Source organism: Lepidochelys kempii, chromosome 10 (genome assembly GCF_965140265.1).
Source record: "Lepidochelys kempii isolate rLepKem1 chromosome 10, rLepKem1.hap2, whole genome shotgun sequence".
NCBI lineage: Eukaryota > Metazoa > Chordata > Testudines > Cheloniidae > Lepidochelys > Lepidochelys kempii.
The window spans coordinates 47,438,007-47,555,441 of record NC_133265.1 but is presented as its reverse complement, the minus strand read 5'-3'; the positions used below and the strand labels follow the sequence as shown (position 1 = coordinate 47,555,441).

The following is a 117,435-nucleotide window of genomic DNA, read 5'->3' as shown; positions in this document are numbered from 1 at the left end:
CACCACAATGGGTGCTCAGTATAAGACCTGGCTTGGATTCGGGGGGGTGGGGGGGGGGCTGGTTTCATAGATAGTTGACCCAAAATCCTGGTTAGGATTGTGAAGTAGATTTCCCCAGAACATTACAGATACAACCTAACAGGATCGGATATGGCATATGTCCTCACACAAGGAGCATATGGCTCATGCAGCAGGAATCAAGTCTCATACGGTTCAGCTTGCCCATGCCCAGGCTGCAATGTGATGACTGGCTGAGACCCGAGAAGGGATGATGTGACACAGAGATTGAGAGAGGCAGAGAGAGTGACCTTGTTGTATCATATGCTTTGACTTTCCGAATGGCTCCAGAACAGGGTCACCTCGGATGAAAGAAAATAGACTGCATGTGGCAGACAAAATCTCAGGTTACTCTGCGCTCCTTACTTTCTCCCCACCCCAGCTCTCCGTTATTAATATGGTTCCTCTTCCCTGTCCCCTCTCTCTTCCTGGTCCTCCTTATTTTAACCAGTATGTTTGCCTGGAGCCATGCCACCTTGTGTGGGACTGTCAGTGCTCAGAGACTAAGCAGAATTGGGCCAGATCAGTATTTGGATGACGCAGCATAAGGAGCGTTCAGGGGCTGCAGGGAATGGTGTTGGTGAACCAGCAGGTGGCACTCTCTCCCCTGAGCCAATGAACCTATGTGGTGTCAAGGGGCACTTTGTCAGGCAGGCTTAGGTCGGACATACTCCCCAAGGTTCCGACCTCTTGTCATCATGAGGCAGGGCATGGCACTGTCTGTAAGAGTATAGGCTTACGTATAGTTATTATATATGTTTGTGTGCTGTAGAGGTGTTAGCCTCAGTGCCCTGAGCAAATGCTTTCTAAGGAGTTTGCATTCCACAGCTTCATCTGGATACACTTCCTCCCCTGAAGCTCTTACCTTGTGGTGCTGAATGCTATCAAGCAACCGCTGCCTTCCTGGTTCTGGGTGGGGGAGTCACCCTGAGATGCCCCCTCACCAAGGTATCATGAGATTTACTTAATGGGTTTTATCGACTGCCACCTTTATTCCTTGTCCAGCTTCAACTGTTCAGCTCCTTTACCCTTTAGTTCATCCAAGTCCCACATCCTCTTCCTCAGTGACTTCATCCCACTCTTCTGCTACCTCTAACTTCCCTTCCCTGACCTCCTCATTGGTCCTCAGCTCTAGACTGATGGCACCACTCACTTCTCTGGTCTTTCTTGTTCTCCCATGCTTTCACAGAGCTCTCTCTCTCACAGAACTCCCTTCCTGTGATCAACACCTCACCTCATTTACCAAATTCACTCCCACCTGCCTGGTGCAAGCCCACAATGCTTCTTGTCTCTCCTACCAATTTATATTCCTGACAGAGCTCCCTCTGTAACATCCTTCCACTCCTTTACTTCCACCTTCAACTCTAGTCTCTTTTCTGGCCTTGCCTCCTCTCCCCTGTTGCTCCATTCTGGCCATCCCACCAATCTCTAGCCCTGTCTCATCACTCTGCTTCCTCTGCTCCTGTTCCTGAAATGCTGAGACTCTCTGGAGAAAATCGAGGCACCACTTCAACTTCGACCACCCCCACCTCATTCTCTTCATCCATCTTCTGTGCTATGCAGCTCTTCTTCTCCCCCAAACTGATTCCTGTGGCTACAGTTCTGGACATCTCTTCCCCACCTTTGACTCTCTCAGCAAATCCTTCTCTCCCCAAGAATATCACCAGCTTTGAAGTGGAAATCAGCACCATTGTCAGGAACTTTCACTCTCTCCTACCTAGTACCCCTTCTTCCTTTGCTCAAGTCTCCACTCTGAGGGGCCTCTCCTTCTTTTGAGGGCCAACCTTTCACCCTGCCCCCTTGACCACATCTCCTGGGGTCTGATGGCCCTGCTCCCTCCCTCACCTAGTGTTCCTTGTCCTTAGCCATCAACAGGCTATGGCTGCCCTTAGCCTCAAAAATCTCCCTATAGCCTCAACCGCCCCTCCAGTTACTGGCCCATCTCCTTCCTTCTTTCCCCCAGACTTCTAGAATGTGCCTCTGCTCTCACTGCCTCCATTAAAAGAAAAGGAGGACTTGTGGCACCTTAGAGACTAACCAATTTATTTGAGCATGAGAACATGGCTCCTGGTCTTGCAGCATCCTTCCTTTCCCTCTTTCAAGTCTCCCCTCTGAACATACTTCTTCCATGAAGCCTGTCAGTGTCAATCCACTACCCAGGGAGTCATGTTATGTATCTGTATTAAAAAATCCCACTGCCTTGCTATGCAATGCATCTGCCTTCTACTCAGCCAGACCTTTCTGTATCTGCATGGTTGTCTGTTGCTTCTCTATTCAGTGGTAAGCTCTTCCATGCCCGCATGGAGCTGAGTACCTCCACTCAAAAGTAATGATAAGCAATGGGAGTTCAGAAAACGCTTTGAGATCTTCATGAGGAGAAAAGGTGCTTAGATACTACAGCGATGGGTACTATGGAAAAACCTATGACAGACGGATCAAAGTATTATTGTTTTTGATTACTCTGCCTCATTGTTTCCTCCCACCTTCTCTTATTCACTCACTCTCTCATACTTCTCCATTATTTATTACTCTTTCTCCATTCTCTCTCCTTTCATCTCACCTCTCCTCTTTTTCCAATGTATTTCTAATTAATCTGTCTCTGATTTTCTTCCCTCCGATGTCAGTCTGTCTTTCCCATCTCCTCCCCATCCACCCACAGCCCCCATCCTCTTCTCCAGCTCATCTGCATCCCATCTCCCACTCTCTGTTCTTTATGCATGAGCTAATTTCCGCTATTCCTTCACATGGGCTAAACGATCCACTCTGTTGTCCTCCAACAAATAAGCTGACAGGGTAATGAATGGCTTTGGATGGTAATTAGTGATGGAGTTGCTAATAATGAAATTCATTTACATTTTAAGCACTGCACAGAGAGAGAGAGAGAGAGAGAGAGGAAGTAGGACCCTGTCATTAACACCCCCTGACATCCCTTGCCTTGGGGGGAGCTCCCTACCAATCAATTTTAGTGATGCGTAAACTGTTTAACATGATTGCACCTCATCTTCCCCATTTAGGAGGCTGTAATAAGCAGAGTTTGTTAAGCAGCAATTAGACAATAAATGCTGCCTTGGATTTAAATACCCAATCAGTGCAGCACTGTGGAGGCAGGCTCCATAGAAACACATAGCGATTTCAGGATGCATCCAACCACTGGAGAAGAGGTGCCTAATTCTGCACTGGACCATCAAGCCCTTGACTGGCTGCTTTGCTTAGCATCATGTCAGGCATTAGCAGGCATAAATATTAATATGGAGACAAATGCTGAACACCCACAACTGCCACTGATTTCAAAAGTGGGGAGTCAGCATACAGCATCCCTTGGGATCTGGTCCATATGGCATGGACTGGATTGGGACATATAGCTATAGCCCTATGCCACTGTGAGGCATTGTGCATGATGCCATTCAGAACTCAGGGAGAACATGCATGCTACACCACCTTTGGAGAAGGGGTTACATCCACTCCCCTCTGCACTCAGTCAGCTCCACTGGCCGATTCAGAAGGGTTGGGATGATTATTTGTATTGGTCCAGCCCTCCCCCCAAGCACCATGAATTGCCATTGTTCCCAGCTCAAGTGCAGAAATGGTGCGATGGGTAGAGAGAGATAATCTGGTCCCGATACATATGTGGGGCCAGATCTTCAGCTGGGGTAAATGAGTAGAGCCCCCTTGACTTCAGCACAGATAAACCCATGAGAAAATCTCTACAGCAGGCAGTCTCTCTCTGCTCCTGATCCTGTATCAACCAGGGCACAGCTTGATTCTCAAGACTCTTGAGAGATGCACAGCATTGTGCTGAAGCAATATGCATTTCTGGAGCTGTTTAATGTCTTATCAAGATTTGTCATCTTCTGTGCCCGCCATAAAGTTTATGTATTGAGTTAATGAGAGCTGCCTCTGCCTTCCCGGCCCTTTATTCTGTGTCAATACATTCCATGAACAGTTGCCAAACTCCTTCCCATTTGTTTTCCTAGGCTTTTAGCCTGAAGATGCATCTTTTTAAAAGAAGCAATTTGTGTGAGAAGCTTAATTCATCCCAGCCTGACTGAGAAAGGAGCAGAGCCGCTTTGTGCCTTACTTGAGAATTTCACGAACATTCATCAGACATGAGGGAGAAAAACAACATTGTTTTTCATCATACGAATGAGGAATTCATGTTTTAAAAGTAGCTACTGTGCAGGATCACTACAGCGTGGCACTCGACAGGGACATTGGAGATCTGGTTCCGTTCCCAGTTCTGCTACATACTGCCTGCATGACCTTGGCCAAGTCAATTAGTCTCTCTGTGCCTCAGTTCCCCACCTGTACAATGGGGACAATTTGTCTTTTGTCTGTATTGCCTACTTAGACTGAGATGCAGATTCTGTCCCTAACTGGGTGTATATGCAACCCATAGTACAATGGGGCTCTGATCTCTCCTGGGGTACCTGGGTGCTACCTTTATACAAATCACATCATTAAGGGCAAATCTTTAAGACAGTGGCACTAGCCCAATTCTACTCAGCAGGATGGAGCGGAATTTGGATCCACTCCCCTTGCAATGTGAGGAACCCAACATGAGGACTCACTGGGCAGGAGAGAACAGGATAGAATGTGGGGCATCTACAACTGTACAGATTCACTAGCCATCCCTTAGCTAGTACATGCCATCTGTAGATCTCAAAGCCATTTACTAGGTATTATTAACTCTATTTTACAGATGGGGAATTAGAGAGACAGAGAATTAGCCATGGTCATACAACAGATCAGTCGGAAAGTGGACTACAGCTCTCTGATTCCCACTCTAGTGCACTGTCCTCCAGATCACACAGCCTCACGGGAAGGTGCCCCTCACTTCTCCCACCACTGTGGAGAGCAGCCAACAAGCAATTCTGTTCCCACTCCACACTCTTGTGGGGGAAGATTCCCTCCGCCTGCAGCACTGTGGGAAGCCCATGTCCTCAGGCACAGGTTCCAGGTTTTGGCCATAATATTTTAACAGGTCAAAGACTCAACTGCAAGAATCTTATCTGAAGGACACTATCAGTCCAGGTTTCCCAGACACTCACTGAATGTGGACTGGTCTTTGGGGTGGATTGGATCTGAACACCACTTGTAACTGCACAACTGGGTTTCATCCAGGCTCCTGCTGACATGAGATCAGGTAGATTTTTAGTTCAGATGAAAATAAGCCATGGGTCTCGAGAGGCAGAGCAGACTCAAGTGAAAGCCAATACTCAGGATGTCTTTTCATCTCACAATTCTGCATCTCAGCTCTGCGACGCAGTGGAGAGAACCGCACATGCATTAGGGACTATTCCATAGGGGGAAGTGAATTTAGTGTGAGGAAAGGTGCCAGTTTTGGAGGCTGAAGTCTCTCTTTAGCCATGGCAATGGTACAGAACAGGCAGCATCAGTGCAAACTTCTGCATAGACCTGGAGAGGCTGGAAGAGGATCTGAGGGGAATCCAGTCCCCATTGCCGATTCAGATCTTGGAGTTCCTAACACATGGTCTCATTCATTTCCATAGATGTGCCCAAAGTATTTGCAGGCACCTCCATGTGCCCATGCAGCAAGGCAATTAGTCACCCAGTGTGCATGCAAAATCTACGTCTGGGACTTTCAAAAAAAACCTAAGGGAGTTAGGCTCGTAATTCCCCCTGAAATTCCATAGAAGTTTGGAACTGAACTCGCATGGCTTCTTTGCAAATCCATGGCTAGGTGTTTGCAAAGATTGCTGGGCTAGGTAAGGAAACCAGCTGAATATTTGTCCCTTAGCATTAGATCTGTGCTGGGGACACCTGTCCGTGAGATTTTGCACACAGACCGCTAAGAGCTGACATCAACTGGTGTAAGCTACAAGGGAATCTCCTCCTACCTTCTATGCAGTCAGTGCCACTTGGTGTTTAGGATGGTCCTTTACTCAACCCTGGCATTGGGCTGGATTTCCTAATAGCAAATGCACATGTGTTTGACTAGGATATGACCAATTGGCTTTGCCAAGGGACACTCACATGCCATGCGACCTCCATCACTGGGGCGGTTAATCACAGCATAGAGGTGAGCCTGCCTGCCCTTGGCAGAGCACAGTGAGACAGCTGGGGAGGTCCTGAGGCATGGCTGGCTAGCTAAGCACCTGGCTGCACAGACAGGATAATTATTTGCTTAATTGGGTGCCCAGGCCCACTTGTGCTGCTTGCAAAGGGAGATCATTGTGATTTATTTGAGAGCTCATTTACATCTTGTTTCTTGCTTGGCTCCAATGAGAGCTCAACCCCCCCACTGGATCAGGCCCTCACTCTGCATGTAGGGTACCCATGGCAAGGGTGGCATTGGTATTCGTGGGCCCTGTTGCTTGGGGAGACAATCAGAACCCTTAATGCACATGATCCCAAATAACTGCTTGCCTCATTCCTGGCACTGACTTTCCAGGAGCCTTCCCACATCCCCTGGGAGTCAGCAGGGGATCACCAGCTGGATCTTCACTCCTCTCTGTCGTGAAGTGTTGGGAAAGGAGCCAATGGGCCAGAGAGCTTGCTGCTCTCCTCCCCCATGTCTGGGTAGAGGAGCTAGCAGTCCATGGGGGCTCTTTCCTCCTCCTCCTCCTCCTCTCTTCTGAGGACCCATGAGTCTGAACCCTCCCAGCCAGAGGCTTTCCCTCTCTCCTCTAAAGGGCAGGGAAGATTCACCCTGGGGATCTTCCCTCCCTTTCCACATCACATGGTCAGGAGGAGGGGAGTAGCCTGATCACTCCCAGGCAGATCTGGGCTCCTCTGTCACAGTCAGTAAAGACTGGAGCTCCATTCTCTCTTGCATTTAGCACAGGGAAGAGGGAAGTAGGCAAAAGCCACCTTTGTGCTCTCCATTGTGCCAGGGCAGGCTGGGTTGTCCGCCCTATCCCTCAGATGTAAGTCAGAGCAACCTTAGAATTGCTCTAACTTATGCCTGCCCAGTGCTGGGGCTGGGAGTGCTCCGGCCATTCCGCCTGCCCAGAGCTCGGGCTGGGGGTGTTCTGGCTACGCCACCAGCCCAGTGCTGAGGCTGGGGCTGGCAGCTTGGGCGGGGGTTCTGGCCGGCCGGGGGTCAGGCCAGGCGACGTGGACTGGGGTGGCTGAGGCATGCTGGCTGGGGGGTTGGGCCAGGCGGCAGAGTCCAGGGAGGCTGGGGCCATGCTGCCTGGTGCTCCGGGGCCAGGAGAGACTGGGGGTGCTAGCCTGGGGCAGGCCACAATGGGGTTTGGGCTCCCTTGGGCACTGAAGGGGTGGGGCCTCCCCAAACCAGGGGTTCACCCACCACCCATGCATGTGGGTGCCAGTGGGCGCAGCAATGCTAATTCTGCTTGCAGAGCGCTGGGAGCCTCACGCCACCTCCCACTGGATATTTATCCTTGCCTTCCCGGCGAGGTTGCTTTTCCTCCTTCCTGATGTCTCTTTTATTGTGTTCATTCACTCCGTCTTTTAGGCAGCGGAATGAGGACATCACCAAATGGCAGGCTCTCCATCCCTCATCGCTACTCGGTGGGAAAGCATTACTGTCAATGCACAGAGGGGCCATTCCCTCCTGGGAAGAGATCGAGGGTAATATGGTCCTCATGCTCATTTATTGCAGGGCTCGTACACACTGCCCCACCGCTGGACTCAGACACTGACCTAGGCAGCCCACTCACCTGATCTCACTTCCTCCCAAGAGACCCTAGGCAGGGATGGGCCAACACATCTCCTGGAGTGAGCAGAGGATTCAGTCCCTGTGTTCATGCACCATGCTGCTCTGAATTTATCCTGACCCATCTCCTCCCAGAGGGGCATGGCTGGAACTCTATGTTCAGTCAGTCCGGAGTTCATTTGGCTGCAGCATTGGACCAGCAGGACTCCAGGGCACTATGGGCATTCACCTACTGCTCTAACTCTGTATCCTCAGTACCCCATCCCTCTAGCCCCTTTCAGACTCCCCTCGATGACAGGAGAGCTGTTTCCATGTTTACTCATTTTCTCTCCACGTTGCTCCAGCCAGGGCCTAGCTCAGCCCTAGCATTCATCCTCCGGTTTCTAGGAAAGGGGCAATTGAGACTAGGAGGTCTAGGCTGAGTTGTCCCCAAATACTCTGCTCCGGCAGCTGAAGAGGGAGATTGAATCATGCTAAAAGCCTTATAATCTACATGGGGATGAAATGTCCTATGCTGATCCGGGGGCAGGGTCTCCCTGAACATCTCACAGCAGATTCCCCATTGACCTGGGGTCAGGGATTGAGGTACAGGGCTCCCTGCAACCATCACAGGAGACTCCCTGTGACAAACTGGAAATTTCCTGTAATATTTGTATCTCAGTTTCCCCATATGCTGCATTGTTACCCTCTGGGTGCAAAAGAACTGTTTGCTCTCAGGGCACGGTAAAAGGCATAGGTATGAATGCCACCTGGTTGTCTGAGTCAGGATGGGTCATTCAAAAGGACTGGCTGAGAGCGATGGATTTCAATGGAGAATCTGAGAAGACAATGGAAAACTCAGTCACCAGGACATTTTAAGGAAGGGCCACTGAGATCTGTGCCCCTTGTGGAGGTGCACGGTGTGGGAGCTGACCCAGCCAGGCAGGGAGAGGCACGAGCAGCAGCAGCTGCCTGTACTTTGCTGACATTTGCAGTTAGCAGTTAATGTCCTTGAGCTGGAGAAATCGCCCATGGGAAGGGGCCAGTTTCTCTTTAAGGGGGCAGGACTCCAGAAGCATCATGAAGAGAAAGAGTACCGTTCCCTCTCCCTCCCCACAGCTGCTCCTGGACTAGGGAAAAGTCAGACTCTCCTTTTGCCAGAGACTGAGGGAAGTGCAGCTGGGGGATGAAGCAGAGGGCTCCGGGCTGGGCTGGGAGGCTGATCAGGAGTGTGGGGAGAGGGAGGAGGAGAGCAGGAGGGGGAGGAGGAGGAGGAGAGGAGGAGGATCTGCTAATTACACAAAACAGCTCTGGGGGCTGCTGAAGTCCAGAATGAAGCAAAGAGCAGCAGAAGCGAGTGCTGCAGTGGGAGCAGAGGAGGCACCGGCAGGAATTCCCACCCGGGGAGAATTCTGCAGCTCCATCCCTTCTGGGGACTGATTCTCCGGCACAGCCAGGAGGGGACTATCTGGGCTTGACAGAAAGTCCTTCACCTGGGGAGGGAGAGCGCTGAGTAGCCAGTCAGAAGAGGCAGAATCATGGAAGAGCAGCACTAAATTGGTCCCCTTTCTCTGCTGACCTGGACCAAAGGGAGTTTGTAGCCAAGGATAGTCTCTGGGATGGATGCTGGCGTTTAGACATCTGATCTGACTCATTTTCCCTCCAGGAAGGGCAAGCGATGGCTGCCAAAGGGGTGGAATCCACACCCATGCCCCCCGTAGCCCAGTCCAGGATGGAGAACTTCAGGAAGGTCAAGACATCGGAGCAGGATAGCCCACTGCCCTTCCCTGACCTGCCCCCTGGCGTGGTGGAGATGAAAGTGAAGGAGGGCAGTAAGATCAGGAATTTGATGGGCTTTGCTATGGCCAGGATGGAGCTGAAGGGTACCCGGCAGATAGTCTTCAGTGGCTGTGGCCGGGCAGTCACCAAGACCATCACCTGTGTGGAGATCATGAAGAGGAAGCTGGGGGGTCTCCACCAGGTCACCAAGGTGCGTTACAAGACCCTGCTGGAGGTCTGGGAGAACAAGGACCCCCAGCCTGATGGCCAAGTGGAGAACCTCACTGTCCACAAGAATGTGCCCTCCATCTGTATCCTATTGTCCAAGGACCCCCTGGACCCCAATGAGATGGGCTACCAACCTCCGGAGCCCAGGGATGGGCTGTGGGCTGAAGAGGGGGGAATAGAGGAAGATGGACTCAGTTCACCCCCACAAGGGGTGAAGAGACCTTTGGCACTTCCGCACGGGGAGCTGGCTAACAAGAAAATGCAGGTACAGGTACCGGAGAGTCAAAAGGGCTTGGGGACTATGGACTACATGCTGGACTATCATCACTGACTCACTCCCACCCCCCAGAGAAATAACCTAAGCCATATGTAGTGTACATAGAAAGGAGATTATATATTGAAGAAACTCTAAATTTTTAGATGCTTTGTAATCAATAAAGGGACGATGAAGCCAGTGTCTTGTTTGGTCATGAGTCCTGATGATCTCGCGTGTTGCGTAGCTTTCCCCACAAAGACTCTGATTCGTAGATGCTGCTGCTCCCCTTCACTTCCCCAGCCCTCCACCCTCTGCTGCTCTTAGGGCTGGGGGCAGTGATCAGCTCTGTTCTCAAGCTGCAGGGAGCTGGCTAATTAGAAGGAACGTGATGAGAGACATCAATCCAGTGGTGGGAGCAGTAATGCACCAGGAGCAGCTCATTTGCATGTGGAAGCATGGGGTGGTTGTCATATATTGGGTGGGTACAAGGTTTTGCATACAGTCATGGGTGCCATGGGTAAAGAACAGGTTTCCTGCCCAGAGAAACTTGCAAACTGAAAGGCAAAAGAGGGCAGGGTCTGACAGAATATGCTCTAGGATGTGGCACTGTGTGACCACTGAGGCTGGAAAGGGTTAAAGCCCAATGATCATATTAGCTGATGCTGAGGTGAGAGGAGGGTCCTGCTGGGGCTGCTGACCTCAGGTTGTGTGTGTGTATCTATCTGCACATCCATTTCCTGATCCCTCTCCAGGGAAATGGAAATGTAATAATTTTAATCTAATATCCCTACAGGCCATAAAGGTGCAATTTGATCTGGGGGAGCTCTGAAGCGCTAACTGACTGTCAGTAGCACAGCACGCAATCTCCTGCAAAGGCTTCTCCATTTCAATAACTGCTAATTCAACTTGGGTATGTAATGCTCAAGATCCAGGAAAATCCACAGTGCCAAAACTTTTTTTCCCTCACCTAGGCTGGGAGCTCCTGATGCTGAACCTGTGCTTTTGTGTGTGCAGGAATTTTGAGAGGTTTTTAAATCGTTCCTCAACCTCTTCCCCTCCACCTCCCCGGCCCAGCCCCTCCATACTAAATAATACCCTCTTGCTGCAAAGGCTGCAGTCTCCCCAGCCCTGAGAGTTCCTGCCTCTGCTAAAGTGTTCTGCTTCTTTCTCCTCCCATGTGTGTGTAAAGTGAGCAACTCTCTCTTCCCCTGACACTGAGATGGTGTTTATCAGCCACTGTTCATAACACAAGGCCCACTCTGTGCCTTCAGTGAATGTTTGTATTTCTGTCGGGAGCACAGAGGATGGAGGTAGGGAAGAATTAATTGATTCTGAGTGTGATTGCTTATATCTATAAGTGTCCGGCTGCTGTGGAACGCAGCCGTTTCTTCTTTAGCTACAGGGTGTGTCTCAATCCATAGACAGGAACTCCAGGCTTGGAGAGCTCATGTGTCTCAGATGATTGAGAATGTATGTCTAACAGACCCATTGCTCTTGTCAGTGGGACAAAGAAAACCCTCAGGAAAGGAAATAGGTGTAACTGGTCTGTTTCTAACCACAAGTGGAATGACTTGTTTGAGTCTCAGTGCCCTGACTAATTGGTGACAAAGCTCACAACTGAGATGTGCAGGTTGTCCCAGGTGGTGGCCCAGACAGGAAACTGAAATTGCGGGGACTTAATATGAAGACCAGACTCTTCTCCCACTCGAGCTGAGCGGGAGTTCCTCCATCATAGGCATTTCTGAAGCATTGTGGCTAAAGACCTGCAATGAATAAACATGTAACTCAGATCTTCCCTGACCCTGGGAAGTGAACAGTAGTTGAGGGCATTCGGTACCTTGAAAGATTGGTCCCTAACATCAGGAGATGTGGGCCTTCTACATCCAGGGTGGAGTCCATTGGCAAAGCACTGTGGACACCTAACATCGGTGTCTAGAGACTGAACGGCTCCCAAGCTGGGGAAGGTGAGGAGCAGTGAGAGGAAGCCCAGGAAAACATGGATGTGGAGACAGTTCCTGTCCTGGGAGGGAATGTTCTTCAGAGTCCAGCATGGGGGGCTTTGTAGGTGGGACTATGTGGAGGTGCTGCACCTAATGCTACAGGAAAGAATCAAACAATCCAGAGTGGGTGTTGTAGGGAATACAAAAGCTGTTAGTCACGACTCCTTTATGCACAATGTCTGGGGGTTGTCAGATCCACCAGGAGATGCCTGAGACATCAGGAAAGATGGTTTGCTTGAAGCTTGTTGGAGTAACACCTTCATAACTGGAGCTGCTTCAATTACAGACGGAGAGGAGCTGTCAGGGTTATTAATGGAGGGCTCAGCAACTCATGGCTCTGTGATTCATTTTGAATAAAACACACAAACAAGCAGATGGGTTGTTTTCTCCTCTCACCATTTATTGAGTACCAAGCTCTCCATTTTCCATAAGCTGTGAGCCACAGGGCATTGATGCATCTGAAACCACTGTGTCGTCTTCCTCTCTAGTGTGTATTTTTCAGTAATTATTTTATTTTGTCCTCTGTGGTTTTGGACTCTGCTCTGAAGTAGCTGAAGCCGAGCTATCCTATGCATTCCATTCTTGGGAACCTCACACAAAAGCTAGTATACAAGGGCTACGTATTATCATGGTTTTTATCTTGTGAAGATCTTTCAGCTTTTCAAGAAAAGGACTGATTCTACCTTGAGCAAGAAGGAAAGGAAGATGGCTTAAGTAATACAGGGCTGATCTGAAGGTCTATGGTTCAAACCCTCCCACTGATCCAATGTGGGTGAATGCTATGGTTGTATGTGATGGAATTGTGGTCGAGCCAAGCAGTGTGACATAATGGCTGGGGCCCTAGCCTAAGGCTCTGGAGACCTGGGTGCTGTTCCTGGCTCTGCCACTGACCTGTGTGACCTTGGCAAGTCACTTCCCCTGTCTGTGCCTCATTTTCCCCTCCCACCCTTTGTCTATCTCTTGCTATGTGTTTGTATGGCATCTACTGCAATGGGGCCTTGGTCAGGGCCTCTAGTACAGCAATACCAATGATTATAAAGGGTCTGATTCTGCTCTCAGTGTTTTTTACACTTTTCCAGAGGAGCTATTTATACCAGTGTGAGAGGAAAACCGAGCTGATGAGAGTCTCTCATCAAAATCTTGGTCCAAGTTCTCTGCTGTTGTTAATGGTTGCAGCTCCCCTGACTTCAATGGAGTTTTACCCATTTATACCAGCAGAGAACTTTGCCCTTTGTTCTTATTCATACTAACTACCCTGGAGCTGATTCTGCTCTCACACTGACTTTACACCTGTGTAATTCTATTGGCTGCCATGGGCTCACTCCTGATTTACACTGTTATAAATGAAAGCAGCAATGGGCCCATTATTGTCATAAACACAAATAATTCCTGACAGCAGTATGGCTCAGCCTCCAAACTGGGAGGAAATGATCCTACAGCCTGGAAAACTGAGGAGAGCTCTCTGGTTCTGTCTTAGATAGGTGAGCAAGCACATCTAACCCATCTATCTGTCCAATGATCATCACTGTGACATCTGAGCTTGTTAGAGAGTTAGTAAATCCACTGGGTGATCCAGTCCTGTCCCTTTCACGTCTTAAATTTAACCTGTAAAAGAAACAAAGATTGGGCTTCTGTCTTTTTGATTAGAAGTTCTGAAAGATTTTTTAAAAAAATAATAATCTGTTTTTACTTTAGAAAATCAGGTCTTATCTACCTTGGAAGTTTCTGAAGAATTAGTGAAACTATGCCATACACAGGAGACTGAACAATTGGGATGGGGAGGAATTTTTCATCAGACTGTTCTGTTTTATTAATCTAATTTCAATGCTCAATGAACACTTTGGAGAAAGTACATCTTTGTTAAAACTCTTCAACTAAGCCAGTGGCTCTTTCCAGATTACTGTTCCCCTTTCAGGAGTCTGATCTGTCTTGCGTACTCCCAAGTTTCACCTCACTTAACAACTACTTGCTTACAAAATCAGACATAAAAATACAAAGGTATCACAGCACATTATCACTGAAAAAGTGCTTACTTTCTCATTTTTACCATATGATTATAAAATAAATCAACTGGAATATAAATGTACTTACATTTCAGTGTATAATATGTAGAGAAGTATAAACAAGTCATCGTCTGCATGAAATTTTAGTTTGTACTGACTTCGCTAGTGCTTGTTATGTAGCCTGTTGTAAAACTAGGCAAATATCTAGATGAGTTCATGGACCCCCTGGAAGACCCTGCTTACCCCAAGAGGTACACGTACCCCTGGTTGAGAACCACTAAGCTAAGCTGCTGAGTGCCTGTAAGCACATGTGAATCTCCCAAGAAGTCCTCCCACAAAACCAGGGAAGAGGGGGCTTGACATTCCTGATATTTCTGAGGTGAAAAAAAAAGGAAATAAAAAAAAAACTAATTTTTTTGTGGTCATCTTTATCCATCATACTACTGTGACAGTCTCAAAGTAGGGATGGGGGAGCTTGAAAATAGAGGAGAGTCTTTCCTATTGAGGGGGCTTGATCTCCCAGTTTGGGTTGAAGAGGTTTTTCATGGAGAGAGAGTGACCTCAGATGTTTCTGTCTAGGACGCTCAGTCCTTAAAGGCACAGTCCCCAATACCAAAGTTTTCTCTCCCCTCACTAGTCCTGCTGTCTCTGCGGTATGGGGTGAGATGGCCACCACCAGCCACACCACACAATCTCTGCTCCAACAGCGCCAGACAGTCCAAGGTGCTTCCTACATGTCTTGGTCCAAGTCTGCACTAGAGACGATTTGCCCATATAGCTATTTGGCAGAACCATCTAGTGTAGATGCAACGTATGCTGGCAAAAAATGCTTTTGCCGGCATAGCTTATCCTGGTTTGGCAAGCGAAATAAGCTATAGTGGCAAAAGCACTTTTTAGCAGGTATAACTGCATCTATACTAGGGCTTTTGCAAGTATTGAAATGTCATTTAAAAAAAACCCCACCCCTAACCGATGCGATTATACCAGCAAAAGGTTCCAGTGTAGATTTGGCCTTGCTTGGCTCTGTGTTCTGTATGCACTTGTGGGTATGCACTGTGGTACATTTCCATGTGTTGTCTGGCTGTGTTGTGAATTCCATTGGAGCAAGTTACACCAAAAGTTACAAGTGGCTAGTTCACTTTTGGTATGGAAAAGTGGGTGTGGCTTTCCCAACAGGAGGTGTGGCCAGGGCTACATCCTGAACTCGACATGTTCCCTGTATTTGCATAGGACAGATATACATTTCTCCTTCTGCCCCTCTTTGTATCTAATTCTGCTGCTAATGAGAGGTTATTGCGCTTCGGGGGACGATGTATTTGCTGAATGGGCTGATGCCAAATTGAAATAGCCCATTCTAGTGATATGCATGTCATATTGATAATATATATTGACTTATTTCTAATCCAGATCAAGACCCTGTTGTGCTAGACACTGTTCAACACATAGGAAGAAACAGCCTCTGCCCCATGGAGCTTACAATCTGTTGGCAATATGGTCCTGCTAGAACCCCTCCACATTAGGTCATAAGCTCTTTGGTGTTCAGGTTAATGTCATTGAATGGAGGAGCTCTGGTTTCCAGCTGATTGACTTTGAATAGGCCTAGGTGCTTGTGATGGGAGATAAATCTTGTTAGCTTAACTCTGCAGCAGACGTTACTGGTTGTACAAAACAATCCGCTGTTTTCCAACTTCAGCATTTGTGAGACCGCTGTTCTGGAGCTAATAGGTATGCGTGGCTACGGCCGGATTGAAATGGGAAGCGCTAATAGATAAAGCATGCAGCGCTCTCTCTCTCCACGTAGGGCTTGATTTTCAGAGGGGACAAATATCGTCAGCACCCAGGGACTTCAATTTGAGATGTGGCTGCTCAGCACTTCCAAATATCAGGCCCCTACTGTACAGAGTGTACAGCACTCGCTCTTCTTATCCCCTTCAGACTGACCTTTCTCACAAGTTATCCTCTCTGCCGGGATTCAGCACCACAGTCCCACCCTCATATTGCCTGTGTGAATGCTCCTGCTGAAACACCTGCTGGCTCCCATGCCTGCTCCCTTGACACAGCAAGAGGGATCTCCCGTTTGACATGATTGCTTTGTTATAGGCAAACAGCTGCATACTGAGTCTCCAGGAGTCATAAATGAGGCTACTTTTACTACATTTGAATAAACGTCACCTTTTCCTTCTATGAAACATCTGCCTCGCCCTATTGGAAATTCTTAGTGAGATGACAGGTGCAATTTACTCTTTTCTAGCTTTGTTCCTCTTCTGCCCTGCTCACGTTTTTATTGTAAAGGGAAAATCTGGTCTCGTGTATTTTAAACGTTGAGTGTTTCCCTTTGTTTGGGGTTCACGATTTTTCATTCCTGTGTCTGTGTGTTTGTTTTGTGACTTTGTCATGTGGGGTTTGTATGTGGAGTGTTTGTGTTTGCTTAATGTTTTTAAAAGGCATCTGTGTGTATCATGAGGTATCTCTTACCGGCAGGCAGCCAAAACTTAGGGCATTTCTAAGCAACCCATGGTGCCCTCTGCTTCAGTACCTGACTGTTATCTCTGCCAGGCAATAATGAATGTGAATAATCCCTAACAGGCGACACCCCTCTGCAAGACGCATAGCACACGGGCATCAGGACATATGCTCATACCTATTCGGGGCAGCTATTTCTTTTGGAACTTTCAGGACCAGATCCTAAGGTGGTGTAAATCAGCATAGCCCCATTGACTTCAGCAGAGCAGCGCTGATTTACATCAGCTGAGGATCTGGCCCTCAGTGTGTTGATCAGTGTGAGGTAAACACCATCTCAGCATCCCCTTGAATAAGGCAGGACGGTCTTTGGTTAAGGCCCTGGACTCAGGAGATGTGGTTCAGTTCCTGACTCAGCCACAGATTTTCCTGGGTGACTTCAGGCAAGTCACTGATCCTCCCTCCCTCATAGGTCGTTGGCTAACTCTAAAGAAGATAGCGCTACTGCAACTTTAAATTAGATTGTGATCAGAGAGCAACATACCTCTTTCCATTCTTCCCTTCTCCAAGCCTGGGTTCCAATCACACTATACTTTGAGGGGGATCCAGACTCTACCAAGAAGGAGCACATGGATAATTATTCCATTTAACAAATGGGAAACTGAGGCACAAAGGTATTAAGTGATGTGGCCAAGGCTATACATTGAATTAGTGGCAGAGGCAGGATTAGAACTCAGGAGTTCCTAATGCCCAGGTTGGTATGCATGCTGCCTCTTTGGAGAGCTGCTGGATGTGTTGTTACGCAGCACAAGAAGCTCCTCACTAACATCAGAATAAATCAAACTGTCACTTGTTCTGTATTACTGAGCTGCTCAGCCTCTTGTTCTTCACTGGGGTTCAGAGCAAAGGAGATGGTATCAGATTCAGATGTCTCCTGCGAGCTGCTCTTACATCTTGCCAAGTGCCCAAGTGGAACCTAACTCTGCAGCATCAGGCCAGAAATACTGAGGTACAGCAGTGCCAGGCTGGTGCCAAAGTACAAAAGGGCATGAACATTTATATGGCAGGCAAGGTTACAGTGAGGATGCAGTAGGACTCAATTCATTGTTGGGCAGTCTAGGGTCAGAGATGATGCAGAGCAGGCAGGTGTATGAGTTCAGTCGGACACAATTCCTCTCTGGGTATGGCAGGATCACTCGGAGGGAGAGGTGCAGGCAATACAGAAATGGATCAACTTCCTGTTCCAATTCCAGGCAGCTCTTGCTCCCCAGTCAGGCAGATATGACAGTGCCCCAACTTTTCCAATTGCTCCCCCCACTCTGAAACGAGGCCGGGAAGGGGCTCAAAACCCACAGTTTTTAACAGTAAAAAGCCAAGGTGCCAATTGAAAAAGGAGAAATGAGGGGGCTTGAGGTACTCATCAGAACCAAAACTTCCAGGGGAACCAGGACTAGTACGGAACAGGAGATGGAGGATCGAAAAAATGGAACCTTCATCCGCAAATGAGCTTGAAGCAGCAAAACCGCCTCAGGGAACATGTGCTGCTTGGCCAATTTCTCTTCAGAGTTAAAAAAAGCAATCTCTCAGATGCCAGTCTGCCTCCTGCTTTCCCGCCCTGTTCAGCTTGTCGTCTGGAACTGCCGCTCCAGCAGCTTTTGCTTTACGTTTCATTGGTGGACCTCAAATCTCTCCCTCAGGACAGGAAAAGCGGTGGCAGCTGGGACATCAGCTGTCAGGGCCTGGTGGGGAAAGAGGGCCAAAGCCACGGCATCTCTCAGGCTGGGTGAAGCTCATGAGGGTCAGTGCTTTGGTATGTGCTCAACTGGTTGAATGTTCAGCCCAAGCCTCTCAAAACCTCTCCTTCCTGAGGATCTTATGGGAAGAGACTTTCTCACGTGGCCTCTACCCAGCTAGAAACTAGAGGGGGGGGGGGGTGGACCCACTAATCAAAACTCAGTTCAGACTCTCAGAGTGATGGTTCTAAGGGGTTCTTGTCTGATCAGACCCAGTTGCAGAGCTACTCAGGAACATGTGCCTCTGAAAGACAGTGTGCAAACCACCTCTGAGCCCCATCTGGTGCTCCCCCTACAGGGATAATCGCCTACACTTGATTCCTCCCCTTTTTGCCCTGTGCCAGTCGCATCTCTGTTTGTTCTCTGTGTTTAATTTTATTTTAAAATCTCTTTATTGTCTTGTCTGTTTATGGCCAGATTAAATTAAAACAGAAGTCAACAGGAAGAGTCTATTTATTTGAATGGGCATTGAATTACACTGTAAGCTCTTTGGGTCACTGACTCTCTCGTGCATTTGTACAGTGCCTAGCACAATGGGACCATTATCTCACTTGAGCCCTGTGGATGCTACTGTAATACAAATTAAAGTAATAATTAATGTACACCAGCCAACCCCTTTGGCAGGAGGCTTGATAAATAACATTATTGTCATTGGGCAAAATGTTCAAATGCACATTAGGGATTTAGGAGCCCATGTACCATTGAAAAAATCAATGAGCTTTAGGCTCCCAAGTCACTTATGTGCTTTTCAGAATTTTTCCCATTATCCTGATAAACTCAAATTAATAAAATTCTAGCCACTCTCCAACAAAATAAAAAAATGGTGGTCATCTCATCTCTGACTGTACAGAGATTATTAATTCCTTGTGCCATGTAATTCTCTTTATCATAGAATCATAGAAGATTAGGGTTGGAAGAGACCTCAGGAGGTCATCTAGTTCAACCCCCTGCTCAAAGCAGGACCAACACCATCTAAATCATCCCAGCCAGGGCTTTGTCAAGCCGGGACTTATTTCTATCTAAAAGAATTACCTATCTAGTGTTCTCTCTGCATCAAGGTCAAGTCTGAGAAATTATTGTAGACCTAGAGAAAATCCCCATTCTGATGATTTATGGCTTAACATCCAGGTTCTAATAGACAAGGCGGAGATCATATCCACCCAGGCATTCAACCTCCACAACCCCACATTCTAAAAGCTACAGGGACTCTCTGATGGGAAACTAAAAATGTCTACATAGCCATCTGCCTCTCTTTTCAATAATCCAGACTGCCCTGTGTGTCCAAGATCATCTGCAGTCATGTGAGGGACAGGAGGGTGGTGTGTGTAAAAAAGGGGTAAATAACTCTTACCCATTCAGTCTGCACCCTCTCTATATCATTTCCCAGTTTAAAGCAGCAGGGAGACATGTCACTTTTCCAGCTTGCCACTAGGGGATAGCAGTGCCCTAGAAAGATGAAATGTCCGATCTTTCTGAATCCCAGGCTGACCCATGTTCAGTGCTAGCAGGTCTTGAAATTGTCCAACTGCTGGCAGTGGGTGAACTCAAAGAGATCCAAGCACTGCATTCTCTCCAGGGAAATGGAAAAATCACCTGGAATGATTATGACTGCCATGAGGAGTAAGATCCTGGTCTTGCTCTCACTGAAGGCAACAGAAAACCATGCATGGGCTTTGATGCAATCTCAAAGGAAAAAAAAGCTTAAAACGAGCTAGCTGTGATTTTGAGCCTGGGCCTTTCAGATCAGGCTCTCTTGTGAAGACTCAGGGATCTGTTCTCTGAAGAGTCGGGGATGTGTTCTAGCCCTGTTGAGCAAGCATTACTGTTCATGTTCCCAATGCCACCGTGTGGGGAAGATCCTTTAAAAGAGACATGAAGTCGTAAATCCATGCAAATCATTTAGGAATCACTATTTTTTTTTCTGTCTGAAGTTGATTTAGTGCTGGCAAACGATACTGGATCAACAGCCCTAGAGACTGGGACACAGCATGGATCCCAGGAGTGCTAGCTTTCCCCATACTGCCCCACCCATGTACTTCCACCCTATTCTGGAGTGGGAGTTCATTCTCCCGAGCCCATTCACTGGAGAGACTAGCACTGTGTACCTGCCCATGAGCAACTGGACTAGGACCATCAATCTCATTTCACATCAAAAAGGCATCAGATGGTCACAACTTTTGGTCGCTCCCCACCTGGTCTGGCTTTGAGCCAGCAGCTCCATGTCCCCAGTAAACAATCCTCTAATCAGTCAGCCTCCGCTCATGGTCCTGCACTTACACAGCATCCCAAAGAGCATAACAAACTGATGCATGCACCTCTGGAGGTGAAACAACACTCAGTAATGCGACACAGCTGCAGCAGCATTACACAAAAGCTTAGGACAGGAAGGGAAGAAGGCAAAGAGAGCTGTCAAACCAGCAGCCACAGCAGGAGCTCAGATCAGAGAGACACTTCTCGGCCATGATGTAGAGGGGCCCTGATCCTATTTTAGGCACTCACATGGGCCCCATGACCCTAATATCTGAGCACCTCCCAATCTTTAATGTATTCATCCTCACAACATCCCTGAGAAGCAGGGAAGAGCTATTCCCTATTCTACAACTGAGGAATTGAGGCACAGATCCACAAAGGTATTTAGGATCCTAACTTCCTCTGAAACCAATGGGGGGCAAGGTGGGGGAGGTAATATCTTTTATTGGACCAACTTCTGTTGGTGAGAGAGACAAGCTTCCGAGCCACACAGAGCTCTTTTTTAGATCAGGACTACAACTACGCTGTATACGCTGTAATGAACGGAAGTTGAGGAGCTTTGAGGCCTAAGAGACTTAGGAATCAGTGGAAGTTTGGAGCCTAAATAGCTTTGTGGTTCTGGGACTAAGTAACTTGCCCAAGTCACGTGCAGTGTGTGGTGGGGCACAGGACCTCCTGAGTCCTACGTAGACCACGTTGAAATACTAGTGCGATACTAGTCAGTGCTCATGGCCTACCGGCACATGGTGTGACACCCAAGTTGCCCAAGAGCTCTGCTTGGGGAAACTGGGGTGTCTGGACAGAAGGCCTCAATTTGCTGTGCTCCTAGCTGCCCTTACTTGCACCAGTTGTAGACACATTCCCTACTGGCCTTCCCGTCCCCCACCTGGCACTGAATTTCCCTCTAGCTGGCGAGCCAGAGGAACGATAGGGAGGTGTGTGGAGTGGGGAAGGTCATCCATGGACTCGTGGGCATGGCAACAATTGGGGCTCAACTGAACAGCTTTGCAGAGGACCCGAGACTGACTGAAACCAGCCCTCAGAATAGTGGCCAAGAATTTAGTGACTGTGGATACCTCAATATTGGGGGGGCCCAGCCTGAGGTGCCTTACAAGGGTCTGATATTCAGAGGGTGGGTGCTCAGCACCTTCTGAAACTAGGCCCCTTTCAAGTGTCTCTGGTTGGAAGCCCCACAACCCAAGGCACTCCAAAGCACTAGCCACTTCTGAAAATCTTGGCCACTGCATCCAACTGACCCAGCAGAGGAACGTGAGACAGGCATAGTGCAATGAACTGAGTTGGAATTCAGCCAGGACTCTGGGATGGCGAGCCCTACCCTTGCAATATGTGCCCTGGGATCTCTCAGAGCTGCTTAGGAGCAAGACTTAGGCTTTGCAGTCTCACCCAAAAGGCAGCTGTCAGGAAATATTTAAATAAGCCTTCAACTGGTCTCTCGTCCGGAACAGGGACTATTGGAGCTGACGTGGCAGGCCAGCCCTAATAACCGGTGATGGATGGATAGATGATGAAGGAGCACGGTATGGGGGCGAGAAAATGCATTTGCTGCTCTTGGATTCAGCCACATGCTCTCTGCCAAACATATTAGAACAAGAAGAGGCCCTGAGAGGCGCCAATGGATATTGGGTTTGTTTTCCGCCCTGGCTCATTGTGATGCATGGGCAATGTCGGCCACGACTGAGACTTAGCTGTTCAGACAGCTCTCGGTTGCTGTTTTTCAGCCTCATGTACAGAGATTGGAGGGGATGAACCTCCGCTCGCTCCAACATCAGCACTCGCGCGCTTGCTGCAGTTACAGTAGCCGCCGATCTCTGTCTTGCAGGATTACAGGGCAGCTCACAAGGGCTGAATACAAAAGGGAGTCAAAGATGCCGCAAGCTCTCAGTCTTTTCACCCCCATCCTCTCCCCTCTGCTGCCAGCCCTGAATGGCTTTTTCCTATCAGTGTCTGCAGGCAGCCAAATGTATTAACTCTCTCCGTAAGCCCTGAGCCTGCAGCAAGAGAGAAATCCCTTCAGCTCTGCCTCGCTGTCTCTGTATCGCTCCGTTATCTCTCTGCCTCTCCCCTGGCTTCCAGTCCAGCTATGTTCTGCAGCACAGCTGCTGCTAGGAAAAGATGTCAGAGATCTGGAAGGGGGTACGCAGAGGCAACAGTCACATTGCACAGAAGGAAGGAAACCTTTTCTTTTCAGCTCTCCTTTTGTTTTGCTCTGGTTCTGCAGGGCTCGCTTTGAATCTCGGCTGCAGTAATGGGGGAGATGAAATGACTATGGAAGGAGAAGGAAGAGAAACAGGGAGCGAGGGAGACAAGGGGCTGTACCAGAGGGAGGATGCAGGAAATGGTTTTGTTTTAGGATGACCTCCTTATCTCTTAGGAGACAGCTGCTTCTCAGGGCCAGAGGCAGTCGCTTATCTGCCTGTGGCACAGATTGATTCATTGATTCATTCGCTTATCTGGCGCCTGTGTAATTGAATATTAATTTCTGATTGTTATTTTTTGCTCTTATCTTTGCCCTTTTGTCATATTCCAGGCTGTGGGGAGGAAGAGGAGTTGGGATGGAGGGTGGGGAAATAGACCAGGACACAGGGATGAACGTGCCCAGCCTAGATGAGACAGAATGCTTTGCAACTGTGGATGTAATGAGTTTGTTGGGGCACAGGCCAATAATGCAGACTGGAGGTGATTCTTTGCAAGGGGAGTTGAACTAATCCCTCATTTGGTTTCACAGCTTTATAGAGTTTAAAGCCTGAAGGGACCATTAGATCAAACTAGTCTGACCTCCTGTATATCACAGATCATTACATTTCATCCAGCTACTCCTGTACTGAGCCTAATAACTTGTGTTTGGCTAAAGCAGATCTTCCAACAAGGCATCCACTCTGGTTGGAGACATCAAGAGCTGGAGAACCCACCATTCCCCTTGGCAGTTTGTTCCAGTGGTTAATCACCCTCCCTGTTAAAAAGTCATGCCTTATTTCCAGAGTCTAATATCACTTCAGTCGCTGGATTGCTGCTCTCCTGTCTCTTTATACATCAATGGGTTTAGATGCTGGATTTTCAGCCCTGGTGACTGAAATCCTCAGTGCACAGCCCAGGTACAGAAGGGGAAGTAGCAGGCCAACCTTCTGCACTGTGCATCCTGATGTGGAGGGAGCATCCACAGGGACTGAGGGACTGAGAGCTCAGTCCAGTGTCCACAACCCATTCAATCTTTAGCGTCTCTGCTGAGAGCAAACAGCAGCTGTAGCTATATGAGCTGGGACAACAGTTAAACCTCCTGCTTCAGGGCATCAGCAGATGGGCTCGGAAAGCAATTTCCCCCACGGTGGAATGATTGTAGAGGTTTATAGTGATGTGTACTGCAGGGGTTTACACCTTCCTCTGAAGCATCTGGCATTATCCAGCACTAACTGGTCCATTGGTCTGATCCAGTATAGTAGTTCCGATGGTCTTACATCTGCTAACGTGTGCATGTACTCTGCAATGGGGATAGTGGCTTTTGTGATATGGACACTCATCCATTAGGAACAGAAGTGACACCACCACCTCCTTTCATGTAGACAGTGGCCAGCTAGGAAAGATTTTTGGTGACTTTCACCCTCAGTTTGGTAACCTAGAGTTCAAAGGCTCTTCAGTCCATTTCCAATCCCACAAGCCAGGCTCTGCCCCTGCTTTCCTTTGACTGTGTATCATCTTGGCCAGGGCATATTATGCAGCAATCATAAAATCAGGAGTGGCTTGGCTTTGATCCTCTGACAACTATCACTCTGCGTTCACTGCAGGAGACAGAGTGGACCTTGAACCCAGCAACACCCATCCAGGGCTACACTGTAAAGTTTCTAATCCTTCCTCAATTGAGTTTGGTCCAAATTCTCATAGCTCTGCAGAGATTCTAACCTCATCAGTTCCTCTCTTGGCATTCCTTGTAGGAGAGCACTCAGTGCCACCCGTCCCTGAGAGACAGGCATTTGGGGTTGTTCTTTTGTCAATTATGGTACGTACCTCAGCTATAGGAAGGAGATTTATCTCTGTATTTGTACCTGGTTCCAGCAGGCTCAAGAGGCTCTCCCCTGGTTCCTTTCTAGTGAACCACCACCACTTCTCTCCCTCTATTGTAACTCTCTTTGGCCATCACCAATTCTGGGCTCCCACTCCAGACTGGAGGGTGACACTTCTAAGGATGACACCAGGGCTATTCCGTGGATCAGCTAGCAGGAGACACTTGGAGCCTAACTCTCCTCTCACACCAATTTCACACTGCTGAAGCTCCACTGACTTCAGGGTAGTTACTTTCTAATTCCCCTCTGTAACACCAAGCCCCTTGCTTTGCAGATGCTTGCTACTCACACCTTGCCATAGTGAGAGTTCCAACTCCATGAGCAAGAGTCCTGAAGTTTTATCTGCTCTGCGACATGCAGCAGCATGAACTGAGCTGCTAAATCATCCCACCAGCTTGTCCTCCTCGACCTCCTAGAAGAATGATTTTCAGTTAGTGCTTGGCAAACAGTTCAGACAAAAAATCAGCCCCTGCTTGAGCCAGTCTTGTTGGAGTTCAGCAGATTAAATCCAAAGATGATGATACTAGTGATATTTGGCACTTCCATAGCACCATGCATGCAAGCGGAATAAATTGTGGCCACTTACATGAAAAGACACGGTTGCCAGGGAGGATCGAATCCTGGAACTTCTGCAATAAAAGCACAAGCTGTTCTGCGAAATAAGTTCCCTGGTAGCAAGTAGCAGGTCGTGGAGTCTCTGGGTTCAGCCACTAGAGGGAGACATAATCACAAGCACTAAACTAGTGCTTTACAAGAGGCTCTGAAAATGACATAGGAGGGTAGGTATCAACCTCTCTGTGCAACCATTTGTCCATCTGTAAAACGAGGTCAAGTGATTTACTGAAGATGAACCGCAAGTCTGTGGGAGAGCTGGGGACAGAACCCTGTTGTTCTTGACTCTCAATCCCCGATCTTAACCATTAGGCATATAAGGGCCTGATTCTCTTTTATATCACACTGGCAATGTCATGGGACTTAAAGTACTGGCACGCACATGTATGTATGTGTGTGCAGGCGCATCACTGACCTTTATTGGAGGAAACCAAAACTGCTCGACTGTGTGTCATAGTCCCTGTGTTGCTAACACCCAAGGGAGATTCTCCTTTCGCTCAATTGAAAGGGATCTGCAATTTCAAAGCAGGACAGTGTTGGTTCTTAATAATAATTTATATCCAGTCTAAGGCCACTTTCCATTGCCAGAGTGGTGTAAAGGGGCATAAATATACATGAGTCAGCCCTATATGTGTTTAAAGAAATAAAGAAAGATCACAATTCTTAATGAGCTATTAATGTCAGCTCCAGTGCTAACCTGAGTGTTTTGTATTTGGGTGAAAGATTTCTGCCTCAGGGTCCAACCTAGCTTCTTCTGTATCACTCACAAAGCAACATGCTTGAGAGAGTTCAGATATATCAGTATACTGGAACATATTCATGGCCACACAGGAACCTCATGGCTATCGCTATGCTGACATCACGGCCATTCAGAGGTATACAGAAGCAGTGAAAATTAGTGCCAAGACCTTCCTGCTCTGAAATTACAGACCCTTCTACTTGAGCAAAAGGAGAAACCCACTTATGTGTTAGCAGTACAGGGCCTATGATACACAGATGACTGAGCAGTTCTGGTTCCATTGATAAGGGTTAAGTTCATTACCATATAATAACCCACCTGCCCACTCTGCCTACCATTTCCCACCACAAATAATGATACAAAATCCTCATTCTTCTTCCCCAGAAAGTGACAGAAACTATAGGATCTCAAAACCCCTCCCTGCTTTTCATTACTCTCTGTTGAACTACCGGGAAGATGGAGCTGAACTGATTGATGGGTTTAATTTGTGCTGGATGGTGCTGTTCTGACACCAACAAGAGAAATGACGGATGCTTTTCCACTGAACGAGTGGAGTCTGTCGGCAAAGTTGGGACACTTGGGAAGACAAGCTGTGTGAAGTTCCATCTAGATGGTCAAGGAGAAGTGAAGGGGGAGAGAGGGAAAGAAGGGAAACACGGTGCAAAAAAGGAGTGGATTGGTGTAACAATGAAAAGCAACCAAGAAGAAAAAAACCCACGTGAGGTGTAGGCCTGTGAAATCACAAGTCAGAAGCTAGAGGAGAGATCGTTGCCAGATCAACAACCCCACCCCTACCTGCTGCTGCTCAGGCTTTCAAAATGCAGTGATTAGCACTGGTAAGAGCAAGGACCAATCTGTGGTTCTGGACTGAAGATTTTTGCTTCTTCCTGATCAGTTTCACGTGCTCTTGGCCTTATGGCTCTCGGTTTTCTTGGGCAGCAGCATGGCCTGGATGTTGGGCAGGACACTCCCTTGAACAATCGTCACTTTCCCAAGCAGTTTGTTGAGCTCCTTGTCGTTAGGATAGCGAGCTGCAGATGGCAGGGAATGATTCTGGTTTTCTTGTTGTCCCGAGCAGCTTTGCCGGCTAACTCGAGAATCTCAGTGGTCAGATACTCCAGCACCGTGGCCATATACACCGGGGCTCTAGTCCCCACCTGCTCAGCATAATTACCTTTGCGGAGCAAGCGGTGCACTCAACTCACCGGGAACTGCAACCCAGCCCACGAGAAGCGAGATTTCGCCTTAGCCCTTGCTTTACCTCCTTGTTTTCCTCGGCCTGACATTGTAAATCATGAGCCAAAAACTCCTACGCTTTGTTGCTGAGCACACTTCTCACCCCAGCTCTGCCAGTGCATCTCAGGCTCCTTTTGGTCTTATATATTTGTAGAAGCTGTGTGAGAATTACAGCAGGACAGGGATACCAGTCCCTCTGCCTGCAAGCTCCTCCAGTTCAATCAGCTCCTTCCCCCCTCCCCTGTGCCCCCTGGATCAGATCAATTACCTTTCCTAGCCGCTCTCACAGTGTCTTGTGCTTTCTCCCAGTACTGAAGAATGCTTCCTTTTCTCAGCCTCATGTGCTGCTCCCATGGTCCCAAAGACACTTGCACTTCTCTTCTAGCGCACACCTCAGCCTAACAACCTCGGAGTCCTCTTGCCTGCACAGCTCGCTGTTGATGCAAGGTAGCAGCCTCTGTCCAGCACCAGCCCTGGCATGGCAATGCTTGCAAGTGACGAGCACGTTCTGGAAGAAGGTGAAGTTGCACCTATCTGGGGAAGTGCTAAGGTGTCCTCCCATAACTGCTACACCCCTCTGCCCACTGCAGTGCCCTCGTATCGGCAAATGGGCCAATAGGGGCTGAGGTGGGGGAATTCTCTGGCCCTTCTATGGGCTATGCTCATCACCTGTGAGTATAAGCAACTTGTTGTGGGGCTCTCCCACTAGGAACACCCGCAGCAGACAGAGGACCCCAATAGCCACCAGTTCCACATCTCTGAACCTGCTCCCAGTGGCTATTCTTTCTAGGAGAGGGAGGCCCAAATCCTTTCATGTTGAGCACTACGACATTCTCTGGCAGTCCACAAGCTATTTGGCTTATGCTTATTCCTTGCCATCTTAGCCATGACACTTAATTTTGTCATGTGGCTTGGAGAGGCAATGCCACTAAAGCATCGTTGTGCCTTCATAAGTCTAGCCCTGCCTAAGTCTTTCCCAAACAGGGATTCTCAGCCATGCCAAATTATTTGGAGGTTTTTGGAGGAAAGGGCAGCATAGGCTATAATTAAACAGGGCCCAGATCAACCAGAATCTTAGGAAATTTAAATAAAAATCAGGCCCTTCCTATACATCTTGTCTACTTTGTTCAAATCTCATAGAGACTCTTCTGCCCATTTCCCCACTGGTTTTGGATAGGCTCTTGGGCCCTAATTCTGCCAAATAATGGGCACAAATATGGAAATCAGTGGGACTTGTGTCCAACTAACTGATAGCAGAATTGGGCCTTTGTTTTCTCACTCTCCCTGCTGTGTCGAGACCTCTCAGATTGCCAAGCCCAGATTTCAAAGATCTGTCTGGCCATCTGTCCCGTGTTCACTGCCACAGAAGCTGAATGCCGACATTAAGGACTGTGCCCACATATCTATTCAGGGGACACCATCACAGGGCCCAATCACATCAGCCACATTATCAGAGGCTCGTTCACCGGCACATCTACCAATGTGATATATGCCATCATGTGCCAGCAATGCCCCTCTGCCATGTACATTGGTCAAACTGGACAGTCTCTATGTAAAAGAATAAATGGACACAAATCAGATGTCAAGAATTATAACATTCATAAACTAGTCGGAGAACACTTCAATCTCTCTGGTCACGCGATTACAGACATGAAAGTTGCGATATTACAACAGAAAAACTTCAAAACCAGAGTCCAGCGAGAAACTGCTGAATTGGAATTAATTTGCAAATTGGATACAATTAATTTAGGCTTGAATAGAGACTGGGAGTGGCTAAGTCATTATGCAAGGTAACCTATTTCCCCTTGTTTTTTCCTACCCCCTTCCTCATGATTCTATGATTCCCCCCCCCCCTTCCTGTTAAACCCTGGATTTGTGCTGGAAATGGCCCACCTTGATTATCATACACATTGTAAGGAGAGTGATCACTTTAGATAAGCTATTACCAGCAGGAGAGTGGGGTGGGGGGAGAAAACCTTTTGAAGTGATAAACACCTATTTTTTCATGGTCTGTGTGTATAAAAACATCCTCACTGCATTTTCCACTTTTATGCATCCAATGAAGTGAGCTGTAGCTCACGGAAGCTTATGCTCAAATAAATTGGTTAGTCTCTAAGGTGCCACAAGTACTCCTTTTCTTTTTGCGAATACAGACTAACACGGCTGCTACTCTGAAACTTGTCATTAAGGATCTTGTCTTATATCAGGAAAGCTCCTCGCAAGCAGGAAAACATCCTCTAAGTCATTTCTCCTCAATATTTGCTTAATGTTTTAAATGAGTTTTAATTAATTTTATATGCAGGTTTATATGTATGTTTCCAACACTAGAGCCTGGGGATTTCAAATTCTTCACTATATTGGCTGTGTACCAAGGATTCTCTGCATTAGGAAACAGTTTGTTTGTTTTTAAATACTATAACCCAAAACAAACAAAAAAAAATTTAAAAATAGCCTGCAGGCATCTGGCTACATAATAGGATGACCAGATGTCCTGATTTTACAGGGACAGTGCCGGTATTCGGGGCTTTGTCTTATGCACCTGTTATCTGCCCCCCTGTCCTGATTTATCACACTTGCTATCTGGTCACCCTACTGCACAGCGTCTTAAGGGGCTCAGTGTATTATGTTCATCTTAACACTTGAAGCTGCTGCTAATAGTAACAGTTAGCACCTTGATCCTGCAAACTGCTCTATGTAGGGCAGACCCCCTGTGCTTATGCAGAGCAGTGTACAGGGACGGTTCTTTATGTAGCCTTTTCTTGGCTAGATCCTGGCCCATACAGTCCCTCTGCACCAGCCTTATAGCTGCCCAAAGGAGCTAGCTCTACATCAGCCCCTTTACACTGTCCCCAGCATAGGAGGCTTGTTAGATGCAGGGGGCGGGGGGGTCAGAGCATGTTGTGCTCTGACAGTTCCAAACCAACAGCTCCTAGGGGCTTCATTACAGGCTGGTGTAACTTTGAGTAGCCTAGAGACTGCAGCGACTTTCATCCAGAGCCAGACTGGCTCTCAGTCAGTCCCAGGAGCCATGGGGGGAAGGAAAGGTGTCATGAAGCTCTCTCTTCCCTTGCCCCACGCTCAGGTGTACCGAATGTTGCTCTGTGTATTGAGCCCTCTATTTCCAAAGCACATAAACACCAGTCACCGGAGGTACGCATTATCATCAATTTATCATAGATGGGGAAACTGACACCCAGAGACTGGCCCAAAGTTACAGTGATTCAATAGCATGGTTAGGATGAAAACTCAAGAATTTACACGACTTTGTCTCCTAAGGTTACACTGCCTCTCCTCGGGCCATATTCAAAACCCACTGAAGTCAGTGTGAGCCTTTGCAGCCACTCCAGCTTTGGATCTGGCCCATAGTCACTACCACACCAATGTCACAAGCCCATTCACTTGGAAAAGTTATTTTTAAAAAAATTCATCTCAAAGTGTGTATTGACAAATGATTTATTTACATGGGGTCTGAGAGGCTCAGGAGCTTTGTAATGAGATACAGAGCCTGATTCAGCTCCCGAAACTTAGGGTCCAGGTCATCAGGTGGCGTAAATCAGCACACAGGAGAAGCTCAGAGTTCCGAACATCTTGGGAATGGAGGTTGTTCGTAACTCTGAAATGTTGGTAACTCTTGAACGAAACGTTATGGTGGTTCTTTCAAAAGTTTACAGCGGAACATTGACTTAATGCAGCTTTGAAATTTACTACACAGAAGAAAAATGCTGCTTTTAACCATCTTAATTTAAATGAAACAAGCACAGAAGCAGTTTCTTTACTGTGTCAAATCTTTTTTTTTAAACTTTCCCTTTTGTTTTGAAGTAGTTTACATTTAACACAGTGCTGTGCTGTATTAGCTTCTTTTTGTCTCTGCTGCTGTCTGACTGTGTACTTCCGGTTCCAAATGAGGTATGTGGTTGACTGGTCAGCTTGTAACTCTCCTGTTTGTAACTCTGAGGTTGTACTGTATTTCTGTTGAGTTTAATGGAGCTACTCTGAGCCTTACACTCACACCATCCAAAGATCTGTTTTTTAAAAAGCCTAACTCTATCCCTACAAAGATAAGAATAACTATTCTGAATCACATCAGTGATCCTACCGACTCCAATATCCTGTCTCCCATAGTGGCCGATATCCGTTGGGTGGTTTCTTTCTTTTTCCATGAAGGGAGTTAGGCGCCTACATACATTTTGAGAATCTGGGCTGAAACCGATAGCTTTGGAAATTTAAATCCTCTATCTAGAGAACAGTGGCAGTGCAACCTTTCCCCACCAATATGCTTTAACTCTAACCTAGAAGGGCCATACTGGGGGTGAGGATAGCTCATTTTAAATCACTGCTGAACCTTTGAGCTCTGCAGAAACTGCTGACAGAGGCCAATTATTGTTCACAGTAATTTTGTTCTTGTGGCTTGGACACCTGCTTGCTAGAAAGTGAAGGAAAGCTGTCAAGTGGTTTCCCTGAAAGATATAAACCAAGTGGTAATCTTTTCTGTCACAACATGCAAAGTGCCTTCAAAATGGTGACCTATAGGTGAAAAGCATCATCTCTGTTTAGCAATTCCTTCGGCCATCCTGTCTCCTCGTGTATGTTAGCACTATTGCTATATTTGAGGTTACAATTCTACTTCCATTTTAACCCTATTTTCACCCAATCTATTTTCTGAAGAAACAGTTTCAAAATTAATACTATTCATACAAACGTGGGAACCAAATCCTCTTTATTCCTCCAGCAAGTATGTAGTACAGCATCTCTGCAAGGGAATCAGACACCAGGATGATGGGTGCAGTATGCAAACCTGAATAGTTTGATATTATTACCAAAAAAAACCATACAAAAATCATGAAATTAGGAAGATGTGCACTTAACCTCCCTACTCAATCTCATTGTTTCTGTTCTCATTTTGCTTTCTGAAGGATGTCTGTTTAGGCCCTGCCTACAAAGACGTACACATATACAAAGCACATGAGCAGTCCCACCAAGATCTCACAACCTTAAAGTTAAGCATATGCATAAATCTTTACAGAATCAGAGTCTTCAGTTATCAGTGGTTTGAGGTGGAGGCCTTGGCATAATTATGATATATTTTATGCAAGATGGCTCATGTAAGATATCATTGGAAAGGTTATAATTTACTGAATGTTATTATCCAACCTGTATACATGTATCATTTCTCTATCTAAAGTTAGGAATATTGACAATTGTGTATGTATTTGGGAGACACCCACCAGAGAACAGGTCATCAGCTTTGATGGGTCATTAGGAAGAAACAATAAGATTTCCAGGATACTAATCTCTCTCCTTCCTGAAAGGTGTCCTGGGATTTAGCTGTGACACTACTAGGACAGGTTTCAGAGTAGCAGCCCTGTTAATCTGTATCCGCAAAAAGAAAAGGAGTACTTGTGGCAGCTTAGAGACTAACCAATTTATTTGAGCATAAGCTTTCATGAGCTACAGCTCACTTCATCGTATGCATTCAGTGGAAAAAACAGTGGGGAGATTTATATACACAGAGAACATGAAACAATGGGTGTTACCATACACACTGTAACCAGTTTTTGAAAAACCAGTTGAAGAACACTTCAATCTCTTTGGTAATTCGATTACAGACCAAAGTTAAGCATATGCCACTAAAAGTGGCAATTCTTCAACAAAAAGCCTTCAAAAACAGACTCCAAGGAGAAACTGCTGAATTGGAATTAATTTGCAAACTGGATACAATTAACTAAGGCTTGAATAAAGACTGAGAGTGGATGGGTCATTACACAAAGTAACATTACATGTTTATTCCATACCCGCCCCCACCCACTATTCCTCAGTTCTTGTCAACTGCTGGAAATGGCCCACCTTGATTATCACTACAAAAGGTTCCCTCCCTCCCCCTCTCCCTCCCCTGCCCCTTGCTGGTAATAGCTTCACCTTACCTGATCACTCTCCTTACAGTGTGTATGGTAACACCCATTGTTTCATGTTCTCTGTGTATATAAATCTCCCCACTGTATTTTCCACTGAATGCATCCGATGAAGTGAGCTGTAGCTCACGAAAGCTTATGCTCAAATAAATTTGCTAGTCTCTAAGGTGCCACAAGTCCTCCTTTTCTTTTTACTACTAGGTCAGATGGTCCTGTCACCTGGTACTAAACACTATCTTGGACTTCTAGTAATTTTCCACTAAAAGGAAGGGGAAGTCAAGACTGGTGAACAAAAGATCCCCGCCTTATGTAAACTTTATTTAAGGCTGGGGAGGGAAGGCAAACAGGACTTTCCTCCATTGTCTTCCTGCCCAAGAAGAAAGACTGCTGACAATACCTGAAGGGACAAAGGAACTGAACTGTGGGAGAGGCAAGGGCTGAGTCCAGACTGTTGTGAGTGGCTTTGGCTACACTTGCACGTTATACCGCAATAAAGCCTCCCAGAGCACTCTGACTCCCTGGCTGGAGTGCTCCTGGTACTCCACCTCCCTGAGAGGATTAACTGCTGTTGCGCATTGGCTGAGAGGCTCCATCTCCAGTGTAAACGGGGAGTAACGTTATTACACCCTGATTGACCTCCAGAAACTCCCCATAATTCTTTTAACTGAAGCATCCTCTCTTGTTTTGTTGTGAACTCCGGATGGGGAAGTATGTTTCAAAGCTCCATTGGGGGAGCTGCTTATCAAAAAAGCAAACACAGCTACTGTTTGCTTTGAATGAATGAGAGGCAGGCAGGGGGGCTCCGTTTGGAGTGCCCACAGCTAATCTTTGCTTGAAGAGGGGGGTCGGGGGTTGGGGTCCGTTTTGGCAAGCAGCTGCTTATCTTGTCTATGAGAAAAAAAAGAAACAGCTGCCATTTGCTTTCAGTAAGTGAGAGAGAGGCAGAGGGGGGTCTGTACTTACAAGACAGCATGCTGACACACTCTCAGCACCCCAAAAAAACCCTCTCTCCCCCCCATTTGAAAAGCACGTTGCAGCCACTTGAATGCTGGGATAGCTGCCCATAATGCACCGCTCCCAATGCAGCTGCAAATGCTGCCACGACAGTACGCTGGCAGCTGTCAGTGTGGACAGACTGCAGCACTTTCCCTACTCAGCTGTAGGAAGGCGGGTTTAACTCACAGCGCTGTACATCTGTAAGTGTAGCCAAAGCTTCACTAGCACTGTCAAAGTGCTGTGGATGTGTAGTCATGGCACCAACGCGCTGTAATAAAACACCTCCATAAGGGGAGTAGCTCCCAGTGCTGGGAACACGGCTCCCACCGCGGGTGCACTATGTACACTGCCACCTTACAGCGTTGAAACTGACAGCACGCAGGGTGGGTGTTTTTCACACAGAGAAAGTTGCAGCACTGTAAAGTGGCAGCGTAGACAAGGCCTAAGACAGGAATCATAGAATATCAGGGTTGGAAGGGACCTCAGGAGGTCATCTAGTCCAACCCCCTGCTCAAAGCAGGACCAATCCCCAATTTTTGCCCCAGTTCCCTAAATGGCCCCCTCAAGGATTGAACTCACAACCCTGGGTTTAGCAGGCCAATGCTCAAACCATTGAGCTATCCCTCCCCCCAAAGTCCTCCCCCCAGGAGTCTACTCTGTAAAGAGAAATAAAACTCTAAGCTACAGAAACTTTAGAACTTGCCTAAAGCAACATTTAGGGTGAGGAAATTACTTCTTGAAACCAGTCTCTTTAAGATCTTAAGCTCAGTATGTGTTTTCTTTTATTTGCTTGGTAATCTGCTTTGTTCTGTTTGCTATCCCTTAAAATCAACCTTTTATAGTTAATAAACTTGTTTGTGTTTATTATTAAACACAGTTTGTGCAATTTATAAGGGGGGGAGCAAGAAGTTGTGTATCTCTCTATACACATTGAGGGAGAGGGCAAATTTTTATGAGCTTGTGCTGTGCAGATCTTTCTATACAGCACAAGATATTATTTTGGGTGCACTCTCCAGAAGGGCGCTGCACTTGAGTGCTGGGTGATTTCCTAGCCGAGTCCTCTCACAGAGAGCTGTTTGCAGACTCTCTGTATTTCTACAGCTGTGCGGCCCTACCTGTATGTGTGTGTGTGCGCTGCCAAAGGCCGGAGAGCCTAATTCAGCAAGACAGGGAGGGGGAGCCTAGGCTAGTAGAGCAGGCAGGTTCAGTTAAATCCCAATACATCCCGCGGCACCCCCGGGAAAGGGGGGGTCCAACCCATCACACCCACCTCCCACTGAACTCATTGGGAGTTAGGAGCCTAAATACCTCTGTGGCGTTAGATACCACCCGCTAGCCCCCACGTGCCAGGAACAGGCTTTCTCCTAGGGAGGACGCACCCCAAGGGAGAAGCCCAGTCCCCCCCTTTTCTTGGCTTGGGGGAGCAGCGCCCCCCGCCTGTCCTGGGGGAGCAACTTCAAGCCCCCCTCCTGTTCCGATCTGCCCCCGCTCTGAGGCAGGATGGGGGGGCAAGGGGAGGGCGGGAGCCTGTCCTACTCACCCCCCCGGCCCTCTGCGATCCGCAGCGATCGCTCCCCGCCGGCCTCCCCTCAAAATGGCCGCCCGCGCCCCTCCTCCCCTCCGCTCTGCAGGGCCCCGCCCCCTTGCGGCTCCCCGCCGTCACGTGGCGGGGGCGGTTTGTCCGCCCGGCGACGCCGTAGCCGCTGCCCCGCCCCTTGCCCTCGGTCCAGGCGCGTGGTGGTGGCCTCTGAGCGCGGCCGGCGAGAGGAAGCCTCGCGCCCCGGTTGTCCCGTCCCGCTCCGCTATGTTGGGAGCCGCCCTGCTCCTTCGCCGCTGCACCGCTGCCGGCCTCCGTGGCCTGGCCCGGGGGGCCCGACAGCCGCCCGGCGCCGCCGCCGGTGAGTGAATGAGCGAGCGAGCGAGCGGGCGGCGCCTTCTTCCCTCTTCTCCTCTCGGCGCTGGCCCCGGGCCGCTGGAGCCCGGCCACACGGGTGCCCCCTGCCCGGTCCTGCCCCGGCCCCCTCAGCTCCGCAGTCCCGCGCCGCGGGGGAGCGCGGGGGCGCCCAGTTCCGGGAGCGCCCAGCGGCGGGCCCCGGGACGGGGGGGCGGCGGCGGCCCGGCGGCGCCGTGTCCTTGTGGTGACCTGCGGTGTCACTCGAGGACTGGCTGCACCTGTGGCCTAGTGCGCGCCGCTCGGGCCCTGCCCAGCGCCTGTGGCAGCCCGGTCCCCCCCGCGGCTCGGCCCCCGCGCCGCCCCGTGGCATGAGTGGGGAGGGGGGCCCGGGCTAATTCACCGCCCTGCCCTGTCAAGGTTATCGCTTAAAGGTCGAGCCTCCGGTGCCTGTGCCGGGGTCCCCCGCGTGCCGGAGCGGGAGCCGCGCCCGCCAAGGAGCGCTGGGGATGGCTGCATCCGTGGCCGCCACGGGAAGGTGACATTGAGCTGGCTGAAGGGGAGAGGGAGGTGAAGCCTGCACGGGCACCTGTGCTGGCTTCCCTGTAAGGGAGAGGAGGTAGTGTGGGCCTGATTCTGGCTCCCCAATCATCCCGATGGGGAGCGGGTCTCTCTTTCGGGAGGGGCAGCAAAGGGGGTCCAGCCCAGCCGGCCTATTTCGCAATGCCGCTACCTCTGTCTCTATTGCCAGTTTCGCTTCCTCTTTCATGCTTCAGAGTAGCAGCCGTGTTAGTCTGTATCCGCAAAAAGAAAAGGAGGACTTGTGGCACCTTAGAGACTAACCAATTTATTAGAGTATGAGCTTTCGTGTAGCTCACGAAAGCTCATACTCTAATAAATTGGTTAGTCTCTAAGGTGCCACAAGTCCTCCTTTTCTTTTTGCTTTGAAGATAGTTGGCACCACTTGCAGCCACTGTATGGGCCTTTCTATAACAAAGCTAACCTGTCTGTGGCATGCAAATCTTGCTTTGTGTAAACCAGCCTAGTTTGTTCTCCCAGTTTTATGAAAAATATATATTTTGGTTAATCTCACATGCCTTGCAACCAAAGGGAAAACAAATCTTGAGTACAAGAACAAGTGTTAAGGTTTACTAATCCTCAGATTAGTAGCCCAGTGACATGTCTGTACAGCAGTGGTTCTCAACCAGGGGTACACAGAGATCTTGCAGGGGGTACATCAATACGTCTAGATATTTGCCTAGTCTTACAACAGGCTACGTAAAATGCACTAGCAAAGTAGTTCCAAACTAAAATTTCATACAGTGACTTGTTTATATGGCTGTATATACTATACACTGAAATGTAAAGTATAATATTTATATTTCAATTGATTTATAATATGGGAAGAATGAGAAAGGAAGCAATTTTTCAGTAATAGTATGCTGTGGCACTTTATTTTTATGTCTGATTTTGTAAGTAAATTGTTTAAGTCAGGCGAAACTTGAGGGTATACAGGACAAATCAGACTCCTGAAAGGGGTACAGCAATCTGGAAAGGTTGAGAGCCATGCTGTACAGGATACTGTGAGATCTGCTAAAGAGCATATTGTGCTCTTGTCTGAAATGACTAGGGCTATTGGTTGCAAAAATGTACCACTTGCAAATTCAAATCTGTGTCTACAGTAAACTTACAATCTATCCCAGGAATGACTCCTGATTTATCTTTGCTTTTTCAAAAAGAAAATGAAAGTGGACTGAGGAAGTTGATATTGCTGCATCCCTGTTTCTAGGAAACCACTTGAACACTTCAGAATATAAACAGCCAGACTACCCTTAAATCATAAGTTTGAAAAGAATACTTATGTAAAATTTGTTGCTGTATCTTCCTCCTTTTCTTCCTGGTCTTCAATTCTGTATCTTGATGTGCACTCTGCTCATCAAGGTTAAGCTTTCTCTGATTGCTTTCAAACACCTATGTTTAAATCTCTGACCTAGGCCTGGTCTGCACTAGAAAATTAGGTTGGCATAACTATGTAGGTCAGGGGTGTGAAAAATCCACACCCCTCCAAGTGATTTGGTTAAAACAACCTAAGTCACTGTGTAGAAAGCACTAGGTCAATGACAGGTTTCAGAGTAGCAGCCGTGTTAGTCTGTATCCACAAAAAGAATGACATAATTCTTCCATCTATCTAGCTGCTGCCTCTTGAGGAGGTGGATTACCTATGCAGACAGGAGAATCCCTCCCATTGGGGTAGGTAGTGTCTATGCAAGCATTGCTGAGACGCAGCTGTGCCACTGTAACATCTTGAGTGCAAACAAGCCCCTCGTCTCCCTTCTCCTACACCTCTTCTGGTTCCTCGTCTTTGGTATTCCATCAGTGCTAACCTTCTTACACCCTTTCACAAAAGTCTGTGTGCTGCCCTCTCTGCTACCCTATATGCTTGAAATGTCTTTTCATGCTTCCAATTCTCCATCCTTACCTCATTCAAATCACTCCTAAGACCCACTTTTGCAGAATCACCTCCACAAAAATGTTTCATGCTTTTAAAAAAATTATGCCCCCAAGATGCATTTGTCTAAACTGAGTAACTGTATAAGAATATCTGTAAACTTGTATTTTCTTCCTCCTACTTCCTGGTGCGTGCTTCATTCCTGTATAATTTTGTCAAGTGCATCGCTAGATTGTAAGTTCTCTGGCACAGAGACCTGTCTCTTGTTTTTTGTGAAATGCCTAGCTAGCACACTTGAGTATGGTGTACAATGTCCTGTCTTGGATATTTGGGCTGTCTCCATAATCATACAGTTTTGGGCCTCCTGAAGGTGGGAGGTGTCCTGATTTTCTTCTTGTGACTGTGGATTCCTTTCAAGACTGCCTTTTTAGCCTTCAGAGCCTTGGATTTTGCCTCTTAGCAGGGACAGCCTCCTTCTTTGCCTGTCTTCTGTCTCTGGGCATGTCTTTACTCAAACTTAACTTTTTTAAAATCGCTTTAAATGGTCTTTTTTAAAAAAAAAAAACCTCCACTTCCTCTCCCCTTCCCCCAGCACTCTTCTGACCTTGTCTTTTTTCTACCAATCTATTTTACTTTTGCTTTTGTTGTGTCCCTGTCATCCTCTGGAGGCAGCTGAGTGCAAGTCTGGTTTGACCACCAAATAGAGATGGAGTATGTTGGATAATAGGGGTAACAGTGAATTTGAGGTTGTCTCCTTCTAAATGTGGGTATGTTGACACATCTTCATCACAGTATTATTTTAGTATGTATATCACATTCCAGCTTGATCTAAATATTTTATAAATGTCTGTCAACATTTTGGAATATCTCCTATAAAAGGCAGGTGGTAAGTATTCTCCACTTTTACCTATGACTGGACAAGGTGTTTGGAAGCTGTAACTTGCCCAAGGTCTTGAAGCAAGTCAGCAGTAGAGTTAGGAATATATCCTGGAAGCTTTGAGTTCTAGCTCCTGGCTCTTAATATTTAAGTGCGCAAGTATCTATTTCTAAAAGATGGCCCATAACATATATTTTGTAAACATGCAGTTTTAAAAACTAAAACCAATGGACATATTTTTATGGCACTTCTTAAAAAAACTTTGTTTAATCTTCAGTAATTGCAACTCAAAACACAGGCAGTAAGAATCTGAAAGTGAAAATGACTTAACTGACTTCTATATAGGTTGTAATATTAGAGCAACTTCCAGTAATGCATTAAGCAATATGGCTGTTTGTTGTATTTGTTCTGCCATCTTTTCCCTTGGAGAATTGTGTGCAGTAGACTGTTGTATGCTGGAATTTTTTATAATACATATGTTGCTATATATGTCAGAAAAATCAAAGTCAAAGAAATGCGCCTTTTGCTTATAGTGGAAGGTGGTGAAGATTATGATGGTGTCCCTAGGCTCTGTTTGCCAGAAGCTGGGAATGGGCAACAGGGCATGGATCACTTGATAATTTCATGTTCTGTTCATTCCCTCTGGGGCACCTGGCATTGGCCACTGTCGGAAGACAGGATACCGGGCTAGATGGACCTTTGGTCTGACCCAGTATGATGGTCCTTAGTTCCTCTGAGAGCTCATTCCACAGTCTTGGGTTGATGCCTGAGAAAACTCTCCAATACTTCCATTTTCCAACTTGAGATTTTGGGGGAGGGGAGAGGAAAAGCAAATTGTTTTTTTAAAATTTACACTTTTAATCTTAAATTTAGTATGCCCACATATAAGGAACATTGTTTGAAATATGATCAAGTTGACAGCATCCTTTTAACATAAGTAGCCATCATTATAGAGGTATACTACATTTAAAGCATAAAAAATCAAGAATATGCCAAGTGAGGGTCTGATCTAGGTAAACCAGTTGCCTGATTATTGCAAAGTGGTTCAGAATACCCTTCATTTCTCTTTTCTCCCAGATCCCTGGAATACTTGGATGCCTGGAAGGTGAAGGGTTGTCAGTAATTCCAGTCAAATTTAATGAGTTTCATTTGACTTCCAATTAGCTACAATGCAGCAGTATACCTGAGGGAGTTCATTGTCCATCCTACTAGGAAGGCATTATAATAATGTGGAGAGTTGTATCTTTTTAAGAGAACTCTATTTGATTTCTAAATCAGTAATTCGTAATCTCCATTTTGAATGATGCAATAATCTGTTACATTTTGGGGAGCATTGACCACCTTGTGAAAGCTTTGTTCAAATGATGTACTGAATCAATATCTGGCAAGAATGTGTTGCACTCAGGTCATTCTGTTAAACATAACTTTAGTCTGACTCAGCGTATATATGTATTGGAGAGAATGATGTTTAGGAGAACATTCTTTTGTATTTCGCAATTTTTTTGTAATTAGGATACACTGTCTTAAGTCGTGTGTTTTTAGGAAAATTGTTTGCTTCATGCTTAATGGTAAATTAAATTTCCTAGTGTCACTTCAAGCTAGGGGAAAAAAAGGCTAGTCAGCATGAATAAACCAAAGTCTAGCATAGTAGTCCTTAACATGCATTAAACATTTATGAAGTGCTGTAAATGCAGATAGCACTTTACAAAACATAGAATAAGACATGCCCTCTCCCCAGAGATCTTAATAAAACTTTGGTCAATATGAACAAAATGTGTTGCATCTAAGTTAGAAAGGAACAAGTCTTAACTTCTTTCCCCTTTCTCCTAGACTCTTGTCTTCAGGGTTGGCAATTAGTGCTATGCTCCTGAGTGCAATTACTCTTTCAACAGTGCCAATCATAGAGTGAAATTGATGGGTCTTAGTCATTATCTTCTGTGGGTGGAGCAGCTGGGGAAGCACTTACTCTTGAGAGTATTCAGAGCAGCAGCAGTGTTAGTCTGTATTCGCAAAAAGAAAAGGAGTACTTGTTGCACCTTAGAGACTAACCAATTTATCTGAGCATAAGCTTTCGTGAGCTACAGCTCACTTCATCGGATGCATTCGGATGAAGTGAGCTGTAGCTCACGAAAGCTTATGCTCAAATAAATTGGTTAGTCTCTAAGGTGCCACAAGTACTCCTTGTCTTCTTGAGAGTATGGATCTAACTGAGGTTTTGCACAGCAGCTAATCCCATAGCTGTTAGTTGCTGTTGGCAAAGGCTACTTGTTCTCCCTTGCTTAGTGTTCGGAAAGCCTCTTGTGATAAAGAACAGTATTAGGAGAGGAAACTAGATTACAACCATATTAATTGAATTCATCTTAGAATCCAGCCCACTTTTATTTTATTACATTTAAATAACAGTTTTTAAGAAACTGTCAGATACTCAAGTTTCAGTGTAAACTTAGTGCTGGATGACAACCCCAAAGACTGAAGTTCTGTGCCGACTCACTGCATAGCTGTAGTAATGATAATGTAAGTTTCCCCTGCAAGGCTTCACTATTCTGTTCTCGGGGTAAGAGTAGTTCTGCCTCGATGATGCCCTTGGAGACAGCAAAGGTGTGTTTTTGGGGACTGGATATTTGTACACAAAGGCACTTTACACAGGCCACTGAACAGCCATTAATTGAAAGTTAGCTTTCATCCACTATTGAACCTGGTTACCCAGACTTGTGTGTATCGTGCTACTCCTTCCTCTGAGTCATCCAACAGTTCTATGAACTCAGTGTTTCTTACTGTTAGAAATAGGATTTAGAAACTAGGAAACATTTCCCCCCCTTAGATTACAAAACCAACTATTTAACAATTGTAGAGCTTACATGGGGAAATCATTCCAGAATAAAGTAGGGTGTAAACATGAAGCACAATAGCTATTCTGCAATAACTGCCTGGGTGGATGCTCTTATTCTGAAGTAAGTGCCTACATAGGGAGCTAGTGTGGAATAGCTATTCTGGTCAATTTCCACATGTAGACAAGCCCTTAAGAGGCAGGAACAGTTGAATTCACTTTCTCCTCTCCCACCATTTCATTTGGAGCAAAAATTGACATAGTGTTAGCTTGCAAATATCCTTGTGAAGTTGTCATAAATGATGACAGTGTTGCCAGCTAGATACTGTAAATAGAGCTTCCTTAACTCTGACTTTCATTTTTGACTGGTTTGCTCTGCAGCAAAGGAGCAAAAGTACTGCAGTGGTCTGTCTTTTTCTATTTGGGGACCTGGAAGCCTTTTTTAAAATGAGTTGTTCAACAGATTCTAACAGTTTCAAGGTGATCACTTTTATTAAGTATAAACTAGTGCTTTTTTGAGAGCTGGTATAACTACATTTTTGAATCCAGTTTGTAAACATTTTGTAGATTTTTCTCTTTCAAAGAAAGAGCAAACACTTGCTTGAAAGGCCTTTACTTGGACCATCTTACCGTAGAGCACATCACTGGGACTTTAAATGTACTGAATTAGTTTATGTACTTGCTGCATCCTGACTAAGGTTATGTCTACACAGTGAAGAAAAACGCACGGCTGGCCCATGCCAGTTGACTCAGGCTGCGGGGCTGTTCCATTGCTGTGTAGACTGGAGATCGAGCTCTGGGATCCTCCCACCCAGCATAATCTTAGAGCCCAAGCCCGGAAGTCTACACAGCCCTGCGAGCTCAAGTCAGCTTGCATGGGCCAGCTGTGGGTGTCTAGTTGCTGTGTAGACATAATGACTTCATAGCTGCAGTCTCTTGGACCTAAGTTTTTGAATTAAGTTTCCTCTGTTTTCACTTCAATCCTTTCCTATTCCTTCGTCACACAGCTGTGTTGCCTGCTCGTTGCTACTCTCATGGGACACAAGAGTCAGATGAAGAATTTGATGCTCGCTGGGTGACGTACTTCAACAAACCAGATATTGATGCCTGGGAGCTGAGGAAAGGTATGTTAAAAGGGCAGGAAGGAATGTCTGATATTGAAATACTTGTGGCTATGGTAATATGGGGAAACCTAAACTGCTTTGAAATATTATGACCACTGAACGTTACTACTATGTCAGAAAGTAAAAGCTTATGCTATAGCAGGGCAGATGTGCTGTGCTGTAGGGGGGAGCTCAGAAATTGTCCTAAAATTCACTTCCATAATACTGAACAGTACGGTCTGTGTATGTTTTCTAAACTACCTTGAATGACACAAACTACTACACTTACTGTAATATTAGACATTTGTGAAGGAGTTAAAAGAACCCAGGAAACTCCAACGTAGTCATCTTAACTTACTTAGTGCTAACCAAGGGCATAGGTGATGGGGTCTTGCCTTTTCTAGGTGGTAGACACCTGAGATTAGGGAGTGGGGTTACTTGTGTAGTCCAAGTGCAATCAGTGTGACTTGCTGCTTCATTGTGATTGCTTTGTATCAGCACTCTTAAGATGGTCAGTGATGTAGTACAGTGGCTTTCAAACTTTTTTTCTGGTTAACCAGTTGAAGAAAATTGATGCCTGCGACCCAGTGGGGCTGGGGATGAGGGGTTTGGGGTGTGGGAGGGGCTCAGGGCTGGGGTGCGGGGGTGAGGGCTATGGGGTGGCGCCGGGAATGAGGGGGTAGGGGATCTGGGCTGGGGGTTTGGGATGCAGGAAGGGGTTGGGGCATGGACTTACCTCTGGCAGCTCCCAGTGCAGGAGCTGGTTAGGGCTCTAGGCTGGGGGTGCAGGCTCTGGGCTGGGGCCAGGGATGAGGGGCTTGGGGTTCAGGAATGGGTTGTGGCACAGACTTACTTCTAGCAGCTCCTGGTCAGTGGCGCAGCTAGGGTGCAGAGGCAGGCTTATAGCATGTACAAAGTGAGTCTAATAAACATTATGCTAGTGCAGAAAGGCTTTACTTTCTTGCATCTTCATGGCAAACTCTTGAGATGACGGAGGAGGATTACTGTGTAGCCCAAGTGAAATATCTGCTTAGATTTCAACACATTAACTACAGTCTTACACTGGGATTTTAAAGAATCTGATTAAATTTGAGATTTTTTTTTTCAGTAGCTGATAATTAAGTCACTTGAGTAAAAATTGATTTTTTGGGAAAAGTAATTGAGTTCAGCTGTTGCTTAACGAATGTGAGTAACTACACAAATGGAATAACCTTTGGAGGTTGACTATATAGCTTAAGAGTGGCCATTACTTACTGGAAACCTGTATAATAGCTCTTCTAGTTGACCTGAGCCTTTGGTCTGAGCCCTGAAGTTTTTTTTATAATGTCAACTGTTGTGGAACCTAAAACTAAGCTCATAAACTTGTGCTTCTAAACCTGCAGAGAGTTGAATGCAAGAGCGAAAGATAAGGAATCGCGCTCTTTGTTTAGAAGTTTAAAATGGAAAGAAGTGGAACAGAGACATGGACAAAATTTTTTTCCTTCAATGCATTTGTATGAGTGTGCTTGGTTAAATGTGATGGTTCTGTAACTGACAGCAGAATGGCATGTCAAGGTATGTAGTCTGACTTTTTAGGAGCATGGATGAAACTGGGGCTCAGTGGCTTAATGAAACCTATCTTTTCTGTTAAAGCTTTTGTAGATAATGAGATCACATGACTAGCATCAAACTACAATGGCAAGGAGACCCCCCCCCCCGCTGAACTTTGAAAAACTCTCTCACAACAGGTTCTAACCCTCCTTTTACCACTTACATAATGAGAGTTTCTCAGGCTGTCTTTCTTATCTTCTCATTCTGACAGGCATGAACACTCTGGTGGGCTACGATCTGGTGCCAGAACCAAAAATCATCGATGCTGCTTTGAGAGCATGCAGACGGTTAAATGACTTTGCTACTGCGGTCCGCATCCTAGAAGTTGTAAAGGTCAGTATAGTGGTGACTTGGGGTATGCTGGAAATGCTGCTGCTTGTGCCTTCATGCTGCTGAAAGGGTTTTAAAATAGAGATGAGTCTCCTAGCTTCTCATGTTGCATTTTCACCCACTTAAGCAGGGGAAACCCCCAGTTTTCTGATGGTACTGGAACTAGTAATTAGACTAAGGTCGCATGGTCAAAATCAGTTTTAAATTGTTGCTGTTTAAATACCAACAGAAAATCCCTCCTGTACAGGATCACAAGTGTAAATGCACTGGATACTGCTGTACTTCTTCCTTCCCCCCTCTTGACCCTCCTCTTTAGAGGAGAACAGAATAAAGAGGTGAGCCTTTGCAACCCACACTGGAAAGTATGAGAAAAGGAACATGTCCCCTCTTCTTCACCAGGCAAACTTGTAGGAGAATTGTGTGCTAATGGGGCCTGACTTTCAGAAGTGTTTATGCTGGACATATCTTGTAAGGGAGACCAAATTGAGACCTTGCCTATCACCAAATCATCCGAGACATACACATGAATATAAAGAGCACAGCTGTGAAAGTCAAACAGCTCTGTACAACTGTAGCATTTTTTCAGGGAATTTAACAAAGATGACCACATGCTAAACTTATCGTCTCTCTTTTCTCTGTGCCATGTCTTTTTTGCTCTCCTCCTCTTCCCTCTATGCCAGGATGACCGGCCACTGAGATGATTCTTTAAAATATTTCCTTTGGGGAAATGTAAGGAATCAGATTGGTTTATAACCCCCCTCCCAAACTACTTCTCCCCTAAAACCCTGTTTGAAAGACTTTTGTGGAGGTGACTTCTCGTTAACCCCTGAACAGACATGAAACTAAAATTTTATGTTTTATAAACTGACCCTTTCTTTGGACTTGTTTAGATATTAGTATATCTCTTACTCTTTTTTGCCAAAACAATCAACAGGCATCCCTCAAACCAGTCTGTAGAGCATGTAGAGGTGTGTGGAGAGCCAGCTGTTCACCTAGTGCTGTTTTTCCTTGTTTTCAGTTTGAATATTTCATTACAGATAGACTGGGAGGGGGTTTGCTGAAGCACTCGGCTTTGGCCTAACTCTGCTTCCATTGAAGTTAGTGGAAGTTCTGTGCTGTTCAAAATCCCAGCCCACCCATTTATTTTTCATGTAAGCAACTGCTGTGGTTTGTTAGGCAATGAGGTAGCCTGCATGATAGTGAATGGGGGAGGGTAGTCCACATAACTGTGGTTGGGTTGGAAGAAGTCCACATTATGAACACTCAAAAAACTCTACAGTAAATGAATGAATTTAGCTACTACCTCTTCGTACTATACTCCAGCCAGATAAGTACAGACTGTGGTTAGCAGATTTCAGTGTAGATATTCTGTGGAAGGCTCAGCTGATTTACTGTTCTTAAGCAGTGGTATAATGTTACCTTTCCATCTAATTGGGGACAAACTATTTTATCATTAGCAATAAGTGGATCAAACTGTAGATCCTGTTGTGAGTACATGATTCTCAGACACAGACATAGTCTGGCGTACAGTGCAACATTGATTTTTTTTTTTTGGCCATCTCTTTGCTTTTGAATTAATTTTTCTCCTCTTCTGATTAGGACAAGGCAGGCCCTCACAAGGAAATCTATCCTTATGTTATCCAGGAACTTAGACCAACTTTGAATGAATTGGGAATCTCCACTCCAGAGGAACTGGGCCTAGACAAAGCATAAACATAATTGGTAAGGGGGACTACGCAGCCTAAAACTCCTTTTAAGGGTATATAGTAGACTTCCTTGGATATAAGGAACTCCTAAAGAGAAGGGAGGTGGAATGCATGTTTCATGGGTAAGACTTTTGGGACTTGCATTACCTGGCAATGTGAAACAATTCAGTAGTGTCTACAGTAAGGCTATGCTCAGTGAAGAGTTCAAAGTTCTCTTTTTAGTTATATATGCAGAATGAGGGTGTCTCGAGTCCAATTCCTAATTGTAATGTGTTCTGTGAAAAGAAACCAAAGGGGCTGTGGGTGAGAGACTGGTGTTGCAGACTAATCTGAGCATGGTTTAGTAAGTGGAGAGAGGCTTTTGGAACAGAAATCATTGTAACGTTCAGTTACTGAAATATTTGCCCCAGAGTCTCTAATGCATCCTAAAAATGAAAGGAGGTTAAAATTGAGGCAGATGTCTTTTTAAAGCCAAGGAGCCTAGACTCCATTCCTAAATGGAAAACTTTAGATGGTGCCTCTAATAAAAGTAAGAGGGCCTATCAAATGCATTTGTCCAAATACAGCAAGAAGACAGAAGATATATGGAGAGAAACATTTTCACGTGTTGACAGTTTTGATCACCTAGCTGTAGTACTACTAAAAACTAACAATGTGTTTCTGCTGCTTGAGGGGGGTCAGGGGAAGAGGCAATATTCAGTGTTCTAGATGTTTGCTTGATTGTCACAATTACTAGTCTTTAAAGAATCCTCATTTATTTTCAGTGTTGCAGCTTTGAGTCTGTTGCCTTGATTATAAGCTGTTACCATACTTGCTCAGAAGTATATCTGACTTTTGCTATCCCAGCAGTCTTTCCAAGAAGCTCTTTCCTTCCATATGGAAGGATCATCCCATATGAAACTATGCTAATCTTTACTTTAATGTCTCAGTTTATCCAACCCTTTTAAACAGAAGATAGAACAGGACACTAGTGGTTCCCTATGTTGGGAAGTGGTCGCATTGCTGGCAACATCTGTCCACAATAGTGAAGCTGCTAATGTAGAAGGGATAAATCTTCTGCACCTTTCACAAAGTGTGATCTGGCTCCACACAGTGCTGAAGGGGACAGTGCTATTTTCAGCTGTTTAAAAAGCACAGCACTGGCACAGGGGACCCCTTGCTTACAACATAGTCAACAGGTCAGTTTCATAGTGTAGCTAGGGTTAGGTGCTCTGTGGGCAAAACTCCTGTTGGCTTCAGTAGTTTCAAGTGCAGGATCAAGTCCTACTTATTAAGGCTTAAAATCCTTGGTGGGAGGTAGGGCAGGGGAAAGTATTTTCAGTGCTGTAAAGATGATGGATCTGTTTTTATGGTTAAACTTCAAAGCTGGTATCTTCCTCAGATTCAAATATGACATGAATGGGAATCTAAATCCTGTTTTAAAGTAGTAAGTTGACCATTGTCTAACATTAGCTAATGCTTATGTTGCTATATCACTGGCTGACAGCTTATACCAAAAGGCCCTCAGCTGGCCAGTGGGTATCTAACACAATAGCAAGTAAGCTGCAGGCACTGAATGTAAATGTTGATTATTATGTAGACAAGAGTGAAGCATAACAGGACTTTCAGTGATGATGCAACTAATGCATGTCAATTTGTTTATTAGAAATGGACTTCACTCTCGGAAAATAGTGGGTAATACAGAAGAGTTCTTAAGATTAGATATATGTAACCTTAAAGCAGCTCAGACTTTGCATTTTCACCCATTTTAACAACTTCAACAAATTGGCTTGTTTAAAGGGGTAAAAACTGAGTTTCTAACTTTTTTTTTTAATGCCCTGGGTGGAGTGGTAATACTGGGTCACTGGTGCTGGTACTGCTCTTCTGAAGAATTTGACTGTTAAACCTGGCAATGTGTTGATTGAGTGATGGGAAGAACACCATATGGTCTGAAACTACCTGAGACCACCTAAAATGGTGTGGAAGTATTGGCTTGCTTAAAGTAATTTTTTTAAATTAATCCCTTATCTGTTCTCTTCCAGATGGGCTGCACGTGCATTTTATTAATGCTCCCTGATTGTACACAGTCGCCTGGAGACACAAATGTTAAATATTACCTTATTTGAAATAACTTCCTTCTTTATTGAGTCCCAGTGTATGTAATGTGAAGTTGGACCTAATAAAGGAGAAATGGGTTTGAACTGAGCTTGGTCCTTGTTACCTCTGTGGTGATATTGGAGAGAAAAAACAAAAAATGAAATTTCCCAAGAGCAAAGTAAGTAGCAAAAATACACTTTGGATAGAGCCAACTTGCTATTAACTGTATAACCCACTCTGAATTCATCCAGCAACAATGCTGGTTTCCAAGGCCAGCTGCAGAGTTCCTAGATGGGATGTTATATTCACATCATGTGAAGTTTACTAGAATTCTAAGGATAAAAGTACTGTCAGTTGGCTTCTTTGAACTACCTAGCAATGTAGATTAATGCAATGAGGCATGGGAGGCTTTTGCTTGGTTTCGCTGTACCCCAGAATGTAATTTAAGCAATCAGTTGTGTGCTTGCTTGACCACTGGCTGACCCAAGTCTGTTGTATGTGACTTATGCTTACACACTAATGCTTGAACTTCAGTAAATCAGGGCTTCTTTTCTCCCATAGAGGACATACATGGCATTAAATGTTTTTAAGGACATCCGTTTTAACCTGCTGAGTTTTATTTTTTAACATAAAATGCTAATTGTAAGCTCTTCAGGGCAGGAATCCCATCTTTGCGTTTGCTAGGTATTCTACAAAGTAGAGGTCCCGATCCTGACCAGGACTTTGTGGTGATATGGCAATACAGATAGTGCCACTTATCTGTTTTTCCTCTCTTTAGGGATCTTTATTTCCCTCTCCTCCCCACCTCCCAAAAAACAATCAATATAAAACTGTTCCCTGATGACCTCACCTGCTGCTCTGCCAGGCATGGAATCTTTCAGAGGGCCTGAGGCAATGACATGTGCATCATGAATCTGACTTGGAGTACAGTCCAAACACCAAAAGGTGTCTAATATGAAAAAGGAGTGTGCAAACATTCTAGAACTGTTCACTGGGGAGATTGCGACATCTGCCTCTGTATAATATGATCAATACCTCAATCATACTCTCTTTGCCACTGCACAGGGATGTTAGCCCTGTCCACATGAAGGAGAGAGTAACTGTAGCCAGCAGCTGCTCACAGGCAATCCTAGCCAGATTAGAATTGGGCAGCAAAAACAGACTGATAAGGGAAGCTAAACAGCAAGAATATTTAATACCACACCTTATATTTATTGTTGGGTTCTTGGAATGAACCACGCCAGTTCAAACAGTTTTTCTTTTCGAACAGTGCTGAGATAACACTGACTTCAGAAGTGTAGGAGAGAAGAGGAGCAGTTACAGCTGAGTAGCTACTTCCTCTGTATTCTCTGTAAATCTATAGCAAAACTGAAAAAGTAACCTGAAGATATTAACAGAATTTATCCTTTCATAAATCATCTTTTGACCCCAGGCTTTTACAGTTAAAAAAGGCAATGAACAAGATTAGCCTAATCAAAGTGTAGGCTTGTTCAAAGCATTTCACATACGCTTGGTAACTACGTGACCAAATCAGTGTAGTCTTTGCCAGAAGACGTGTCCAGAGGGAAATCTTCATGAGGGAACGAACCAAACTTATTAAAACACTACGGATTTGATCAGATGAGTTTATTTTGGACTCTTTCTGCTGACCCTCTCACTATAGAAAAATGGTGTAGTAGTCACTGTCTGTCTTGGTCACTATTTAAAAATAAGACTCAGGGGGTCACTGTCCACTTTTCACCTGGAAGTCCATCCTCTGCTGAATTGCTGTCTGTCAAGAGAGCAGCAGAAGCTTCCTGAAGAGCACAAGCAGCAATAGTAGCGGTCTAAAGATGTATAGCAGTAGGTAAGGTGCCCCCAGGTGTTGTACTCTTGGATGTGTAGATGGAGAAATAGCCCCTTCTTCCAAACTCAAACATAAAGGGAGACCTCTGCACCACTCTAGCACTTTAGTGAAGACAAGCCCTTAGACCTTTGCAAAGAAGTTTAGTTTATCAAACCAAGCCCATGCTGGCCAATAGTGAAGTGCTAATTAATCAATGCTAGTTCCCCAATCTGCTCAGATTTTTCTGACAAATCACCTAGTTTTCTCAGCTCAGGTGCCTTGCTTTTAATTCTATCCAATTCTTTGTACACTGTTTGGAGTGTAAGGCCTTTAGGTAAGGGACCTTAGGGGTGATTTTCATGGACAACTGACAATTAAATGCTTAACTGTCATTTGTGCCTTTGAAAGTCTGCCCTCTTGTTTCCAAAGGCTCTGTATGAATAAGCCTTGCCCAATGAATTCAGTGCTCAGTGTATTTGGAGAGTGGGCATGAATGGCAAACCTAACCCCCCATTAAGGCTCTTAACTGTAAAAGGAACAGGACTGATAAAGGAAGACAATGAAAATTAGTCCTCCCTTTGACATTCCTGGGGTCTCAAGTTTCTTACTAGTAGCTATTTGTATTCTCATTACTGACCTCCAACTCCACCTTTTTGGAATTATTAGTATGGGGGGAAATAAGCTTAATACACAAGTTTCCACTGCTAGAAGCAGCTCAGATGTTATGATGAAAAATCGTTTTTGATAATTTCAGGGGGTTCTCTAATGAGTTTGTTCACAAAACTTACACTATTGGCTGTAGCCTCATCTAGGAAGAGTCTAAAACTATCATGCTGTCCGAAACCCCATACTCATCCTGTCTGTCGCTAGATGATATTGCGTCTCATTTCTTGTGAACATTAAATTCAGATGTCTTTTTTTTCTTAAAGCACCAAACCACACATCTCTGGTTGTTCATTCTTTAGGACTCTCGGAACAGAAATATGAACAGCTTTACTGCTAACAGCTTTACTGGTTATAAGCTAGCTTTACTAAGATTGAGTTCCTGGGTTGGCAGAGTTCATGTGGCTGGCCACTTGAGGTCCCATTGAAGGGCCAGTTCTATCTGAGTCAATTGCATCAAAAGCATTTCAAGACCAACAATCCTTCAGAGTGGGAATACTACCTTATTAATAAGACAATCTCATTGGGTTAAGAAAAAGCTTAGCTCTCGCAAATTCCACTGGTCCAAGCAAATGACCTCCACTGTCTTCTATGCCAGTAACCAATCGTGATTACTTACCTATACTTTTTACTATATCTATGAAGTCCTAAAGAGAGAAGTCACATTACGTATGCTCTTGCAACTGGCTGGGAGGAAAGCTGGAGATTTTTCTTCTCTCTGTAAAAAAAAAAATACTATGAACTGTAGAAGGCTTGTAATGGGACTGGCTTGAAGTAACATACCTGAAATGCAAGTCACTGATTTCAATCATATTCTGGTTTTGAGAGAATAATGAAAAGCTCTGTATTGTTGGGAAATGTGAACATACCAGTAACCAATCAGCCAGAGTACCCATCATGATACTCTGGGAAATATTTCATCAGACTTCACCTGTGACCCTTTCAGCTCTGGTTCAGGGTAGTCTATTTTCCAGTGAGACATCAAATAAGAAGGTTTCAGTGCCACATTATGTCATTGGAGAACTTGTGTGGTTGGATCCTACAAGTGCATGGAAAGGGATACCCTTTTTAGTCCCCTCCCCAAAAGAGACACCCCAGGGACAAGTTGGGGAGTTCATTTGGACCACCTGCAAATTCAAGGAAATTGTTCCCTGGATGACATGGGGTTACACATGAACATCCTCGAGCTCAGAGCCATCAGACCGTCCTCTATGGTGTTCCTACTTGTCCTCCAGAATTGAGTAGTGAAAATCTTCGCAGACAACATGACAGCTGTGCTCTCCCTGAACAGGGTGGGGGGGGTGTGTGCCCACTTCTTGCCCTTCTGCCTGGAGATCATTATATTCTGGACTTGGCCCCATCAGAATGGGGCGACCCTGATGGCCTTTCATCTCCTGAGAGTCAGCAACAACTTAGGAGAATTCCTGAGCAGGCAATCTGTGACCAATCACAAATGATCCTTGCATAGATTCATCACGGGCCTGATATTTCATTGTTGCTGATTCCCTGTAATAGACTTCTTTGCTATGGACAGGATCTGCTCCCTGCAGATCCAGGAAATCCTGACACAGAGCAGGAAAACATCTACCAGGAGAATGTATTCATCTAAATAGAAGAGATTCTCGATATTGGCAGCCCAATGTGGTTTGGACCCAGCCCAGGTCTTGATACTAAAGATCCTCAACTACTTACTACACTTAAAACAGGCTGGTCTTTCATTCAGTGCTATTAATGTCCACCCTGCAGCAGTCTTAGCTTGCCATCTGCCTGTACAGTTGTTTGGTCATCTCTTACCCCATGGTATTGAAGTTTTTCAAAGGGCTATTACACACCCACTTGGGACCTCCTAAGGCTCACGGAGCTTCTGTTCAAACCTCTCTCAGCCTGTCCCTTACTGCACCTCACTCTACAGTCTGTTTCTGGTAGCTGTCACTTCAACCAGAAGGGTGAGTAAGCTGCAGGCTCTTATGGCTAAATCCCCATGTGACATTCCATAGGGACAAGATGGTGCAAAGATATTACCCGAAGTTCATTCCTAAGTTGGTCTCAGATTTTCATACACACGAGTCAACCCACTGTTTTCTTCCCAAAGCCATGCTCTGTTCTGGGTGAAAAGAAATTACACACACTATATGTAGTCAGGATTTTGCTTTATTATATTGTCAGGACCAAGCCATTTAGGCTGTAGCCCTGTCCATAACCAGAGCTGGGTGTTCTAAAGCTCAAGCGCTCTCTTCACAAGGAAGGGTCACGATGGATAACGTTGTTATGGGTTGGATCCCTTAGGAAGTCACCTGATGTACTGAGATACTACTGACTCTACGTGTTCTGCCTACATGAGCCCCCTTTTACCTGTCTTGCTGAGCCAGGCTCTTAAAACTTCCTCTAACACATACACAGGCAGGGCCACACTCCCAGCTTCAGATTAGCTCTGGGAAGACTCAGCTTAAGGGACTTTCTCTAGCACTCAGATGTCCACCTCCCTTGGAGTACAGACCCAAAGATATATTCACCGCTTCCCTCAGTGTGGAAGAGGGTATGTACAATTTCTAGCCTCCCACCCCCCCAGTTAGATATCACATAAACTGGGTTATATTATAAATCAGAAATAAATTTATTAACTATAACAGGTGTATTTTAAGTAGTTAAGGAGGTAGCAGACAGAACAAGGCAGATTACTAAGAAAATAAAACAAGCCTGCAAACTCAGCTTAATACACTAAAGAAACTGGTTTCATGTGTGTTCTCACCCTAAATGTGGTTCTAATAATCATCTTCACAGGCCAAATGCCCTTCCAGCCTGGGTCCAGTTCTTTCCAACGTTCAATCTTAGTTGATTCCAGCAGTCATCTTGGGTGCAGTAGTAGGGGAGACCTCGAGACCAGAATTACCTCACTCCCCTCCCTTAAATAGGATTTGCATAAGGCGGGAGTCCTTTGTTTCCTAGTTTGACCACTTCCCCCTTCCCCCCCCCCATTCCCTTACAGTGGAAAGTTACAAGAAGTCCTGGGTAATGTTTTAGTATCAGGTGACAAGATCACCTGACTCTGTAGGGCCCTTGTAGCCATTCTTCACAAGTTGACCCACATGTTCACAGGAAGACTAAGCTCTTTTACAGTCCATTGTCCTTGTTGATGGGCCATCTGCCCTGACTGGCTTTTCCATTGTTGTACCTGAAGTGTTGGCAAGGGGCGTTACCCAAAGTAGCATAGTTGAAATACAGATAAATTCCTAGTCAATATTTCTAACTTCAGATACAGATGCAGAAATGATACAGGCATACAAATTGGTTATCACATTCAGTAAATCATAACCATTCCAATGCTATCTCACATGAGCCATTTTGCATAAAGTATATCTTATGTAATTCATATAAGCATATTTTCATAAAGAATATGGAATGATGTCACAAATGTATCTCACTGTGCTATCAGCTGGCCATTGTACCTTTCCTACAGAACATCAAGGCTTACTCCACTGGGTCACAAGCAACATCCTCCATCTGCTCCAGAAAAGCACCAGATGGGAGATCTAATCAGCGATGATGTAGAGTAACCTGCTGACCTACGCCAAGTGCTGTACCTTGAACTTCGTGGCTACGTCAGATGCCAAGTTCGGGAGACCAATAGTACAATCACAGTTAAACTGATGCAGCTGGAACTCCTCATTCCCGCCACCTTGAGGGGATACTGCTTGCCAGTTACCTACACTAAAATCCACACTGAGACGAGCTCTAAGGGAGAACTACCGCATGGTAACTAGTTCAAGATGGTCAGTATAGATCCCATGACCTGACCTCTTCCTTGGAGTCCCTACTTGCCCTGGTCTTTGAATGGTGAGGAAACATGGGAAGGGTCGTGTGCACTTTACTTTTCAGCCACAAGGGGACACAATGGACATGCACAGCCCTGACAAGCAAGGGTTTATTAAAAAATCTGGTCTTGTGTGCATCCCATCCTACACTAGGATCTACACTGACTCAAAGAACCACAGTTACTGTAGGTTTCAGAGTGGTAGCCATGTTAGTCTGTATCAGCAAAAAGAACAAGGAGTACTTGTGGCACCTTAGAGGCTAAAAAATTTATTTGGGCAAAAGCTTTTGTGGGCTAAAACCTACTTCATCAGATGCATGGAGTGGAAAATACAGTAGGAAGATATATGTACAGAGAACATGAAAAGATGGGGGTTGCCATACCAACTCTAACGAGACAAATCAATTAAGGTGGGCTATTATCAGCAGGAGAAAAAAAACTTTTGTAGTGATAATCAGGATGGCCCATTTCAAACAGTTGACAAGAAGGTGTGAGTAACAGTAACCTGCTTGCTGCTATGAAGCCTAACCATCTGAAGCCCCCTGGATAACCTGAACATCCAGTGGCACTTTTTGTAAAACAGAGCCATGGGCTAGTTAAATAAAGATCCACCCTTTTAGCGGCCGGTCACAAATGCATTTCAGTCAGTTGATTTAGTTGGGGTTGGTCCTGCTTTGAGTAGGGGGTTGGACTAGATGACCTCCTGAGGTCCCTTCCAACCCTGATATTCTGTGATTCTATGATGGCAGTTTTCATAGGAAAGAAAATATGAAAATGCTTATATTGCCGTTTCCTTCCATTACTGCAGAAATCTAATGAACTACCAGCATGATGTGAAGGATGGGGCTCCACCTCCAGTCACAATCAGCATTGTCGGTTAACAAGTTCTCACAATCCTGTTTAACCAGAAGGTTTCCTAGAGAAGACAAATGAGGTCACACAGTCCTTTTACCTCTTTATCCAGCCTGTTTAGCCTATCATGTCTCTTTCATAGAATCATAGACTATCAGGATTGGAAGGGACCTCAGGATGTCATCAGAGAATATCAGGGTTAGAAGGGACCTCAGGAGGTCATCTAGTCCAACCCCCTGCTCAAAGCAGGACCAATCCCCAATTTTTGCCCCAGTTCCCTAAATGGCCCCCTCAAAGATTGAACTCACAACCCTGGGTTTAGCAGGCCAATGCTCAAACCACTGGGATATCCCTCCCACCAAATTCCTCAAATACATCTCAAACTTTTTATGATACATTCATGGGTTGAAGCATCTGTTGCTTCCTTAGGTAGCTGCACCGTAATTGCCCTCTGTGTAAATATTTATGTAATATTGCTATCTGATGGGGTAGTAACAATCCTTTTGGGCATGATGGTTTGTTTTCTATGCTACCTTGAGCTTTCAGTAGGCTTTCTGCAGCTTTGCTCTTCTCTCCATTCTTTCTCCTTCCCCAGTTTTCTGGAAACTTGGGCAGCCAGCAGGAATCATAATATATTTCTATGTTCATTAAAGAAGCCCATTTCTGCAGGATAGCAGGCTATCTAGTTCAGAATATGTACTATGCTAAGACTATTGCAGAATGGATACAGTTCCTTCTACTCCATGTAAGTGTTGGGGGGGTTGGGTTTCTGAGAGGGGAGGAATAGTTCAGTGGTTTGAGCATTGGCCTGCTAGACCCAGGGTTGTGGGTTCAATCCTTGAGGGGGGCATTTGGGATCTTGGGGAAAAATTGGGGATTGGTCCTGCTTTGAGCAGGGGGTTGGACTAGATGACCTCCTGAGGTCCCTTCCAACCCTGATATTCTATGATTCTAGAAGTGAGCAAAAAAAGGAAGCTGAAGTGTATCTATACCCCAGGAGAGGGTGGTCCCCTTAGAGATGGATGGAGCAGAGTAATGAGGATCTGAAACTATGAAAGGACCCCTCCCCCCCTTTTTTGGTGCTACTTTATAATGTATAGAGAAGAACCTTTTCTGCATTTTGTTTACATGAGAAATTCAAGTCCCAGCCTGCCCTCACTCGCAGCTGCATAAGGGGGAGTGAAGAGCAGCCCAGGACAGGAAAAGCTGAGAGGCGAGGAGCCTGGCAGTTCACCGTTTGCTGGTCCCTCTCTGCTGTGCCTACACCCCTTGAACCCTGACGCCCTGCCTCGTGCAGAATGCCCCCGCCCCCGCCCCACTGGCGCCCCGCACCCAGCTGTTCCTGGCTGCGTTACATACCCCCCAAGCAGCAGCCAGGAGCCAGCTGTAGCGCCCCCACGTGCGAACTGCCCGGCCCCTCCTCACTTCCCCCACGTGCAGCCCCGAGGGAGGGATGGGGAGGAGCCAGCCAGGGCCTGCAGCGCCACCTGCTGCCTCGTAGGAGGAACGCACGTGTCCCAGCCCGGGAAAGGCATGGGAGACGCACCATAGAGACCGCAGCACCAAGAAGATAGTCTGGGATCTTCCCCCGCCCCCGGCTTTCGAGAAGGGGAGATGAGAACGTTGTCTCTATTTCCGGGTGAAAGGGATTGGTCATCTGGGATTGGCTTGTTTGTCCCACAGCAGCCAATAGACATCGGTTTGAGGGGGCGGGACTCCGCCGTGCAAACAAATAGGTCGCCTCGCTTTCGGTTCCGTACGTCAAGATTGATCGGCGAGACGGCGGCTGGTTAATTATTCATGACCCCTGGGTATGCAAATGAGGGGGTGGGGCTCCGGCACCGACAATTATGGCGACGGGGGATGGCGGCGGTGGCGCGAAGAGGGCTCCCGGGATCCAGCCTGGAGCCAGCGCCGGGACGGTGAGGTGCTGCGGCGGCCCTGGGGAGTCTGAGGGGAGTGTCCGCCCCGGGGGGCGCCCCTGCCACCGCCCCTGCCGACCCCACGGGGCGGCGCCTCCCCGAGCGGCCGGGGCTCGGGCGCCTCGTCGCGCCTGGCTCCGCTTCCCGCCCCGCGCTGACCCGAGGCGCCGCGGCTGCGAGCAGAGCCGGGCCCGCGCCCGGGCAGCCGCGTGGGCCACTCGTGGGCGTCACGGGCTCGCGTCTCCCCTCGGGAGCGGGGTCCGCCCGGCGCAGCTGGGTTCGGCCGGCGCCGCCCGCCCGCGGTCCTCGGCTCCTCCCGCTCGGACGTGGCTGGGGCGCTAATGGAGCTATTGGCTGTTTGCGGGGCTTTATTTGTGCTGCGGCTGGTGTCATTAGCGGAGCGGGGCTCGGTCTCGGCGTGGGCCTGGAGAGATTAGTCCGTAAACGTCAAGTTCCCTTACAAATGCTTTAATCAATAATAATGGAAACTTACCCATAGGCAAAGTAGGGGAAATACCGCTCAAGAAGGAGAGCTGGGTTTAAGAATAGTTGCTTTGTATATTTAAGTTATAGAGCTTTAGTTTTTTAATCTCATTCGCTACTGTCACTAAATAATTGTCTGACCTCCCCCAATAATTGCCAACAATGGTGAAAATTTAAATAGATGAAAATTGGGGGCAGGGAATGCTTTAAAATATCTATCAATATTATCCATCAACATTTATTTTAAAAAAACAGTTTCTCCCAAGCCTGTTCACATGCATAAAGATATTCAGGTGTGTGTTTGCAGAGCTAGCATCAAAAACCACAGTTACATCAAGATTTAGTGTTATCTCCCTACCAAAACTCATAGTTACTGTATGTTTTTATTTATTAGTCCAGTGGTTCTCAACTGGGGGTCTGCAGCCTCCTGGGGATCCGTGAGCCCTTTCAAGGGGCTGTGGGGCCCCACAGCTGAAGCCCGAATCCCCAGTGCCCCCTGGGGGGCTGAAGCTGAGAGGCGTGGGGCTGAAACCCCAATCTCCGGCAGCCCCCGGGGGGCTGGAGTTGGGGTGCTGAAGCCCCAATTCCCAGTACCCCCTGTGGGGTAAAGCCGGGAGGTGCAGGGCTGAATGCCGGAGCCCCGAGCCCTGGTGCTTCCTGTGGGGCAGAAGCCCTGAGCCCATGGGAAGACTTGGGGACATGGAGGGCATTTTCCCCAAAAAAGAACTGCAGCACAAGAGCATAGCAGTCCTGGGAGAAGCTCCACACCTCCCGCCATCTCCTCTCCTCGCCCCCTGGTCAGGTCAGAGGTGGGAAGCCAGAGCCAGGCAGTGCAGGGCAGCTGCTGCTCTGGCTGGTGCCATGGAGCAGGCAGCGGCAGCGTTCCCTCCTCTCCTGCTGGTGCCCCGGGTTGAAGCTGCTCCTCAGCTCCCAGCCCCCTTTGCTCCCACAGAGGGAGCCAGTCCAGTAAGAGTTCACTGGGTGGGGAGACTCTGCTCCATAGCTGGCAGACCCCTCCGGGAACAGGGACCAGCGGGGAGTCCTCCCAGTATATAGCCTCTAATACCCCTCTCCGTACACCCTGAGCTACACCCTACCTGCACCCTGAACTATCCCCTGCCAGCACGCAGCCCCTAGCCACCCCCCCTCCCTGCACCCACAGCTACCCTCTATGTGGACACAGCCCCTAGTACCCCTGCCTTGCACCCTAAGCTGTTCTCAAACTTTTTGAGCTAAGCCCTCCGCTTTTGAGTTGTAATTTTTGGGTTGAGTGTGCCCCCCTCCAACCCCCCCCAGCTGGTTGGCCTGCTGAGGTGAGTCAGGGGGTGGAGGTGGTGTTACCTCCCTGGACCCTGCGATGCAGAGGTGGCTCGAGCCCCGCTGGCCCCTCCTCACCCAAAATAGAAGTCCAACTACGCCTACGCCCAAGGCCCCTCTGCCCGCACTGGGCCCTGGAATTTTATAGCACGTTGAGGGGGGCCTCAAAGAGAAAAAGGTTGAGAACCCCTGCATTAGTCAGTCCATAAGAATGGCCCTACTGGGTCCTTTAATATGCTAGGATATGTATCATCTGGATTGGCTGATTTATAAGTATCACATTTTCCAAATGTTTTTATTAAGTTATTTTTGCAAAGTTTTCTTTTTGTTGAGAACTCTAACGATTTTTGTCACAAATCTCACAATATTTGGTGTTTTTCCTTAAGGTCCTGGTAGTGGAGTCATACGAGTACATGAGAATCTCACTTTTGTTTTGTAAATGATCTACAAGCTTAGCTTTCTTATCAGGGTGGGGATAAGCTTGAAAAGGCTAAAAAAGCCAAAACCTCAAATTGGCTTTAAAAATCATTAGATTTAAAAAAATCTCATGATTTTTGAATGGTTGGGTTGGCAACAGTGCAATTGTGAAATCCCTTTTTCTATATTTTTGGGTGAAGACAGATTTACAGGGAAGCTTATTATCACAGCCATATGAGTTGTCTTTAATTTAACATCTTCAATCCCCTCCCAAAAATCTCATTTCCCACACTTCTCCCATCTTTCCAGTTTCACAGCACGCACAGGGCCTGGAAGAGAGTAAGGTTTCCCCCTTTCAGCTCTCTTGAATTGCTGTGGCGAGAGGTTGCTGTGGTCATTGAGTATGTTGTTACAGCAATGGGTGCCTTAGAAATACTGAAAATAACTGCAGACACCTTGAACAGCATCTGTATCTTAGTGATGCTGGCTGACCTGCTCTGCTCTTGCTTGTTTTCTCTCCTGCAGGCTCAGATGGAGAACAAGAGGACAAACAGGGAGAGTGATACAGTGGAAAAAAGGGGCCCATACATCATGACCAAAGCTTCCTCCATTCATGCCAAACTGCGTAAGTAATGACCTGGTCTGTCACAGAGTCCCCATCTCCCTAGCAAGTTCCCATCTGAGGGTCAGGGGAGGGTAATGGTTCAACTCAGCCCAGGTTAGTAGTGACTGTAAACTGTACCATCTGTGTAAAATGAGTTGAATTGAAATTTAATCCAGGTTTAGTAAACATTTTGTGGTTTTTATCATTGCAGTTGCTATGGTTAATGACAGTTTTAGCAGAGAGGCCAGGGACTGAATGGGTCATGGAGCCTGCCTCTGTTGGAGGTGGTTGTGCTTGGGACAGGTGACAATCCATTGGTGGATAGCATGGCAGAACCTAGCACTGCCTGTCCCATGCCTGCTTTGTGACTGAAGCCTTCTGTCTCCAGGCCTCTGTCTGGCTCTTTCCCAGTGCCAGCTCAAAATATGTCTTAAAAGAAAAGCACATGAGTAGCCCACTGCAGAGACTTAATGGGTCCCTCGCGTGGTAAACCTTGCACTGAGGGAGTTCAAATTATGCATTGCACTGCTTGGTAATAGATGGAAAAAAATTAAGGAATGTTCTCCTTAAATCAGAAGTTAAAACCTAGATCTTTCCCTTTAATTAGAAAAACTGGTCAGCTAGATCTTCTTCTGTTTAGTGCCAGAAGTTTTGATCAGATTAAACCATTTGTATTAAAACAAAGAGAACTTTTATCTTTTAGCATGATCAACTTGGATTGCTCTAGGCAAGTAGTACTGCATAATTCTGTCGTAACTGGCTAGAGAATATTGCCATTGGATTACTAAGGAAGGGATCATAATTTGAATGGGACGGAATAGCTCAAGACTTCCACATAAGATAAAATCAAAGCTGACTGCCCTTAATATAGGCGAAGCGTTTTGAAATTCTTGTGGTAGTTTCACCCACCATTTGTCCATAAGGCTTCAAATCTGGGGGCTTTGAACCCAATTGCTGTCTAAAAATTCAAAAACATCTGTGACCAAAAGTGCCTTTCATGTCCATCTGGCTAAGCAACTGCCACCATTTCTCTGATGTGGGTCTTTCTAGGGTTGTCCTTTGTAACTTCAAGGCTAGGTAACTGCCATATGCACCTAGGAGTTACAGATGGTGGAGAATGTAAATGCCTGATTGCTGGGCAGCTTGAGTTGCAGGGAGCTCATGGTGCTAATTCTCCAGACTGCTCCTTGCTTGCTTTTTGGCTGCAGTTCAAGGTATTGTCTTTGATTGCCAAAACCTTACACAGGTTGGGTCCTGGCTAGCTGAGCCCTATCTACTGCCCATGCAACAGAAGTCAGCTGAGGTACTTTTGCTGACATCCCTAGATTTGACCATGTGGGGACTGGAGATGGGGAATGCTTGGTGAAGGCTCTTGACTCTGGAACTTGCTTCACCACCACTCACTCACCCTGGTCTGACGTTTTCTCAGGCTATATATTAAACCCTGAAGGCAAATCTGTTTCCCCAGGCTTTTGCAGAGGTGGGGGATATTTCTGAGGGTGACATGTATCAACTGCTATTAATCTACTTCTAATGTTGGCATTAGTCAACAAGTCATGTGTTTAATATTGTTCGGCACCAAAGCATATGTGACTGGCAGGGAAAAGGGGACTTTTAAATAAACAAATGGAAAACACCGCAGTGTGCGTCTGACCACATGGATAACAAAATCATATGTCTCTTTCAATCAAAGTGATAAGAATAGACATGTTGGAATTGAGTTTCTGTACCATATATTGCATGTGAAAGGCATTGTAAAGCAGCTGCACTCTTATTAGTGATGACTTATGACAACTTGCCCCAGGAGTATGGGTCAGTTGGGTTCGGAGTTGTATGTATCCTTGTTTGGGTTTCAGAGAGGCATCGAGAAATGGCAAAGGCGGTGCTGCGGAGGAAAGGCATCTTGGGGGCAACTGTTCTACAGCAACCAAAGCCAGCAGCAAAGAGGTTTGAGCCCATTTCTTTTCACTGTTGACAAGCTGTATTTTCAAATACGTCTGAGAGACTGGATGGCTCAGAGGATTAGGAGCAGGATATGGGGTCTTTGACCTCTAGGTCACTCGTTCTAATTCAGGTGTATAGTGACTGATAGGTCAGCAGTATATGTGAAATGAGTTAGTGTCTCCTGTCAGTTCCCAGTGTGTGTTCACATCACAAACCACTGATCACTGTTCACACTAATTGGGTGCTGCCCCATCCCTTCCTCTCCCCACCCCCTTGTTGACAGCCCCAGCTAAGAGGCAAATGACTGCCTGAACTGCCTTCTTGCTCCTAGAGGTGCTCCCTCCTGGTCAGGCATGAGGCTCACTGGCAAGGGGCAGCATAAGGAAGCTTGTGATGCTGCTGCCTATGGTGTAACTGTTCTGTGGCTAAACAGAGGACATCACTCTCTAGAACAACTCAACTGGTGGGTTGCAATCCCCATGGGGGTCACAAAAATCAATCAGAGGAGTCACAAAGTATTGAAAACTTGATTACAATCTTAAGCAAAGAAAATGTCACTTCCCCCTCTCCCTGCATACCCTTATCCTTCCTGTTAGCCTCTTATAACACAACACACACATTATATCGGCTTATAATTTGTTAGCATTGATCCATGTATTGTAAATGGAAGAGTAAAAAAGCAGGCCGTGAAAATTGTTGACTTTGAATGAGGAGTTGCCAACAGTTGGGAAATGCTGCCCTAGAGCTGTCAATCCGGTACATTCACAAACGCTAAATCCTTTTAACAAGATATGTATTTCTCCTCTCAGTCAGGAGGATAGTGTGGCTTTGAGGAATTAATCAGCTAAATTTATTGCAGCACCTGGAGTTGGAGTTAATTTCCAGCTGCTCTAGCCCATTGTGGCTGTGAGAGTCTTCCTTCTTCAGATTAGCAATACTTAGGCCAGGGCTAGTCAATTATTTTTTGTTACGGTCCATCTTTCTTGGTCAAGGTCCAGACTCCAGAGAAAATAATAAAAAATAATGATAATAAATAAATAGATTTCAGGATCCATTCATAAATATCTGGTGGTCCAGATTTGGCACGTGGTCCAACTATTGACTACCTCTGACCTAGGCAGTAAAGTGAGAGAGGACATCTCTAGTGTCTACTGTTGTACCTCCTATCCTGTGTTCTTAGCCTGGAAGACAGTCAGATCTGTGATCACCCTTCCCCATCTAGATGTCTGTTGCAGGTTCATTTGTGCACCTCTCTCCAGGTCAGTGAAGTTTAACAAGGGCTATGCTGCTCTCAGCCAGACAGCGGATGAGAACCTGGTGTCCCTTGATTCAGACAGGTGAGAGCTTTGTGTGTGTCAGTGGCTTGGTGCTTTGAGGTAGGTGTACTCAGGGGTACTGAGTGATGCCTGCTTGGTGGATCTGAGCCCCTGCATAGCAACACTTTGTTCAAAACACAAGTTACTAACTGACTTAGCTGTGCCAGCCTCTGTTTATATGGAGATTCCTTTTTGAAGGGAGAGAAGTCCACTTACATTAAGGGAGCTGACCTGGGGCTGTAAAGTAAAGGGAATGGCTGATTAGTCACCTTTGTGACTGATCTGCTTGCCCCCAGCAGTACAAACCCAAGGGAGCTGGACCTGTTAACAACCTGAGTTGCAAATTCTATTCCGATCTCTGTGAGGCTGATGCCTTGCTGACCTGTAATTTAGGCTCTTGTGGGCACCTGTTGGAGAGGGTGATGCAGGACCCCTTTACATTTGCGCTGCTAATGAGTGTTTCAGCAGGACTATGCTGACACTGAGGTCCCTGCTGAAACGCTCATTAGCAGTGCAAATGTAAAGAGCCATTCCCCACTCAATCCCCAGGAGCTGACATCAGCTCCTTCACTTCAGATACCCTTATTTGCTTGCTGGGCGGGGGAGGAAGTCGTATACTCTACCAGACTCCATGCACACCCCACTGATGCAGCAGTTGATGCGCTTCACACATTCTCTTGCTTACCTGACTGTTGCATTCCTCTCTTAGTGATGGGGAGCTGGAGTCAAGATGTTCCTCCGGTTACTCCTCTGCAGAGGCAAGTCCAGAGTGTTTTGTTTTGTTGTATCTCACATGCCGTATGATTCACATGGATCCACTCTCAGTCTGCCCCACCCCAACTATCCCCTTTGTCCAGTTGCCATATATTTGATAGCGAAGAGTTCAGTATGTGGAGTATAATTTAGTTTACTCCTCTAAAGCTGTTTGTGGACTTCGCTGAGCTTGGACAGTTAAGTAGACTGGTCAGTTTCAAATTTCCGATTCTCCTGCCATAGCATAATGCTGTTCTGGTAGCCAAAGCTGCAAGGGGATGCTTAATTCTCCTCCCCCAACCCCAAAACAAATCAACTACAGTTTTATTTGATACTGCTAAAAATTCCTATTTATCTCCTATTAGGGTACGTAAACCCTGTCTCTTTCCAGACCCTGAAGCAGTTTGTCCCAACCTTAGCTTTGTAAAGGGCTTTGAGTGGCAACCCTAACACTGATCTGTGGGGTGTTCATCAGTGTCTGCAATCCAAGAGTTAAAGCTGTCTCCTCAAATGTGCACCTTCTCTGCTCAGCTGGTGTTGCTTTCTCTGTGGGAGGCTGCTGGGTGGGAGCTGGGGATCAGGAGCAATGCAGGGAACTTGGGGCTCTTTGAGTTTAAATCAGTATTTTTTTTTTTTTTTTTGCTAAGACTTGATCTTAGTTTTAAAAGTTTCTTTCAGTTTAAATCAACCCTCTCCTCCTTTCATCCCTCTAACCAGGCCCATCTTGATTGCTTGGCTCCTGAGGGGGTGTGTGTGTGTGCAATAAGAATGCAAGTGAAATTAACTTGCAAACTACAACCCCAACCACAAGAGGGTATGATAGACATCAGATAGTACAGGGAACATCTTTTCGTTGGGGCTGGAGCAGTGGAGGGCTTCAGTGTTCCCAACTGACTGACTTGCTTCAGGAGTTCTTATCTCTTCTGTTGCTCACTCAGCAGGTGAACCAGGATTTGAGCCGTCAGCTTCTACAGGACGGGTACCACCTAGATGAGATCCCGGACGATGAGGACCTAGATCTCATTCCCCCAAAGCCCGTTGCCTCGTCACCTTGTCCCTGTTGCTTCGGAGAGTCTCTCTCCTGCACAATCCAGTAGGCACTGCTCAACCGGGCCAGCACTTTCTACCTTGTTTCTTAGGACATTAGCATGCCTGATAGAGGCAACTGCATTCAGCACTGAACATTGGCAGAAACTGAAGTGGGCTCAGTGACTGGAGAACTGGACGCTGCCACTGCTGCAGTTATTGGCACCTGCTCAAGTTGAGCAGCAACAGTTGATTATCCCAAAGCTACTTTTTGTTACATATAGTGATATAATATATAGATATTATGTGTAGCTGTTCAGGTCGCCTGGATGCAACTGGTCACCTCATGCACTGTTGGAGCATGGAAAGATGCTTCATGCTGGCTAGGGGAGGAGGGAGAAGAGAACATGTGGGTACTTCCACTCTTAAAGGAGAACTCCAAAGCTGTTTGTAAAGGAGAACAGCAAAGGTCTCAAGTCAGTAATCTAACAAGCTGGAGAAATGCAAATGAAGGCACTTGAGTGTCTGCAAACAATCATTCCTGTTCCTCATCTTCCAAGGCTGGGGTTTGGGATCTGGTGCTGCCTTGGGGTGGTTGCCATGTCCTTATAGACTCTGAACTCAGGATCTAGCAGGTAAGCAGAGAAGGAACTTGTATTTCCATGTTGAAACAAGCTACTTGAAAGGCTCTTGAATGCTTTGATCCAGTTTTCCCACACATTCTGTTAATCCTGTGGGATCTCAAATGGTTTGCTTTTATTCTTTGGGGTTCATCTATTTAACTGGTTGTTTTTATTGTATAACTAAAGCATTGACTGTCCTTTATTTAAAAAACAAAAAACCTTTGTCTAGGGGCTTGGTTAGAGCTGCTGTGAGATCCTGGATGGTAGCATTACTACCAAGGCACTACACTTTGAGTGTATCTCGTAAGCAACCTCAGGCCCTGGCCTTTAATCCTCACTTCTGTAGAGGTGACCTAACAAACTCTCTGCATTTATTTATTTATTTTATTTTGTGTATTCACTAGTCCTGGCTTGAAGTCTGGGGGGCCCCCTCTGGGGCAGAGAGATTGAGGTAGGCCAGCTGAGATGGAATTCCTCTGGGAAACAGCCGAGGTTAATGGAGGAGGAGGAGGGCTGCCTAATAAGTGTCTAGTTAAATTAATGGACGTAATGCATCTATAATTGCTCTGGGTTTGCTTTGAACTAAATCTATACATAGTGATCAAAACCAAAGCTTGCTGCTCCTTTTGAGTACCATGCCAAGCACTGTGAAGTGACTGGGTGTGGTGGAGATGAGGGTTAAGGCAGGTGTAGGCAGGGTCTTGAGCTGCTTTATTTGAGAGGCTCTCTGCTAAAGATTGCCATGTTGCCTGCTGAGAGCGCTCTACATTCCATGCATTTGATCTGATTAATCAGGTGACTGGTTTCTAGTTGTCTGACTGGACCAGTGGCACATGGTATTGTATAGAAATACTGCTAACATCTCTTGCAGGACATGTCAATTTCTGTTATTAGTGGGGTTTAGGGGCTTCTGACTAGGTCATAGCAGTTTTACTCGGGGTTTACTCTGCCATGGAAGGTCTGAATTTAAGAGTGAGAAGTTTTAGTGTGAATTTGGCTGATAACCTTTTAGTTACAAAAATACAAAATCAGGATGGAGTCTTGTGCTACTCTTACTCATGCTGCTGACTATGAATCTGTGCATCATGGCATACAATCAGGATTGCTTCCCTTCATGAGTGTGGTTTGTTTTGTTTGTTTGGTTTTTTTTTTTTGGTGAGCCAATCCCAAATTTGGTGGGCTGTTGAAACAGTCCTGAAATATCTGTTGTGCTGATGTGATCTCCTAGAACATTATGATACAAGGAACTGACTTCCTCCAAGAGGACAAAATTCATAAAGATGGATTTGGTCTTTGTCCTAAAAATGAAGGAAATTTAATTCTTTCAAAAAAACAACCTGCATCAATGTAGCTTGAAGATTATGAGCCTCCTCCCACAATGCTCAGCATTAATTTCAATTCCATTGAATTCTTTGCCCTCCAGGACAGGAATAGCAAACAAAACTGTGACTTCCCTGCCATGGGCTTACTATGCACACTAACAGTAATTGTTTGTAGTGGATTGTTTTATGCAGAGATTATGATGCTATGGAAGCGTTTGAAGGGCTGTTTGGTTAATATTTAAATGTTGTTTGTTTTTTTTCTGCTAGTCAGATGGCAGTGAGGCTTTGAGCTCTGGAGTGTAGTCTCTGTACCACCGCTGTCCTAGCCCTGTCCCTTACACTGTCTTCATTAGTATTCAGCTGTGTGAGGTGATTGAGTATTCTTGTCCAGAATGTGGTGTCACGGCCAGAGAAGGGAGCAATTTCCACGTTTTGGTCATCATGTAGATCTTGCGGAACTGAGCATAGTCTGACACTAATGCTGCAGCCTAGAGGGCATGCTGGCTTGGATGACAAACCTTCACACCCTACAGCGTCAGAATGACTCCTGGATGTAATAGGGGCCTCAAAGACAGGATGTCTTGATGCTAAAATCTCAGATGGCACATATCACCACCTGTTGTTGAGGCTCCTGTCTCTGCCGGCTGAAGCTGATTAAATTTATATATATGAAGTGTCTTGAGTTCTCTCTCCTTGTGACCTTTTTTCAGCTGGATGGTCCCAGATGAGTGCACTTGAGCCCATTCTGTTTATATCTCCTCCTTGAGGAGAGGGTTGTTCTGTAAGTACCTGTATGGGCTGGGCCTAGAAGTTGGCTGACTCTGGCTGCTTTCAGTGGCACTTTCCTGACCCCAGCAGTTGAACAAATGAGCTTGGATTTCACATCACCTCTAAAAACGTGGGCCACACCAAGTGTGCTGCCTTACTTAGGGCTGTATGTTGCAACAGCAGTGAAGAGGTTAGGGAGGCTTTACTTCTCCATCAGCACAGGTACACTCACATTAGTAGTGGCCTGAAAGGTTTGGCTGCTTGCCTTTCACTTGTTAAAACAGGGAGTTGGAATATGATGTTGTGCCCTTTCCTGCTAAATCTCAGGGCCTGAATTACAGATCCTTTTGCTGTGGAAAATACTCTCCCAGTCAATTGCAGGGAGCTGTTTTAGCTAAAAGTTAATCTGTTCTAGTCTAACTTGCTTTAATGGTACTTGTTCAACTACCAAGACAATACAAGAGAGTTGTGGCTATGAAGCAGTCTTTAGTCCAGAATCTCTAGGTTAAGTTGTGAGCAGATTATATGTGTGGGTTTGGGGCAAGGACAGAAGACAAGGGGGAATCTATCTGACATGAAGTTAAAAAGCTGCCTTAAACAGTCCTGCTGTCAGATGCAGAGGACAACCAGCTTATAAAGAAATCTAACGTCTTAAGTATCGCTATAGAGAACTATGACAAAGTTTTGTATATTCCTGGTCAAGGGAAGTGTTTTGTTTATAATAAACTTGATCTTGTGTTACACAAGCAGTGTGTCTTGCTATAGTTGGGAACAATCACACACTGTTCTTGGTGCAACTGAAAGAGTTCCTGGTTTGATTTTTAATAGAGAACTGGGCAGAATTCAGCCAGGGTTAGGTCTCCTGGAAGCTATTTATGACTGGCATGAAGTACTATAAGCAAGGACAGGTTTCAGAGTAACAGCCATGTTAGTCTGTATTCGCAAAAAGAAAAGGAGTACTTGTGGCACCTTAGAGACTAACCAATTTATTTGAGCATAAGCTTTTGTGAGCTACAGCTCACTTCATCGGATGCAACATCAACATCGGATGAAGTGAGCTGTAGCTCACAAAAGCTTATGCTCAAATAAATTGGTTAGTCTCTAAGGTGCCACAAGTACTCCTTTTCTATAAGCAAGGAGTAGGTGGGGGACTGCTCAGAGCTTTGATCCTGGGTAAGAGAATACCCTCCTCTTCCAGGGGTCACAGGCACATTTTGGTTATCTTCCTAATACCCATTTTGAAATAAAGTGCAGACCAGGGCTTGTCTTCTGCAGTGACTCTTTATTTATTCCTCTTTGTTACAACATTCCAGTCCATGAATATACCCTAGCTGTTGACATACCATGCTGCATGGTTCTTTGTCACTGGTGCCCCACCTGTGCCACCCTGCTAAATGGATTTATAGCTCTTGATAGAGCAGCACATGGTGGACAAGTCAAACCAGCACAGCCAGGTGTGTTGGAAGAAAAGTCTCACTCACCAGTGGTTCATAAATACAGGTTATATGCCTAAGGCTAGCTCCTCCTAGGGTTCAGTTCTTTCCTCAGCTTTCCTTCTCTCTCCCCCCCCCCACCCCCACAGAGCCTATTTAACTCTCCACTCCATGCATCCAATGTAGTAAAAGCTCATGCTCTGATATGTCTGTTAATCTATAAGGTGTCCCAGGACTCTCTGCTGCTTTTACAGATCCAGACTAACATGGCTACCCCTCTGAAGCTATTTAACTCTTGGGGCTCCAGAATGAATCAAGTTAAGAGCACAGCTTCATTCTACAACAACACTGTGTTCCCCTCTCAACAGAGGAATTGCCTAAAATATTACATCAAAATAGGAGCTTTTCCTTAAAGCCAAACAAAGGGGGGATTATGCCACTGGAGTGGAGTTTGATGCTATGTAATTCTCACTGGGTCCCAAGGTACTTAACCTAGATTAATCTGATAAGTGATAGATGAACCACACCCCCATGGAACAAGGAACTGAAGAGGGACGGAGCCCTGGCTGAGTCTCTATGGTTAAAAGATTGAAATGAGCAACAGGCAGGTGAAAGAACAAGGATCAACTCCACAAATGGAAGTTTATCACCACAGCTGGCTGCTGCAGCCTGTGTGTTCACAGCAGATCATTCTGGGTTTAGAAAACTAAAGTGAATTCTTTAATACTGATGGCACTATGGTGCTGCCTGACCTAGACACCACAATGGGAACAAAGGCCGTTTAAGGGCTACACATTGGGACTGCCATTAAGATGTGAACAAACCACACCTAAGCTACCCTTAACGTTAGCACTGTGGGCGCACATCTCTTCTCTTGTGGAATGATGCAACCAGGTCACTTCCCACCAAAAATGCCAGCAACTGCTATCTGGAAGCTTAAGCCAACCACTCCCTGGAGGGATGACCTCTCCTGTTATAGTCTAACATCCAGCCAATATCTATAGCTGTAGGCACACTGAAATAGCACCAGGCTTTGGTAGTGTCACAATCTTGCCAGGACAGAGTACTGGGCTGTAGAAAGCCTGGCCCTATATAACTGATAGCACTAGCATATGAACATGGGAGTCATGGCTAACCAACAATGAAATCTAGCAAGAGCAACCTGTTGGGTCCAGCAAACTGAACTAACCACCCTTTGAGCTTCCCCCTTCAGCACTGGGTCCAGCAAACTGAACTAACCACCCTTTAAGCTTCCCCCTTCAACACTATCTCCAGCAATCTGAACACAGTTCCAGCTAAGACCGTTTCCTCATGCCCCAGCAAAGGGCAAGGATAACATCATAGCACATTTCAGCCAAGGAGTTCCAAGCACTTCAAACATTCATCCATGCAGCCTCAACACTCCTGTGAGGTAGATCAGTTATTCTCATTTTGCAGGTAAAGGAATGGAGGTACAGAAGTTAAGTGACTTGCTGACAATCCTACAGTGAGGCAGAAGCAGGAATAAAACTCAGGAGCTCTGATGCTGACCATTACTCTAATTCCTCACCACCACAGCTTCTGCATCCAACTATTCTCAGAGATGCCTGCTTCAGAGCAGGATAGCCCCTTACCAGTCTTAAAAGTGCACAGTTTGCCCCCCCCCCCCATCTTGCTTTAGGGAATGTGCCTTGCTGTGGCAGAATTTACAGGGGGAGGGAGGGGAATTCTCACAGCCCCCACTTCATTTGTTGTTATGAAGATAGGAAGTTTAAGCCCAAGGCAATTCTGTTGGCAGTGGTAGAGGAAGGCCTGCATAAAGAGTCTGGCTGATCCAGCACAGCTTTGCATTGTGCCCCCCCCCCCCACACACACACCCTTCCCCTTTAATTGCCAAAAGCACATTTGGTCACTTTGGGCTCTCTATAAGCCTTACTCCACCCCTGACTCTCCCCCACACTCTACCTCTAGGAGAAATGGGTAATTTGCACGTGCACACAATGGAATAACTATCATCCCCAGAAACAACTGGATGGGTCAGGTGCTGCAGCCTTTGGAAGAGCAGCTGTGGAGTGTCTAATACCCATCTCCAAACTAAGGCTTTAGGCCAAGGATCAGGGGCCTCAGTAAAGTGGGCACATGGGAGAGAGGGTTTGCTGGCTGATGGGTTTGCGGATGCACTTGCTGTTCATGAAAGTGAGTCAATAATGCTAGCATGTGGCAGGCACAGAGGAGACTTTGACAGGCCACAGATTCAATCCCACTTGTCAGCCTATCTGATGCAGGAACTGCTTAGGACAGATTGGGGCGAGCACCACATGAGTTCTCCATTATACCCAGCACCTATTTCAAATACAAGACAGCAAGATGATCAAGGCCACTTGAGATGGAACCTTTCAACAGAGTTCATGGGAGCATCTCTCCCCTGCACAGCACAGGAATCTGCTTATGGCTGGGGACTAGTCTCCTCCCAGCTAAAAGGGTAAGGGCTCCACTGGGAACAGGGGATCACGGGGCTTGAAACTGCATCGCTAGGCATGGAAATTGACGAGCTAGGAGAAAAAGCACGGAGAGTTTCCTGCAACAACCGAACAATCTTATTCTATGGCTTCCCCCCGGGCAGGCTGGCACAGCATTCCCTTGCAGTACTGTGCTTTCCAGTTGTGGTCGGAGTCCCTTCTGGAGCTATCTTACCACCATACAAATCCCAACCACGCTCTCCCTACCCCCTTCCAGCTACAACTCCATGGCCCACTTGGGCCCAAAAGGAGATGTCACCGGGCAGGTAATGCTCTGCTGGCACTACAGGACGCACTGTGTTAGGGAAACTCACCTACTGCTCTCCAGATCCGCTTGGAGCAGACATGAGAGCAGCTGCCGCTATAGTGTTATATAATGGGAGGGGGGAAGGAAATGGACTCTTCCTCCCAGCACGTCATTTAATGCTGGGAGCTGGAGAGAGGCAAGTCAGGGGATGGGAGTTGGAGTTGCTGCTTCTACAGATTGGGACCCTGCTGCTTTGGATTTGGACACAGTGGTTTGTGGGCAAGTTTCAAGCTAACCCATCATGCGCAAGTCTAGTTTGCGCAGACCAGTTTCTATCTATTCTACGTGGAGTCACAGCAGGGTAGGTGCCAAGCGTCCCAGGCTAGAGGAGGCAGCAGGCTCGGAAGAGCAGCATTCCATCCAGGGAGGACAGGTGCAGGGAGACGCTCTCGTTGGCGGAGATGAAGATCACTGAGCCCCGGCGCAGGGTCATTTCAGAAATGGCGGCGGTGGAGGTGCCCACGGCCGTGCCTTGGATCACCAGCAGGATACTGGCAGAGTCGATGGCTGAGATGAGGTACAGCTTAATAGCGGAGGGAATCTGCAGTGGAAACACATTTGCCATGGAAACCAAATCTGGGCTCAAATTCCGATCCAAGTTTCTGCCTCCTCAAGGACATAGGAGGCACTTGTACTTGTACCTCAGACGACCCATTGCCCAGTGACTTCTCTCTGGAGCCTGCCTCTGCTCACAGCAGCCCAAGCCCCATGAGCCCTGGGAGATCACAGCATAACTGAGAGCGGCCAAGCTCCAGATGTTGGAGTCAGTCTCTAGCACCCGGTTGAGAGGTGAGCAGCCAAAGATGGTGCAGCGATGCCCGTGCAGCTGAGACAGCACCAGGAGAGGGAGGGAGACAAGTGAATGGTAGAGCACAGCAGGAAGAGGGGAAAACCAACAGCGGTGCAGCCTGTCATTACCTCCCTCAAGTGAGAGCACGAGGCCTAGCTAAACACCCCCAGGTCTCAGCTCTGCGCGGCCTTCTAGCTCTGACACCATGCCAAGCACTGAGCAAAGAGAGCGGCTTGCTCTGTTTAGCACCTCCTAGTGCTGCTCAGACTGGAGCTTGGCTGATAACATGTGACCCAGGAAAGGGGTGGGCGTATCTCCCCCAGCCCTGCATTCAAAGCAAACTGAAACTTGTCAACACCAGCGCAGCAGCAGGATGGAGGAGGGGGAAATGGAGCAGGACCCAGAGGCATAGAAGGCAAAGCTCCCTGGAGGACATGGGACACTCTGGCTTCAGGGGGCAGGATGGGTAGACACACACCATCATCTGTCCCAGAGCCAGCTAGCTGAGTCCAGTGATACTCAGGAGCTGCAAGTGGCTCTTTCATGTCTCCTGGGGCTCTCTGCAGGGCCTGATACTAAAACGCTGTGATTTAATTATTAGCCAGTCTACGTTATTAACCAATCAGGATGCTTTTACTATGTTATTAAACAATTAAGTTATCAACTTGCACTAAGTTATTAACTTATTTGCTGTGAGAATAATATATATTAAAGAACCTACATATTTCCCATCATACTGTTTAAATATAGTATTATAACCAGGTACTACTGTGGGTCTTTTGGGTAACGTTGGTCACTAATGTGGGTACTGAACCACTGAGGTCTGAGTATCATTGATCTCCTTATCCCAGCGCCTTATGGTCTCAAAGTAGCACAGTGTGGCTTGTCCCAGTTGAGCTGACCCCATGATCCTACCTCTAGTACAGGAGGTGGGAGGGAAGGGGGAACTCCGACAGGCTGGGGAGGGGATGCAGTGATCTCATCTCAGGTCAAAGCATTGGGGGGGAAGGGGATAAGAGTTGGATGTTAATGGGCAACCCAACTGATGTGTTTTTTTCCCACTCCTTGACTGGGAAGGAGTCTCTTCCCTCCCACCCCACGTCACAGTGACATGGCCTTTGGCAAGGGAGGCTTAGGTGTAGCTTTAGCTTTTTGCAAAGCCACTTACTGCTGCTCGTTGAGAGGAATGGAGAAGTTGCTAGAGAGATCCAAAGGCAAGGATGCTGTCTCTGTTTGCTCCCGTTGGAGGAGATGTGGCAGTCTGTCTGATGCTGCTACTAGACCCCCTTTTCCCCCAGTTAATTTGCTGATCCAGGGTCCCCACTCACCTCTATTTTCATGACGGTGAAGTCTGGCACAGGCGGGTCATAGAGGTAGACACAGGGATCCAAGCGGCTCTGCGTGGGGGCAAAGACCTTGGAGCTGCTGGGCGCTGGGTTGTAGTTCAGCATTTCACACAGGGTGAGCACGTCAATGAATTTGGGCGTCAGGCCGGCTCGCACGGTATTGTCGGAGCATGCCATGCACTCGATGCAGTCTGGGGAGCAAGGAGCACAGTGTCAGTGCAAGAAGGTGGGACCCTCCCGATCAGAAGCCAGGTGTCTGAACTCGGCTCCAGCAGGCTCCAGGCAGGAGGAAAAGCCTTCGTCCCTTCACAGCGGGAGAGACTAGGGATGCCTGGCTCAGGGAAACGTGCCATCCCATCATCTCAGAGACACTGAGTAAGAGAACACTTCCTCCCCACACCCCACAAACAGCTGCTGTCAATGCCAGGCTGGGCACCTATGGGGTAGGGGAGCAGGTGGCAACATTGAGCCTGAAACACCTCCCTCCACAACACATCAGAAAGCACGATCCGAGCGGCAGCCTCTCACTCCATTGTCCGTGGAGACACTTAGTGGCGACCTCACTGGAAAAGGCCAACGAGCCACCTAGTTTGGTATCCCGGGTCCCACAATGGCCAAGGCAGGGAGCTTGAGATAAGGTGTAACCTGGAGATCAGCATAAGTCATGGATCATGATGATTGGCAGCGGCAGCCTTACCGTAGCCAGGGTTACAAAGTGCCCATCCCATTATAGGAGCCACTATCCACCGATGAGTGGAATCACAAATGCTATTATTCAGAACGGTCTCAATAGCATTGGCTAGGCATGGGAACACACCCGCACAGCCGGCAGTCAAACTCACCTCCATAGAGGTAGGCATGAGGCTCGTTGGCTCCCAGGAACATGGACTCTCCTGGCTGCAGCATCACCAGGTTCAGGAAGTAAATGGCAAAGCAGCCGATGTCTCCCGGGAACTGCGAGTGCAGCTGCAGCAGCAGCTTCCCGCTGCTCCCCGAGGTGTCCTTCCCCGCAGCATCTGTGGGGGACAAGGGCAAAGCCAGGTTAGCAGCAGCCCCACAACTTAGTCCCTTCTGCGAGAGCCCCTGCTTTGCTTACAGCCCGCTAGCGGAGGCAGTACAGTGCTGCCAGCCCAGGGGTCAGGTGTCAACGGCTTTGGGGTTCCCCAAACCCTCCTCATCAGGAGGCCAGGGCAGGCCTGGACATTTCCGGCTGCACATCTGAGTCCCTCCAGATCCCCAGAGATGAGCTGAGCGAGGACAGGTGGCCAATGAGGGATTCAACCTGCCTGGGTGTGGTTATGAGTCAGACCTGATTAGCCACATGAGCCTCACCCAGATCCATCCACTTCCAGAGAGACAGGGTCCAATGTCCCCAGGCTCTGCTCTAGGGGAGAGATGGGTGGGCTGGCTGGCTTTTCCCATGCCACTGTCTGGGGACAGCGGGATCATATAGTCAGAGTATAAGGCCAGAAGGAACTGATTACCTAGCCTGACCTCCGGTAGATCACAGGCCACCCACCCCACCCTGTCTCACTAAACCCAACAATTGATCATGGTGGAGAGAGGCTGCTAGTGGCCTGTTCTCTCCCACAGGGGCATCTCCTGGATAGCAGAAATGCTTACTCCCCACCACCCCAGACACAGACCCTGCCAGCTACGATACATCACCACACATCTGGACCTACCCCTTCACTCCACTTCCAAAGCCCTCTGCCCACCTGCCCATTCCACACACATGCCGCACTCTCCCCAGCATCCAGGGACAGATACTCATCTCCATATCTCCTTCCCCACATTTCCCACTCCAGCCCCTCCCTCCTCTTCCAGTGGGGAGCAGCAGGTCAGGAGGGGCATTCTCCCGCATCCAAGAATGGCCTTTTGGAGCCGATCCTCCTCCCCGCTCCTGCTCGAGCAGAGACTGGGGCAACCTCACTTGGCCTGAAACTCCTTCATTAGAAAGGAGGCCTCTTTGGCTTGGCTCGCACTTCCCCTCCATTGGCATAAAAGGGCTCCTTTGTATTTCCGCTCTGGGAGCCTCCCCGACAGAGCCCCAGCAACCTGGAGGAAAGAGAGACTGCCGAAGATCTGGCATAAGCTTGGGGGAGGGCAGTGTGAGCCTGGCAGACCAGGTGCCAACTCATGCCAAGGTGCAGGCCTCACTGCACACTGACAAATGCAGAGCTGGAAACCAGTCTGGCTCCCTGTGGGTTACGATAGTGAAAACAGATACAAGAATTATAAGAATGAGATTAGTGTTTAGATTGTGTGGAATGCTTGCAGGCTGCTGCCTGCATTAATCCTACTTGTAGTATCTGTACCCCATGGTATAAGGTAATGGGTGTGTGCTAGAAGTGTAAAATAAAAAGAAAAAAAGGAGGGACAGTAAGGAGAGACATCACCAAGTGTGAAGTGCCAGTTTACCACAAGAGGTGTCATCTCTCCCCAGCCTGGCCTCTAGACACCAGACAAGCCATTGTGGAACATCAGTCAACAAAAGACTTTGGCGATTGCTCCCCCCACACCCATGAAGAGGGGATATGCACAAGCCCGCATCCCATCACAGCTTCAAAGCTGGGGGAAGGGCATAAAAATCCCTGCCAAGGAGGAATTGTTATGACTATGCTGCCTGGAATTCAGAGAGGGCAATAATTCTAAGCATAGGCATAAGCATGCTATGACTTGGGTTAGCCCTAAAGGACATATAGAGCTTGCATATTACAGCACGTGTCTGTTACCTTTTGAAACCTAAACCTGTAACTCGTGTATGTTTACCTGCTTTAACCTTGTAAATAGCTCATTTCTTTTTCCTAGTTAATAAATCTTTAGTTAATCACAGGACTGGCTACAAGCATTGCCTCTGGTAAGAGATCTAAGGTAAAATTGACCTGGGATAAGTGACTGGGAGTAACCTGAATATTGTTGGGATTTTGGGCGCAAGGGAGCTTGTATCACAAAGACCGGTTTGCAAGACAAACTGGAGTGCCCCAGTGTCAGAGACTCCATGTTAAGGCTGTTTTAAGGCTTTACGAGTTCACACTTGTTAGGTGGTTGGTGAAATCTATGTATAGGACTCACAGCTAATTTGGGATTTGCACCCTGCTTCTTGACAGTCTGCCCTCACTCATGGTTGTGGGCCATGTCACACAGACGGACGCTCCTCTCCTACTGCTTGTCGGGCAAACACTTGCTGGGTTGGTTCAAGGAGCAGATCAGCCTTGACGGGAAAGACCACGCTGGGATAGAACAAGCTCCTGCCAAGAACACTCAGAGCTTTGCCCTGCTGGTGCAGGGAGGGCAGGAGGCAAAATCCTCTCCATGCTTGTTACTCTTTGGTTATAAATACACATGCGCCCTCCAGGCCCACATGGCTGCTCCACTCAGTTTATTTTTACTGGATAAACTATGCACAGGGAGGGATCTGAAGCCCCTGGTGTTGTCCCCAAGCCATAACGTTACTCATGTTCAGTGCTGAACTCACAAATCAGAGGCCTTTCGTGGTGGTATCGCTCCAGGGCAACTTACACAGCGCCTGTACAAATACAGAGGGAGGGGCTGAACTGCAGCCACTTTGGGAACGCGAACACCAGCAAAGCTTCCCAGGGCAGGCAATGAAGAGGTGTCACACTCAGGTAAAAGTCAGAGGGCGGAGCGTAGGGACCCAAGACCGATCGCTGTCAGGATGCTAGGGCTACACATGCGTCTCACAAGTGACTTAGGATCTTTAACACCCCCAAGCAGTCAGGGACCACATACCCCACCGTGCGCTCAGCTGATCCGTCCTCTCAGGGGTTGTATGGTAGGGAATATGGTCAGGCTCGGGGGCTCTGTCTCATAAAGCTCCTGTTCCAGGATGGCCTGCCCCTTTAAAGGCCAGATGCTAGCCAGCCCTGTTCAATCAGCCCTGCCTAGGCCACAATTAGCTGCCTCCCAGTGGGAGTCAGGTGGCAGCCTGATAAACACCAGGCCTCACAAGGGGCAGGGAATTTAGTTTGGTGAAGGAACTCTAGGGAGCAAGTCCTGACTTCGGCTGGAAGGACACCAGGGAAGTGGCTTGGGAGTCAGCACTTTGGGTCTCTCCACTCGGGGATAAAGGGAGCCCAGAAGGCAGGCTGAAGAGGAGCCCAAGTTAGGCAAAAGAACTTTGTTTGGACATTTGTTACCCCAGAAGGGGAATGAACTCAGAGTGACCCAACCAGAGGATTAATCCACGAATGTCCAGGACAGACAGGAAACCCTGGTGAATGGAAACTGAGGCAGGGAATGGCAGCAAGCCACGTTTGGCCAGCAGGGGGCTCTACAGGACAGGTGCATCCTGTAGCCACTCCCCATTTCACAGACTGTCACTGGCCAACCAGCAGACAGCTAGGTCTCTCCTACATGAGCAAAGCAGCGTAGAGCTCGGAGGTTGTGTGCACTTCAGGGGACGTTTCCTGCCTCTGATGGCGAACCTGCTTTCCCCAAGGCGCTCTGCCTGGACTGGAATGGCAGGGGGAGATGGTGCTGTTCCTGCAGGGAGGTGGCGGACAATGTAACAGACTCAGCTAGCACCCACGAGACCAAACACCAGGAAGTAAAGGGCACAGCCCTTGGTTATTCTGGAGCAAGGTTGGTCGGCTGCACTGTGGGAGGGATAGTCCAAAGACTGGAGCTGGGGAGGAGCTGGCAGTGAAAAATGCACTCTGTCCTGTGTGTCATGCCCTCTCCACCTGCAGCATCCCCCTAGCGAACCCAGACATTACACCCAATATGATCACCCACCCACCCAGGGCGTTGTTAAAAGCCCTGACAGCGAGAGCCAGTCAGTAACCACAAAGATGCTGCCCCCTCTTATCCACTCCAAGACGCCTGCTTGCCACCAAAGATCCATGGCAGCTCCATCCCCTTCACTAATCCAGGGCATTGCCAGGGTCAGCATGGGGCAAGGATCCATGCAGGTAGCCTCTGAGTCGTCCCAGCTCCAAGGGACTTTCCTCCCCCTGGACGGACAGGAAGAAGAGACAGCCACATCCCTGACACACATATACCCCACCCCCGGGACGCGGGGCTCTCCATGTCACGGGCAGGCGCCGAACAAACCTTCCTGGGAAATCCTCTTCACCAGCATGTTCAGCTGGTCCACAAAGACCTTCTTTTCGCTCTTCATCATTCTGGTGAAGCAGATCCGCAGCGCAGCAGACACGCCCCGGGGGTCATTGCACACGCTGCGCTCCAGCTGCTCCGCTGCCACGTTGCCGATCAGCGCCCGGAACTCGGGGACCTCTGCAAAGGGCAGATGCCCGTCAGTGGCCCAGGCTGGGGTAGGATAGCAGGGGCAAACCCACCCACTCAGCTACCCCCACAGGGATGGGCTGCTAACACCACGCCCCCTTTTACAAAGCGTCTGGCTTAGGGTCACAGAGCTGGCCATAGAAGCCAGGAGCCCCTGCCCCATCCCTGCCTTCCCAGGGCCCAGCTTTGCACTCTGGTGCACACTTAGGCATTTAAATCTCTGTTTTAGGCACCTGTGTTTGAAAAGCCTGTAGAAGGGATACAGTAACTGCCAACATGAAGGTGCTAGCCCCAGGTCCAGGCTGGCTTAGTGTCTCCGAGCTGCTCCGCTGAGCCTTATCCCAGGTGATGTTCTGCATTACGAAGCTAGGGCAGCAAATGTGCTGCTCCTGCCATCCGGCAAGGGCAGCTTCCCCTGGGGGGGCGAGGGGCTCAGCAATGGAACAGCCCCCATAATCACGGCTGGTCAGTCGGAGTGATCAGCCCCCTGCAGGCAGGCCCAGTGAGAGGGGAGTGCAAGACTGGGGCCTTATGCATTGGCATTTCTCCTCCCTGCAGGGCTCTGCTTGGAGGGCCACCGCCAGGGGCTGGAGGATGATATACCCAGCCCAGCTTCAGAGATACATTGAAGGGGATCTTATTAACCCCTGCAAGTGCTCAGCCCTCCCCTTTTGCCCCACCCCGCCACCATAGCATCTGACCCTTCCTCTTAGTCGGCAGTCCCAAGCTTGGGAGCTCTTTAGCCCCCCTCTCCTGCCCTGCCCAGCACATCCCCAGCCAGCAGCACCACCTGGTGCTTACTCTGCAGAAAAGCCACAATTTCCTCCACGGGCCGGAAGCCACACATGCCCTGGAATGGGGTCAGCGCAATGGCCATCTCTGGCTTGTGATTGGCATCTGGATAGTGCTCAGGAAACTGGGCGTGAAGCTTCCCCGCCAGCTCCTAGAGAGGAGAGACGAGGACAAGAAGAGTCAAAGCCCGGGTGATCCCCCCTCAACAACTAGGTCCCTCCTCGCCAGCTCACGCGCTGGGAGGCTGCATCCTGGGGAAAGAGATCCCACAGGGCTTCGGGTATGCCAGCAAATGGATTCAATGAGGAGAGCCAGTCCTGCCCCAGGGGTCAGAGTGACTCATCCCAGGCAGAATTCTCACTCCCTGGGCTCCCTCACTGCACCATCTTCGTGGCTTCCCAGAGAGGGGCTACGGCTAGCTACATACCAGGCTTTAGCCCAAATGCCCAACCAGTGAAACATTCCCACTGAATCCCCCCACCTACCTCTCTTCTCTGCCCACTGCTGCGCCCCCCCCCCAGGACACTTCAGCACCGCAACTGCACATTTAAAAACACAGGACGCTGAGGAAATGCAGGTGCAGTCAGCAGACATGGCAACACTGCAGCACCAAGGAGATCTGGGATACAAGCACAGGCTAGCAAGGGCTGGGCTGATGTCCCCTGCGTTTAGTCCGCTGTGCACTTCTCACCAGGCTGAATAGAGGGGGCTCGGTAGTAGGCATTGGCACTTGCTGCTGAGCTGAAGGCTTCCTGTCAAATGACTCTTTCTGCATTTCTAATTTAAAGCTGCTTTTTGATATCAGATGGGAACCAGTTGCTGAGATCATAGCACTTAACACCCCTCAGCGAGAGCTCCAGCCCCATGCTCTGCCCAAGAGGAGCGTAGTCGTTCTCCCGTGCTTCATTCAGTTATTTCCTCCCCAGGAAATGGGTGGAGAACAAACATCTCAGGGGCGAGGGCCTAGCCTTATGACGCAAAAGGAATGTTTTATTGCCCTCATGCCCTCTTCTTGTTACAGAGTAATACAACAGCTCCTCAAACGAGCAGTCAGAGCTGGCCACGACACCCAGTGGCTGATTCAAGCCCAGTATTTAGGTTTTGTACAAAGAGCTTTTAAAAAAAGTTTATGACCAACAGAACTGTTGCCTTATGTTTAAAGCCCCTTGTACACAACACACACTGGCTGATCTGCATTAAGCTATTACAATTCATAGTCGCACAAAGCAGCAGTGTACATAGGAGCACTGCCAGGGCCCGATCAGGCTCACTGCTCAACATGCCAGACCGGCATTAGATGCTCAGGGGGCCTGACTGGGCCAGTTGTAACAGGCAAAAGGTCAAAGACGACTGGTGCTGAAGTAGACACCTAGGCCTCACCCTTACACTACACCTGGATGGGTGCTATTTCAACGGTAGCCTATTGTGCAGAGGACACAACAGACACTTATGTTCCCGTTGTTCTTATTTCTGTGCATCACACTGGGCGTGTCCCTATACTGAGGGAAGCAACTTGGGAGAAGCAGTGAAGGCGTTTTACTGAATGACCTGTTCTAACATAGAGCTACTCTGCCATGTGCTCCATGCTCTGTCACAGCCATTGAGACCAATGGGGTCAAAATACAATATGACCTGATGGTGACATGGCAGGGCTCCTTCTCAAGACCTAGAGGCCATGCCGTGTTCGTCCCCTCCAGCCACCACAGCACGTTTGGGGCATCCATGCAGGTGAGAAGCAAGATGCGTCTCATCCCAGGGGGGCTGGATGAGTGCAAGTTGAAGGGTACAGAACAAGGAGTAATGGTCTCAAGTTGCAGTGGCGGAGGTTTAGGTTGGATATTAGGAAAAACTTTTTCACTAGGAGGGTGGTGAAACACTGGAATGCGTTACCTAGGGAGGTGGTGGAATCTCCTTCCTTAGATATTTTTAAGGTCAGGCTTGACAAAGCCCTGGCTGGGATGATTTAGTTGGGGATTGGTCTTGCTTTGAGCAGGGGGTTGGACTAGATGACCTCCTGAGGTCCCTTCCAACCCTGATATTCTCTGATTCTAAGGGGGGATTGTTTTTGTATCTGCACTGGCTTTGGAGCAAGGTCTGTCTTTAGCTATGCTCTGTCAGGTACCAAGCAGCCTCTGGGCATGGAGTGCAACAGCCAGGTGTTGGCAGCATCTGCAACCGTTCCAGAGCTCAGTGGGTAGGGGACCATGAACATGGTGCACTCCTGAGCATCATGCCACGACAGCAGTCCTGGCTCAGCAGCATAGCTTACATCAGGGACATCTGCAGAGAGGCTGCCTGCAAGGCCCCAGAAGTGCACTCAGAGGGGGTTCAGAACAGCTTCTTACCTTATTGGGATGGGCCTGTATGGACAGGGCTGTGTTAACCGACAGCACTTTGAATAGGAAAGGCAGCTGGCCCTGGAAAGTCTCCTTGACCTTGGATCCCAGGCATCCAGGATTATCTCCTATCCACTGTCCTAAGGTCTTCTGGGGAATTCGATTATCCAGAATAACAGCATCGCCTCTGGGGTGGGTTCCCATCCAGAGCTGGAACAGGCATTTGTGGGATGGAAAAAGAGGGACAAGACAAAGCCATTAGCATCTCCAGCATGGTTCTCGACAGGCTTACAAAATAGGCCAAACAGACAGGTTCAAGGAGAGGGGGAAAGGAGGTAGGGTTGTCTGTACTTGAATTCTCAGCTTTTGCTTCCTGCTACAGTTCAGACTGAATATCAGCATCCCCCTTAGTTTCTAAGCGCATCTCTCACATCCACCCACCTACAATTATTTCCTCATCTCCCAGCTAGGTCAAAGTATACAGAGGTCTGATCTGCCAGGCTTGATCTTGATCTTCTCCTCAGTACCTTTCGAAACACAAGAATTGCCACAGTGGTGCAGACCACCATTCCATCCAGTCCAGTACCCTGCCTCCCGCAGCAGCAGATATGCAATGTTTCAAACAAAGACCAGGTCCCCCATCCCCACCCACCCCTTCCCCTTTGCCCACTCTGTTAGCATTGCACTGCAGCGAAGTGCAAGGAAAAGGGATTCAAATTCCTGCCTGACCTCAGCTGGTGATCTGCTTATGCCTTGAAGCATGAGGATCAAGAGCACACTTGCCACTATAGATTCTATTCATGTGTGTAATAGCTGCAATGTTCCAAAGGAAGAAGCCAACTTTTGGCCTCAGTCATGAGGGTGGAGACAGGGGAGGGAAAGTGGCTGACTCTGGGATCTCAGCAAAACCTGTGTCACAGAAGAAGGGCAGAGAGAGGGAGCTGGAGGCTTACCTCAGCATATGGCTTGTCTGGATCGATCTGTGCCAGTGGATCACTGCTAGCCAGCAGCTTGGCCACTTCACTGTCCAGACCAATCTTCCCCCAGGCATATTTCTGCACAACGCAGGACAGGGGAAACACTAAGCAAACACAAAAACAAAGGGTTATCCAAGGACACGTTGGGCAAAAATCACCAGCTCACAAAATGGCCTGACATTGCCACATCCCAGCCACCTGACTCCCCCGGCTAAAATTCCTGTCCGTACTTTGACCCCCCCTCTTGCCTCCACTGCTGCAACCTTCTCCCCTCTGGGAAGCTGCACCCTCCAAAATATTGTCGCTCAGATCAATGCAGCATCCCATCCGCATTCCTCTTTCGGCTCCTCTATCAAATTCAAGCTCCCCATCTCTAGGTCTCTGCACAACTTATCCTGGCCCCTAACTGCCTTGTGTCCTTCTCCCACACTCATCCTCATGCTTCCTCCCATGCTGTTCCTCATACTCAGAGCAGTCTTCCTCTCCCATACACCCAACCACTTTCCCCTCCTGAAAACTCACTTCTTCCATTAAGACTTTTAAACAACATCCACCAGAGAAAACGATGGATTATTAGGATTAGTTGTATTACAGTAGCCCCTAGAGGCCCAGGAGAGACCATTTTTATAGATCTGAATGGTCCTGCGTCTCTAATTTAGAACACACGATCCTTGGAGCTGCGATGATGTGTTTTGCACAGCATTGAGCACATGCTAATGGCATGGTTCTACAGCTCCTCCACGTCAGCTCATAAGAGCATAAGAAAGGCCGCACTGATCCCTCTAGTCCAGTATCCTGACTTCCAACAGTGGCCAGTGGCAGATGTTTCAGAGGGAATGAATGAACAGAACAGTTATAGAGCAATCCACCCACTATCATCCAGTACCAGCTTCTGGCAGTCAGGTTTAGGGATGCCAGAACATGGGGTTGCATCCCTGCCCATCTTGGCTAATGGCTATTGGAGGACCAATCCTCCACGAACTTATCTAATTCTTTTTTGATCCGTTATACTTTTGGCCTTCATAACATCCCTTGGCAACGAGTTCTACAAAGTGACTGTGTGTTGCGTGAAGAAGTACTTCCTTCTGTTTGTTTTAAACTTGCTGCCTATTAATGTTACTGGATGACCTTTGGTTCGTGGTAAATGAAGGGGTAAAGAACACTTCCCTATTCATTTTCTCCACACCATTCATGCTTTTAGAGCCTTAGTTTTCTCAATACCCTCCAGTCCAAACCCACATGCTCTGGTCTAGCACCACACAGTCCAGTTCTACGCATGTCCACTACCTCAAGTCCAGTATGTTTCACTACGAGACAATTTCAGTTTAGAGCAACAAATGTCGGTGAAAGATCTGTGCCCCAGTGTAAGACATTCAACTATTCCAAGAGCCTCCAGCTCCAAAACTGGCCAAACCTCCTCCCCAACATGGTTTAAAGTGTGACTGTGTAAATATTGTATTTTCCACTGAATGCATCCGATAAAGTGAGATGAAGCTCACGAAAGCTTATGCTCAAATAAATCTGTTAGTCTCTAAGGTGTCACAAGTCCTCCTTTTCTTTTTGGGTAAATATGGCATCCTCACACCCCAGATCTGCCTCGTTGTCTTTGAGTCATGCCTGCTGAGCCAGACAAAAATGTGTTTACACTGCCATTCGCACAGCCCACACAGTTGTGGGAAGGTAAGCTGACTTCCACTCCTTCTCATGCGTCAGTCACATTGCTGATGGCAGATCTTTGATCTTCGGGGTCCTAAGCAGACTTTGCAGGCCTGGCTGAACCTGCGTTCTTGGATTCACCAAGTGCTCACGCAGGGCTTGGCATCCCTGGTAGGCCTCGAAAACTCTACTTGCCAGTGCTAAGCAGGAAACTTTCCCTAACAAGTGGAAAGGGACAAGGAAGAGGAGGGTGGAGTAAGCAAAGCCACTGATTTCTGCAGAATTTAAGCTTTCATCAAAAAAACAAAACAAAACAACAACAACCAACCCAACCCTTATTTAACTCCATATACTACAATGATGGGGACCACAGGAGAGCCTGGACAGACAGAGAGGGTGGGAGCGACACATGGCACCTAGAAAATCACAGGAACGACACTGTGATCCACAGAGCTGTTGGGCCACTAGGCTCCTATACAATGAGTGGAGATAGGCACCTTAGAATGCGATCCACAAAAGCCAGCATGCTAGGCGAGGGGCCACCTACAACTATCAATGGGAGATGTTGACAAGAAATGATATGAACAGGCATCTCCCACCTGTTGGGAGAGTGTGCTAAGCACTGAGCTATGGGATAGTCTGATATACCCTATATATATATATAGGGCCTCCCTCAGTCTCTCCTGTTCAAGCTGTTCCATTGTGGATAAATAATTAAAGAGTGATTGGAGCAGAGGGCCAGAACCCGGGACCTCCCACCTTCTTGTAGAGTGCCCGAACCAGCGAGCTACAGAGTTTGTCTCTCACATGGCAGTTTTGTGGATGGCAGAGGTGTGGGCAAAGACCATGACACCCATTTTCCACACACAAACAGAAGTACAGAGGAGAGGCTGCACCAACACCACATGTGGAAATCAGCAGCACTCAGGAATAGAACCCAAGAGTCCAGACCCCCAGCCTCTCCCCACAAACCAACGGACCCCAATCCCTTTCCAGAGACAGGAATAGAAGCCTGGAGTCCTGCCCCTGTACCTTCCCTTCCCACCCACCAACAGAACCCAGGAGTCCTGCCTCTCCGCCCCCCATCAATACACCTTTCATGTGAGACCCAGGAATAGAACCCAGGCGTCCTGCCCCGCCCCCACAGAACCCAGGGCGGTGCTACCCCAGCCCCAGGGACGCCTGGCCTAGGAGCCTGGCGGTGACCTGGCGGATTCCCTGCCGGCATAGGAGGTGCCATGTGCCCCGCTCTGCAGGGAGCCGGCCGCTGCCCCCAGACGCTGCCGCGAGGAAGGCGCATCCCCGGACGGGGGTGTCTGAGCAGCTGGGGCAGGTTCGAGCCCAGCCCCTTCCCCAAGGCCATGGGACCCACCCGCCCAGCATCCCCGCCAGAGCGGCTCGGCCCCGGCCGCCGCTCACCTCTCAGCTCCGCCATGGCTCCGCCTGGTGCCCGCTTCCCCAGCCTGCACCGCCCCGCCGGCCGAGCGAGGGGAGATCCGGGATGGAGCGGCGGCCACGCCCCTCCCGGCCCGGGCACGCTGGGAGAGGTAGTTCCCTGCCTGAAGCCCAGCAGCGCCGGGGGCAGGGGGCGGAGCCCGGTGTCGTCGGGTCACGCGAGCCCCCCACCAGGGTTCCACTTGGAGGCGTGGCGCCGGCCCCATTGTTCACCCAGCCCGGGCAGGGTCCGCCTGAGTACATGGGAAACACCCTCCTCTGTGCATGCGGGCTCCTGCGGGGGGAACCCTTCCCCCAGATACATCCTGCCATAGTGTGGGGCAACCCCCTGCGTGCACAGCCCCTCTCCCCACATATGCAATCCCCTTCCTCCCTATATGCCCCCCCTTGTGCACAGCCTTCCTCCCCATTATATACACCTCTACGCGTGCAACCGGTGTGCACAGCGCCCTTCCTCACTACATACACAAGGATGTGTGCCACCCCCGTATGCACAGCCCCTCTCCCCACATGCAACCCCCTTCCTCACTATACACAGCCCCATGAGTGCAACCTCGTGTGCACAGCCCCCTTCCGCACTATATACACAAGCATGCGTGCAAACCCGTGTGCACAGCCCCCTCCACACATATACAACCCTCTCCTGTGCAGTCCTCTTCCCCACTATACACACCCCGTGTGCAAAGCCCCCGTCCCCACTATATACAGCACGTAGCATGTGTGCAACCACCTCGTGTGCAGTTCCCTTCCCCACGATATACACCAGCATGTGTATAACGCCCCTAATACGTGCGCGGCCCCTTCCCCACTCTATGGAGTCTGTGTGCAACCCCCCTTGTGCACAGTCCGCTCCACCAGAGGATATGCAACCCGCCAGTGCGCGCAGCCCCCTTCCGCACCATATCAACCCGCCCCATGTGTGCAAACCCCGACCTGCCCAACCCTTTCCCTTTCCCCACTATTGGTAGCCTATTGTTTGTGCAGCCCACCCACTTCCCCAGGTATGCACAACCTCCCAGGCGCGCCGCCCCCTTCCCGTAGCAACCTCCCGTCCTACCACACCCGCCCCTCATGTAACGCCAGGCCCCGCCCCCACGCGCGCAACCCGCTCTCCCTCAGGTACTCGAGCGCACGCGCACACTCCCGCGCGCCGTCAGACAGACGTTACAACGGGCCCCGCCCGCGCGCGCGCGAACCTCGCCGCGTCTCTTTCTCCTGGCGGCGCATGCGCTAGGGTTCACCCCGCTTGTGAGGTCACAAACTCTGTTTGTCACGTAAAAGAGACAAGTCGATGCCCCGCCCAGACTGAGTGGGGCGCACGCGCAGTCTCGCTCCCGGAAGTGTCCCGTTCCCAGGGAGCAGGAAGCGAGCGAACAAACGGACGAGCCGGCGCAGGCAGGGAGTCGGACGCTGACCCTGCCATGTCGGCTTACGACACCAATCCGTTCGCCGACCCGGTAGACGTGAATCCCTTCCAGGTGGGAGAGCGCGTCCGAGCCCCGCGGCTCCCCGTCCCCTGCCCCACCGCCAGGACGTGGCGCTGAGCGAGGGGCCGCCTGCCAATGGTGGGGCCGCTGTGACCCGCGCCGCCCAATCAGGGGCGAGAGGGCGGGACTGATGGGGGCATAGGGGAGGCCCGATCCTGTGGGGCTGTGCCAGCCCCGGGGGGAGTCCCAGGTCTGCGACGCGTATCGGGGGAGGCGGGACCCAGCAACAAGTCGGGGAGGTTCAACGCTGCTCTGCCCTGCCCTGCCCCGCCCCCCCCCTCCCCACCCCAGTACCTGCCCCATCAACTCTCCGTTCCTCCCACTCCCCCCCGGGGTCCCTGCCCCGTGCTCCACCCTCCCCTAGCGCCACAGCCTGCCTGGTGCCTGCCGCTTGTGCGCTCCCCTCTCGGCTCTGTACAGTCTGGGGGGCCTAGTTCACCCACCTCGCAGTGCCATGCACCTCACCCACCATGCACCTCAGAGCCCCCCTTTCTGCGGCCCTGACCCAACAGGACACTGCTCCAAGTCGCAGCCCTGCTGGGTTAGGGCATGCTCAGTGCCTTGGGAGAAGTAGGCATTGGCTGGGACAGTGACGGGCTCCTGGTTTTGCCAGTGGTTCACAGGTGTAGCTCCCATTCGCTTTTCTGGGTGTTGCAACCACATGCGCGAGGGCAGGCTTAGGCCTTAGTCTCATACACAAATATAGATGAGCAAAATGTAAACCACTGATCTAAATTAATCTGAGACCGCATTATTTGTATTACGACCCCTACTGAGAGGAGAGGCTCCATTGTGCTCGCTGATATTCCATACACATAAGAGATGCTCTCTGTTCCAAAGAGCTTACAATCTAAATAGACCAGACAAAGCGTGGGAGAACAGTAGTAGTATCACTCCTATTTTATAGAGAGTTAAGCAATTTGCCCAGGGTTATGCAGGACGTCTGTGGGAACTCTGGGAACTGAACTCAGATCCAGTGTATTAACCACAAGATTGTCCTTCTTCTTTTACCTTCTTGAAGCTTATCTTGGGAAATAGTCTTTATTAAGAACAGACACTGTATTTCAAGTGCATCCATGTCCTGTGGCCCCTTTTAGGAAAGATCACTGTTCCTTTTGTATTTTAAGGGCTAGTGGTTCCCAATCTTTTTGAGCAGCTATTTCCACTTATTAGGTTAATATATTGGCTGTACCAGCCAGTGCTGGCTGTCTCCCATTCAGTTACGCTGGCAGTCACCCACCATATTGTGAAAATATGGTTTGTAACTGGCCCAGCTCTGTCGTAGACACCTTGTGGCATGTTCTCCACTTACTGTAACCAGTTCTATGTTGGAGCGTACACAGCAGTGTGAGTGAGAGGAGAATCAGGCCCATTGAATGAGTGTGTGCAAGTGAATGGGAGTCGATCATGGGACAGTATTAGGATGTAGTCATCGAGGCTCATAGTGTACCAGCATTGCCTCGTCTACATGCATATTCTTGTGGTAAATGTGCATACCACGCTCTTGGTTCAAAGAGCGCACACTTTCTTTCTGCAAAATTTATTCTGATGAGTGAATGAGACATTAAAATCTCTCTGGGTGTACATGACATGGTGTCAGTTACTGTGATGCAGTGGTACAGGAGAAAGCTTTAGCAACACTGGATTGCAAGTGTCAGGACAGAGTTGTAGGTATGTTAAATATTCCTGTCAGATAGTTGCATTGCTGCACTGTGGCATAGCAGCTGTTGGTTGGTTCACATTCTGTGTTGACTTGTGCAATGTTATGTCCATATGTTCTAGGGGTCCTTCTCCTCTGGCAGTACTGCTCAGCATTCAGAGTTAAGTGTGTATTCTAACAGAGGTTTAGCCTTGGCAGCCTAAGAGAAAGGACTTCTTTCTGAGGTGCTCTGGAATCCTGCAAACACTCTAGATGTTGCCTGGATTCTTTCTACGCTGAGTTGATGTCTGTGTGTGCTGCCTTGAAACCTGCATTTATTTACCTAGGGAGTTGGTGGAGGGTTCCAAAAACAGTCTGTTGACCCTGAGTAACATGGCTGTAGATGTGAAGATAAATGTTAACACTTCACATTTCAGAAATTTGTTTCTATAAAAAGTTCTTTACCTTTATTACATGACAGAAAAGTATCAGGGTATAACAGGAAGCTGCATCTTGGTGCATATCCTCTTATTTCATAGACAGCTTTTGTGATATTGCAATCTGGTGAGCCAGCAGTAATTAAAATCCTTAATAACAAGATTTTGAGTTCATTATAAACACAAGGGGCGTAGAAAGCAGAAATAATCTTAGGTTTCAGAGTAACAGCCGTGTTAGTCTGTATTCGCAAAAAGAAAAGGAGTACTTGTGGCACCTTAGAGACTAACCAATTTATTTGAGCATGAGCTTTCGTGAGCTACAGCTCACTTCATCGTGAGCTGTAGCTCACGAAAGCTCATGCTCAAATAAATTGGTTAGTCTCTAAGAAATAATCTTGTGCATACTCAAATGAAAACAGAAGTATTTGCTGGGGTGTGTTTGAGAACTAGAAGTGGCTCATGATTTTTTTAATCACCTTTATTGGGCACATTTAGTGGCTTGGAAATATGGATATTGTCAATTTGCATACGGGGGCGTGTAAATACTCTGTTGGTTTGTGCATCATCATGCTGCCACAGAATCATTGACCAAACCGGGCTGTGCTTGAGTTTAGCTCATTGTTCAAACAATAAGATCAGATTGCCATCCTAGAGTCGCCTGCCTCTAGATTCTGTCTTCTAATTTTTTTCAATAATTCATGTAATGCAGGTGACAGAGGAAGTCAGAGGTGTGTATTTGCGCTGGGTGTATGCCAAAGGAATGCTTTCCATTCCTGCTGAATAACTTCAGTTTCTTATATTCCTTCTCTCCATGCAGTCAAAGATAGCTTCAATTGTCTGTCTGTTTTTCCAATGGGGTTCTTATTCATCCACTGTGAGGCTCCTTTTTTGGGGGCGGGAAGGGGCGGTTCTGTCTTATGTGACTAGTATAATATGAACTTTTCTGGACATGCTGTGTCTAATGTAGTGAGCAACCTGGGGGAAAAGATTCTGATCACTTGTCCAAGGGCAGCTGAAGCTTCAAATTTGGTTGTCTGGCAAGAATATGGGCTCATCCTAATTTTAAGTCTGTGGTATCATTAAGTAAATTAAAACAAAATATTGCAGTGTGACTGTAGCAAAGAATTAAGTCACTTTCTTCTAACACTGAACAAAGAGCTTTATTGGAATCAGAAAAATAGCAGCATCACTTAAGCTTGTCTGTGGCTTCTGACTACAACTTTCCCTGGCCCTCATCCAATCTGATTTCCTGTTACAGATTAAAAGAAAGGGTACAGATATCTTCACAGTTGTTCCTGTAGTTGTTTAATGACATTTCTTTGCATTCTGCATGTTCTGTTTTGGACTGTGGGGTCAGGGTTTCTCATTCATGTTCTCTGTTTTCTAAAGCAAGTGATTCTCACTTGGGTTTATGTTCAATTTTGAGTTGCTTTAATATAGATGAAAATGCCACTGCCACCAGCAGTCTGATGGACTCAGAAGAGAGCCTATGTAATCTGTTTCAGTTTCAAGTAAAAACTCTAATGGCTAAATAACTTTGGAGCTACCCGGAGTTCTTACACAGAGCGCAGACCTGAAGAAGAGCTCTTTGTAGCTTGGAAGCTTGTCTCTTTCATCAATAGAAGTTGGTCCAGTGGAAGTTGTTACCCTCATCCACCTTATCTATCTAATATCCTGGGGCCAACACTGCTACCACAACACTGCAAATAGCTATAGACGTCCATTTGATTGAAATCTAGATCATGGTTATGCAGAATAGCACTAATCCAGTTTGGCATTTTAACAATTCACATATTGTGTTAATGGGCCAATTCTTTATCATACTTTTAATCCTTTAGACAGTATGTGGATTCAAATAATTGAAACCATATATATGATGGTGGTGGTTAACTGATAGCAGCTTTGGACACGTGGTCCTGAATTTTCTGCAGCTTTGCCCCTGAAGCCCCAGCAGTGTATTTACCCTTTGGGCCTCAGTCAGGTTCAGGACTGTCTATTGCTCTGGTTCTCGCACAGCAAACCCTCAAACAACAAGGTATCTTTTCCTTGATAAGTAGGAGATTTAATTCATAATACTGATAAGGTCAATCATGAAATGCACTGTACACTCATAGATGTGCTTGATTTGATCTCCTGAAAATCTGACTCTCATTCTGTGGTACATTCCAAAATGACAGCCAAATGACTTTTTGTTAATTTCCCCAGCAACCCAGTATACATGGCAGATCGCTCCAGAGTAGCGCATGTTTGCCTCAAAGGTGTAGATAAGAGCTTGAATCTCCAGCATCCTTTGGGACATAAATAACATTTTAAATTATAGTCAAAATAAATTCAAATTTCTTAAGAGGGTGGGATAATCTTTTGAAATACAGAATAGCAAGTGCAAAATTGTGACTGATGCCATGGTCAATAACAGCATGGGGAGGATTTTGACTTTACTTAAGCTTACGCACTGTCTACATGAACACCTCTACATTCAAGCCAGCCAGTTGAGATGTGAGCTCTTCTGCCTTCATCTCCGCAACTCCTAAAGCTGTCTTATTACCTTTGTGATTCTATCAGCTGACCCAGATTCCAGGTCTTACCAGAAGAGAGTACAAGTTTCCCATCCTGCACAAACCTGATGTACTCCAATTCTTGCTCAGCCACAGAAGTTTTTGGCTCTATCAGCTAGCATAGTAATAAAACTAGCTTTTTGTATGTATTTGTGATGCTTGCCTTTAAAAGAAACACACGGTCTTTGCAACTGAGTCTCTAAAAGTTTTTTAGTCTGTGTTAGTAAAGTTTGGTCCAAGATCAAGGCCATTTGGGGCTTGCAAACTGTAGCATGAAGTAAAGAACTAAAATCCTGTTTATTGACTGTATATGGGAAGCTAAACAAGGTAGTAAATCTTTGAGTCTCCTCATGGCATCTCACAGAGCAATCTAGCAATATGCGTCTTGTGAACAAAGTAACACTTTTTGCTTCCATGAGTTTCACGTGAGCAGCATGTGGGGAATGAAAAGATCTTACTCTCGCTTCAAAGGACTGACATTATCAAATTCTTCTTGTACTTTCTAGGAACTACCAAGCATTTCATCTTTCGGATTTGAAACCTAGGGATAGCTTACAATGACTTCTAGAAAGCGTTTCCTAAATCAGCAGCTCCCAAACTTTGATTCACATACCACCTTAAAAAGTTGTCAGGTGAATTGACAGAATATCAGATTCAGAAACCACAGTTTGGGAACCCCTGGTATAAATATCTCATACTTTTAACAGGTTTTAACAACGCTCCACTGTGCCATGTGCTTTAGGAAGTGAGAGAAAGAGATTTAAGTGTAGCCACCTTGGTTCTGTTAGAAACAGAGCAAAAGTTAGGCTAACTATAACCCTAATAACGCAAGACTTGCAAAGGCAGGATTGGGAAAAGCGTATGGAAAATTGCTAAGCTGTCTGACCTTGTTTTTAGACAAAATAGAATGTATTTGTAGCAGAAAATCAATAATAATAATAATAAGATATCAGGAAGGAAAACGTATGAACAAAGTGCAATTGCTATTCGTCAATGCCTGTAACGAAAACTACAAATATCTGTGATAAACCGCTTGTTGTTCGGAGACTTGTCTAAGGCCAGGGTAACTCCTGCCTTGCAGTCTCCCCCTGCAATTGCTTGAAATAAAAATTGTCTGATTTATTGCATCCAAACAGAGAGAGAGGATTTGTTTTCTTCCACAGTAGCTACCATGTTCTAACTAACATGTTTTAAAAGTCTAGTGTAGACAAGGCATACTGCCTTCAAGGTGTGCAAAACTGGTCAAGTTAAAGTGTGAGGGGAGCTAATGCATCCTCATGTCACACCTAAATTCTAGCCTAGACAAGAATCCATGTCTCTGATAGGAAAAGGACAGTGCTCTTGCAGGGTTTAAGAGGGTTATTGAGTTTTGTGTGATATGGGAAGGAGGAAGTGTCTGGAAAGGAAAGACATGTCAGAAAGACAAGTCAGAAAACTCTTTTTCCTTCTCCAGGTAGAAGCTGACCAGATTCTTGTTAGCTTCACTTTGCTACTTGGGAAAGCCATGAACAGATGCAGAGAGGGTAGGACTACCTGTCCATGCACTCAGGAAGACAGCACTGTCAGAGTTCACATGTGGAAGGTTTTCTTAGGATTACAAAGGAATAGGAATTGAAACTTTGATTTAAAAAAAGGCTAAATTCTTAAGAAATTGATGGCTTAGGCTCCTTCCTTCCCCCAACCGCTCCATCTCCCAGGCCATTTGTGGTTAAATCCAATGAAGGTGTATTGTCTGCACACTTGGTTAAACTGGTGCTCTTCTTCCGCATGTGCTTCACCCTATGGATGAAGTGGTTGAGTAGAACATGCACCCTTTGTTCTGAGAATCCCCTGCCTGCAGAATTGCTCATATATATAGATTCCTTGGAATGTTTCTGGTACCCTATTCTGCCTGGTGAATTCAATTCAGCATCTAAGAACCTGTACCTGTTTCTGAGATTTCATCCTGGAGTGATTCATAAACTTGTGTAACCAGTTAGGCAGGGAGTGTCTAATCTCTAGATGTGTCTAAAGTTACCCATTAAACGGAGCTTTTTTTATATACACTTGATCAGAAAGCTGTACTGGAAGGCAAGAGACCTGCCTACAGTATGTTTGAGACAAGTCAATTGGCTTTCCCAGGGTTTACAGCTCTGATGTCATGGAGCTTAATCAACAGGAAACTTGGCTGACCTTTACATATCTGATTTTGCTCTTCCTCCTCCCCTGCCCAGCCTAGCCATTACTTTTTGCCCCATTAACAACAAAAATAAAATGGCTTGTGCTGATAGATACATTGGTTGCTGGAGAGGAGAAAGCACCTTGCTTAAGCAGAACTCCAAAGGTAAAATTACATGGCTGTTCAGTTTGTGAGCAAGGCTTCTACAGAGAAGCAACTGTACATAATTTTATCTTTGGGAGAAAGGATGCTTGAGGGTCAGCAGCAGTCAGTGTCTGGGCTGTTAAAGGGAGAACCTTTAGCAAGACACAGCTTTGCTGTGTATACCTGCTTTCATACAAACTGCATCACACGAGACTTGGGTTAAATAATGTTCAACAGAGGGAAGAAGAAAGTTGTCTTCAGAAGACATAGAGGTTTTGCATAGCAGTATGATTATGGGAAGGGACCAAAAGGAGACTGGCACTGAGTGGAGGAAGGAGAAACTGATACTCCAGCTGAAATCTGGGTTTAAATTTACAAGTATGATAGTGTGATCAGTTAACCTGAAACCATAGGCTCACCCTTCATAGCTTTTTTGCCTTGTCAGAATGGCTGCTTTGGGAGATAGTTCGGTACTCCAGAAGAGGGCTGCATGAATCAGTTTGTGGTATCAGATGTCTGTCACCAAGCACATCTTTCTACCTGAAAATTGGTTCAGCTGCTCTCTGCTGCACTTGATTGAGACTCTGTCATCCTGAGGACACTGGAGCCTTATGCAAAGGCAGACTGCAGCATCATCTCAGCATGGACTACCAGTTTCTTCAGCTTTTACAAAAGGCTTCAGGGTAGCTGTTGTCTAGTGAGTAAAGTTCAGGGATGAGAGGAAATCTAGGTCCTAGTTGGCAACTGTGCTGCAGACTGATCTCTGGTAAATTAATCTCTCGGCCTCAATTTCACTAAGTGCTTACGACATGGTATTGCTTTCAGAAGCTCTAATCAGTCACTGGTTTTGTTTAGCTTGACAAATATAAGGAACATGTGGAGCAGGTTGTCTAGAGGCTTTCTCTTTTTTTCCCTTTAACTCCTACCTCTGTCTTAAGTCCCTTTCCCTGTTCTCTTTCAGGATCCCTCAGTGACACAGCTGACACATGCTAACCAAGGCAGCTTGGATGAATTCAATCCCTTCTCTGAGAACTCCCGGCTGGTATGTGGCTCATGTGATTGCACCAAATATCTACATACCTGTTGTTGTATCAGGAAACTGGGTCCTCTGATAGAGGGGACTATAAGATGAATGAGGCATTCACAGATCTGTCCCTACTGGACAGTGACTGTGTTACATACATGCACAATACACTTCTCATGAGACTCCCAAGAGCAGAGCACTGATGAGCTCCCTGCAGGAATTCTCATGGCCAATGCAATCCCAAAGTGGGAAGCAGAACAAGTCTCATGCCAAGGGATATAATTAGGGCCCTACCAAATTCACAGTCCATTTTGGTCAATTTCATGGTCATAGGATTTTTAAAATCGTAAATTTCACAGTTTCAGATATTTAAGTCTGAAACTTCACGGTGTTGTACCTGTGGGGGTCCTGACCCAAAAGGGGGCCATAGAGGACGTTGCAAGACTATTGTAGGGGTTGCGGTATTTCCACCCTTCCTTCTGCACTGCTGCTGGCGGCAGCTCTGCCCTCAGAGCTGGGCTCCTAGCCAGCAGCCTCAGAGCTACCTATAGCTGGGGGAAGTTCTCAGAGATAGGTCTGACCTGGCCCAGGGAGCGACCCCTATAGGGGAAGAGGAAGTCCCATCCCTCCCCAGCCTGGCTGGGACTAGCATCCGGAGACCGGAGCATGGTAAGAGCCCCCAGCCCTGCCCCTTCCCTACACTAGCCAGATTTCACAGGGGAGATCAGATTTCACAGTTCATGATTCAGAAACATAAAATAAAGATGCTTATGCAGGATGGTGCCTGGTGTACCTGGGACTCCAGATCTGCCTTCCAATTTGGCACACACCTACTTGAAGGCACTTGGTGTTCAGCGATTCCCAGAGCTAATTGGAGCAGTGTGTGTAATGCTCATTTGCTGTGTCACTCTTCGTCTAGACAAATGGAGCTCAGACAGTTCCAGCGACGCAGCCTGCTGGCCCTTCGCAACCCGCTGTCCTACAGCCATCTGTGGAACCCACTCCACAGGTAGTATATCCAGCCTCCACCTTTCTGCTGAATGTCTGTAGAGCTCATACCTTGGCTTCCGCCAAGCAAAACTATTGGAATACAAACGAGCCTCTATCATCTTACAGGCCATCAACAAGACTTTCCTATAGGGATTGGATTAATTTGGGTGGGGTATGGGAGGCTGCAGCTGACCAGCTCTGCCCTCATTTGTATTTATTACTTTGATTGGCATTGCAATGGGGACTATTTAATAGCCTTGCAAATAATTCTGAGAAGTAGACCATGTAAAGCCCCCATGTCTTTCCCTCTGCTACTGAAACTAACTCTGTTTTTTGTCCCATTCTGCTTGGCCTTCTCGCACAGTGCCACCCATAACTTGTTAACGGTGTTAGCTTAGTTTCAGGGAGTGAATAGCCACACTCAGCTCTGTGAGTGTGGACACAGTGCAGTTGTGTGTTGCAGCTGCTGCTTAGACAGGCCACCAAGTACCAGCCGCCAAGGTTCATCTCAGCGAGCAAGAATTCAGAGAGACAGAGGCTGCTAGGAGAAGATTTCAGTTCTCAGAATAGCAACAAGGTAAAAGAGATCCAGGGGAAGGTAGGCAAAGTACAGAGGAGAGAGGGGGCTTCACTGCCTTTTTCTTGGACCTCCAAAATCTCCTATCCCAGGTTGGGAGGTTGCCTCTCTTTAGACTCGCCATACTCCGTAAACCCCAGGAGTCCACTGTCTACTCTTCATTGTAAGGACCTCTTAGCTTTGCCTTTACACCTCACCACCAGAGCAGACTTGGGCTCCTGGCTCTTGAAACAAATTGGTGCTAATTTGGAAAGGATCCAGAATGGGTAATGAGAGAGACTCTTGGGGAGAGGGAGTTCTTATCTTGTTTGTTTTGTTTAAATTATCTTAGTGCTGGTGAAAGGTCCCAGATTAGCAGCTCTGAAGCCCTCTAGTTATCCATGGGAGGGTGGGGGGGGGGGGTAGCAGCAGTGCAAGTTTTCCCCACCAATGTGTCCTTTTAAGGGGGAGACTGTCTTCATGGTTCATTCATAGAATCATAGAATCATAGAATATCAGGGTTGGAAGGGACCCCAGAAGGTCATCTAGTCCAACCCCCTGCTCAAAGCAGGACCAATTCCCAGTTAAATCATCCCAGCCAGGGCTTTGTCAAGCCTGACCTTAAAAACCTCTAAGGAAGGAGATTCTACCACCTCCCTAGGTAACGCATTCCAGTGTTTCACCACCCTCTTAGTGAAAAAGTTTTTCCTAATATCCAATCTAAACCTCCCCCATTCAGCCTTTGACCTCTCTGCTGAGTCAACTGGGGAAGGGGGTCATGGTGTAGGTGATTGTCTCCCTTCAGTCCCTCGTTGAGCAACACATTTCAGAGACCCCAGAATGGATTTCATGGGAAAGTGATTTGGTCATAGCTGGCCTGGGCTGAGTTTAAATGCAAAACCTAGGGCTGAAAGCCTCTAGGAGACCCAGGAAGAAAGCATAACAGCTAAACTAGAGCAGCAAAAGGATATTTGGTCCAGAAGCACAAGCTTCTGGGCATGCTGAGATTCTCAGTAGTTAATGTGAGGACAGCAAAAAGTAATGACCTTAAACAAACAGGAAAAGTGGATGAAGTAGCTCAAAAGACTCTCTCAAGAATGAGGTTTACTGGACAGTAGAATAACTTGCCAGAGAAGCTATGGAGTCATGGATCCACAGGATCTGTTCTGTGCTGAGCCTTTAAACCGGCTGTTGGAGGAGCCCCTTTAGCATGGCAGAACCCCAAAGGATCCCACTCCTTCCTTGAGGCTTGGTCATGCAGCCTCACTATCTCCTAGACTGAGTGTATGGGCTCCAGCCCTCCTGTTTCACACCATGAGCTCTGCCCAGTGAGTCCAACTGAAGTAGACTGTGTAGAGACTTGTCCTGTCTTCAGGGACTAATGAACCCAAGCCAGTATTTGCGGTGACAGCCAAGCAGCATTTTCAGAACAGAGTAGGATATTTTAGTCGGCTGGAACACGGCACTGGAAGTCCCTACGTTAGCATAGGGAAATGAAGGTTAAAGCATAAACCATTCTGGCCAAACCAGCATGATTCACAGCCAAGCTGTAGTGAGCTCCATTGCAGGCTCTCTATCTCTCCCTGACCTCCCTCAGTCAGTCCCAGGAGAGCAGCCAGAACCAGAAGCCCACGCTGTATTCCTTGCTGGTCACCCCCCCCCCCCAGTCTTTGTTCTTCAGGCAGCGCCATGCATGAGTCATGGAGCTTGAATTGTCTCTCTGGACCCCTTATTAATCTGAATCAGTTTCAAACAGTTCCTTGCCTACTCCATTCATTCCTCCCAGACAGCGAGGTGCCACATATACCAGTGTCTCCTATGCAGTTCCAGCAGCATTGTTAACCCTTTTGCCCCCACTGGGTAGCAATGCAAAGTATAGAGGGAAACTGAGGCACACACCGGCTTCATAAAAATATTCCAGAAGATTCCCACTTTGTCAGAGTCACCCTCATGGAAGAGATGGGCAACGAGAAGGGAGCTGCTGGTGGATTCTGTAGAAATCTATTACTAACATCTTACCACGATGCAGGCAGAAAGTTGAAGGAGGTCTCAGACCCAACCATGAATATTCTGCTTCTGAGATGTCCTCAGCCTTCTGAATGTTGCTGGAACACTCATTAGTGTGTGTGCATCCCCCACTTCCCTTAGGAAGGGACCCTCTCCCCACTGAATGACTCTTTGGTTCTGATTGCTTTTTGGTGACTCTCCATGCAGGCTGTAGTCTCAGCAGCCCAGGATGGACTCCTTCACCAACAGGAGGAGCTGGAGAGGAAAGCAGCAGAGTTGGAGAGGAAGGAGCGAGAGTTGCAGAGTAATGCAGCAAACTTTAATTGTGAGTAGTGTTTCTTTCCCTGTCTAAGAACCCATACTGTGCATCACACCTGTCTAAGCCCGAGTGTACAAGAGTTCCCCTGGCCTGTGCATTCTGAAGGGTGTCGGACCCCATTATATTGTGCTGGGGCTGAGTTTGCATGAGAAATGTCTAAGTGCCACAGCAATGGAAACTTACACACACCGTTTTAATGCAATTCTGAGACATCCCACAAGGGGGAGAGTGATAAAAGCTAAAGGCTGGGATTCAGGAGACCAGCTGTATGTAACCTTGATCCAATTGGACTTTGTGCTTCATTTTTCCTATAATGGTGTGTGTGTGTCAGGGTGGGGGGACTGCTACCTAGCTCAGTCCCATACTCAATCCGTTAGACCATGTGACACCTCTTACCCATTTGTCTCATGCACATGCTGATGTTCTCAGGCACTCACCTGTAAGTGGCTGTTTTATTATAGGTGGAGTTTGTGGTACCATCCGCAGTTACGGTTGCCTGCATTATAAGATCCTGTTTTCAGTTGCTTATAACTTTGCCAAACTTTTACTGTTCAGGCTAAAATTGTCCGTGCTGTGTGTGTGCCTAAGGCTAACTTTTTTTTGGAAAGTTTTAGCTAAAATGATTCAGTGATTTCTGAGAATGAGGTTCAGGAAAAATCCTTGTTTTATCCATGTTAAAATATTCTTTCAACTGTCTTGTTGTTATGGAGCTCTGTTGCTCCACGCTTTGGCAGCTTAGTTGCCCTGGTGTCAGTCCCCATAAAATTCACTAAAATTTGGCCAATTTTGAGCCTCTGAAAAGGCTGTTGGCACATGTTCAGTAGACCCTTGTTAGTTTGGCAGCAAAATTCTCAGAAGAGTCTGTCTGTACTGAGCATACCGCAGCCCAGAGAAAGAAGGCACAGGGAAAGAAGGGTCTATAACCACTAGACTTCACATCCAGGAGCCCTGAGTTTCTGTTCCTCTGCTGTCAGCAAAGAACTGCAGAACTCACTGGCAAAGCATCTGTCTCATTCCCTTCTAGTAGCTGGTCCACACAGAGGATAACAGCCTGCTACTACTTCCAGTTACACTGTTAGCTCAAGTGTTAGTGGTCCGTTCTGCAGATCTAAAGGTTTGAAGCCTGCTGATGATTCAAGCTGGTGGTCAGTATGGTTCCGCATAATGGGATTTTTGTCAGTGTTTTTAAAAATTAGGAGATTGTAGCCTTAATCTTTTAACAATTTTTTAAATGCCAAGTCAAGCATTCAGGTTAGGAAATGCCAGAATTAGGTTGCCCGTGTCACTGTAATTCAGCCCCCTTGTGAATACGCACTGATAGTCTTTAATTACATGATCACGTACTATTTCTTCCACAGAACCTTTGCCCCTTTCACTGTATAGGATGGATGGTGCCCTGGGAATGCAGCAGGATTGTGTGTAATGAAGGAGATAGTTGTCTGGGACACTCACCTTATTTGTTGTAGAAGTTGGAACGTGTGTAATCAATGAGAGAGGCAGGGTGGGCGAGGTAATATCTTTTATTGGGCTAACTTCTGTTGAAAGACAAGCTTTTGAGCTACAGAGCTGTCTCTCTTACCAACAGAAGTTGGTCAAGTAAAAGATATTATCTCACCCCCCCCCCCTTCTCTCTCATATCCTGTGACCAACTGACTACAACTACACTGTGTGCATGTAGTGAATGAAGCAGAGAATTGCAGAAGAAGAGAGTCTTATTGATAAGGAAATACAATCCATTTCTCCACAGTGGTATTCTAGCCCTGCCTCTGCCACAGATTTCCTGTGTGATGCTTGTCAAGTCACTTAAAACAAGCTTTTCACAGTTGCCCGCTAATTGTGTGTTCCTCAACTTTCTGGATGCACAACATAAGACACTTGGAGCCAGATTTACAGAAGTGCTGAGCACTCACAACTGCAACTGAAACCAGCTAGAATTGGGCTTTGGACACACTGTAGAGCTGGGTGAAATTTTTGTGGTGCAGTAAATTCCTTTAAAAATGCATTTTGGGGGGCACCGAAACTATTTGCAAATTGGGTGAATAGTGTTAGCCAAAAAAAAAAAATCCTGAAGAAGAAACCTGGAACTATCAACATGGTTCATTTTGAAATGTTGTTTTGAATTGACATTTTAAAATCAAAACAGTTTTTTTTTCCCGCATGTCAAGAAAAAACAAAAAATTGAGTTTTGGTTAGAAACTAAATGGTGTTTTTTGTTTTTGTTTTTTTTTTAATTTGGTTCGGCCACAGAACCAAAATATCAATTATTTCCTTGGCTCTAATATAAAGTGATATCTAATGCTAAGTAGGGCTGTCGATTAATTGCAGTTAACTCACGCGATTAACTCAAAGTAATTGCGATTAAAAAAATTTATCGCAATTAATCACAGTGTTAAACAATAGAATACTAACTGAAATTTATTAAATATTTTTGGATGTTTTTCTACATTTTCAAATATATTTTCTTACAATACAGAATACAAAGTGTACAGTGCTCACTTTATATTATTTTTGATTACAAATTTGCACTGTAAAAATAAGAAATATTTTTCAATTCACCTCATACAAGTACTGTAGTGTAATCTCTTTATTGTGAAAGTATAATTTTCAAATGTAGATTTTTTTTTTTTGTTACATAACTGTACTCAAAAATAAAACAATGTAAAACTTTAGAGCCTACAAGGCCACTCAGCCCTACTTCTTCAGCCAGTTACAAGACAAACAAGTTTGTTTACATTTTTGGGAGATAATGCTGCCTGCTTCTTATTTACAATGCACCTGAAAGTGAGAACAGGCATTTGCATGGCACTTTTTTAGCCAGTGTTGCAAGGTATTTACGTGCCAAGTATGCTAAATATTCGTATGCCCCTTCATGCTTCGGCCACCATTCCAGAGGACGTGCTTCCATGCTGATGCTGATCGTTAAAAAAAAATAATGCATTAATTAAATTTGTGACTGAACTCCTTGGGGGAGAATTGTATGTCTCCTGCTCTGTTTTACCTGCATTCTGCCATATATTTCATGTTACATCAGTCTCAGATGATGCACAGCACTTGTTCATTTTAAGAACACTGTCACTGCAGATTTGACAAAATGCAAAGAAGGTACCAATGTGAGATTTCTGAGGATAGCTACAGCACTCGACTCGAGGTTTAAGAATCTGAATTGCTTTCCAAAATCTGAGCATGGTGAGGTGTGGAGCATGCTTTCAGATGTCTTAAAAGACCAACGCTCCAATGTGGAAACTACAGAACCTGAACCACCAAAAAAGATGATCAGCCTTCTGCTGGTGGCATCTGACTCAGATGATGAAAATGAATATGTGTCGGTCCACACTGCTTTGGATCGTTACCAAGGAGACCATCATCAGCATGGACGCGCATATTCTGGAAAGATGGTTGAAGCATGAAGGGACACGTGAATGTTTAGCGCATCTGGCACATAAATATCTTGCGATGCCGGCTACAACAGTGCCATGCGAACACCTCTTCTCACTTTCAGGTGACATTGTAAACAAGATGTGGGCAGCATTATCTCTTGCAGATTGTAACCAAACTTCTTTGTCTGAGTGATTGGCTGAAGTAGGGCTGAGTGGACTTGTAGGTTCTAAAGTTTTACATTGTTTTATTTTTGAATGCAGTTATTTTTTGTACATAATTCTACATTTGTAAGTTCAACTTTCATGATAGAGATTGCACTACAGTACTTGTATTAGATGAATTGAAACATACTATTTCTTTTGTTTTTTACAGTGCAAATATTTGTAATTAAAAATAAATATAAAGTGAGCACTGTATCCTTTGTATTCTGTGTTGTAATTGATATCAATGTATTTGAAAATGTAGAAAACATCCAAAAATATTTAAATTATATTCTGTTATTGTTTAACAGCATGATTAATCTTTTTAATCGCGTGACAGCCCTAATGCTAAGTACTCTGGGAAATCAGGCCCTAGGTGTCTCACATTAGGCACCTTAAATTATTAGACATTTTTGACAACTTTGGCCTTAATCTCTCTGCCGCATTTTCCTAACTGTAAAATGGAAATAATGCCACCACCTTTTCTCACAGGGATGTTGTGCAGATAAATTAATGTGACAGCCACACATTGAATGAGGACAATACAAAGTAATATTGAATACCCATTCACTGAATGAGGCAGGGGAACAAATAGTATGATCATGTAATTAAAGACTATTGTAACACACACAAGAAGACCAAATTAAGGTTGCACAAGTAACCTTAATTCTGACGTTTCCTAACTCGGATGTTTGACTTTGCAGCCTTAATGTTCTTTTATTGGAATTTTTGTAATGTAATTTGATATAGTCTCATCTGAGTACCTTTCAGTAGCACACTAAGCAAAGTGAGTGACACCTGTCATGCGTGAATTGTGTGTGTAGTGTATTGTAGTGTTTAGATTCTGGTAGGGTTTTTTGTGTGTGTACTCACTGCTATGTGTGTTTAAAGAAGGCAGTTCCAAGAAGTGCGCTCCGCACTTGGAGCGGAAGATGATGTTTGTGATGGTCCTTTGTCCCTGCGGGAGTTTGTTCCACAGTCTTGGCCTAACCCCATGATATCAGAGGCCTCTAAAACAACACCTGACCTATTTCACTGGTGTCAGGTTCCTAGCAGTGTTTATCCATCCATGAGTGAAGCTCCTGATGCAGGTTCACTTTTAAGGCTCAGACTATTCAAATCAAATTTCTTGCCATGGTCTGGTTGCTACATCATCTTCCAAGAGTACAGTCTTAATATATACTGACTACTAGTCTGCTTGCTTGTGAATTATCGTGCTTTAGGGAGTCTGTCGAACCAGGGTACTCTCTTGAGGGATCTCTCCTTGTTTCCTTTTATAGCGAGACAGAACAATTGGCCACCCTTTCCCAAGAGGTGTCCAATCAAGCCATGTTTCTATCAGGACTTCTCTGCAGACATCCCAGCCGATCACCAGCGTACATGCAAGATGCTGTATTACTTGTGGATGCGTGAGTAACCACCTATAACTGGCACAATTGGGGAAACAGTGTTGAGCTAGAAGGACAATTTTGAATGGTTCTTTCTCAGGAGGCTTTCTATCAAATGCTGACTTTTCCATAGCAACTATTGATGCTGAAGTCATCTGTCTTAGTAGCTGTAAAATCCTGGTCCTCCGCTTTTTAAAGACAGATCTAAAAAAGACTCTAGTTAAATGCCTAGTTATTGGGCTCGATGCAGGTATTTCTAGATGAAATGCTGTGGCCTGTGTTATGTAGGACTACGTAATCATAACGGTCCCTTCTGGACTACGAAATCTATGAATCTGAAAGGATGGTGGATGTGTTTAACTATAATGCATCAGGGAACCCAAACTCTGCTCCCCTCTTGATATCTGTCTACAACATCCCACACAATTACTACTTTAGGTGGAAAATAATCACAGCCCCAGCAGGCAGTTAAGAAGAATTAAGCCTTTAGGCAGAGAGATAAGGAGCAGTATCAGATGGGACCCTTACAGTAAGATCCACCTTTCCATGCAGACAGCCCTTGATAGGGAAGGGAAATGCTGAAACTATGGCTCACGTGCTATCTAGTTTCTATAGACAATGTTGTGCATTGTGGTCCATGAGAGGGCAGTGATGCTTTGGTACTTTGTGGGTTTTCCGAGAGATTACTCATCTGTTTCCTTTCTTCTCTCATCCTGAACAGTTCATTCAGTTACCCTGCTTCTAAACCTGCTTGCCTGCCTGGCATGGTTCACCATCCACTCCTACAGAGGAGTAGACTTTGGTCTCTCAATCCTGTGGTTTGTTTTGTTCACCCCTTGTGCTTTCCTCTGTTGGTATCGACCCATCTACAAGGCTTTCAGGCAAGTACAGTTTTTCAGTTTAACAGGGATATGGCCATTACTGGGAGGAAGTGCTGTTTAATCTGATCATAATGTGTATTCCTGGGGGATTTTCCAAGTCTTCAGTACATTAGATAGACCAAAACCTCCCTTACAGACTGAATGTTGGGGGTGTGTGCTGCAGGTGTGGAAGAGAGATTGATCTTCTTGTGCTCACTGTGATGAGCTTAAACTGGATAATGTTAACGGTCCCTTCTCACGTTAAAATCTACAACCTATTGAGATGGATGTAGTGAAAGATCATCTGACTGCGGCTAAATGTGCCACATTAGACAGTAGAAACCTAAACTAACTCGGAAATGCCTGTCAATGAGACATTAACACATATCCAGTGTCCAAACCCCAGCTAATTATTTGGTCCTAGTTACTATTCATGCTCAGAAAATTCTTGACAGTAGTAGCCCAGTAAACTGGGTTGTATGTGGGTTGTATGTGGGTTTTACCATCCTACATACCATATGGAATGAGTGAGTGCATATTGCAGCCCCTGTGTTTAATTCTCTTGCTGCCTGGCTTCCTCTTGGTGCCACAATCCCTACCCTTCATGCAATCGTCAGCTGGAGGGAGGGTTCATTGCGATTGTTGCCCATTTATTTACTAAATGCTTTTTTGTGATTTGTATCGTGCGTCTGTCCTGGGGATTCCTGGATTTCACTCGCCCCGTCTCTCACCTTGCAGGTCTGACAGCTCCTTCAGCTTCTTTGTGTTCTTCTTGATCTTTTTCTGCCAAATTGCAATCTACATCATCCAGGCAGTTGGCATTCCTGGCTGGGGAGACAGGTAAGCATGACTTACAGTGTGTGCAATGCAGCCCTGAACTGGCACCTTCTCACAGGACTGCAGTTGTCTGAAGAGTTTCTGTTCTTTGCTTTTTGTTCTTAAAGCTGTCTGTTCTCTTCCATTTCTCTCTTGGTGCATGGCTTCTGCAGAGTTCAGCTGGGTGCCTTTCTCTGCCACGCTTCCTATTTTAGTCAAGTCAAAGGCATGTATTTCCTCTGCTGATATTGCCTGACAGTTCCCAATCACTCCTTACTGTGCTGTCTCCTGCTTTTTATTTCTAAATGTCTTTCTACGCCTATGTGGTGCCACGGCTTCAATGGAAATCTTGTCTGGCTACTCTAAAAACCCACATAGCCTGCTTTGGTGGAGGTGATATTCTATAGATCAGTATGTCTAATAATCTAAAGACTGGGTACCAGAATCCATCTGTCAGCAGTTCTGATCCCCTGTAAAACAAGAGCAGAGCTTTCTTAGTGTGCCGCTGCAAATTAAACTGAGACAGAAGTGGGGTGGTTTTTTCCAGCTCCACCCCCCACCCTCCCCCACTATTAACATTATGCATGTGAAGAATAGTGAAAAGGTCAGAGCTGGGAGCTTAGTTGTGGTGGCACCTTCAGGTAACAACTGCAGTGAAATCGCAAACTATTTTTGCCCACAGCCTGGAGAATGACTCCTGGGCAAAGTCTTCCCTCCCTCTCCTGGTTCTTTGACCCTATCACTGCCTTTTGAGTCACAGTCGGAACTCCATTTTTAGTCTGACTTGGGCAAGCACTCTGGTTCCCAAGAACCCACTGATCTGTAGAGAGAGCCTCTCCCAGACAGACAGTATTTTCATCAGTGGCTAAATAATGTGATTTGTGGTTAATGCTACTTGAACACAGTGTAAAATACACAGCTAATGAAACACGTCAAATATTTCCTTCTCGCCAATTGCTTCTCAGTCTCCTTTGGCAAAAGATGATCCAGTTTATTTAGCAGTTGAAATTAAATGTCCTTTTCTAACGGTGAGAGGAGGACTTTTGTCCAAATAGATAATTCTGGATTCTAGCTAGGTGTTTTAGTAGTCCTAATCCTTTGCACTTTATCAGGGATATGGCCATAAGGAACTCCAGGGATTAATCTCAGGAACTGGCATCTACTAAGGAGCTTTTTATCCAGCTCTTACACTGTGCTCCTTCATTCTATTTTCTTTGTTTCTTCCACTCCTCACAAATATTTCCCCAGCCTTGCAAGACTCTCATGAAAATACTGGCCAGGCTAGAAATCTACTTGCTTGTTCTTTCTCATGATGATAAACTAGCGAGTAGAATTTTACAAGAATACTTTATCCATAAAGGTGTTTATGAAGGTCCCAAGTGCTTTGATTCATGCATGGCAGCAGAGCCTGACTAGTGTGGGGGCTCTAACCATATGCGGAGGATATCTGAGGCAGGCAGGGTTAGCATAATACTCTGTGCAGGCGTCAGACTGCTTCTGAAAATGAGTGGGTCAGAATTGCTACAAACAAGTGCCCTAGCTGCATTCTGGGCCTCAAGTCCCACAATGTTAACTCTTTGGAGTTGGATTTTGTACCTTTCTGTGACCGTGGCCCAGTGATTCTCCTCCTTTCCCAAGTCCATTGTGCTTTTGGCCATTCTTCTCCAGCTAGCAACCATTTGTGTGTGTGCGTTCCACATTGGGTTTACTTTTAGGGTATGTCTATACACAGCAGTGTAAACCCAGGCTCAAGCCGAACCTCCCCCTCCCCACCCCCCCTCAGCCCCCTCCCCGGCATCCGCACACCAATTGTGCAAATTTAGGGTTTGGACGTAGGGTCCCAGGACCCTGCAGGGCTGGAGGGTCCGAGCCCATGTTAAGCTGGGACCTAGGGTCCAAGCCCTATTGCTTTCCTGTGCACACACAGCCCCATCTTGACTTGGGTCCCAGAAGTCCTCCAGACATATCCCAGAGTTCCTGGCGGCAGAGGAGTAGCAGTGCAGGCAGCCAGCACAGCGGCCGGAAGCACCATTACTGCCTGGCTCATTGTACTCCCTGATCCTGCTATGGCTCCTCGCTGGTGCACGGAGATTGCCAGGAGCAGGGAGCAAAGCTGACCAGTGGGTGGCAGCTCCCAGTTGCCAGGATGTTGGGGGTCATCCCCCCCAGCCATGCTGAGTCAGAAGCTCTGCCGCTTCCCTCCATGCCAGTAGCTGCTTGGTCCCACTGCACCCCCTGTCCGTGGCTCCCAGGTCCTCCCTGCTGCTGTGTGCGCAGGGGCGCCTGCACTTTGAGGGCAGTGAGTGGGAGCCAGCCCCCAAACTTCCCCCCAGGGAGCCCTTATCCCTGCCTCCTGGGGCACAGCGGGGGCAGGGATAAGGGATCCCCAGGGCTGCTGGAGTACATTGCACCCCAAGCCCTAGGGATGCACTTCACTGCTCTGCAGTCAGCAGCAGCCAGGCAGGGGGGAGGGGCATGTTTTTCCTCTGACATAAACTGTAGGTTTCAAACTTCAAAACAAATAAAAAACCAACCAACCAAAGACACCTTCATTGAACAGCCCATTTTAAAATTTAAGAATTGCAAAGTTTCAGTTTAATAGTTTGTCAGCCCTGGAGCCTGATGTCCTAATTCTCCTCAGAACAGGGACACCTGGGGATTTTCCCACTACTGTGACCGCCTAGAGCTGGAGAGCCCACTTCTCAGATTCGATGGCCGTTCAGTATGAAGCCTTCTCACACTACAGCCATTCTGTTGAGAGGCGCTAATTATGTAGCTGATGAACTTGTGCTCCTTATGGGCAGCTGAGTCCCATCAGTAGCAACACCACAATTAGGAAACAGGGTGGGCAGTAGAGTTTTCCCACAGTGCACCACCTTCCTAGGGCTAGAATGTCGACATGGGGGTGGAGGCGGGGGCTAGGCACTGTGGGATAGGGTTACTTTGACTCTTGTCCATGCACTGCAGTGTGAATGCCAGAGCCCTAGGTTTGAGCACAGGTCTGAAAATCCTTAACCTAGGGTGAAAATGCAGTGTAGACACTGAAGCCCAGGGTTCCCTGACACGGGTCAGCTGACTCGAGTCCCACTAACCCTAGGCTTACATTGCTGTGTAGACATACCCATACTGCACTGTGAGAAGGGAACTGTACAAGGGAATGGGAAGGCACCTCAGTGGTCCTTTTCAAAGCTAGTCTAGCATCTAGAATGGGTAACTTCCTGCAAGAGACTGAATTCAGTAAGGAATTTTTCCTGTGGTCTGATATTCCTGCAGCAGCTCCACTTGGCTGCATGTCCTCTCTGGTCCCTCAGTCCTCTTGTCATCAAATAACCCGAGTAACCTAGTGCTCTCCGAGAGTCTTGTCTGTTCTCTTGTCCCTGTGTATACCTGGTACTCTTCATGTGATGAGCCCTCTTTCTTACAGTGGTTGGATTGCAGCTCTGGGCGAGACAAGCACAAACTTGGCTGTGTCCATAATCATGATGGTGGTGGCTACATTCTTCACGCTGTGTGCTGTCCTCTCACTCTTCCTCCTAAAGAAGGTAAGTTACTGAAAGACAAGAGCAGCTCCAACTTAGATCCTGCATCCTAGGGGCAGCTCACCACCAGTAGCAAAGGATTTCCAGGTATTGAATCATAGTCTCTTCTAGAGTTTTTTGTGGTTAGTAACCAGCTTAGTTTCGAAGGAAGGATGAAAGTAGCAAGTTTGTCAAGAGCTTTTGGAAGGCATGTTTTCCTGTTCCTCCTCCTGGATTTGTAAAAGTCCCTCACAAGAAGCTGTGATGGAAACATAAGTAATCATGTGGGTGAGAAACTAGCTAAGAGACTGACAACAAAGTAGGAGGAATATGTTGTCTGTTTTCTATATGGCAAAAGGTTACCACAAGGCCAGCATTTAATATCTAGAAAAGCAGGGGAGAGCAGTGAAGTGGCAAGATTGGCAGATGCCATTTAGGTTAATTGAGACTAGAACATATTGTCAGGAAGTTCAAAGGGACCCAGACACAGTAGGAGACTGGGCAGTATGAGGACAGATGAAATTCAACATTGACAAAGGCAGGGAAATGAAACTGGCAGGCATCGCATGAACTGGTCTTAGACATTACAATTAATCTAGAACCCAGCAACCACTTGAGAAATCTTGGGCTTCATTGGGGATGGGTCACTGAAGGCCTGTGCTCAGTGTGTAATGGCAGTCAAAAAAGCAAACTATGCCCTGATGCATAAAGCATAGGAAAGAAAAGAACATTGGCAGGATCCTGCCACCCTGTGAATGAGATAGATGGTACAGCCTAGCCTGCACTGCTGTGCTTGGCTCTGTACAGCAGGGGTGGGTGGTGGAAAAGATTACAGCTATGTGCAAGAGACTTCCATACCAAGAGTCAGTGAAAAGATAGCGACTGGTTAGTCTAAAGAGAGGATGTGGTAGAGGTAGACAAAATAACAAATGGGCTAGAGAACAGAAATCTCATCTCTCTCTGATCACACTTTTATCCAGTGCATAATTGACCTGTTCACTGTCCCAAGATCTCAGGCCAAGAGCTAAGCAGAATTTCAGAAAAGATCAAACACTTACATGGATCATGAGAACAACCACAGTTACACTAGATAGGATAAAATATATAAGGGCTGTGAGTCTTCCTGGTTCAGGGAATGCGCCACTTGTTAGCTTCTTCCTAGCCCATCAGTTATGGGCACATTATTCCATAATTATCCATCAAGAAGCTTCTTGGACCTTCCCCTGAAGCATCTGGTCCTGACCAGTTTTGGAGATGGGACACTGGGCTGACCTGGGAAAGTAATTCTTACATTCCTCTGCCAAATACTTCAAAACCATCACCACCACATGGTGCCCATTTAAACTATGCCATGGTCTGCCCCCTGCAGCCATGAGCCAGTTCCCTCCCTCTACAGCCTGCTGTCTGGGAAACACATCTACCTCCTGTTGTCCCAGTTTTGCTCCAAACACGCCCCACCTGCCTTCCTCCTGCAGTATCTGGATGAATGTTTGCCAGATATCAAAGGCAACTGATTTGATACCTGGGGAATCTTGGAGGTGGAGGGCAGGGGCGTGAGTGAATTCCATAGTCGCTGCCTCCTTGAGTCCTAAATGACTCCTGGGATGATGTCCGCCTCTGTGCCATCAAGTACCATCATACCCAGGTCTCTTGTGTGACCCACAATGTTTAGGGGTCAGGAGGTCCCTGGTTATTCATCCTCCGCTGAGTTGAGTGCTCTACTTTGTAATGAGTGATGATCTCCTCCTCCTGAATCTTCCACAGCTGGTACTGGACGTGATTTGGCTGCCAGCCTCTCTTTTTGCTCGTGGCATCCCTTCGTGCCTGCAAGGCTAGCTCGTGATGGAACTAGGGGGAGAGGGATTTGCTAGCTTCCTGTGTGCTGTCCTGAGGTTCTGTCAGCGGCCGGAAGTCCCGTAGAGAGGTGGTGCTGGGGCAAAAGGGAGAGTCCTTTGGCTGACAGATTCTCTCTCCTTTCTCAGGTGCACTCTCTGTATCGCCGGACAGGAGCCAGTTTCCAAAGGGCCCAGGAAGAGTTCTCCCAAGGCATCCTCACCAACAGGAACTTCCAGAACGCAGCTGCCGGGGCTGCCTCTTCAGCTGCGCAGGGCGCTTTCCGGGGAAACTAGCCCTTCCCATGGGCACCTCCACCATGCCCTCTTCCCCTTCCTTTTCCATCACAACCTGATCTTAAGATGCACTTTCCACGGGCACCATGCTAACTCCATGACGCCGGCTGCTGAGATGAGAAGAGGTCTCTGTAGCATCAGCTCGTCTGCATTTCTGGCGACTAGTTCTTCTTTCCTTGCTTTGGGGTGGGGGGATAGGGAAATATTCTCTTAAATCAAATATAGCTCTCCTTATCCAGGACAGGTTCGACATTTCTTTTACTACCTCTCCTGCTTGCCCGTGCTCCAGTGATAGAGAGAGGAATCTCATCACTTTTTAGCAACTCTTCCATTGGGCTTTGCTCTGAAGGATTTATTTTGTAACTTACGTGAGGTGGGTGTTAATAAGGGAGAAAGCTGCCCTTTGTTTGAAACCTCTTACTGCCTGGCTCCCATGGGGTCCGGTTAACGTGTGGCATAAAGAGTGCTGTTGGGGAACTGTTTTTTGCCATCCCATCATGGTGCAAATCTCCCTCCCGCTTCTGTTTTTTCTCACCTTGGGGGAGGGTTCTACCCAAGGTTGTATTATGGAATCTTATTCCTGTAGCCCCCAGGAGATGTGTGGAGGGTTAATTAATGGGGTGCAGCCTTCACCATAGCCTTAAATCTTGTGGGGGTGGGGATAATCTCTGTACCTCACCAGCCACTGTAGCAGCATTTGAGAGACCAGCGGCTTCATGGGGGACTCTGCGGGGTTGGGTATGTGTCCCATGGGACTTAGGACGTGGTGCAGTGAATTGAGCCAACAAACCTTTTTTGAGAGGAAGTGATCTAGACTTTATACAGCTTGCTCAGCCCCTTGTGAGTGTGGTGCCAGGTTCAGAACACTACATATGCCTGCAGCTGGCCCTTCCTCTTCCCTGCCCAGCTTGTTCTCCACATTTGAGAGGATCGTCCCATGGCGCTTTGTGATTCCAAGGGAAATTCGTACGTTTCTCAAGAGAGAGAAGTCTTGGTTGCAGCATATTCCTTTTTGAAAGCAGTGTCTGTGCAAAACCCTCTCGGGGCTGTTGCTGGAAGCACTTGCCATCTTTTCTGGACTGCATGCCTCTGTGTTTGACCTTGAGCAACTGGTTAGTTCTTGAGGTGCACTCCTGAGAGCTCTTGAGATGGGGGGTGAAATCTGCACTTTCTTTAGATTTGTGACTTCTGCAGTGAAAAAAATACCTGCCCTTCACCAGCTGCTTTCTGTCTCCCCACCCCTTGATGGGTGTTGAATTTTTAGTATCCTGGTCTTACAAGCCCCTTTTCTAAGAGGGAAAAGTGTGGGGGAGATTCACTTCTCCACCAGCAGGCTGAAAAGGGATTAGGAGAGGGGAAAGCAGGAGTGCTCCTATGCACTGAAGAAATCCAGGAATGCTGGGAAAGAGTGGATAAAAGCCCTGAAAATAATGGTGTGATCATTTGCAAATTGCTTATAATTGATGATGACAGCATCGGTGTGGCTGTGCGATGCAGAAACTCCTCCCCAGACTCAGCCTTGATGCCTCTCTCTTCAGAGGCTGCGGAAACTCTTCAGGGCTTGCTGAGTGCATCTGGAAGCTCCTGGTCTGAAGTGTGTTCAAAGTAATTATTCAGCCTGTCTAGAAAGAAGAAAAAGGCCAGCCTCCAGGACCCTGAGCTGTTTGCTCCTTGTTGTTGCTATCATTGGCGTCCGTGCCACCCAGTCTGTTGAGAATTTTGCTCTTTCTGCAGAGGGATTGAGTGGAGTTGGGGCGGGGGGAGTCTACTGTGGAATTGGGACCCTTGGGGGTTTGCTTACATCCATATTTGATCTGGTTAACTAATCAAAACATAGTTAATTAATCCCTATCAGATTAGGGCCCAGGCCATTTGGTTTGTGGGCTCTGAGGAAGATGAAGGGCAGGGGAAAAATTGGGAGGAGCAAAGTGCTTGATACCTTCATGTGAACAAAGGAGCAGTTAGTTTCCATGGTGTGTGTTATATGGAAATAGTGACTGGGTCATCATTAACCACCCCCCTTCCAGGGTAATGGTAAACCAGGTCTGTTTGAGCTGATCCAGTGTACCTGGTGAGGTTTCCTCTAGCCTCTCACTTGTTTGAATGTACATGATGATGAAAAAATTAGACTTTAAAATCCCCCCCTTTCTGATGTATTTCCCTCTCTAATCTTTTCATGTAAAAATGTATATGTCAAGTCACACTTTTGTGCTTAAATAAAAAACAAAATAAACCTAACCCCCCAACCTTTCTGAACATCTCTGCTGGTTTGGAATGGCTCCCGTATGAGGAGAGATTAATAAGACTGGGAAGTTTCAACTTGGAAAAGAGACAACTAAGGAGGGATATGTCTGAGGTCTATAAAATCATGACTGGTGTGGCAAAAGTAAGTAAGGAAGTGTTATTTACTCCTTCTCATAACATAAGAACTAGGGGCTACCAAATGAAGTTAATAGGCAGCAGGTTTAAAACAAACAAAAGGAAATATTTTTTTCACACAAACACACGGTCTGACCCAGCATGGCCGTTCTTATGTTTCAGCTAGTAGTGATCACACCCATCCATTCCATACGGTAGCCACAGAAGTCCTAGGCTAGCTCAGAGGAGAGCCATATGAAGATTCATCTGAAGCATGTTGCTGTCAATGCTGTGCATTTTGGGGTGGGCCTCTCTATGGCGCACTGGTCATGGGGTGAGAATTGTTATTTTCCCTGAGCTGGCTTGCAGAGAGCAAAGTGGTGTCAGAGATCCATTGCGAATGAAGCCCTCTTCCCACTCTGTCCACATGTGCACTCTTGAGACTGCCTCTGCTTCAGGGTTTACCACGTTTATGGAAGCCAAGCTCACCGTCGGAACAATGAAACCAAGGGCTTGTCTACACTTGGAAAATTATCAAGATAACTACTCCAGAATGACAGGTTTCAAAGTAGCAGCCGTGTTAGTCTGTATTCGCAAAAAGAAAAGGAGTACTTGTGGCACCTTTAGAGACTAACAAATTTATTTGAGCATAAGCTTTCGTGAGCTACAGCTCACTTCCATACAGCACCTAGCACAATGGGTTTCTGGTCCATGAGTAGGGTTGCTAGGTGCTACGGTAATACAAATGAGTATCTGGAGTAGTTATTTGTAGCATAAACCCTCTAGTTTTGGTATTCATAGATTACAACCAGAAAGGGACCATTGTCATCTAGTCTGGCCTGTGTTACATAGGTCCCAGGACTTCCCTGAGTTAATTCCTGTCTGAACAAGTCTCAGGAAAAACTGCAGTCAGTGTTCACACAGGGGCTTATACCAAAATAATTCCAGAATAGCTATTTCAGTAAACTTCCACGTGTAGGCAAGCCCTGATTGTGCCCCATTCACTTCAGCTTCACCATGTGGCATCTCCTGAGCGCCTCTGATCTGCCACCCCACGCTTCAAGCAATTCTGGCTTAATTAATGATGGCCAAAACATGGCTCCAATGGTGACTTGGGTTTGCTGTGTAACATTTCTGCCACATGAACTGCCTCAGATGCACAAGGCTGCCTTCTCAATGTAAGAGCAAAAGGTATAAGTGGGTAGGATGGTGTCTGGAGTGATGCTTTCCACCCCACAAAAAATGTTGAGGGTTGCAATTTTTCTCCTCCCAATATGGAACGAAAAGCCAACATTTCTGAAATGTGTCATGAAGTGAAAGTGCAAAATATTCATTTTGGGTCAATCCAGTTTTTTTGTTTTTGATTTTTGATCTTCGAGTCAAATGTTCGTTTTTGGGGTTTTTTTTAATCAAAACCTTTTTGTTCTGAACCCCCAACATGGGACATTTTAACAATTTTGGAACTTTTTGGTTTTGTTTTTTGTACACAACATCGATCGATACAAGTTTGTGAACAATTTCAGATGAATCAAAATGGCCCGCACAAAACCTGTGCCGATGAAAACCGATCTCGTGGCTCTGCTCCTGAAGACATCTGCTGCTGCACTTGGTAGGTGTATGCCGTTTCTGCCATAGTGGCCCAAGATCTCTAGAGCAGAGCTTCTCCAGCTGTGGTATGTGAGCTCCCTGTTCCAGCCGTTCACTTTGCCAGGACACTGTCTGGTACGTCAAACGATAGTTTGGGAGTTGCTGCTCTACAGCCCTATGCTCCCTGGCCTTGCTCCCTGGGCGTTCCTTGACGCCTGCCCAAAGTAACTGCAAAGTGCTCCCAAATCAATATGATGGCATGTAACATCCATTTTGCATGGGTGGAAATGGCTGTACAAGAGGCACAGAGATGAAGAGTCAGGGGCTGGTCTGAGAGAGCGAGAGCTCCTCTTCCATGTAACCATGGCATTGTGAGTGATGATCTGGTGCTGCCCTATGGATAATGTGGCCTTGACCTCCCAAACTTCTACCCACCATCTTCCTCCTAGCTGAGGAGTCAGTAAAAGGAGATTAAATCTATGCTAGTTAGCCTGACCCTAAATTGAAAAGGAGAGGA

The 117,435-nt window shown here is 47.0% G+C and overlaps 5 protein-coding genes and 1 pseudogene across 9 annotated transcripts; 4 read left to right on the top strand and 2 right to left on the bottom strand.

The window, feature by feature from the left end:
- The first annotated feature begins 8,951 nt into the window (after window positions 1-8,951).
- On the top strand, window positions 8,952-10,134 carry RPP25 (ribonuclease P/MRP subunit p25). Its single transcript, XM_073361448.1, has one exon. It carries the CDS (start codon window positions 9,357-9,359, stop codon window positions 10,014-10,016), a length of 660 nt encoding a protein of 219 aa, XP_073217549.1. The 5' UTR covers window positions 8,952-9,356; the 3' UTR covers window positions 10,017-10,134.
- Window positions 10,135-12,764: 2,630 nt separating this feature from the next.
- Window positions 12,765-27,355, bottom strand: LOC140918574 (histone H2A type 2-C-like; annotated as a pseudogene).
- An 8,358-nt stretch (window positions 27,356-35,713) lies between these two features.
- Window positions 35,714-48,968, top strand: COX5A (cytochrome c oxidase subunit 5A). The gene is made up of 5 exons (XM_073363309.1): window positions 35,714-35,913; window positions 43,067-43,183; window positions 44,964-45,085; window positions 46,682-46,804; window positions 48,810-48,968. The coding sequence occupies exons 1-4, from the start codon at window positions 35,820-35,822 to the stop codon at window positions 46,793-46,795; spliced, it is 447 nt and encodes a 148-aa protein (XP_073219410.1). The 5' UTR covers window positions 35,714-35,819; the 3' UTR covers window positions 46,796-46,804; window positions 48,810-48,968.
- An 8,683-nt stretch (window positions 48,969-57,651) lies between these two features.
- Window positions 57,652-69,444, top strand: FAM219B (family with sequence similarity 219 member B). 4 transcript variants are annotated; one of them, XM_073363304.1, is made up of 6 exons: window positions 57,652-57,937; window positions 60,680-60,779; window positions 62,615-62,705; window positions 63,962-64,039; window positions 64,728-64,776; window positions 65,710-69,444. In XM_073363304.1, the coding sequence occupies exons 1-6, from the start codon at window positions 57,866-57,868 to the stop codon at window positions 65,866-65,868; spliced, it is 549 nt and encodes a 182-aa protein (XP_073219405.1). In that variant the 5' UTR covers window positions 57,652-57,865; the 3' UTR covers window positions 65,869-69,444. The 4 variants fall into 4 exon arrangements, with proteins under 4 accessions (XP_073219405.1, XP_073219406.1, XP_073219408.1 ...); XM_073363305.1 differs by having other exon boundaries at window positions 57,653-57,937; window positions 65,713-69,444; XM_073363307.1 differs by lacking the exon at window positions 63,962-64,039 and having other exon boundaries at window positions 57,662-57,937.
- A 328-nt stretch (window positions 69,445-69,772) lies between these two features.
- MPI (mannose phosphate isomerase) lies at window positions 69,773-87,470 on the bottom strand. Its single transcript, XM_073363303.1, has 8 exons — window positions 87,333-87,470; window positions 84,234-84,361; window positions 83,290-83,490; window positions 80,954-81,095; window positions 79,961-80,143; window positions 75,727-75,900; window positions 74,867-75,075; window positions 69,773-73,289 (listed from the first exon to the last, which is right to left on the bottom strand). Exons 1-8 carry the CDS (start codon window positions 87,346-87,348, stop codon window positions 73,071-73,073), a joined length of 1,272 nt encoding a protein of 423 aa, XP_073219404.1. The 5' UTR covers window positions 87,349-87,470; the 3' UTR covers window positions 69,773-73,070.
- Window positions 87,471-88,676: 1,206 nt separating this feature from the next.
- On the top strand, window positions 88,677-115,211 carry SCAMP2 (secretory carrier membrane protein 2). 2 transcript variants are annotated; one of them, XM_073363302.1, is made up of 10 exons: window positions 88,677-88,846; window positions 96,750-96,830; window positions 97,732-97,821; window positions 98,266-98,409; window positions 100,573-100,690; window positions 105,543-105,671; window positions 106,372-106,524; window positions 107,242-107,350; window positions 110,751-110,868; window positions 112,827-115,211. In XM_073363302.1, exons 1-10 carry the CDS (start codon window positions 88,790-88,792, stop codon window positions 112,971-112,973), a joined length of 1,146 nt encoding a protein of 381 aa, XP_073219403.1. In that variant the 5' UTR covers window positions 88,677-88,789; the 3' UTR covers window positions 112,974-115,211. The 2 variants fall into 2 exon arrangements, with proteins under 2 accessions (XP_073219403.1, XP_073219402.1); XM_073363301.1 differs by lacking the exon at window positions 98,266-98,409 and having other exon boundaries at window positions 88,681-88,846.
- Window positions 115,212-117,435: the final 2,224 nt, after the last annotated feature.

Excerpts from the sequence above, each read along its gene's own strand:
- RPP25 (XM_073361448.1), top strand. The coding sequence starts at position 9,357 with ATGGCTGCCAAAGGGGTGGAATCCACACCCATGCCCCCCGTAGCCCAG.
- COX5A (XM_073363309.1), top strand. The coding sequence starts at position 35,820 with ATGTTGGGAGCCGCCCTGCTCCTTCGCCGCTGCACCGCTGCCGGCCTC. Across the intron at positions 35,914-43,066 it reads GCCGCCCGGCGCCGCCGCCG|CTGTGTTGCCTGCTCGTTGC; the intron begins GTGAGTGAATGA and ends TTCGTCACACAG. Across the intron at positions 45,086-46,681 it reads GCATCCTAGAAGTTGTAAAG|GACAAGGCAGGCCCTCACAA; the intron begins GTCAGTATAGTG and ends TCTTCTGATTAG.
- FAM219B (XM_073363304.1), top strand. The coding sequence starts at position 57,866 with ATGGCGACGGGGGATGGCGGCGGTGGCGCGAAGAGGGCTCCCGGGATC. Across the intron at positions 57,938-60,679 it reads CTGGAGCCAGCGCCGGGACG|GCTCAGATGGAGAACAAGAG; the intron begins GTGAGGTGCTGC and ends TCTCTCCTGCAG. Across the intron at positions 62,706-63,961 it reads CCAAAGCCAGCAGCAAAGAG|GTCAGTGAAGTTTAACAAGG; the intron begins GTTTGAGCCCAT and ends ACCTCTCTCCAG.
- MPI (XM_073363303.1), bottom strand. Across the intron at positions 83,491-84,233 it reads CAGACAAGCCATATGCTGAG|CTCTGGATGGGAACCCACCC; the intron begins GTAAGCCTCCAG and ends TGCCTGTTCCAG. Across the intron at positions 73,290-74,866 it reads TCACCGTCATGAAAATAGAG|ATTCCCTCCGCTATTAAGCT; the intron begins GTGAGTGGGGAC and ends TTTCCACTGCAG.
- SCAMP2 (XM_073363302.1), top strand. The coding sequence starts at position 88,790 with ATGTCGGCTTACGACACCAATCCGTTCGCCGACCCGGTAGACGTGAAT. Across the intron at positions 88,847-96,749 it reads TAGACGTGAATCCCTTCCAG|GATCCCTCAGTGACACAGCT; the intron begins GTGGGAGAGCGC and ends GTTCTCTTTCAG. Across the intron at positions 107,351-110,750 it reads ATTCCTGGCTGGGGAGACAG|TGGTTGGATTGCAGCTCTGG; the intron begins GTAAGCATGACT and ends TCTTTCTTACAG.